The sequence below is a fragment of the Gobio gobio genome (genome assembly GCF_949357685.1).
Source record: "Gobio gobio genome assembly, chromosome: 25".
NCBI classification, from domain to species: domain Eukaryota; kingdom Metazoa; phylum Chordata; class Actinopteri; order Cypriniformes; family Gobionidae; genus Gobio; species Gobio gobio.
In genome coordinates, this window is record NC_137121.1 from 27,388,901 (window position 1) to 27,533,079 (window position 144,179).

A 144,179-nucleotide genomic window follows, 5' to 3' on the forward strand; every position below is an offset into this window, starting at 1 on the left:
TGAGTTGTGAATAGCAGTGAAGCGTTGCATGACAATGACAATATGACGAATGTAGATGACATTCATACTACACACATTCATAGTATGTAGAACATAACGAAGTAGGTTCTTCATCAAATGTAGTACATACTCGGCAGAATGCGATTTCAGATGTAGTGTTCACTTGAGGGCCGCTAAAGACTTGATTTACCGCCTACTAATTGGCCTCTGAACTTTTATCGTGAAAGAGTGAGTTTCTGTTTCGCATAACATGAATCATATTTACAAGTTTGCGAGTTAAACTAATAATATAAATAATATTAAGAAAGCTGTGCTGGTGTGAGACAGTATTGACATGTTTGACAAGATCTGGACTAACATCCTGGAATCGTAACTTTTGTGTCAGTCTGTCTGCTTGTTTCTGCTGATGAAATTTCATATGTGTGTAAATACAGTTTAAAATACTGACTAAAACAACAACTAGAAAAAAAACAAGTGTTTCTCAGCCTTAAGCAAAATAATGTTCCTGTTATGGGTTTTTAAACAATTCCTTTAATTCAAAATATCATCACAATCCTACAAGGAAACTATATCTATAATAGAAACTCAAATAGAAACTTCAGATAACTTAACTGAAGGACTTTATTTCCTCCTGATGTCCACAAATTCCCCTTTCTCTGTGTGGGCTTGTTGGCCAGTATTTAAGTGAGGGCCGGACTTGTTAAACAAGGCACAGTAAAGTGTTGAGGACTGCAAATGCTGAGTGCCGGTATTGTCTGGAGAGAGACCTAAACAGTCTACAGGCCTGAATGGTGTGTAGTTTACCATAGTAACCGGGTTAACAAGGCTGTTGCTTCAGTAGATTAAGACAGCCGTGTGTCTGTGTGTGGTGAACCAGGGAGTAAATGAGACCAGAGAGGGTGTAAACATGTTGATTTGGAAATCTGCTTTAAGCAAATGAGAAACAAGCTGATTAGTTTGACAATTAAAAGTGCATTTTCTGCTAAATGTCAGTTTAATATACAGAGAAAATGATAAATAAGCCATTCGTAAGTTGATTTCCTGTAAAGTGTAAACACTGTGTGTCTGTGGTGGTTACAAAACATTGCTCTGTTTGTTTGTAGTGACGCAACATAACACCAGCTGAACCAATGGCATGAGTTTGGGGCAGGGAAACCTGCTTGTCCGACCAATGGGAAAATTACACATTTCACCTTTAAAGAATGTATCAAGCAATATTTTCAGAGTATGGAGTCTAATAAGGTGAATTAACGTTTTAGGGAAATTTTATATTTATGTGTTGTGACTGATCCCCATTTCTAAAGTTTTAACCATTTCTAGATCATTGAAAAATGTGACCCTGGACCACAAAACCAGTCATTAGGGTACATTTTTAGAAATTGAGATTTATACATCAGCTGAATAAATAAGCTTTCCATTGATGTATGGTTTGTTAGGATAGGACAATATTTAAAAAAAATCTAAATATTGAGAAAATCCCGTTAGGGAAGAACAACATGGAAAACACACTCAACCATAACAGTTACCGGACGAAGAATGAATAGGGAAGAATTTAAATAGTATAACTAATGAGGGTAACCAAGGAAACAGACAAGTGGCGGGAAACTAAGACAAAAAAGACAGACATGTGACAACTCCCCCCTCCCGGTAGGCACGTCCGTAGACCACGGAGATGTCGGCAGCTCAGGAAAACATGGAGGTGCTGGAAGCTCAATGAGCCACGGCGGCTCAGGCCCTTCAGGGAGCCATAGCAGTTCAGACCCTTCAGGGCCAGCCGGGAGCCTACGGGAGGCAGAGTCCTCTCTGGACTCCAGACGCGGACAGGAGACGTCACGGGACTCCGGACGCGGACAGGAGACGTCGCGGGACTCCAGACGCGGACAGGAGACGTCACGGGACTCCGGACGCGGACAGGAGACGTCGCGGGACTCCGGACGCGGACAGGAGACGTCACGGGACTCCGGACGCGGACAGGAGACGTCGCGGGACTCCAGACGCGGACAGGAGACGTCACGGGACTCCGGACGCGGACAGGAGACGTCGCGGGACTCCGGACGCGGACAGGAGACGTCGCGGGACTCCGGACGCGGACAGGAGACGTCGCGGGACTCCGGACGCGGACAGGAGACGTCGCGGGACTCCGGACGCGGACAGGAGACGTCGCGGGACTCCGGACGCGGACAGGAGACGTCGCGGGACTCCGGACGCGGACAGGAGACGTCGCGGGACTCCGGACGCGGACAGGAGACGTCGCGGGACTCCGGACGCGGACAGGAGACGTCGCGGGACTCCGGACTGCGACTGGAGACTAAGGACGGGAACTGGAAATGTCACAGGTGCCAACCAAAAGTCTATTAGCCAGTTTTCATCTGCTGGTTCTGGTGACATTGCCGCAGGTATGGCGGCGGCTATCTTGGCTGGAGTGGAACAGGGTGACTGTGGCTGAGTGGTGGTGGTGTCCTTATCAACCTCACCAACAGTAAGGGAAGAACCACTCAGCCACAGCACATAATCAAGATATTGGGCCAGGGAGCATGTGGTCGCTGCTGCTGGTACCTGGCGAAAGAAATGGTCATCCAGTCCAGTCCAAAAGATGCCCTTCAGAGTCCCATCACCCCATGGTACCAGGTGGGCTAAGTCAAGGAACTCAACATACTTTTCGATGGACCGGCCATCTTGTGCTATTTTAATAAGCAGGTCAGCTGGGTCACAAGAGTGAGCAGAATGCCCATCTTGGCGCTGTCTTTCTGTCTTGGTTTGGTAATCTGTCACGCTGTGTAGCACAGGAACAAACTGAAGAATCAGAAGATCTCAATTTAACATACACTTTAATGCAAACTCTCAGGAACACGGAAGAACAACATGGAAAGCACACTCAACCATAACAGTTACCGGACAAAGAGTGAATGAACAGGGAAGAACTTAAATAGCAAACAGAAATGAGATAATTAACTAAACACAGCTGAACAGAACTTAACTAACGAGGGTAAACAGGGAAACAGTGGCGGGAAACTAAGACAATAGGTACATGTGACAGAATGAGAACAACTGAAAGATCAACTAAACAGAACAAAACTATTGCCACAAATATACCCGTGCGACTTATGACTGGTTTTGTGCTCCAGGGTCACAAATATATATATAAAAAAACACATTCCATGTAGTGTGAACTTTTGAAACCTGTAATTGTGTTTCTTAAAATGTGGGCATTTTGACCCTCTTGACTTTTAGAAAATAACTTTTTTAATAATGAATATTTCCACCACATTATCACTTCTACCACATCTCAAATTCTTCTTTGTGTTTAGTATTCTGTGGTGGAAATTAAATTTTTAACATTTTGGAATAAAACTGCTGACTCTTTGTCTTGCTAAAAGGTATTAGCATTTCATTTTGCTATCCTAAATACACACAACTAGATTTTCACGCATTTGCACATCATTTGACAAACTTGCAGCTTCATTGGTAATATCACACGCACGCACGCACGCACGCACGCACGCACGCACACACACACACACACACACACACACACACACACACACAGGTCATTGTTTTGTTTGAAGGTTTGGGTCTGGGACAAGAGTAAAACAATTAAATCTATAAATAAAATTAATTTTAAAAATAGCAAAAGTAAACAAAGGCATTATGTGCCTCTGTGACAAATGTCTGTGTTCCTCTACTGTAAGTCACTTTGGATAAAATGCTAAATGCATAAATGGAAATGTAATGTAATTGCAAAATAAAATGTTTCCAAGACTTATTGTTGACCATATAACAAAAAGATAAAAGTTGAAATCTGTTTTAAAAATCTAAATCTGGGGCAAAGTGCCCAGGGATGAAGAAACATTACCTTTCAAAAGTTTTGGGTCGGTAAGATATTTTATCTTTGAAAGAAGTCTCTTAATCTCACCATGGCTGCATTTATTTGATAAAAGTGCAGAAAAAAATGTAATATTGTGAAACAGTGTTACAATATAAAATAACTGTTTTCGATTTTAATATTCTTTAAAAGGTCATTTATTCCTGTGATGTAAAGCTGAATTTTCAGCAGTTGACCTGCTTCATATTCTTATGGAAACTGTTATACAGTTCCACCAGATTCTTTAAGGAACAGAAAGTTTTCAAAACAGCATTTCATGAGTTTGTGTGCCCATATAATCTTAGCGAAAGTGGCAAAAACATTTGGCTTGCTGTCTGCTGTAGAGGGGCTCGGAGAGGATATTCTACTCGAGCTCCGATTGCCCCCATAACAGGCAAAATTGTATAAAAAGGAGGAGAAGGGGAGGAGGTGGGATGCCGAAAGAACTAACAATGGGAAGAGGTAATGCTGGTTTTATACCTTGGCATTAATTGGAAGATTAGATGGGCGTATTCCTCCTGAAATTATGTTTAATAACGTCATTTATTTGAAATATTTTGTAACATCATAAATGTCTTTGCTGATACATTTGATCAATTGAATGTCTCCTTGCTGAATAAAAGTATTAATTTCTTTCAAAAAACTTTTGAACGGTAGTGTAATTATGTCATCATCAAGAATGATTGATACTGCAAGTATATGAGAAAAACAATGGGAAGAAACAAAATGCTTCCTGAAGTTTGTTTGTAAGCATGTCTGAGAGCTTTGTTACCAATGTAAACAGAGTAAAAGAAAGGCTGAATTCTGGGTTGGGGGCGGGGGTCATGTGGGGGACTGGATTCATAGCATGGGGTGGGGGGTATCAACTTACATTTTCCCCTGGGATGGCCACATGACCCTGGAAAAGAGGGAAAAGGAGGGGGAAAAGATGTTAGGTTATGGTCTGGGCTCTCTCAATGAGAACCACATGCAGGAAAAAGAAAAAAAAAACAGAGGGAGGAGAGGAGAGGAGGAGGGGACAGTGTGTGACTAAAGCCAGTCTCTGAGACGAGACCGAGTGCCGCGTGGATCTCTCCTCAAAAGCAAAGCGTCCAAGGAAAGAACGTGAGGGAGTCTTTGTGAATCAAGTTCCACGGAATTCAAAACAACCCAGAATTAAAAAAAAAAAAGAAGCTCGGAGAAGAAAGAACAATGTCAAGTGCAATCGTGAGACGAAACTCCAGCAAGCAAGGTCTGCAAAACCTCCTGAGGTGAGGAATTTGTATGCCAGACTTTTGCATCAAATTTACGGTTTACAGCTGGGATTTCAGGTGTGATGACGGACACATGCTTTGTTTTCTTTGTTCTTTTGCAATTGCGTATGTCAGTTTCGTGGGTAATGATACTTATTGGTTATTTTTAATAATGAAGGTTATTCACTATATAACAGTACAGCATATTTACATGCCATGTTGTGTTCATTAAGAACCGGTCATCATTTGTTATGGGAAGACATTAACTTTTTACATGTATCTGTATTTGTTTGGTTGATATACTCTTAAAAAAAGTTTCCTTAACTTAAAAAAGTTATTCACATACCTTATTTTTTTTTAAAACTTATCTCAAGTTTATTACTTAATAATTTTAAGGCAATTGGTCTCCTCACTATTTTTTAATTAAAAAATAAAACGGATCACTTTTTACGGCAAACATTACGATTTTAGGTTAAACTGTACATATACATAGGCTATAAAAGAAAATGTATTAGGTCCTTTAACTGGTCATTATTTATTTTTGTCTTTAGAATTTAAATATGGTTTTTGGTGCAAAACATTTTTTAAACTATGAATAATCCCTCAATTCACAAATATCTCCCAATTAATATGAACTTAGAAAACTCGTACATTTCGCTATTTTGCTAAAACGAACCGTTTGTAAATTGACAACTTTGTGATTATGATTGCTTAACAAATAGGCACAAATAGATTTAAACAAAACCTGAACACATACTAAGATTGATTTACATATAGTATTTAATATACAATAATTAACTCTCAGCACATTTTAGCAGTTTTTCACACCTTCATGCCTTGTTGTCTTTATAGAGAACTGCATGATGTGTCGTTTACTGTGGCTTCTGCAATTTTGTCAGGGTTCCAGAACAGTTTATTGTTTCTTCCAGAGGTTCTGTGGATATTGTGGATAGATGAAGGGACAGGAGAAGGGAGGAAGGAGAGGAATGAGGGCACCTAATTAAAAATGTGACCTGTTGACATTCATTGGCAAAGATACACATCGATATGACCGGTTATCTGTAAAGGTGTTGCAAACCAACTATAATTTAGGTAGAAAACTGTAGGTTTGTTTACTGTAAACAACAAAGCTGCCATTTCACAATGCACTAATTTAAACAGCAAAAACTTCAGTGGTGAACTACCCGTCTGTGTTTTTCTACAAACACAAACCTGTCTACTCAGAATTCTCCCGAAAATGAGTCACAAAACCCTTACTTCACCAAAAAATGACTGTCATTATTTACCCCTCATGTCTTTCCAAACCCGTATGACTGTCTTTCTCCCGTGGAACACAAAGGAGTGGTTTAAAGACAAGATACAATTTGTATGTATATAAATACAAAAATAGCATAACCGCTCAGGATGTGTTTACAGTATTAATTTCTGTACAGACAGGATTTGAGGTGGATCAGGTGTGCTTTGTCATAAACAGGTTGCATTATTGGCACAAAGGATTTATTTCCCAATGGCTTTTCAGAGCTGCCAAAAAATCAGCTTTTTCTCACACTCAGGAAGCTGCTTTCTACATTCATCAGAAGCGCTGCGACATGTACCGGATATGTCAATTGCAACACTGTGTATACAATATTTTGTATAAGTGTTTTGAAAACCATTACAACCTTAACAGATTTTACAGTATACACAGTACGTCACACTGACACTTTAGATTTGGCAGGATGTACATTTTTGGTTTTTAGTGGTGTGCAAATTTTACACTAATGTTTTTATCTTGCACAAAACGTCTTTCTCATTGTGGTCAAAGCCGTGACCACCTGATCTGTGGACTTTACGTGAGCCGCTCTTCTATTTACGATTCTCTGATAAGAGCTGCTGGAATGCAGAAGGCTTAGCCGTTTGACTGAAAGGGGGAATAAACTTTACCATCCCAATGGCTGTATGCTTTTCCGAAGGTTTCAGGCAGCAGAGTAGAATAAACACTAAGGGCACTGTGTTATGTTTAGTTAAGCATTAGAGACGTATATAGGGGGAGTGGGGTAAGATGCACCACTGAATTTAGGCTCTAGGCCAGGCATTCTCTAGCTCCAACCCTAATCAAACACACCTGAACCAGCTAAATAAGCTCTTCGGGATTACAAGAAAGCTACAGGCAGGTGAGTTTGACCAAGGTTGGAGCTAAACTCTGCAGGAAAGTGGCCCTCGAGGACCAGGGTTGAGAACCCCTGCTCTAGGCAATGAGAAATGGGATAACATTCAGGTTAGAACTGTATATTTTAGGATGTCAATCAATTGAAATTAGAAGAACGTGTCTATTTCTGGGCCGTAGAAATAAATAGAAACATAAGCTATAGGTTAAACGTACCTATTAAGCTGACCAAAGTCTTTATTGAGACATTTTGGTGAACAGGGTATTGGTTTCAGTACAAGATGTTATGTTAAAATAAAATATTAATCTCTCACACAAAAATATTTTATTTTATTTTAAATGACAAAAGCATTTCAATTAAGATATATACATCATTAAATGCAAAAAGTCTGGATGTGCTTATTGGGCATGTTTGTACCCTTTAAAGCTACACTGTGTAACTTTTTTAGTTTATTCTTAGCTAAAAACACTTAGTTCTTTCAAAAATATATGTGCTCATTAATGTATATTTACTTCTTTCAAGTAATAAAGTATTCTCATAAGTTTATAATATGCCATTGAAAATACATACGGTGAGGGGTTCGAATGCAGGTCGCCATGTTGCCCCTCCATCTTGAAAGTACATTAGCCAAAGAGGGACATAAATTCAAATTCCCGTAAATTCAAGCTTCGCCTTTCGCGTATTAACACTCGATGGCACTGTGTCGAATGTGGACGAGGTCGAACTGGAAGCCATGTTAATCTTGGACTAAATCGGCCACCGTAGGAGTTAAAACGAAATTGGAATTGAGAGGAACAGAAACTAAAATTCATGGATGGTCATATACCATTTCACCACTAGATGAGGGAAAATATCACACAGTGTAGCTTTAAGCACACCCCTGTTGCCATTAAGCTCACAACATATTTTTTTGGGGAAAATTTTTGTTTATTTTAAACAACATTTTTAAAGATTATTTTAATAAAGATTAACTTGAAGTGACAACCATCAGTTAATATTTAAAGTCTGTTTATGAAGTATTTACATTGACATTCAATGTGGATGAGCTTAAAAGGGGCACACTGAGCTTTATTGGAACAGCAAACCTTTTTTTAAGTAATAAATATAATTAAATTAAATTTAAAAGGACAATTTTGTTAATTAAATAATCTAGGTCTTGTATTAAGTTCATACATTATTTAATATGAACAGCTATTATTGAAAATATCTATGAAATTATACTTTTTCTTATTGATCTCACAAGTTGTGATTGTCATAGTAGTGCACCCTTTAAGCTCACCTTACAATAATCTGAAGTCTTTAAAAATTACAGCAGTGTAAAACCACAGAACATCAATAAACTATACATTTAAAATATAATGGATTTAAAAGTACAAGCCAGTAATGCCTGTGAAGTAATATATTACTGTAGCACACAATCTTATACACTAGTAAGCTAACAATGTTCCGTAGCACCTGCGCTATGTTGCTAAAACTATCTTTTTGGATCTAACTATTATTTCCCACATCCAGGTTCCAGGTTTTAATATGCAAAAGTCTGAACATTAATCTCTTAAATTTGCAGTAAGAAGTTATCGAAAATAAAGGCTTAAACATCTATAAAAATGCACTTTTACGGGGCTCCTCTTTTGGTCAAAGTTTTCAGACAGCCTTCAAAATGGCCGCCAGACAGTGTGAACACATGAATACCCATATATCTCAGTGTGCAATGGTCTGATTAGCTTGAAATTGCAGGAGGTATAACAAACACATCAATTGGTTAAGACATCAAGTAGGATCAAATTTTTTTTTCATTTTTATAATCAGAGCTCAAAGATAGTGTGCTTAATGGGTACTTGAGCTTACCCTATATCATATATTCAAAAAACCTGCTCACTTTAGAATTTCAAATAAAAATCTAAACATATATGAGAAAAAAAAAAACTATTTGGTAATACATAATCCCATTCCAGAGCCTTTTTGCTGCATGTTATGCACAATTTTCATAAACCAGCTACACTCTTAAATCTAAAGGTTCGTTTTTGGCATCTATTGTTCCAAGAAGAACCTTTAACCTGTAGTCAATAAAGGTATTCCTTAAAACGAAGAGACCAGACGTCCCCGTTTTCCAGGGGCAGTCCCATTTTTTGGTGTTCTGTCCCCGACTGAAGCTGTCACCGTTTTACAGCTCGTAATAGCCTGCTGATTATAGGAGCAATCGTGTAGTGATTATTTTCACCATCAGATGGTGCTGCGAGCTACTTTGACTCTACTTGGTTGCGCTCGCGCAATTTATTTTTAATAAATTGAATTAAAACCAGACCAAAAATCCTAACAATTAAACTAAATCATAACTATTAATGTTAATAATAATATAGGGAACCCACACAAATTAAAAAAACAAAAACATTCAAAATGTATTGTCCTCGTTTTTTTAATTGATCGATAATAACAAATGAGATTTCAGTGATATTTTGACCACTGATTTTAGAAATCTGGTCACCTTACTTAAAACTCAACTTCGAACACCAAAATTACATATTGAAACGTTTTTTGTTTGTTTGTTTTTTTTTTCTGTGAAAAAAAAAATGTCCTAGCTTGAATGTAACACCCCTGCTTCATTTAGTATGCGTGGACACATGAATATGCTAATTAGCCACGCCTCCACTCACTCATACAGGCTTGTCTATGCATCAGAATGGTAATGTGTTTTATGTATATCGCTCTCTATGACGTCGAACACATAACGGTAAATAATATGATTAGTCTTTTGTCATGTTATCAAACAGCTAATAATATGTTACACAAACCATGTTCCTGTTCACCATCTCAGTCTGCCTTATAAAAATCAGCATTCTTAGAAACGCTTTGAACAACTTAGAAGTCACTGAACTTTTCCATTATACCAAAATGTTCTTTATACTGAATAAAAAAAAAAGTCTTTCACGCTAAGAAAAAAAAACTTTCGGGAACTAAAAAGTTCTTCTATGGCATTGCTGTGAAAACCCCCTTTTGAAACCTTTATTTTTAAGTGTGAGTAATTAAGGAATCTATCCTCTCTTTTTGAAGTGTGCAAAAAATAAATCATTTTTAGAGCTCTCCGATTAAATGACATAATTACAGATGTTACAATCCTCCTGATTCATAACGGCGCACTTTCCACAGCTTAGATCAGTGCTTTGAAATTTCTTCAGCCGTTTAGGGAACACTGGGAAGCGTATGCGAGGTTTGCAGTGATGTGACCACACACTGACAGAAGGAAGATACTAACACGCCTGGGAAAATGACTCTCCTTTCCTCTTTAAATCTGTCTAGGATGACATCATCTGACTCAATAAACCTCACAGCTGCCCTTCAATTCAGATATAAAATGAGAGGGGAGGAAATAACAGCATTCATCATTCAGATCTCAAACCTGTAAACAAACATGAAACAAGGATATTCCCTGTACACGAGAACAAAAGGGAGCATTTCAGATCATTTCCACAAAGAACAATGATTTGCTATGTCATATGAAGAGAATGAGAAAAGAGTCAAGTTGAGTACAAACAGAACACATTTTAGTCTGAGATAGTCTGGCTCCAGTTCTATAAACTCCTGATGACACTGAAAGTGATTTCTAATGCCTAGAAGTGATTTTGTGCATATATTAATGATTTTAACGATATGCTGTTCTCTAACAGTTTTTCTTACAAACAGGATTGAATGACTTTGCGGAGGTAAATGTAAATGTGTTGTTCACACACCCTTTTAGGACCTTTTAGGTAAACACGATTTCACCAAGCACATGTTCCTGGATAAACATCTTTGTTGATCCTGGAACAGCATTGCAATCAACCAATCAGATTTAAAGGAAAAGTTTACAGTTTATGTCAAGCTTAGGCTTACAATCAGGGTTAGGTGCTTTAGAGTTCACCATCATTTCCCTCTGATTTTAGAGATAAGTTATGGGTAGGGTTAGGTTTATTGGTAGGGATAGGGTTATAGGACTACATTTTCGGACAGAAATGTTGTTCCAAGATCAACTAAATATGTTGATCGAGGAACATGTCTTACTTAGCAAAATCCCGCTGACCCCACTGTTTTATTGACGTCTTTCCTCAGTTGAAACCCTGATTCAGGTGATACATTTCAGTAAGTTGTACTGTATCTTTTAACATATCTATTTATTCATTCAATGTTTATTGGTGTTATATATGTATTTAACAGCATCGGCAAAACCTTCTGATTTTAGGGCCAGATTTACTAACAGCTCGCGCCAGCACAAAAAACAGGGTGCGTGGACAGGGTAATTTTTGCGACTGACCTTATAGCATATGCATTTGTACGTAGGAGTATTTAAATGAATCATGCAAGGTGATTTACTAAGGTTTGTGTTCGTCAATTTACTGGGGTTTGTGCCATTATTTACCGCCAAAAAAAGCATGTCTTAAACCAGACACTAACTGGTAGATTGTGTTGGTCATTATGGAAATGCGTCTGTGTTGTTTAATTTCAGTAGATCACGCGCAGAACTTTGGGTGTTGTAGTTTTTAATACAAATTTGTTTTTATGAATATATTGAAATTGAAAGTAATTACAGATTGAAAATGTAATGTTATCAAGTCACAGAGAAGAGTTATTTTGTGCAATTTATGGAAGTAGGGGTTGAACAATTTTGTATTTTGTATCTGTGACAAGCAGGACGGATGTGAGCCGTGAGAGAACGGCTCGAGGCTGGTGGAGTGATTGCAAATGAGCGTCACCTGCGCCTCACAGTATCCAACCATTTTTGTGTAGACTTTCAAAGAAATTAGTAAAATGAAATTACATCAAATCAGTGTGAATTATAAGTACACGCATACAATAAGTTGTGGTTACTTAATTTTTTCAAGGCAACAGGTTTCCTCAATTTAAGAAAGTAGACAGAACTCAGATAAACTTGTTAGTTTTAAGTTAAGTAGATTGACATTAAGTAATTGAAATATGAGATTAAGTTATATCAACTTAAAATAAAGTGATCACAACATATTTTCTTTCAGTAACTTTTACTTGAAACTGACAAGTTCACATAACTTAATTTTTTCAATTACACATGAAGTTTATTTACTTAATGATTTTAAAGCAACGGGTTTCCTCACTTTTTTAAGTTAAGTCAACTGATCACTTTTACAGTGTAGTAGTCCACATTAAACAGTGACAAAACAACATTTATTGTTTTAATTTCATAATAAACTATTTCTATGCATACATTATTTGTGGGCAGAGACACACATGGTATAGAACAGTGAAATCCTTAACCTGATCATTATATTTTATAGTTCAATACTTTTCTATTCACTATATTGAACAATGCTTCCAATTTGCTATGTCATTGCAAGTCAATGTCAGAGTAAACGGGGCTTATTTAACCCAAAAATGAAAGCTCTGGCTGCATTCGAATGTGCATACTTCTCTACAGTATAGTAGGTGAAAACCAGTATGTGTCTCAATTAACTTATAAAAGGCAAAAAATACCCAGATTTCACTCCTGGCAAGATTCTTAAGTGCACATCCAGTGCACACTTTACTATCCCATGAGGCCATGAGAGACTCTCACTCACGCCTGCAAAAATGGCCAAATGCAACTGAAAATGAATGACTTCTATTCGTTGCTTAGTTGCTGGTGTAAACATGGGCTTGTTTCAAACCTTTATGCTTTTTATACTTCTGTGGGAAAAAAAAGAGACTTAAAACATGAAAAATAGGTTGTCTTGGACCCTTTTGACTTTAATTATATTGACAAAAACATTTTAAAATGTATTCTTTTGTGTTCCACAGAACAATGAAAGTCATACATCCCTTCAATCATTAACAATGACACCCTGTCTAGAGAGCATGTATCAGACAATTGGCATTTACTAATAACTGGTTTCACTTTAATAATTAAGGTTAAGTGCTGGAAAGGGAAACTCAGGTCGGAGGTCAACTTCCATGTGATCCATGTAGCTCATCCTGTGCTCTGCAAGACCAGACTTGGCTGTGGTAAATTAGGGCATGCAACAATGGTGAAAAACATTTCCCAATCCGTCAAGCCTTCCAAATCCTTTCTGCCCCAGGGCACCAGGCTGTGGAAGTTTAGTCAACACATTGTCAGCGGAGGTGATACATTCTGAATATAAGCCAGGCTCTTGTTTTCTTTTCCTTTTCTTTCTCTCTCACTTTAGTGTTTCCATTTAATTCCGAAATGGGTCTGAGAAACATTTTGTCAGTCTGTGTTTGACAATATGCTCACCATGACTGAAAATCTGTTTTCACTTCCATAACTCTTGGTAGACGGTATTTCCAGACAGAAAGGGAAAAGGCTACATAATCAGACTGATAGTGGTAAATAAATCTGATGTTGAATGACATCATAGGCAGGATTGACATCATTCAAGTGGCTTCTGCCAAAAAATGAAGTATTCCCGTCTTAGTGATTAACAGCCTATAATAATCAGAGGCACGGGAACCGTGTGACAGATCAGATCCTGCCATAAGCCCTTTGTGAAATTGTATGGTTGGTTTCAAGATGTGGTTTGGTCTTTAAACTGTAGTTGGATTATAAGTAGAAACTGGTTTGTACTTAAATAACCCAATATTGCTGCAGGCCGAGTGCCACAGGTAACTGCAGCTGTGCTGATATATTTGGCTGATATATATCTCGATTGCAAGTATATCTGATTCCATGTCAAATCAACCAAATTTCAGAAACTCCCCCAAACATTTTTTTTGTTTTTTTCTGAAGAAAGACCAACATAAATGATGATGAAAGCCAAAATATGAAATGTCATGGATGAATATTTAATGAGTAATCCATTATTTTGTAGAGCGGGGGTCAAAATGACACTTTTCACCTGAGATTTGGAACCAAATTACAAAGCAGAAAAATTACTTTAGAAAAATGGCGGTACACAGAGATTGGCAGGTCTATTAGTAAAATCACTTTAGCAATCTTTGTTGCATTAAATGCCTGCGGTAACAGTTCGAAAATGGGAAAAAGTATTTCTTATAGTATTATAAAGTACCCCCCCCCCCCATTTTTAAGGCTCTTAAGGTTCAATTTCAGAGATATTGGGATCTCAATATGGCGCTAAGAGTAAATTGTTCAGTTGTACAGATTTTCAGTGGTTATAAACCAGATGTGGGACAATTTTCATAAAGCTGATACTTTTTTTCTTTCAAAGAGGAATAGCTGAAGAAAAAAATAATGTTGGTTAAATCCCATTGATATGAGGATATCAATGTGGGTCCATTTTGAAATTGTTGAATGTTACTCATTTTTAGTGGTTGAAAACCAAATGTGAGAGAGTTTGCACACCACTGATACTTATTGCATTTAAATGGAAATGGCAGAATAATTTATAACGTTGAAACTAGAAATGTATAATTTCCCTCAAAACAATGCAAAGAACATCTTATTGCCAAAGATACACTTAAATGGTCAATTTGAGGCACCATTACTTACCTTAAAAAGTGTATTTGTAAGAATCTATATTTGAATCAGTTTCAGGGATATTTGTCATTTTGACCCACCTCTACAAAATAGTGGACTACTCAGTAACATTCATGACATGTAATATTATGGCTTTATTCTTCATTTACGTATTTTCTTTCACCAAAAAAAAAAAAAATCATTTTTTTTTAGCCATGGTTGAGTTGACACAATTGCATTTAAAACTAAATTCATTTGTTTGTATATTTATCTTTGCTAGTGAAAATAGTTTTAGAAGCCTTCTGAGAACTTCACAACAGTAATGGTTCCTCAATCAACTACCTCAGTGACAACAAAAATTACTCTTTTTAAAGAAGCTTTTTTCTTTGATCAAGAAGTTCATTGAATAACTTTTATAGCGTTTGTAGGATTCTTGAGTTACTGTCTGGTTCTTGGCAATTAAAATGGTGTTACATAAATTCTTCATTTCAAATTATTTTCTGGTTCTTTAAAGCACCACTATACTGTATACTGTAGATCATTCAATAAAGAACTTAAAATCTTTAAAGAACTTGAAAGTCGTGGAACCAAAATGGCATCAGGCTGAATAATTTGGTTCTAATTGGAACCTCTCTTGAATGTTGATAAGACAGTATTGCTCAGTCAACATGCTTTTAAGGCTATTTGTAAAGCCATTGTAGTAACCTGTGACCTCAGATGTAATCTGGCCTGAAATTCTTCCGAGGGTCATTGGTGACCTGTGTTCACCCTTAATTGATCCACAATCCAGTGCTTAAAGGGATAGTTCACCAAAAAATCATTTACTAACTCTCATGTCCTTCAAGACCTGCGTGGCATTCTTGAGAACACACAAAAAAGATATTGTGGAGAATGTTGGGGTCTACACAACATTGGAGAGCCGAATGACTTCCATTGTATGGGAAAAATAAAAAATTCCACAGAAGAAAGGTTTGTAATGTGAGTAAAGGACTACAGAATTTTCATTTTGGGGAAAACATAGATCCCCCTGGGAAGAGCAAAGTTAATGCTTGCTACCATTAACATTTGTAAGAAATTTTGCAAGACTTTGCATTAGTAAATAAAGCTTCAAGTGGCAAATGAAATTAGTTTGTTTAGCCTACTTTTGCCAGTGTTGGAGACACGAAAAGTGTGTTTGTGTATGTTTACAGGCTAGATAAACATAGAGATGCCTCAGTCTCTTGAGTGTGAGTTTGCATGGGCCTCCCATTTGTCACTCACACATTGACGGTGTCGAATGCCAGAGCAGATGTTCCATCGGCTCTAAATCTAAAACAAGGGACTAAACAAACTATTGTTGGAGAATTCTTGAAGAGATCAATGTATCATTGTCATCAGCACTCTTCTGGGCTATGGGGTCATTTGTCATTCGACCACGATTCTCACCTGGGTCAAGAGAGAAAAATGTATCTAGTATAACAAGGGGCTCATTCTCACTTCTTTTCCTGCAGAGTGACGGCCCAGCGAAGTATCGAAGATGCTGAGGAGATCGAGAGAGAAAGGCGACGTCGGGCCCGGGAGGCCTTCCACAATCAACACAGTCTGTCTAGATCTGCTGGGTCTCCTCAGGACAGTGTGAACCCACCTGAGGCCGGACTGTAAGTGTGAACGTCATTCTATACTTCGCATTTCACCTGGTATTTGTTAAGCTTGTTTTGTTGCCTGGCAGATTTCCATATGAAATATGGAAATGTGGACTTGGAACATGTCTGGTTCTCATTGCAGCTTATTCTGGCCAAGAGCTGGCCACTTAGACACAAGGAGACATCTGACAGACATGTAAACAACTAACCAACTTCAGTTTTTGTTTTGGTTTTGGGTCAAAAAAGAGTGTCCATTATAAAGAAAAGGACTAATTTAAAAAAGCTTGTATGTGCGTCGTTAAAATTGAGCGGTTTTACTCAAGATGGGCACAACCAATGTCCATTGCATATGCCAGAGGTCTTCAACCCTGCTCCTGGAGGGCCACTGTCCTGAAGAGATTAGCTCCAAGCCTAATCTAACACACCTGAAGCAGCTAATCAAGCTCTTCAGGATTGCTTGAAACTCACAAGCTAAAGCGGGTTGGATATGAATGTTGCAGGGCAGTGGGCCTCCTGGAGCAGGTTTGAAGACCTATGGCATATGCAGATTGATATCTAAATTTTTTCTTTGCACTAACATTCGGATATTAAAATTGAATACATTTGTGTTACAATGGCCCTTATTCACAGACAGGGCTTAGATTAAGCTTGGATTAGGCCTTAGTTCAATTAGGACATTTAAGTAGCTTTTATAAATCCTTAGAAAAACAAAAAAACATTACTAGTGTGCATCTCGGAACAAAACAATAGCACTGACATATTTTAGGATATGTCAGTGCAAGTTGCGTTCAGTTAAAACAGCTAAAACATGCGTTTTAGTCTGGGATTAGATTAAGCCTTGTCTATGAAACCGAGGGTACATTCCGTTACTCCCTAAAAGTGTTTTACTTAGTCACTTTTCATGGAAAGTAATTTGTTACGTTACATTTGTGTTACGTTTTGGCACTTGGACTGGGCTTGCTTGTTGGTTTTTTAATAACAAAAAAAACACAAAAGTTCTATTTTTGGCAAATGTAAAGGCCCATTTAAACCAAATGCTAGATATACTAAACATGGGAAATTAGCATTTAGCAATTACAAAAAAGTGTTGATGGGAGTGGAAAGTTCGGCGCATGATCTACTGACGACGCGCAAATTAAAGAACACAGGCGCAGCCGGATCATTTCCATAATGACCAACGCAATCTACCAAGAACAGCGCAAATTAGCATCTGGTTTAATGCATGCTTTTTTGGACATTAAATAATGCCGCAAATACCAGTATATTGACAAGCGCAAACTTTAGCATGATTAGCTTGCATGATTCATTTAAATATTCGGTTACACTTTATTTTGATGGTCCCTTTTGAACATTCTGTTGACTATAAGTAGCGTTGCACCTACATGTCTACTAACTCTCAATAGAATATTAGTAATGTATTAGTAGACTGGTAGGGTTAGGGCTAGAATAAGTTGACATGTAGTTGCAAAGTTACTTATAGTCAGTATAATGTCTGTTGGAGGACCATCACAATAAAGAGTTAGCAGATATTAAGCAGACGGTCTACTAATACTCTAGTGAGAGTTAGTTGACATGTAGTAGCAAAGTTACTTATAGTCAACAGAATGTTCAAAAGGGACCATCAAAATAAAGTGTTACCAAATATTCTCCTCCCATAAATTTGGAGTCTGAAAGGGAAACACCGACAAATGCATATGCAATAAGGTCAGCTGCAAAAATAACCCGGTCCACGCCTTTTCATCGCTAATTTTTCACTGCGTGTCTTTAAATCCTGACAGTAGTTTTTTAACACAAAAAGAGGGTTTGCGTTGGCACAAGCTGTTTGTAAATCTGGCCCCAAAAGTAAAAATTAATAAGCCTCTGCATGTTCTATGCAAATTCTTGCCTGTACAGTAGAAGGCGCAGATCGAACAAACCTTTCAGCTGTGCTGCCATTCTGGATTGCAGAATGAATAGAATAGCATACAGAAGAATATAATACAGAAGAAGAAAGTTCAACACACTTCTGCAATAAAAACAAAACAAAAAAACAATGACATTGGCTTATTTGTGTTGTTGAATTTGATCATTTAAGGTCAGCAGCAAATGCTTTGGTTAAATGCTTTGGTTAACTTTTCTTTGTCTAAAATTAACAAAATTAAAAAAATCAAAACAATTATCAATCCTTCCGAAACTCACTATGGTAAGCCTACTGTATTATAAGGTTATGAATACATCACTTTCCCGTCATATCCGTAAATGGAGAAAAGTTGCTCCGCCTACTTTGACGTGTATATGGTGTGGGAGTATGGTTGAGCGAAAAAGATTTGACATGGAGGACGCTAAATCTTAAACTTCGGCTGTTCAACATTTCAAATGTTGTTAAAGCGACACAGAGATGGCATTTAAAGGTGTCATAAACTGGCTTTTTAAATTTTTTTATACTGTTGTCTGAGGTCAACTTATTTTGTTCGCATGGGATTAATCGATTAATCGTATAAAAAAATTTTCTGCATGCTTTTAAGCAACCAAAACAAATAATGCATAACGAAAATGAAGAGGAAAAGCAATTTAATTTATTAATATGCACAACAGGTTTCATGCTGTAATCTAGCCCTGACATCAAAGTAAATATATTTTATGTAGATTTCTACACCTGCAGCATTTACCATTAGATTACTAACAAATAATATATCATTTCTGGGGTGAGCCTATTTGCTATGGTAACCTAGCAACCTGTGTGTGTGTGTGTGTGTATGCGCGTGCACGCACGGCACGTGTGCCTTCATTGCAGTTTGGTACAGCAGAAATACATACATTCATTCATCTTTAATACATACTATTAAAGTTGGAATTTTTCCAACAAATGCAAAAAGTACATTTCTTTGTGATTTTAAAATACTTGAAGGAAACAGTTTACTTTCAGCAGTTATTGTCTATGGGGCAGATTTATGTTTGTTTTACATCAGATAGGCTACAGATAAATTAACATAGTAGGCCTACATTTATTTGAATGCATTAATGAGAGAGAGATGGTGTGTGTGAATTACTCATACCGTCTCTATTCATTATGAAGCTGTGGTTTGTACTTACTTCAAAGGTATTCAAATATATGCCTATAACGGTTGAGTTGAGTTTCTAAGCTACTTTAGTGACTTTACTTTAGTCACAGGACAGCGTTGACACTGCGTTTCTGCGCTGCTCTCTATGCGTGATCTTCACGTGAAAAGAGGTCTGCCTTCAGGGCGCGCGCGTTGTCAGAGACGCGACACGGCTTGGCTCTCTGTGTCACAGAAAAAAGCTGAGCACTGAACGGATAAGTTTTCCGTATTGTTGTTTTTGAATAGTGCACAATCGCTTCAATGTTCAAACTGGCAAGGCTTTAAACGCATTTACTTGACAAACTTTATGAGGACGAAAGTGAAAGCGATCTGGCTTCGGGGCTTGCGCGCGCCGTGTGTGTGTGTGTGTGTGTGTGTGTGTGGCAGCTATAAGAACGGCAATCAACTTACCTGTATAAACTGTGTAAAACATGCAGTTACTATGGTGATTTCATACTATAGGGCATCTAGAATCTAACGTAAACTAAATTCAAAATGTATCACGCGCTATGGTGTGCTTCCTGAACATTGAACAGCGGTCCATGTGAATCAGATCCCTGCGCATATAGGAATTTAACGAGGCTTCGAGGCAGAATTTTTGCCTAGAGGAATTTTTGTAATCGAGTTAACCGAGTAACTCGATGAATCGTTTCAGCCCTAGATTCGGCCGAATATTGGGCTTTTTGAAGGGGTTCGTTTTCTGCCAAACCTTAGAATTTTTTTCCACCGAACCAAACCCTAGGCTTGCACTACGCGCCTCCGCTGGTCGAATGTAATGACGCCGCCATTGATTATGGGAAGGTGTTTACTAGGTGGACCGTTCGAATGCAGTCGGCTGTGAGAAAGTGAAAATGGAACTCGTGAACAGAAAACGTGTTGTTTGGCAGAACTCTCAGTCAAAAGAAGGCGATTCAAGTCGAGCTACATGTTCTATATGCGGAATACAGAGATAACGCCTCGCTAGATTGGCCAGCCTCGGGAAGCGCCTTTCATTTGCTTTCCACCAGTCTAGAGCTTGTACTACTGCTGTATTTTAACACCGCGTAGCATATTTTGCAATATGAGCATCCCTACACTGCTGTGAACGTTGTTTACTTCATTAATGTTTTTACTGTGATAATGGACGGAGGATGGGAGTAGGATTCAGTATTTGGTTTCGGATTCGGCAGAATCTTAACCAGTGGATTCGGTATTCGGCCAAACTCCAAAAATCTGGATTTAGTAATAGGCTATTTTCTACCCTGGTTTTGAGGCTCTCTCATGGAACACTCGGTTTTTATGGGCGTGCCGCACTGAAGATTTGGAAGTCAACGCCCACTGCTATGATTGGATAACAGTTTTTTAAACAACAAATATACAATATCTAAAAAATAAAAATACATTTCAAATAAAATATATACAAATAGTTGTATTTATGAATTGCATTTTTAATCCATTTTTGAATAAATGTACATATCCGGAAAAAAAGGAGCATCATGTCATTGATTGTAGGGTTGGACTTAAATGTTTTCTTTCTCTCTTTTTCTCTCTCAACCAAACACACATTCATATACACAGTGGGCGGCACAGCTGGTCTCTCATCATTACCTAATCTCTGAAGAATTTTCAGCAGGGCATGCCTTTGGAACAGGGTTTATGTCATATCCCACACCATATAAAACCTTTCTTTTAATCAGAGAATCATTATGGACCTCACACACATATTTTATATGTGTGAGGATAAACACAGCTGTCTGAGTCAACCTGTTCAAAGCACAAATAGGTCGTCTAGGGCCACTTTGTAATTATCCTTTATCAGAGATTTAGAAGCTCACTCTTGGCTTAGATACACATGAATCATTTTTAAGACCTTTTAGATCGGTTTAACATGAAAAGTGGATTTTTAGTAATGCCTGTGCAAGAGTTTTTGAACTAGACTCATACAATTAGCTTTTGGTGAAGTAAATAAGCATTCAGATTTTTAACTGGGATATTTTGCATTGAATTGTATTGACTGATTGTTGATGTTCAGTTGTTGCTGAAAATCTACTTAATAATCTTGTGGAATGTGCTTGGCATTCCTTTCCGGCAGCTCCTGGGCAGATGAAATAGATATTAATTCAAGGCTTCGCAATGAACAGAAAATAGTCTGTAAAAACATCCTCTTTATCCCTATTTTGATATTTTCAACTGCAGTTGTGTGTGTAATGTTTTATTCTGATTAAATGTTACGACTAAACAGATCATAAACAGACGCCCTGCGTCCCAATGTGCATACACAGGCATGCTTAATCACTATAAATAAATAAATAATAGTTTTAGTTTATAGTAGTAAATAATAGTTTAAATAATAGTAAATAATAGTTTTTCGATTCATAAAAGTGAGGGTTTTTGTACGAATTTTGAGGCTTGAATTGAGGAACCGATTAAACTGATGAAATTAAGGGGGAAAAGGCTATTTATTTTAAGAGAATTAGCTCAATTGTGCAGATTTATTTAGAGACACCATTGTTAGTTCCCATGCTTTGCATATGGCTGGAAAGGGAGAGTTAATATTGAAATTAAGTGTTATTTGATGAGTTTTTGAGTGAAGGGAAACATCTGTTAACGTTTAATGTTCTGTTATGTTTGCTATTTGAAAGAGTTTCTGTTATGTTGAAGTTTTGACCGTTACCATTGTGTAGAAGAGTAGATCTTGGTTAGGTTGTGGATAACTGCATTTATACTAATATTATAAAGCATGTTGCTTTGTTCAATGAGCAATGACTTTGCTAATGCCAGTGCAGTAACAAGTTTGTTTCTGCTTGTGCTGTGCTGGCAGCATACAGTCTATTAATTGTATAGTGTAAGTCAAATATAAACAGGTCATTTCCAGTCACTCTAATTTATACCCTCTTTTAAAAGTCAACTTGAAATAAATAACCACATTTCACTAAAAATATTAAATTAATTGTTTCATAGACTAAATCATTTAGGAGATTTTACATGATTTATTCAGCTAGATTCCATTAAAGAAACCAAGCCAAAACTACTCAAAATAATATGTGTAATATTGTGACCATAATTGTTTTAAGTAAATAGCACATAACATTTTTACAGTGTGCCGCGACGATGACGCCCGGACGTAGCGTAAGCATTTTAAACTGCGAGAGGTGTTACACTTTCTCTTAAAATATTTAAATGTTTTAAAGATGTATATTTTTCTTACACAAACCCATCATTTTGCTTCAGAAGGTATTTATTAACCCTCCGGAGCCGTGTGTATTACTTTTATAATGGATGGATGTACTTTTTTCGGGCTTCAAATTTTGGTCTGCCATTCACTGCCATTATAAAACATTTTTAAATATAGCTCCAATTGTATTCGTCTGAAAGAAGAATGTCATATACACCTAGGATGGCTTGAGAGTGAGTAAATCGTGGGGTAATTTTCAATTTTGGGTGAACTATCCCTTTAAAGTATTATTCAATCATGTAGACATATCTCCTTATATCATTGGTCTCAATCACAGCTCTTGGAGAACCAGCTCTAACTCGCGTGCCTGGAAGTTTCGAGTACCCTTGAAGAGTTAAAGGGTTACTTCAGCAATTTAGCATTAAGCTTTATATCAGGAGAAACCCAGTAGTATATTCTAATGATGAGTGCTTCCTCTCCTCATGTCGCCCTGAGATGAGAGACTTATGTATTTTATGTCTGGAAAAAAGCCTCCGATGATGTAAATATTGTAATTTTGCATCATCGGAGGCTTTTTTGGCCAGAGGCTAGAGACTACAGCCAGTAGTAGGAGCTAGTTCCGCATGTTTTTAACCCACCCATAGGGGGTAGGATCTCACTCACAGAATGCAAGACACAGACGGCCGCACAGACATTCATAACGGAGCGGTGTGGAGCAAAGCGAGTGTTCTCAATGAATTTCTATTAAAAGTTAAGCTTCCATAGGCATGAACTGAAAATGTGCCAGACTGGACACGCACCGTGAATGACTGTGAGGCCGTGAATGAATGACAATGCGGCCGTGATTGAATGCCGGTCGGCCGCGCTCATTTTATTTTCGGTTTAAAATTAGCGCCAACGAAAACACAACAACAAAACGGTACAATGACAAAATCACTTAAATAGGCGCATTTCGCTTTTGAAACCAAATCTTCCGCGATCATCTGGTCTGTCAGCTCCTCACTCTCTGATGAATGAAATCTGACTCCTGCTGTGTTTGTGCGACGACACTCATTCGGCTCTGTATTGAGCAGACACGTTCAGCTTTTAATTGCAGTGTCTGTTCTCTAACTGGACTAAATGATATTATTACTATAAAAATCAAAACGACGGTGGTGTGGTGCTGCGGTGGGCAAGAGATGTAACCGGTAGGCTTGGCTTGGGAGTGGCTTCGTAGGCAGCGGAGCAAGTGCATTCTGGGATATGAAAAATACATTTTCTGGCTTTTCTCAGTCTGGAAGGCACCAACTTCTAAGATAATTTCACATTTCTACTACATAAATGACCCAATTTAAATACACATTTATCTTTCAAGCGGTGAAGTACCCCTTTAAGACCTTGATGAACTCTTTTAAAGTTTGCGACCACTGCCTTATATAGAACCTTTTTAATATAAAGCCTTCTTTAAGAGTCAAGAACCCTAGAATTCTATATAGAACCCCATTGAAGTGTACCCCCCCCCCCCATTTTCTAACCGTGTAGTTTGCAGTAAAACGACAATCCATTAACCAACATGGGATAACGTTTTTGCATTTCATTTACACTTTAGTGTACAGCTCACTGCCTTTTTTTTCCAATATTATGTGAAACCGTTCACATTACGCAACGACATTATGCATTTCATCAAAATCCTCTGGTTGCCCATGGCAAATGAAAGAAAACAACAACAAACAACCACGTGTCAGATCCTCACACGCACCTCAAACATCTGTTTTCTGAGGATCGTGTTTGAAGTCGGCCTCTCGTGTTAATAGGCTGGCACAGTGACTTCAGCACATAGTTTCTTTCATCAAAGTAACACCATCACAGGTGTGTGGGCTCAAGCGGTGCTTTCACTGACTGAAGCCGTTCATGCCTGACTGACTGTTAACTTGCCCAGATTCCCTATGAATGTGATTATAGGTCTGCCTCTCATTTCTGTAAAAAGTTCCAGTGTCTCACCACAAAGTAATGGAGTCTAAATCATCTTAAAGAAAAGGCCAGGTTTGGGAGAGCAAGTATAATTTACCTATTTTGCAAATTGAACTGTACCGAACTGTAATGGGCAACGAAGCTCCTATGACAAAATAAAACAATTATGCTTCAGCATTCTGCCCCGGTGTTTTTTGTTATTTGTCTTTGGTCAGTGTTGCATTCATATGTCAATCGAATCGCACCAGTTTGTTTGGAAGCGGACTGAGACCCCATGAAAAGGTGGGTCTTAGTCCACTTGTTTGGTGCGCAGAGTGTAAATGATCATATTTATTAAAATTATTAAATGGATGCTGCCTTAATGGGACAATAAACGCCCTCCCTACACCTAACCCTACCCAACAAATACTTTTATTATTATTAAACATTTCGTTAGGCACTTTATTCCCAATTTTAGAACATTTTCTGAATTTGTATTGAAAGTAAATGCCTTTCTGATGTTATATGTGATGGGAAAAGGGAAAAGAGCGAGGTCAGCAAAAGGCAGATTCGAACCCGAGTCGTTCCTCGAGCCTTAAGCTCTACTGACTACACCACTTTTTTAAATCTTGTTTGGGCTAAGCAGGCAGAATTAGGCGAAGCTAGTGCGAATAGCACTAGCCAACAAGGCACGCTATTTGCACTTGGTGTAAATAGACACTTTTAATCAAACTAGGTTCGAATCCCGGGGTCGAGTAGGACCGGTTACACCAGCAATGTGCTAATCGTGCTACTAACGTTCCTGTAACGTGCTAAAAACATGCTAGCACTGTGTAAGAGCATGTTAATAAAATTTTATTGACTTCTTTGAATAAAATCATCAAACTTCAAGCTTTTCTAAGTTATAACTTTTAGGTAAGGCTTTGTCAAGCCAACATCAAAGTTTGTCATCAAACTTTTTACAGTTAAAAATATTTAGGAAGGGAAGAATAACACGAATAACATGAAAAAAAAACCATAAATTAGATTCTCAGAATTCTCCGGGACACCTTCCCCAAGTCATTTCACTCAGCACCATATTTGAAACGCCTCTCGGGCAGCTATTTCAGTCATGCAAGAGCAGCTCCTATCCTCCTACATTTTTTTCAGGCTAAACCAGCCAATGTGCATGTGCAGTCATAAGCATGCGTCTCAGAACACTGAAGCTGCATCCAAAATCGCTTACAATGTGAGTAGGTACTACATTTGAATTTGAACGAACTTCACAACCGTTAAAAAAGTATGTTCTAAAAAGTATGGATGCGTGTAGTATGAATGTAATATAGGTGTACTGGCTGGCGTACTGCATTCGCCATGTCGTCTTTATCATGTGACCTACCAGCGTCAGTTGCGTCCATTCACCTCCATTGATAAAAACTCCCGTGGCCTCATGGGATAGTAAAGTGTCCATTGTGTGCACACTTCAGAATCTCGCCGGGAGTAGGTCATCCGGGTACTTTTCACCTACTGTTTTTCGAATACTATATAGTAGAGAAGTATTCGAATTTCGGGCGCGGCAATATTTTAGCTTAGTTTCATGTTATTTTAGTAAACATGATGGTGTTTTGTATTTATGTGTGTGATAGTATTTTCCTCAGACTGTGGAAAAGCAACTTGTGATGAACTTTATTTTTACTTTCTTTTTACCATCTGTGTTTTTAAAAAACTGAAGTTGCAATAATATTCTCTTCCCTTTTGTGACATCTATCCAGGTTAAACAGCGTCTTGAACAAGAAAAAAATTTGAGCCGGACTTCGTGTGCGGGATTTGGTATATTAGCATTATTTCAGTTAAAATAGAAACAATGTTTTTTTTACTGTAAATTTACTGTAGTTCCATTTCTATACCTCTACGGGTATATTTGTGGCAATAGCCAACAATGCATTGTATGGGTCAAAATTATCCATTTTTCTTTTATGCCAAAAATCATTAGGATATTAAGTAAAGATCATGTTCTATTAGGATATTTTGTAAATTTCCTACCGGGAGTATATAAAAAATGTATTCGTATTATTATTATTAGTAATATGCATTGCTTTAAACTTTAAAGGCGATTTTCTCAATATTTAGATTTTTTGGCACCCTCAGGCCCCGTCCACACGGAGACGCATTTATCTATATTCGTAAAAAAGTTGTATCATATCAGTGTATTGTCCAGACGGATCCGGCGTTTTGGGAGCCTGAAACCGGTAGTTTTTGATAACGGGTCCCAGAATGGATAAATCTGAAACCGACACCCTAGCGTTTTCGTGTCTACAGCCAATCCGTATATTTTGTGTATCACACCAGGTCTTGCGCATGCTCCAACTCTTCTTCTCCATTTTAAGTGCATCTCTGTGGCAGAATTACAGCACCACACACTAGTCTGGCATGTATACTTCATTGTTTCAAATCGGTTTACGTGGTTTCGTGTGTACGCAGATATTTCTTGAGACAATGGGGGAAAAAATCGGATAGGGAAAGCTCTGGTTTTGTGTGGATGTGGCCTCAGATTCCAGATTGTCAAATATTTGTATCTCGGCCAAATATTGTCCTAACAAACCATACATCAATGGAAAGCTTATTTATTCAGCTTTCAGATAATGTATACATCTCAATTTCAGAAAATGGAGCCTTATGACTGGTTTTGTGGTCCATGATCACATTTTATACTTATAGGTGTGTTGCTGTTTTTCAGCTACGAAAGTGAACTCAAACCAAGCAGTCCTATTACTATGGATGAGGATGAAGGTTTCAGCGATTGGACCCAGAAGCTGGAACAGAGAATGCGGCTCAAAATGGAAGAGAACGGCAGTGGAGTACAGTTGCAAGAGGAGGAGAAAAATATGAATGCAAGATCTAGACAAAGAGAGAAAACCAGCGTCACCACCACCATACAGTATCAGCAAATTCAAGACAGGGAGGAGGAGGAGAAAAGACCAGAGAGGAGGAGCGCTGAGAGACGAATGGTGATCAGTGAAAGGGTGAGCAGTCAAAGACCAGAGGAATGGCACAATGACACGACAGACAGCAAGAGACAACAGGAAATAAAGCCACCAATGGAGAACAAGGTGCCAGGGGAATTGTTACAATATTAGAAGTACAGTACATCTTACCATGCATGTTACTATGTCTAAATCATAACCATCACTCACAGATAAAAGAGGAGAGGAAGGAGGTGAAGGTGTCATACACGTCTAAAGTCTTCCTACAGCAAGACAGAATGCCTAATGGCAATGGAGAGGCAGCTGCTGAGGAAATGGCATCATATCTTGTCAAAACCAAAAAATCACCTAGGTAACTTGATTCTACACTTTCAGTAGCACTCTATTTTACAGTCCTGTTCCCCATGTGCACACTATGTACTTATTATAGAAATTACAGTAACTGAGTAATAACTAGGTACTAACCCTGATCCTACCCCTGAACCTAACCTTAACCCATGTATTTACTTTATATTACCCAGTACTTTCTTAGGTAAGTACACTGCAAGTACACGTAAGTGCACACACTGTAAAATAAAGTGCATCCACACTTTCTTACCCGTAGGTTTTATGCTGCATTCACAGCATGTCATAATTACCGTAATTACAACCCATGATGTTCTATTCAGAGCTGTTCACATCCTCGGACTCGGAAGTATGCGTTTCTATGGTAACAATAACAACAACAATATGAATCTGCAGCACTCAGGGGGTACAGTGGCCAAGTCGGAGTGCTCACAAAATTCCAAGTTTTCAAGTTGGAATTATGAGTTCTGCAAAGATGTTAAAGGGATGGTTCACCCAAAAATGAAAATTCTGTCATCATTTACTCATCCTCAAGTTGTTCCAAACCTGTATGAGTTTCTTTGTTCTGCTGAACACAAAAGAAGATATTTAGAAGAAAGTTTGTAACCATTAACTACCATAGTAGGGGAAAAAAATGTTAGTCAATGGTTGATCTATCTTCTTGGTTACAAACATGCTTCTAAATATCTTCTTTTGTGCTCAGCAGAACAAAGAAACTCATACAGGTTTGGAACAACTTGAGGGTGAGTAAATGATGACACATTTTCATTTTTGGGTGAACTATCCCTTTAACGCATTTTACAAGTCGTAATCTCGCAATGACAGTAATTATGAAATGGTGTGAACGCACTAGTGTTAGACCGATATATCGGCCGTTTTTACGTGTATCGGCATCGGCCGATACAAGGCTGCTGCGTTCGCCGATATTTTTTTCCCAGCATTATTTACAGACAGGCGTCCACAGGCAACTCTCACCGTCTTCAAACTCTCTTGCTCTCCCTCCCTCGTGCATATTAATCAAAATCAATTGAGAATTGACACGATGGTAAAAGGTCGAAAGACGTGGAGCATTGGGAGATTTTTTTCCTGAATTACCACTGGTGTTGCTCTACAAGAGATTAAGTTAAGTGCACCTACACTCTAAAAAATGCTGGGTTAAAAATAACCCAAGTTGGGTTGAAAATGGACTAACCCATCAATTGGGTTATTTTTAACCCCTTCATTTTTTTAGAGTGTAACCATTAAATGACTAGGTTGTAAATAGTTTTAAAATTAAGTATAGTACAGTCAGTGTACACTTTATTATGCTGCTTGCTTGTTGATACTTGTGCAATAGTGTAATTATTTTATTTATGCTTAAATATTTTTTTTCAGAATTTATTTTCACCACTGAACTCTTTTTTTTTTCTTGTTCTACCTCACCTGTTTTTACTATTTGTTAAATATTGTTTTTTTTAGTTCAATAAATGTTCCTTTTTTTAAATTGTAAATTTTAAATTGTTATCATCCTGATCATTGTGTCATTTTTATGTTGTTAATTGAGGGAGCAAAAGCAGTATCGGTTTCAAATATCGGCTTAAGAAAATCGGCAGCCCGTATCGGTCATCGGCTAAGGCTGATGAAAAAAAATGGTATCGGCATCGGCACTAAAAAATCCATATCGGTCGACCCCTAGAACGCACCTTAAGCCCAGGTCTCCCCAAAATTATTATTTTTTTAAGTTAAAGCCTGTTTTAATTCCTATTATCATATGTCACTGTATTCTCATTACAATGATACAGTAATTTTCAATACATATTTTTATACATAATACATGTACTTTTCAAAAGTTTGGGGTCAGTTATACTCACCGAGTCTGCATTTATTTGATCAAAAATAATCTTTTTAAATATGTTTTCAAATGTAATTTATTCCCATCATTACTCCAGTCAGTGTCACATGATCCTTCACAAATCAGTCTAATATGCTGATTTGCTGCTCAAAAACATTTCTTATTATCAATGTTTAAAACAGTTGTGCTGCTTCATATTTTGTAGAAACGGTGATACTTTTTACTTAGGATTCTTTTATCAATAGAAAGTTCTATTTATTTTACATAGAAATATTCTGTAACATTATAAATGTCTTTATTGTCACTTTTGATTAATGTCCTTGCTGAATTTCCCAAAAAAATCGTAATGTTTAAACGGTACTGTATATATTGCATTACACTAATGAGAAAAAAAAAACTTTATTTTAAAAATACAGCCTGTTTAACTGTAAGAGTCAACAAAAAGGAAAATGATGTGTTGTTTTTGATGATAGTCATTGTTTTTGATAAATAGTTACTGTATTTGATAAACACTAACTGTTTAAAATAAACCTTGGCTAACATTATAAGTTGACTTTAGGGGGGAAATAAACGCAGAATTAGGTCCCATTTAAATTTTGAGGCTTATGTCATATGTGTTACAGACGTGACCTAATATTGTAGCTGCCAAAAAGTCTTGCCAAGAAGTTTCTAAAAGGGCTGTTAAGGGAGTTGGTTAGTATATACTCTTGTATAGCCTAACACCTTAAGGTCTGGCCCATTCAACTGCGTATTCTGGCCAAGAACTACCCACCTCGACAGAAAGAGACGTAAAGCGACCAACCACAGTTTTCTCTAAACTGTTTAAGGTTATCTGAGATATATTCATAGTTGATTGTGTGGAAATATAATGTCTGCAAACACCAAAAATGGCGGATATGTATGATCGGATGATCAGAATGTCTGCGTGTCCAAAAGTAATTACTGATTGTTTCACAAAAAATAACAAATATGCCAAGCCATCTTGAGACTAACCCCATTGTACTGTTCTCCACTCTTCTCCAGCAGGACTGTAGATGTAGATCAGGCCTTTGAAACTAAGAAAGACATGCATGCTGGTTTAGAGACAGAGCTGAAGCTCGAGAAGATTAGACGTAGCCACCAGGAAAAGGAGAGCCAGGAAATGGAGCACCTACGGCAGCGTCAGGCCGAGGCTGAGCTGGAGCTAGAGGAACTGAAAAAGAAGAGAGAGGAACGGCGCAAAGCTCGTGAAGAGGAGGAGCGGAGGAGAGAGGAAGAGGAACAGCAGAAAATAGCCAAAAAAGAGGTGGCTGAGCTGTTTAAAAACACAAATACTAGCCCAAAACAAATGTATGTCTTTGAAAAGCTTTTGTGGGAAACGTTAAACTAGCAGTAGAACATTATTTAAAGGTTCAATTTCATTTTGTATTAATAACTACAGGAGGACAAGAGACAGATGAAGGAAGACATTGAGAGAAGGAGGATTGAAGCGACAGAGAAGAGAATGAAGAATATCAGCATCACATCCACAGATGGTGATGACCCATTTAACCCTCTAAACCCCATCAGTCCAACTTTCAAGGTAACTGTGCATATCTTAATAAACATTCTTAAAGGGATAGTTCGTCCAAAAATGAAGATTTGCTGTTAATTTACTCACCCTCAGTCCATCCAAGTTGTACTGTAGGTGTCTTTTTTTCTTCAGTAGAACAGTAAAGAAGATGTTTAGCTGAAACCGTGGTCCTTGGTGATACCTATAATGCAAGTCAATGGCTACCGTCACTTTGAGAGTCAAAAAACATATTACAGGCAAAACAAAATTAATACTCATGGCTCCTGCCAATTCATTGAGGTCTTATGAAGCAAAACGATCAGTCTGTGCAAGAAAACACACGTCCTCCCTCTCTGTTGTAAACAAACACAGTGTCAGCTCAGGTGTGAGGTCGCTCCCACACATACGTCACACTGTGACAGGAAGTTCGCGCTTCAGACTGTCGTGAATGCACTCATGACCGTTTGCCAAGATTAAAGGGATTAAATGTAATAATGTTGAGTTTCTTGAACATACCAATCGTTTCGCTTGATAAAACCTAAATGTATCATGAGGAGCCATGGGTATTAATTTGTTTACGCTGTAATATGTTTTTTTTTCACTCTTAAAGTGACGGTAGCCATTGACTTGCAATATACGAATCACCAAGGACCACGGTTTCAGCTTAAAATCTTCTTTACTGTTAAACTGAAGAAAAAAATTTCACCTACATCTTGGACAGCCTGAGGGTGTAAAAAGTAATAATTATAAGAATTTGTTACATTTATATAGCGCTTTTCTCAGCACTCAAAACGCTTATATGGAAGGGAAGATCTCCTCTACCACCAACAATGGGCAGCATCCTTCTGGATGTGACGGCAGCCATATTGTGCTAGAACGCCCACCACACACCAGCTTGTTATTGGTGGAGAGGAGACCGAGTGATGAAGCCAATCAGTATAAGGGGATTATTAGGAGGCCATGATGATAGATGGAGCCCAACAAATTTGGCCAGGCTGCCAGGGTTACAGGGTGATAGCTACTGGCAGGTTCTTGTGGAAGCCCACATTTTTCTTCTATTGCATCGCAACGAAAACCCCTTTTGGAAACCTTTATTTTTAAGAGTGTACGTGCATAGCCTTCTCAATCTAGAAATGTTTTTGCAACCACAACAAATAAGCATTTCTCAGACATTGAACATTATGAACATCATGATAAATAATCCTGTTCTTTTTTTCAGAATACAAGCCCCATTTTATTTTGTAAGTTGCTTGTGCTTGTTGTGCTGTGATCATACCCACATGTTTGCAGTGTGTATTATAAGTGGTTGAACACATCTTTTGAGTCAAGTGACATGCATGCATATTCATATGTTGGTCTTTAAATAAGAATTACAGGAATATCCCAGGTTCAAAACAAATTAACATGTTTTTAAGTAGCACAAAACAATTATTATTACCTGTACTTTGTAAAATCAGACAAATAAAAATACATTATTTTATTTGGTAACTGACAATTTGTCAGTAGTTACTTATTTCGGAACTTGGAATATTCCTTTAAAGAATTAGTTCAATTTAAAATGACAATTTCCCGATATTTTACTCACCTCCCATCTCATCCAAGATGTTCATGTCTTTCTTTCTTCAGTCGAAAAGAAATTAAGTTTTTTGAGGAAAATATTCCTGGATTTTTTTCCACATCATAGACCAAAATGTTGAAGGTCGAAATCAATGAAGTTTCAAAGCTCTTCAGAGGCTCTGCACGATCCCAGACGAGGAATAGGGTCTTATCTAGCAAAAATTAAAAATGAATATACTTTTTAACCTAAAATGCTCATCTTGCGCTACTCTGCGACGTGCCAAGGATTGCGTAATCACTTCGGAAAGGTCGTGCTAGACGTTGGCAGAAGTACCTCCCCCGTGTTTACAAAGCACACATGCGAAGACTAATACAAACGGCCTTTAGCAAAAAAAAGGTAAAAAAACGATGTTGGATGATTTTGAGGTTGAAGATGGAGTGTTTTTTGGTAAAGGGCATTTGTATTAGACGTTCGCTTGGGGCGGTACTTCCGCATACGTCTAGCGTGACCTTTCCGACGCGACTGCGCAATCCATGGCACGTCGCAGAGCAACGCAAGATGAGCAATTTAGGCTAAAAGGTATATACAAGTTTGTTTGTTTTTTAATGGCCGATCGTTTCACTAGATAAGACCCTATTCCTCGTTTGGGATAGCGCAGAGCCTCTGAAGCCCGTTGAAGTGCTTTGAAACTGCATTGATTTGGATCTTCAACATTTTGGTTGCCATGGAAGTCCATTATGTGGAGACAAATCCTGGAATGTTTTCCTCCAAAAATGTAATTTCTTTTCAACTGAACAAAGAAAGACATGAACATCTTGGATGAGATGGGGGTGAGTAAATTATCAGGAAATTTCCATTTTGAAGAGAAATAATCCTTTAAATTGGCTTAGTTAATATTTAGGCCACTTCCTTTTTTCTTTGGTTGAACTACAAAACTGTTTGAAGAGTGTTATTTGTTTCATTGCTGCATTTGCTTTACAGCTTAAAGGGTTAGTTCACCCAAAAATGAAAATTCTGTCATTAATTACTTACCCTCATGTCATTCGACACCCGTCAGACCTCCGTTCGTCTTCGGAACAGAAATTAAGATATTTTAGTTGAAATCTGATGGCTCTGAAAGGCCTCCATTGGCTCAATGGCACGGTTCACTCTCAAGACCCTTAAAAGGTACTAAAAACGTCGTTACAAAGTCCATCTCACTACAGTGGTTCTAAAATAACTTTATGAATCGGCGACAATAGTTTTTGTGCGCAAAAAACCCCTAAATAACGACTTACATAGTGATGACGATTTCAAAAAAAGCATCATGAAGCTTCGAAGGGTTATGAATCACTGAGCCGAATGATGATTCGGATCGCGTGTCAAACCGCCAAACTGCTGAAATTTGGCGATTCAAACCGCTGAATCGACTCAGTGATTCATAACGCTTCGAAGCTTCATGATGCTTTGTTTTGAAATTTTCATCACTATGTAAGTCGTTATTTAGGGTTTTTTTGCACACAAAAACTATTGTCGCCGATTCATAAAGTTATTTTAGAACCACTGTAGTGAGATGGACTTTGTAACGACGTCTTTAGTATCTTTTAAGGGTCTTGAGAGTGAACGGTGCCATTGAGCAAATGGAGGACTTTCAAAGCCATCAGATTTCAACTAAAATATCTTAATTTCTGTTCCGAAGATGAACGGAGGTCTGACGGGTGTCGAACGACATGAGGGTAAGTAATTAATGACAGAATTTTCATTTTTGGGTGAACTAACCCTTTAAATTATAAAACAGCTGTGTTTTTACATATGCACTTATGGGACTTTCATTGTCTTGTAAAATTGATTCTGACACATTTTTCCATTTCTTGAAGACGTTTCACCACTTATTTGAGTGATTTCATCAGTTCAGACACAACCGATGAGTTGAATTTCATCAATAAATGGAAAAACATGTTCAGAGGCCCCAGCATAAATTCTACATGACATGTTGTGGTGATTGAGCATTTGCATAGACATATTCATTAATGAACTATCCTAGCTTTTCTAAAAACAGTATTATACATCCAGAAGTTGGACTAAAATGGAAACAGCATAACCAGTGGTTCTTGCAAAACAAACAGACCCCTAACCCTCACTAGAGACCAGAGTATCATAGACACTTGTGGCATGGACAACCACCAAGAAACCAACCAAAACATTTTATCAACCACATAGAAACGCCCTGGCAACTACCCAGCATTATGGCGGTGAGGTTGCACAGGCAAGAGTTCTGCAGACTCTTTAATGTCTAAGGGGGCTCTAGTCAAATCTTACCAACATAAATAGATTAGGATTACTCAGACACTTAGTGGCTCAGTCCAAACACAAACTGTAGGTCATGAGCCTAGCAAAGCCAAGCTTTTATCCACTGGTATCCAAAGTCTACCCAAAAAGATGCAGAACATTGTGTGAGAAGCACAAAACCTGGACCCCTGAGCAATGGAAAACTAGTAATATGAGTCATCTTCCTACATTGCAAGATCTTAAAGTCTTAAGGCCAATTCACACCGCACAGACAGACACACACAGACCAACGGCGTCAGAACAGCACGCAACACACTCTGACAGGGGTAACACCTTGATACGACAATACCTGACAAAGTGACTGTTGCCGTCTTTCAGTGTAGTGTGAATTGGCCTTTAAGTGATTATATCTCAACATCTTGAACCTTTATGGGAAGTTCTTAAGAACAAAGCAGATTTACACATCCTAATCTCACAAACAACGGAAGGCGTTTCTTGAATTGCACAATATCTCTCAGGAATTCAAGAGTGCATTACGGCATTCCAAAGGCTGCAAAAAAAGCCATAGTCCCTGCTATTAATTATTGTACTAGTTTAAGGTTAGGTGTTTGTTATGTTGTCCATTCCTCATTTGTTTACACACTGCTGTGATATAGTATTCTATCTATCAAAGATGTTAAATAAACCGTGATAAATATGAATGGCTTAATACCACAATTTAGTAGGAAAACACAATTGAACTGTGTACACTGCTGGTCAAAGTAATGCACCAAATCCATATGATTTTTGAAGGATTATGTGACACTGAAGACTTCACAGAAATAAACTACATTTTAAAATATATTCAAACAGTTCTTTTAAATTGTAATAATATTTAGCAATATTACTGTTTTTACTGTATTTTTATCAAATAAATACAGCCTTGGAGAACATAAGGGACTTCTTTCAAAAGCATAAAAAAAATCTAAACTATATTCTAAACTTTTGACTGGTAGTGTAAAGGCATCAGCCTTAATAATTTCCCATAAAATTTGTCATTAAATTATATTTTTGGTTCTTCACTTACATGCTAAGTGAAATGGCTCAAATTATTCAGGAAGAGACCCTCTGTTTTGTATTATGTGCCATTTAGAAGTGAGGCTGAAACTATAACTATATAACTATTATAGTCTGTGTTTCGGGGACCCTCAGATTTCCATTTCTTGTCTATGTTTTTACAGAAGAAGTAGTGACTGACAGTTGAAAGTACATTCTCAGTGAGCATAGGTTAAAAAGCCAGCAAGTTCAACAGCAACACAAGGGATCCTTTTGTGGGCTTCAACCAGGAGCCTGTTAACATGTACACTGTATGTTAGTCTGAGGAAGGGAGAAATGACTGGAACGAAACATTATTACAATCCTCAAGGAATTCATATTTACACCTGCACTCATTAGTTTGCCCTCATTCTACCAGCCAATAAATTGACATTAAAACGACATTTTGACCCCACATGAGTTTGTAAAACCCTCTAAATGATCTGGATATAATTATTTAGGACAAGTTAAAGTTTTTAGTTCACACAAAAATGAAACCCTCTTGTTCAAAACCTGCATGACGTTCTTCACTGAAGCAAAATATGTCCAAATGTGAAACAAAAATGACAAAAAAGTACCAAAAACTTGGTCTGTTTTCCACTGGTATACACTCTAAAAAAAAAAAAAGTTCTATATTGCACCAAAAATGGTTCTTGGCTCGTAATCATAGGGGAACCTTTTTTAGTGCTATATAGCACCAATTTTGGTGCTTCAGTGGTTCTTCAGCGGTTCTTCAGAGGTTCTTCAGAGGTTCTTCAGAGGTTCTTCACCGGTTCTTTGACTAAGGTGCTATATAGCACCTCTGAAGAACCGCTGAAGAACCACTGAAGCACCAAAATTGGTGCTATATAGCACTAAAAAAGGTTCCCCTATGATTACAAGCCTTTTTTTTTAGAGTGTAGTGTACATAGGAATTTACTTCAAATCTACATTACTCTTTCCCCGCCATTGATTGGATTTTCCAGCTATCCGTGTTATCACTGTTATATGGTAGGGGGCGCTATAACAGATCTTCTGAAATAATACCCATAATACCCAGATCAAAACACAGGTGAAGAAGAAGCAGAAACATGGTATAGAAGCTTGCTTACGCAAATGTAAATTAACACGCTTATTAAACATTAAACAGCATGTAAATCAAACTGACTAGTTACCGAATGAAATGTCAACCCTCGAAGGGTTAATGACTGTGAAGCTTTAGGGGTGTTTTGTTTTGATCATGATTCCTTGACAAAAATGTGATTTTTTTTCTCTCAGCTTTTTGTTTAAAATATTGTTGTTGTTTTTTTTCTTTTTTTACGAAACGTACCGACATTCATGCGTTGATAAAAAAGGATGCATGAAGCTAAAATAAAATCTTTTTAAAATGTAAAGAGTTTAATTACAGTTAAAGGTATATTTCAAGTATAAATATTAATACCTAAATAGGAACAAAGTAGTATGCTTAAAGTGCAAAGATAATATATCAATAGTAAAAAGTATGAACTTACGTTCACTTGGAGAAAACTTGCAAGTATACTTAAACTACTAAACTAGTAGTTTACTGAGAGTATATATCACAGTGTACTTTCATAAACTAAAAAATGTGCTTTGTAAATAAAAGTATTTGACAAGTATACCTATAAGTTCACTTGTAGTACAGATGCAGTACAAATGAAAAACTTGTAAACAAATTGTGTACTCAAAGTTTACTACTGTTACACTTAAAGTATACTTAAATGTATACTTTTATACACTTAAAAGTCAATTTAGTCCCAAGTATTATTGAAACAGTACACTTACAAATATACTTCTAGTACATTGATATTAGTATACTTACTACATAAAGTATACTTAAAAATATTCTTGAACCTAAGTAAACTTAATAAAATATACTTGAAGTATACATTTTCTTGGCTGCCTCTATGAATTCTTGCACCGGGAACAATACAATTCGACACCATTATGACTAAAAGTTTGCCAACAAGTATTTCCTACTAAAGTAAGGTGGTATTTGACCCTGCATTCATAGGACACTGGTGGGAGTGGCCTTGAACGACAAAATGCCCAGTTCATTATGGGTGTTGAAGATTTCTTAAGTGAATAGACTTAAAGTCTATTCACTGATATTTTTCCCCCTCCAGTGAGTTCAATTCACTGACTGAATGATCCAGTAACAGCAATTCTTGAGGTAACAGCTCACTGGAGGGGAAATTACTATCTTTTGTCTTACTGTCTTTTTTCCAACTCTGCTTGCAATTTTTTTTAAATATTTAACTTTTTAAATTCCAGATCACAGAGAGAACAGAATCACTGAATCGATCTTTAAAGAAGAGGTGAGTGCCTTCAACAACATAAAATCGTAACAAGACACAGCAAACGAGCATGTGGCCAATGTACAGTACTTGACATTCTCGGTCTCGGTCTGACTTTGCTATAAATGGCAGATTCTTGACAAAAACGTACAAGTATGTTGGCAAAATGGCTGTTGTCTAAAAGTAAATATTGACATAGGTGGCTTAGGTCACTATAATACTTTGTTTGTCCATCGACTTGTCGGCAATGATTTATGGGTTAACTTAAACCAGATGTGGATGCTTTTCCTGATGTCTTGTAAGATATTGTGGTGGATTTAAATAAGACTTATCACCATATACACAAAAAATTTCAGGACACTATGTAAATAAAAAAATACCTTTTTTGTTGCAGTTTTGTAGCTTTAAAATGTAAATATTTAATACACATTATATAAGATTGAATATGTTGTTATGCATTTTGAATTTCAGTGTTATTTTAGTATTATTGATATACTGTTATAAATGTTATAAATATATTGAATTATTTTTTATTGTTTTAATTTAAATGTTTAGTTTAAGTTTGTAATGTGCGTCTGTCATTTCTATATAGCTTTAATCTATTTTTATTTCAGTGTTAGAACATTTTTACTAACTTATTTTATTTAACTGCCAATGCAACATTTATAATTTTCTAGTTTTTTTATATCTAATATACTGTATGTATAATGTATTTAAACTTTATTTAAATTAAACATATTTTTTTATATATTTTAGCTAACAATAACACCACTGGTTCATATGCACCAATCAAGACTTTTTTGTTTTGAAAACAGTAACAGTTTCAAGAAGATCCAGAGACCTGTACTCCTGCCCAAGATTGATGACAAACTTGAACAATACACACAAGCAATCGAGGTTCAGTTTACAGTCTCATCTTACTATATGTAATGTTTTCATGTATTGGTATATATTAGTTTCTAGTCAAAGTGTGCAAAGTAACTTTTTTTAGTATCTAATTCCTGGTTTAAAGAAGTAGTTCATTTTAAAATGAAAATTACCCCAAGATTTACTCACCCTCAAGCTATCCAAGGTCAATGTAAAAAAAATCCCCGTAAAATTTACGGTAAAAAACTGGCAGCTATGGTTGCCAGAACTTTACCGTAAAAAATACGGCAGCAACATTTTAGGTTTTACGGGACAGTACTTAGTGTACTATCTATTTTACAGTTCAAAACCGTATAATTTAAAAGGTTTATATTGTAATAATTACATGTACATTGTAAAATTTTACGTTAAATTTAAAGTAAAAAACATATTTCATTAACTGAAATAATGTAAAATTACCAACCTATTGAAATATTGATATCTGTAATGTACCTTTGATATATACTGACAACCACCAAACAAAGTGGTGATGAGAGCACTTCAGAAGGCATTTATTAACCCCCCGGAGCCATTTGGGTTTGGTTTATTATGGATTTTTTGAGCTTCAAACTTAATGGACCCCGTCACTGCCATTATAGGCTTGGAAGCATCAGGATATTTATTAATATAACTCTGATTGTGTTCAGCAGAAAGAAGAAAGTCATACACACCTAGGATGGCTTGAGTGTGAGTAAATCATGGAGTCATTTTCATTTTAAAGTGAACTACTCCTTTAAGAACAGTCTCTTAGGAAGAAAAAAAAGCATCAATTAGGGCTATCAGGCCTGTCTCTAGCAGCATTTAAACTAAAGGATCTTATATTTAGAGTAAATAAATGGGATCTCTGCCTCCTGAGACAGTCTATTGATACATTTGCAATATTTCCTTAGAAACAATTTATCACTCTTGACTCACTGAGTGTGACTGTCCTAATGTGTTTCAGATCTCTTCTAAAGAAGCAAAGATGACTAAGCCAGCAGCAGTGGATATGCCATGTGTCTCTGCTCCGGTGGCCTCCAAAAAAAATCTGTTTGAAGCAGGAGAGGCCTGGAGTCAAACCAGCCTAAAAGGAACGCCTTCAAAGGTCAGAAATCAGACAGTCATTTATTGACTCGCACCAAAAAAAAAAAAAAAGATTTCAAGATGCAAGCACGATAAAATCATACAACACTTACATTTCAAATCTGTATGGGAGTATTAGTAGGTCTTTGTGAAGGAAATAATAAAGAAAAAGTCAAACTAATAAGAAATCAACTATTTAATATCACACATTTAAATATGATAAGGGAAAACAATGATGTCAGGGCACTTCCATTATTACTATCAGATTTTCAAGTATGGCGGCCCTTCAGTGTTGAAGCAGCGTGAGATAGGTCATGTAGTCAATTAGTGTGGAACAACATCTGTTCTTTATACTTTCACATTCAAACACACACTCAGGTTTGCCAGAGTCTGAAACGGATAAATATCCACCAGTGGGAAGCTGTTGTGTAATTATTGGGTAATATTAGCCAAATCAATCATAACTTTATGAATTACTAAAAAAACTAAAATGTACAATAATAATTTTGTCTCTTTGTAATTACATTTTGATATATATGCTATTTTGCAAGTGTCCTCATTTATATATAGTTTTATATTTTTAGGATACAGACATTGTGAAAGTCGGAGTAGCAAACCTGATCAACCATTGGGTGAAAGGAAGTCCAGAAGGCGGGAACAGACAGTCCCCTTCCACACCATCTGTGAGTCTATTAATGAACCTGGGTAATTTTAACCACTGAACTGGGGAGATAAATGTATTTGTCCTAGGGTGGGACACAATTTCTAATTGTAATAAAGTAAAATCCCCAAATAATGCATTTATAGTGCCCCCTTGTGGTGATCTACTGCAACGTCACTTCTTTTCCTGTATTTTTAAAAAATCCAGTTCATCAATCATCACGTCATATAAACTGCGAAATTCTATGATGTGGATATGTGGTTTATAATGTTAGTGGTTAAGGTCTGAGAAAAAAAAAAACCCTTCAGATCATTACATCCAGATGCAATGAACATCGTTTCTATCAAATGTAAGGGCTTTTGAAGACAAAACGTTGCTTGCTTGTTACTTTCTTTACAAAAAAATAGGCTACACGATCACTAATCAAGTAATGCCAAAGTACATTAAGATTATGTATTGTCTCTTTAAGTTAAACAAGTTTACCTGGTTTATGTCAAATAAATAGTTCACCCAACAATCGTTTACTCACCATCATGTTGTTCCAAACCCGTTTGATTTACTTGCTTCTGTGGAACACAAAAGGAGTAATTCTGAGCCGTTGCTGGATGAATGGGGATGGGAGATTTCCAGTTTCTAAAAGGACACAAAACACCATAAAATAATATTAAAATCCCTACCAAGGTTATTATAGTTAAGCATTTTTAAAATGGTTTTAATTTTAATATAATTTTCAAAATTGCTATACATTTCAGTTTGTTTTTAGTTCATTTTATTAATGGTTTTGTTAAGTTTTAGTTTTAATGCTTGCAATCTGTGCGCTGATTTGCAGCAAAACAGAGAAAATGAAAAAAAAGATTATGGTGGAGGAAATGGTTGGGGAGACAGGGAACAATGGTTGTGTTCTGCAAATAGAGTTTGAGGGAAATAAATAATTTTGCAATGTGCTACTGTTGTGGCTGGTAAAGCAAATGTTTGTGCTGTTTCTGTTTGATATAATTGTAAATATATCTATTAAAATACTCATATTCTGGTCTATAACTCCCTGAACCTCCCGCTGCCCTGTATCTTGCATTTGCACTGTATCTCATTTTCAGTCAGAACACATTTCACACAGCAGGATTTTGAATCGACTCATCTGTGATTCTCTCTGATTGCGTCTTTGATCATTCACACTGTGTGAATGACACTCATGTGCACAAGCACCGATTTGCCAATGATTTTGGGCATTTGACGGCGATTTCGCAAAACCTGTTGGCGAGTCAAAATCGGGGCTAAAATCGGGCAGTTTCTATCTACATAGACCGCGGGTCCCCTTACAGTGAAGTCACCATTTTGCGCCGTCATGTTTCTGCAGTAGCCCTAAACAGACAAACATCTCTACAGAGCGCTAGCTACTCTCTGACGACGACATGTTTGTCCTGTGTCGGCCCCCATAGCTCCACCATATGTGCTTTGAAAGGGAGGAGTGAGCGGTGGGCGGTTGCAATTCGTAACCTCACTGCTAGATGCCGCTAAAATTCACACACTGTACCTTTAACTCTTGTGCAAACCTCTTAATAAAAATAAAATAATTGTTTGAGATTGCCAAATAACTAAACAAATGCAACTTAAAAGTATAAAAGTAAAAATTAGAAAAAAGTATAAAATTGTGGATCTCTACGGTTTGAGGCACATGACCTTCCGTTGACTCTAGTTGTAAAGGCCCATTCTATTAGGAGTATGGCAGCATCTAGGGCTTTACAGTCAGGATTTGAGCTGGGCCTCTCCGCACACATCCATCAGATTTTACAGCCTGGATCTAGACTCTACACCAGGGTCTCAGGTGTTTATGTCCTAGGCTGTGGTCCTCATGATTCACACTATGACATGCATTTGTCAGTATGGCACAGAGGATATTATTGTTTTCATAGCATCAACATTTTGTGGAGACAGGGCCAACATTCTGACGCAGCGTAGAGTTCCTTCAAAAGAGAATATATTTTATTCACAATAGAACATAGAACACATATCAAATGTTTAAATTAAGGAAAAGTACAATCTTAAGGGATTTTTTTTTTTTTTACTTGATGGCCGTAACATGTCTAAAAAAGGTTGGGACCTGGCCATGTTTACCACTGTGTAGCATCCCCTCCTTATGGAGCCAGAGTTACTATCGTAACCAAGACATTCTTGAGTTCAGCTGACTTAATGATCTGGTCAGTCACAGGGGCGTTTCCAGCATTGAAGGACATCCGGGGCTTAGCCCAGAACATTTAATGCAAATACAGGGATCACTCGAAGAGGTTTTTTTTTTTTATTACAGTCAGTGGCTTTGTAAGTCTTCCATGCAAGCATTGAAGCTTTGTGTCCTGAGCTACTATCGTGCTCTCTAAAGCTGTCCAAGGCTCGTTTCCAGTTAGAAAATCCAACAGAGCTGGTTATCACATCTTTGTTAACTCTAGACACTTGTTTCCCAAAGAGCCTGCATGCAAAGCAGAAGGCTGCATTTCGGCTAGCAGAGTACTCTAACCAGTCAAATGTCTCAAACCATTTTTGCTGGAAGGACCTTCTCTGTAGTCCAAAGGTTGTGAGAGGGTATTCTTTTAGTTTTGCTCTGGCTAGGCCTGTTTCTACAGTCCCTAAATCTTCCACTACAGTACTAGCGACCTCAACTAACTCAGCCTCTCTCCTCCCTGAATCATCTGTGATGCAAAAGAACAGATACAACACATAACTAATTGCCAATCAGTTTCAAACAACTTCAGCTTCAAACAACAACTAAGTTAAAGCAATACATGAATGACTTCAGTCAAAGTTCATTGACACACCATGGCATCGAACTGTATATCAATGTTTCACTTTTAACTTTCTCCAAAGTAAAATTGATTTATTGTTACCACTAACCAGTTTCCATGTCTGATCCTGGCACAGCTGCTGCTGCTGCTGCTGGCTCCTCTTCAGTCTGCAGCTCATCTTTGCTACCCTCTACAAAACCATGTGTATAAGTGTATATTTACTACAAACTAATAACACATAAGTCACACATACATTTTATGTTAACGCTTATTGGTTATATCCTTCCTTAGAGAAAACAACATCTGATAAACAAGGAAAGTATTCAGTAAAGTGGGATAAAACTAGGGATAAAACTTTTTCGTAAGCTACCCTTATGAAAAAGAAGTATACTTCAAGTTAATTTTATGAAGAAGTATACTTAAGTAATGTTGAAGTATATTTAAGTATACCAATATCAATGTGTACTATTTCAATACAGCTTGGGACTAAATTGGCCCACTTTTAGTATATAAAAGTATATGTTTAAGTTATAAGTGTAAGAGTAGTAAACTAGGCTAGGTAGGTGTCTCATTTTTAATGCATCTGTACTACAAGTTAACTCTTAAGTAGTAGTTTACTATTTTAATACAAGTAGTATTTTTTGTTTATGAAAGTACACACTGAAGTGTACTCTCAGTAAACTATTAGTTTAGTAGTGTATACTGCAAGTATACTTGCAAGTTTTCTTTAAGTCAACATAGCCTTTACTTATAGTTCACTATTGTTGTATTATGTTTGCACTTGCACAGTATACTATTGTGTTTAAATGTAGATATTTTTTTATATATAAAAAAAAACAAAACTTTAACTGTACCTTAATTTTAAAAACATGTCATTAGCTTCATGTTGCATTTTTTATCAACACTTGATTGTTGGTAAGTTTCATAAAGAAAGGCAACATTTTAAACAAAAAAAAAGTTGAAGACTACACCTTGATCAGATTCAGAACGGATTCAGAATAATAATAAAAACACAGATGGAGTAGATCGAGTCCAAAGTCCAAACCTTCACAGACAGTAGTTTTCTAGGCTATTTGTGGGTTAACTTACCCTTCATTTCATCTGGTAATATTAAGCGTTTTATTTATTTTTTACTTTTGATTTACACACTGTTTAATAATTGATGATGATCACATTATTTTATATTTGATTGAGCATGGATTGAGCAATCTTCTATCACTTGCTAGTATTACTAACTTCTATCAGATGCTAGTAACATACAAGTGATGCTAGTACCCTAATAGCTAGTTAAACAAATAGACATACAGTGAAAGAAGACAGCCAGATGATGATCTTTAGATTTAAAGGATAAAAAAAACTGAATTCTTACCCACTGACTTCTTTCCAAAAAATCCCCAAAGTCTCGTTTGCTTCATTTTTCCTGCCCGCTGTCTGTCGTTATTAACACTCTCTCAGACACTTGACTTTGCTGCTAGCTCCTCCCCTACCTGCTGCATATTCAACAGGAAGAAACGACAGCAAAGAAATGTAGCCTATACTCTAGGCTAGATTATTTTTAAGGTCTATTTTTACAGGCTGTATGCACTATGCAGTACGTGCAAAGCCAAAGCGCAAATAGGACAACTTATGATTTCGCGGGTTTACATAGGCTTTAAAAAAAAAAAAAAAGGGGGGGAATTTTTTTTTTTCTCGTTCGGGAATCGGGGCTACACTCAAAAGCCCCGGCAAAATCGGCTGGCTCCGCCTCTTTAGTGGATAACATCTTAAATTTCAGATGGACTATTCCATAAAATGAGGTTAGGAATACAACAGCAGATTTAGGAGAATAAAGTAATTTTCAGCCATGTTTATTGTTCCTTCTATTGTTCATTCACAGGATGTTAAACCTGGAGATGTTCTGCAGAAAAAGAACATGTGGGAAATAATAGGAGAAGGTTCTGCGGCAGAGAAGTCAGGACTGGGAGGAAAGGTAAATATTCAGAAAAGAATCTTATACTCATAAACTTCCAAATCATTAAAAAATAGATTGAGAATGAGTCACTTGCTTAATGCCCCTCTCTCAACATTTCTTCTACTCACCTTTTATATTTTTAGGGCTCCGCCTCAGGAAAACGGTACAAGTTTGTTGTCACAGGCCATGGCAAATATGACAAGATTTCCACTAAAGGTGATCATTACAGTGTCTACCCAAATGGAAGATCAAGTGAGACACAGTCTTCTATTTTACATAATGAATCCCAAACAAAACAGTTCTGTTGAAAATTACTCCTTGTGAGAACATGTTTAAAGGGGTCATGAATTTGTTGTATTATTTTATGTTTCCCGAGGGGCACTTATAATGTTAGTATGATTTTTAAATTGAAATTGTTATAATTTAGAAATAAAAGGCATTTTTTTCTACCCTGACTTTAGCCCCCTAATTTGAATGCAATCTAGGAAGGAGCATGTCTGCTGTGAGACATCAATGTAAACGCCCACTTCTATGATTGGTTAGCATCTTTGCATATGACATAAGTATTACAACCCCAATTCCAAGAAAATGGGACACTGTGTAAAACGTAAATAAAAACAGAATGCAATGATTTGTAAATCTCATAAACCCACATTTTGTTCACAATAGAATATAGATAACAGCAAATGTCAATTTTGATGGCCGTGACATTTGGGACTGGGCCATGTTTAACACTTTGTAGCATCCCCTCTTCTTTTAATAACAGTCCGTATACGTCTGGGAACTGAGGAGACAGTTGCTGAAGTTTTGGGAGAGGAATGTTGTCCCATTCGTGTCTGATACAGGATTCTTGCTGCTCAACAGTACTGGGTCTTCTTTGTCGTTTCATGATGTGCCAAATATTTTCAGTTGGTGAAAGGTCTGGACTGCAGACAGGCCAGTTCAGCACCTGGACTCTTCTACTGCTAACTCGTGCTGTTGTAATAGATGCAGTTAGAATTGTCTTGCTAAAATCTGCAAGGACTTCCCTGAAAAAGATGTTGTCTGGATGGAAGCATAAGCTCTAAAACCAGTATATACCTTTCAGCATTGATGGTATACCTTTCCATAGGCACTAATGCACCCCCTTATTATCAAAGATGCATGCTTTTGAACTGAGCGCTGATAACAAGCCGGATGGTCCCTCTCCTCTTTAGTCCGGAGTACATGGCATCCATGGTTTCCAAAAAGAATTTCGATTAATCTGACCACAGAACATGTTTCCACTTTCAGGCTTTTTTAAATGAGCATTGCGCCAAAGAAGACAGTGACGTTTCAGGATCATGTTCGCATCTTTGCCTGATACCTGCATAGGATGGCATGGTGAACTGTGTTCACAGACAATGACTTTTGAGATACTCTGTCTCTCTAAGATACTCTTTTTATACCCAATCATGTTACTGACCTGTTGCCAATGAACCTTATTAGTTGCAAAATGTTCCCCCAGCTGTTTATTTTTAGTAACACTTACTTTTCCAGCCTTTTGTTGCCCCATTCCAACTTTTTTGTGTTGCAGCCATCAAATTAAAAATGACCCTTTTTCTTAAAATGGTACATTTAAACATTTGATATGTTTTACATTTTTACCCTAACCCTAACAATTTTTGGAATTGGGGTCGTACATCTGGAACTCTCGAAAATGTTTGTCTTTACTTTTACTGCTGTCAGGATTAACTAATAGTAAAAATTGTTGATTATAGCATTATATTTAGATCTACTCCCGTCGCATGAAAGGTTGCAGCGATGAACATTGTTGCTGATGACAGACATGTCTGTTTAGTGCATGAATGCAGTTATCTCATCATTACAACTCGATCATAACTAGCAGTGCAAACACAGCGTAGACAGCGTCATTGATTATAATGGGAGTTTTGGCAAGAGTCCAGAACTCAGTCTCTGATAAACTTGCGGTGTGTGTGATTGACAGCTACGGTGATTATAAAGGGAGGGTTCTTTGATCGATTTCTGTATAATTGAATCACAATTTAAGGCTTTAGTCACTAGTTACCAGTGTTGGGAATAACGGCGTTATAGATAAACGGCGTTACTAACGGAATTACTTTTTTCCGTAACGAGTAATCAAACGAATTACTGTTTCTTCCGTTACAACGCCGTTAGCGTTACTGAGGAAAAAAATGCGGCGTTACTATAATTGAGCTCATTGAAGCGGTTTTCATCCGAACAGGCTCTCTGTCAGTCAGACCTGCAGCGCGCGCGCGTGTGTGCGCGCGCGCGCTACCCATGCGTGTTGGGGGTTGGGTTGGGTGGTACACAACTGATGATGATTGGTGGGTGGGAGACAAGGTTGAGGTTGATAGGTTGAGTTCACACACACACACACACACACACACACACACACACACACACACACACACACACACACACACACACACACACACACACCTTTGACGCACACGCATATGCACAGTCAGCGATGGCAGTCCAACGACTTCAAAGGTAGCTTTCGCAAACTGGAAGTATAAGCGCTACTTTTCCCTCGTTGAGGTGAACGGTAAGAATGTTTATAAACATATAAACATTACATAAATTTAACGTGAAGCTTATGCCCAGGGAGAAAGAGTCTATCCACGTCGGTGGCAAGTAGCCTAATTCTATTTCTAATCTAATGAAGCCTCACGTCATCACAGCCACAATATTAGTGGCTAAAAACCCAGGTGATAACGTGAGCTCCACTACCAGAGGAGTAGTAAAGAAGTAGCTACTGATACTATTTACACAATATTTACACTATAGTAGGTCTACTGATAATATTTACACAATATGTACACTATAGTAGGTCTACTGATAATATTTACAATAATATATTGAATTTGATAGGTGTCTCACATTGTCCCACAGCAACATTACAATAGTGTACATTAATGTACAATGTTTTATAATAATAATTTATTCTATTTAGTGTCCAATTCATTCATTTAACATATTTAATATTGGGGGCATCCAAGTTATTTGACATATTTGAACATTTGAAGAAAAAAAAAAGTAACACATTAGTTACTTTCCCTGGTAATTAGTTACTTTTATAATGATGTAACTCAGTTACTATTTGTAAGAAGTAACTAGTAACTATAACTAATTACTTTTTTAAAGTAACGTGCCCAACACTGCTAGTTACGTTTAGCACTGCCTTGATTTACTGGTGCATAAACAGCGATAAATGATTTTGAGACAAAGAACATCTGACTGTACATGAATCATTACATATCGTTAGCCTCATAGCATAATTGCCTAAGTAATTTTTTGGCCAAATATGATCTGGGCAATTATGCTATGAGGCTAACGATATTAGAAATCACTGGTCACAGATCAGGTATTAGAATTAACACGGTTAATTACATGTTGTGGCATTACAGTCGGGTCCATATATTACAGGAAAAGTCTGCTTACAAAGCCTGCACAGTGAAATGTACCGAACATAAAATATAAAATAAAAAAAAGACATTCAGATAGATGAAAATAAATAACTACTTTCCTAGCATTAGGATCCTTTGAAAGATAACGTTAATTTTAGTCCAGTGATTTTAAAATTTTAGTCTGCTCTCCTTCTCATCTCACTAATGCGCTACACTCTCAGAAAAAATTTACTAATATGCAAATGTTTTGGACCTTACAGTAGCAATATGTACCTTAAAGTACTACCATTAACCATTTGGGTGTAAACAAGGTACAAAGATGTCTTTCTAAGGGTACAATTCTTGCACATTTTTTCTGAGAGTGCAGTTGGCGGTGCCAAAGATACGGTGATGTAGAAGTAGGTGTTGATCTGATTCTGCAGAGATGGTCACTCGTTACACTATTACATCATAATGTGACAATCCAAAATGAGTCCTTTTCAGAACTTGGTATCAATAAAAGCTGTTTTGGGACTAATAAGTAAGTTTTGAGTTTTTAAATGCTTTCAAAATATCAAGAAAAATTGTATTTCTCAATTCATGACCGCTTTGAATAGCTGAATGATTCTGCAAATTTAAATGGCAAAAAAAAAAGTCAGGGTGAGTTTTTGCAGACTATGTGCTAGGTAATATTATCTAGTAGTACAACACTAGCTACATGGCAAGTTAGCTAATATCAGTTCAAAAATATTGAATGTTGTAGCATTAGAGCACAAAATACACTTTAAAAAATTTTTGAAAAAAAAAAGAACCCCAGACATCTTTCCCAGTGCCTTATGGGATGATTTGCATTTCCTCAAATGTACACACTGACTTGAGTACTTTTTTAAAATGGGGGCCCTAAAAAGATTTTTCAAACTCATCTCACTCACTAATTGTTATTGTTCTAATCTTTATTTTGTTTCGTCTTTGTTCAAATGTTCTTGAAATAAGAATATAACAAGCAGTTAAGAATACTAATGTATGATATCTAAACTAAACTATGGAGAAGTCTTGCAATCTACAAGGTTTTCATATGCCTGTTTGATCATATATTTGACACTTATATCTCAAACAAATCACAGCAAGCTGCTATCACAATGCAAATGTTTTCAATAAACAGCTAGTGTCATAAAACTGGTCATAGAGAATAATAATAATAATATAATCTCTTAAAACAGGTATTTTATTAAAAAAATATATAAAATAACATTAAATCTAGTACAGTCCAGCTTAGAATGCAAAGCATTATACACATCACTGTCAGTAAAGAGAAAATATTCTCAGTCTGACAGTTTCTGCAACAAAATACAAACATGCAAAAAAGGCCAAGCCTACAAACTTAACATTACCTAAGCCTGAAATGAGAACATGCATGAGTTGACAATCAGCATTCACTGTTATTCATCTAATCACATGGAAGCAACCAGAGCATTTATATTTAAGGTTTGTAAAGTACATTTTTAGGCTCCATCAGTGAAAGCTACTTGTCAACACTGAGCACCAAGTATGCAATCTGCAGAGTGTGCCATGCCTTTCTTTCAGGACTAACAAGGCTTAGAACAAACTACAAAACGTAGCATACTTGCTGTATACATCTTTCTTATACTCTCTCTTAATTCTTTCTTCCACAGCTAACCAGTTCCACTTTGCCCACCCACCTAAAACTTGCACTCAATTGTTCATACTCTTTAAAAAACATACAATTGCAATTTGTCCCTTGGCCTTGACGCCATGTTATCTTCAAATATCAACACGAATTACAAAATGTATGGTTTATATTCACAAAGACTATGCAATTTTCCATAAATTCTATCCTTCATTAAGCACCATTTGTCTGTATTTTTTGTTTTGTATTGTAATGTTAAAAAATAATTCTGTAAGTTAACTTTATAGTTTTAGATGACTAAAATGGCACAGTTCATATTTTCGTACCCAAAAACACTTTCTTTTTCTTTTTTTTTGATTTTGTCTTGCGGCAGTCATATTTCTTTTTTTTCTTTTTGACAAAGATGTATGTAAGTATTATCGAAAATATTACCATATTTAACATGCTTATAAGAATGCCAAGATAAACTTTGAAAGTCTTAAGCAAAAAACTTTAATTTAAAAGTTTTGTTTTATGTATCCACTATTCTTATTAGCTTAAATGGCTAATGCCACTTGTCAAGTGGGCAATTACTTTAGTACTGCAAAACAGTTACTGTACATTTGACAGATAGTCACTTAGTTTACTTGCCAACTGACCTGTGATAGTTATAAAATGTAAAGTTTTAGGTAAAGAATTGGGTTAGATAATAAACAGAACTATCGCAGTGACAGCTAACAACATATTTGCCCATTATTTATGTTAAACAGCTAGATGTCAGTGGATTAAGAACTGAAGCCTTTAGCTGTTCTATTAAAGTCTTTTGGTTCTTCATCTTTATTTTTGCGGCCTATGAGTCCCATTTCAAAAACTGTTGCAAACTTTGTTGCTGGTCGAGAAGCTGCCTCTCTTAGTCGTCTGGCATCAAACCGCGGGCTGTACAGGAGAACTGGCAAACGATGCGCAAATGATGGAATATCTTTATCCGTCATCTGTTCTGCCTCCATCTTCTTTTGCTCCTCGGTTTTATTGGCTTCAATTTGTTGTACTATGTTCTCTTTGGTGGAGAACATTTGGAAGAGGACAGCATCCCACATTTTTGCTGCCCTAGGGGAGTCTCTACTGTCCTGGCTCTCACTAAGATTAACTTCGTCTTCAGACTTATTTTGCACTTCACTTGTATTTTGATCAGCGCTGGCAGGGACATCTTTATTTGACCCAGGCTCTGCCTCTGGAAACTTGGGTTCCTCTGCCTCGACCACCATGTGTTTCTTAAGGCGAGACCAGCCACTGAGTTTTGACTTCATGCCTTTTGGTTTCTGCGTCACCTTCAAGAGAGGCTCTGCAGATAGGGAAGAGCCTTCGCCCTCATCCTTCTTTTCCACTGTAGGCTTCATCATCTCTTGGGGACTAGCTTTTGTCTCCCTTCTTTCAACCTTTTTAGGTTCAGTGTCCTTTGTTTCACGGTCCTTTTGGTCTTCCTTTGGTTTAGCTACAAGCTTAACCACATCTTTAACCTCTCCCTTTTCAGGGGCTTTTTCAGAAGAAACAGATGCAAGATTCTGCTTCTTAATTCTCTCTAACAAAGACATTTTTGCCTCTGTTGGCTTCTCTGGCACTTTGGTTGTTTTAGCATTAACTTTACCTTCTGACAGCTTTGGAAGTGCTGGCTTTCCCGTGTCTTGGTCAGGTAATGGCACAGCCTTACTTTCAGGTTTTGAAGTTTCCTGCGCAGTTGGAGGGGTTGGTGTCATTTGGGAAAGCCTGGCCGATCCATAAGTTGGAGTTCTAACTCTTGGTGTCACAGTATTTATGGTCTCTGCTTTTGCTTCTGATGGTGGTGTGTCAGCTACAGATACCACAATGGTTGGAATTTTAACATCAGGAATTTTTGCTTTTAATTCTGGCACAGGTTGCTTGGGAATGTCCCTTACAGTGTTTGCTTCTGGCTCAGATGCTGCTTTTGGAAGGTCTGGAGGTGGAGCCACAACAGCGGTTTTATCTTTAACAACAACAGTCTGAGGTGGCTGGACTTCACCTTGCTTTTTAGGCTTTACCTCAGACTTGTCAGTTGTCATGGTCACATTTTTGTCAGGTTGAGGTACTACTGGTTCCTGTTTTGGAAGAGGAGTTGCCTCTACACCAGGTAGTACAGTTGGTGTAGAAATGCTAAAACTGGGTGAGTAACCTTTTATTCCTCCATGGGCAACATATTCAGCTGGAGTCAATCCATAATATGTTGGTTGTGATTTAGGTGCTGTTGGTGTTTTGGGTCTTTGACCTGCAAATGGAGGGGCTCTAGGTAACAGCCTTTGATAGCCAACTGAAGACAAACCAGGCTGTGCAAGTTCAATATTGGGTGCTGTTGGGGTTTCAGGTTTTGGACGTTCATTTGCATTAAGGTTTGGGCTTTCCTGTATTTGAGTCTTTGATGACTCAAGTTTTGATAGGTTTTCTGAAATTGCCATATTAAGTTTTTCTTTTAAGGGTTCAGTTGATTTGACATCTATGTCCCCATTTTGGAATATCCCTGAACGATTGGTGTTATTTACCTGACTTGAAATTGTATGAGTTTCATCATGTGCACCAGCCAAGCTTGAGGTTGGCGTTTTGGATCTTCTGCCCTCCATGTGCACAGGAGAAACAGCAAATAAAAGTGGATTTGGTCTTGAAATCTCAATCACAGATACTCTAACACGTGACACATTACCTGAGGGTGTCTTGGGTCGCCCTGAATGTGTTTTTGCTGAGGTAATGTCACATGTTGGTGTTTTAACTTTAGTTGGTGTTGCAACCACCTTTACATCGAGTGTTGGAGTTGTACCTTGTTTTGTCTCGAGTGTCTGTGTAGCATTTTGTTTAATCTCAGAAGCAGGAGTACTGACCCTCTTCATTTCAGAAGATGGACTTGTCTCTTTCTTGATTTCAGAAGTTGGAGTTTGGGTTTTCTTAATTTCTGAAGTCGGGGTAATCCTCTTGATTTCAAATGTTGGTGTTGCAACCCTTCTGATCTCTCTGGTTGGTGTTCTGTCTCTTATTTCCTTTGTTGGTGTTACTATCCTTCTAACCTCAAATGTTGGTGTTGGGCCTCTCAATAACTCGGCAGTGGGTGTTTTACTCCTTGTTGGTGATGCATAAGGTATTAGTAAACCTGCTGACTTTGCTGTATAATTGGTAATTTGAGGAACTTCAAACAATGGCTTTGTTGTTCTAGAAACATTCAAAACAGTTGGCTGAGGGCTTGGAGTTTTAGAGGTAATTACATGGCTGGTAAGAGTTGAGCTGACTTCCACTCTTTGTGCAGTTTGTAGAATAGTGATTGGAGCCGTAGCATGTGTGCCAAGTCCTGGTACTGGTGAGGCTGTGTATGGAATTGTTGGAGCTAGGTGTTGGGGAGTGGTGTGGCCCAGAGCCACATTTGGTTGTGGCGAAAACCTTGCTGTCTTGCCATATGTGAATCCTCTGTGATGAGGATATGGGGATGCTACATGCTGATACAGTGGTCGGACGTTAAAACGCGGGTGTACCGTGCCAATATAGAAAGGTGTCTCTGGAGTCTTAGGAGGAGTTGAGTGATCACTGTGCTCCAAGTCAGGGCTTGCTTCATTTACTGGAGAGAGGCTTGAGCGGAAGGGGACCGATGGTTGTGTGGCCTGGGCAGCAGCTTTTTTCTTTGCTGTCTTCTTGAGTAGTTTCTGGAGCCGGACATTTTCTTTCCCAGGTTTGGGAAGCAAAGGTGGTGGGTACTGCTGGGAAAGCAGGCCTGCCTGGGCAGCATTGCAGATTTTGTTAGCCATAAATCTCCAACCCCTGAAACAAATAAATAATAGATATTTTGTACTTTGAACATTGTTTTTGCTATTGATAGTAACAAAATGCAAACCATTCTGAAAATAGACCGTTTTAATTAAATCAGCAAAACAGCTTCATTGTTCACTAATAATGTTGTTTTCTTTTTCTTTCAGGTGAATTATCCAGCGATGACTTGTGAGGAATTTAATTCAGCAATAACATATTTTCTTGATTCACCAAGAACATATACATTTTCACACACACACACACACACACACACACACACACACACACACGCACGCACGCACGCACACGCACACACACGCACACACACGCACACACACATTACTTTACATTACAATGTATGTGCTTATCTGTCTATAATTTGTGATGATTTTTGACTGTTCTAATGTCAAGGCTTTGGTTTGTTTTCTTACAATCTATTTGTCATACAATGTAAAAAGCAAAGTTTCCTTCAAAATTTCTTTATTTTTCCTTATTTTATTTGTGCTGATATTATGCCAATTTTTAACAATGTACAAGTATGAACTGAATGTGAACAGACAGTTACGATTTTTGTCAACTACGTTTTTATATTGATTATATATGCTATTTGTATCCTCCGTCACATTGTTACATTTATATAGACTTGGAAAAAAAACAGTAGATGAATAGTAAAATAATCTAAAAACGTTTCAAATTCCTCCAGCTGATTTGCATGTCTTTTAATCCATTGCCAATCTTCGTTTTACTCCTTGGTGTGTTACATTTTATTACAAATATGACAAACAAATATGGTTTTCTTACCTCTCTGTTATTGTTCATCGTTTTGCATAATTGACTTCACTTTTTGGTTTTCAAAAAACACTGGAATTAGTCCATTTATCATATTTATAATATTAATGTAGTTATGAACTTTTTTCTACCCAATGGTATAATGGTTAAAAAAAGTGATTTAAAGTCCATTACCACTTTTTATTTTCAATAAATTTGATATTTTGTATGATTCTTAATTTCGACTTTGGCTTATAGACCCTTTTCACAGACTGTGATGACGCATTTTAACGGTCATCAATATCGTAAATTCTGCAACGTTTTTTTTTTTCCATTTTTTTTTTTTTAAATGTATGTACATTTATAACACTAATACTTTGTATTTTATTACCTTGGTATCAAATTACAAAAAACAAATTACCGCTGCTGTGAGGGTGTTTCTAATACAGCGTCTATGGGAGTGATGGTAAAAAATTTACATATTTCTCTCTTTTGACTGCTGTTACCAATCTCACTCTATTTTTTCCCTCTTTTTGAAAGTTGTAAAATCACTATTGTGGCGTTTTTCTTTTGCTATGTGAGCAAATGGGCACACAAAAAAATATTGAATGTATTCTCTCATTCACAACTACAATAGTTAACCCAACTATGACAACTTGCGCTCTGAGAAACCCTGAAATGTGAAAAGGGTCTATTCTCAATGTAAAATGCAAATATAGGAATATTTTTCACTTGATATGATTTCTCACAAGTACACACACATGCAGTAAACTTCCACAACACATCTAGGATGGCTCCTTGGCCTAATTTTAGGGTGAAAGCGAATGAGCAAGAAATCTGCTCTCTGTCACGGAGTGTGGTGAGACTCTCCACCCTCACTGTAAACCAATGCCGAATGATCTGGGGGCAGTCACTGCTTTAGCCATAGGTGGGACAGCTACATTAAATTACATAATAAATCACAGAAAATTTACTACCAATCCGATTCAGTGGTGTCTGTTGACGCACAACCTAAGATCATATATCAAAAAGCTGCATAAAAGCTCTTTGATACTGTATTTATTATTTAAAAAATGATATTCATATTCATGAAAAACTCTCCTGGCTAATTTATGCAATAATATAGATATAGTGGATATGAATCTATTGGTTAATAAGCATTTGTGGAAAAACATAAGAATACAATTTTTTTTTAAAAATTCGATCTAACTGAATATACCTATATTTGTGCTTAAAATAATAATAATAATAAAAAGGAAAAACTTAATTAAATACATATTTTCTCCAAAAAAAGATAAATTCTTAACATAAGCAATTTCTGCATCAGAAGTAAATGGATCTTGTTTAAAGAATATTTAAATATATGACTACAAAATACAAAAACTACGAAAAATATTTTTACAGTGTCTAAATCGCTCAAATACTTTCTCAAATATTGAGCAAAATTACTTATTTTGTGTCTGTATAACACAATCTTTTGTAATAGTGCAAATGTAGAGCACCTGTAAGAGCTTGTAAAAGAAGTCTCCAGCTACATACAAGAGGAGGTCATCCTTTTAAGGGCCTGGTAGGCTGGGCAGTTTGGAGAATTTCCAAGATGCAAGTTCAAAAGAGGAAAGGGCAAGAATAGCAAAGCAGTAAAATCATGCAGTAGCTAATTGCTTCTTAGCAACCACCTGTTGGAAAAAAGTAATTGTACATGTAATGACATATGGTCTACGGCAATTTGCACACTTCTATGTATGTGCTTAAAAAAAACTTACCAAGAGATGACTGTAAGACAGTTGAAGACACTTCAGACAAGGTCCCCTGTAAACATAAACATGCATGAATTATGACTTTGAAAATAAGCAACTGTATTTTAATGACAAGGATATATATAAATATGGTTGCATGAAACAAATAGTGGTACTCATTTTTAGTTAAACAATGTTATATTACACTCCCTGATGCAGAAACCTTCACTGTTAAGTTAGCCTGCTACAAACTGTGAATGCCTTTTCCCAAAGGACAGACAAGGCATGCACTTCCACACAAGGTATTCATATAATAATAATAACCAGAAGACAGAAATCAAATTTTAATCAGTTTTTCTGTGGTTTTATACCTGTGTGTCTGCTGTTCAGGGGTGTCCGGCGGCTGCCTGCTTGTCCCAGCTTGGACTGTCAGAACGGGAGACTCATGTTGAGTTCAACTATTCCCCCTTCCTTCAAATGGAAGGCACAGGCTCCATAGCAGTCCAAAAATAAAACCCTGAGCCCGTTACTCAGAATGCACACTGAGTGGTGACGGTGTAGAGGGAACCGTCAGCGAGGCAGGGGGGATCCAGGTCACGTTAGATTATTCCCAAGTGCCCCCCTCCCCCATGACACCAGATGCACACCCTCATTTACACATCTATAAGCACAGCATCCCCTACAGTTAAGAAGAAGCAGTTGTTTCCTTTGGAAGGATATTACAGGCCAACTCTTTAATGTCACCGTGGAATAAAAAAAAAAACACATTAATGTACCCTTGTGCAGTGACTCTTCTCGGGTGACGTTGCTCTTGGCTTGAGGGGGGACAGCTTGTCACTCACACGAGATTGCAGCAATAGCAAACTACAATGATCCAATCAATTTCTGATGGACAAAGTTCTGCCTTATATATTTTTTCTCGATCGAGAAGCAGTTGGATATACGTTGGATATACGATATACGAAGAATACACTCTAAAAAAAAAGTCTCGTAATCATAAGGGAACCTTTTTTAGTGCTATATAGCACCAATTTTGGTGCTTCAGTGGTTCTTCAGAGGTGCTATATAGCACCTTAGTCAAAGAACCGGTGAAGAACCTCTGAAGAACCGCTGAAGAACCACTGAAGCACCAAAAATGGTGCTATATAGCACTAAAAAAGGTTCCCCTATGATTACGAGCCAAGAACTATTTTTGGTGCCATATAGAACCTTTTTTTTTTTAGAGTGTAGGCTATAGCAAATTCCCCTGTGAATTGTCATTTGCATGGCATCTTTTTCATATTGATTGGCAATAGCTATAGTGCAAACAAGCAATAGGTGCAATTAAACTTTTCAAGTTGACTTTTTTTACTTAAAGGGCTAGTTCACCCAAAAATGGAAATTAGCCCATGATTTACTCACCCTCAAGTCATCCTAGGTGTATATGACATTCTTCTTTAAGACGAATAAAATCGAAGTTACATTAAAAAAGTCCAGGCTCTTCCAAGCTTTATAATGGCAGTGAATCTGGTGGAAGCTAGATAATTTACTTTATAAAGTTTAAAATATGGATATTTTTCTTACACAAACTCATCGCTTCAGAAGGCCTTTATTAACCACCCGCAGCCATGTGGAGCGGTTATATGACGGATGGATGGATGGATGCACTTTTATGGACTTCAAAAATGCAACAACCATTCACTGCCAAATATTTTTTTGGGTGAACTAACCCTTTAAGTTGGAACTTAATCCCGTGAACAAACTAAATATTTATGGAAGCCTCTGACAAGAAGGGCTGGAATAAAAAGCCAGACTGATTTGATTACACCAATGAGCTCATGTGTTACATGACAGAGATTAATCCTTCAGACATTTAAGTTGACATTTACAATTGTTTACATTATATTGAATTAGGGTTGTGCCGATAGTATCGTGTATCGATGATAGCCAAATATAAATCCGATGCTGATATTATCAAGGCGATAATTCGCTTGTTTTTCCATTAATGTACTAAATCACTAAATCAAATGTACATAATAATAATTAATTTGCCTTCCCTAATTTCATAACGACATCACATAACCACACTTGCAACACCAACACACCCGTATGTGGATTGAGGATTGAGGTTTTTAAAACAAATAGGTCTAATAAGAGTCTTCAGGTCCGAACACAGCACAAATCATGTGTGAAAATCAAAAGCAGCTTCAAACACAAACTTAAAAAAAAAAAGGTAGATTCATCGTTGTTTCTGAGAGCATGCGCCGTTAATGCAGCAACAGATGGCAAAAGCTTGGTCAGTTTCAACCGAACCAGGAAAGAAAAATGCCTCTGCACTCAATTGTATAGACCTACAACCGATCAGTGCTACGGAGTAAGTACTGAAGCACGTACAGACAGAGCGAGCTTTCCACAGTAGTTATAGGGAGGAGGAAATTTATTGCAAACTCTGACTCTTTCTTGACCAAATATTATAAAAATGTGTTCTCATCTCATGCAGAAGTCAAAATGCTGCATTCGTAACAGCATGAGAGTATCATATGCATCTATAAACTTCTCGCTGACATGTTGAAACACTTAATTATTCAATGCTTTATTTAACATCACAACAGACATAAATGGAATACACAAGAGTCTACACAAGATACATGAATGATTACCATCACCGGGAAACTTGATTTATTAATGCACTCCACCTTTGCTAGCAAAACAGAAAAAGAGTATCATAGGCTATATAAAACAAAGTAATTAAATAAGCAAATTAAAGGGATAGTTCACCCAAAAAATTTAATTTTGTCATCATTTAGTCACGCTCAAGTTGTTCCAAACCTGTATGAATTTCTTTGTTCTGCTGAACACAAAGGAAGATATCTGGAAGAATGTTTGTAACCAAGCAGATCTCAGTAGTAGATCTCAGATCTGGTAGTCAATGGCTGCCGAGATCTACTTGGTTACAAACATTCTTCCAAATATCTTCCTTTGTGTTCAGCAGAAGACAGAAATTCATACAGGTTTGGAACAACTTTGGAACAACAGAATTTTCATTTTTGGGTGAACTATCCCTTTAATGAGTAAAAAAAAAAAAAAAGCAAATAAATAAGCCCACCTCGATAATATTGTGTATCGCTGATCTCACAGGCTGACGATAGGATGATATGACTATGGATCATAACTAACTGCTGAAATTCATAAATCCACTGTATGCAGAGTGGTCTGAGCGGTTTCACTAGCCCCTTGTAAATCCATTGCTTTACTTATTTAAATTAGTGCTGTCAATCGATTAAAAAAACCCAATTAAAGGGATAGTTCACCCAAAAATGAAAATTAGCCCATAATTTACTCACACTCAAGTCATCATAGGTGTATATGACATTCTTCTTTCAGACGAATAAAATCGGAGTTATCTTACTAAAGTCCAGGCTAATCCAAGCGTTATTATAGCAGTAATGTTATGTTTTTGAAGTCCATAAAAAATGCCTCTGCCCATCAAATAACATGCTCCACGCGGCTCTGGGGTGTTAATAAAAACCTTCTGAAGCGAATCGACGCGTTTGTGTAAGAAAACTATCCATATTTAAAACTTTATAAAGTAAAGTTTCGGCCGACCGCCTTCCGTGTTCAATTTATGGAAAAAGTGTTGAAAGTTCCTCTGCCGATCGAAAGACTAACGCGACCACGTCCGCTCGTCATGACGTCACGTACGCATCTTCAGTTTCACTTTCAACTTTCAAAACTTTTCCACGGAAGGCGGTCGGCTGGAACTTTACTTGATAAAGTTATAAATACGGATATTTTTCTTACACAAACGCATCGATTCACTTCAGAAGGTTTTTATTAACACCCCAGAGCCGCGTGAAGCAGTTATTCGATGGACAGGTGCATTTTTTATGGACTTCAAAAACAGAGCAACTACTACTGCTATTATAATGCTTGGATTAGCCTGGACTTTTGTAATATAACTCTGATTGTGTTCGTCTGAAAGAAGAATGTCATATACACCTGGGATGACTTGAGGGTGAGTTAATCATGAGGTAATTTTCATTTTTGGGTGAACTATCCCTTTAAATAACAGTTTTCTGTAATTAATTGAGATAAATCGCAACCTAATATTAAAGTTTTTAATATATGTTATATTGTAATACGTTCACATTAAATCTCTAAAATAATGTAGAAAGAACATAAAGACTGTATTTTTGTAATATTTGTTTAATGGCCACTTTTTATTAAGTGCTATAAATGAAGGCCAGTCTCACTGATACCAGTACTGATACTGATGTCTCTATTAAATGATTAGTTTTTTTCTGTTTTAGCCATTAATTATAGCCATTCAACATTACAGTATAACTGAAAGCTATCAATGTTAACATTTAATAGGCTAAAAGGGTTAGTTCACCCAAAAATGAAAATTCTGTCATTAATTACTAACCCTCATGTCGTTCGACACTCGTAAGACCTCCGTTCATCTTCGGAACAGAAATGAAGATATTTTAGTTGAAATCTGATGGCTCTGAAAGTCCTCCATTGGCACAATGGCACTTTACACTCTCAAGACCCTTAAAAGGTACTAAAGACGACGTTACAAAGTCCATCTCACTGCAGTGGTTCTAAAATAACTTTATGAATCGGCGAGAATAGTTTTTGTGCGCAAAAAAACCCTAAATAACGACTTACATAGTGATGACGATTTCAAAACACGGCCTCATGAAGCTTCGAAGCGTTATGAATCAGTGAGTCGAATCATGATTCGATCGCATGTCAAACCGCCAAACTGCTGAAATTTGGCAATCCAAACCACTCATTTGACTCACTGATTCATAACGCTTCGAAGCTTCATGATGCAGTGTTTTGAAATCGTCATCACTATATAAGTCGTTATTTAGGGGTTTTTTTGTGCACAAAAACTATTCTCGCCGATTCATAAAGTTATTTTAGAACCACTGTAGTGAGATGGACTTTGTAACGACGTCTTTAGTACCTTTTAAGGGTCTTGAGAGTGTAAAGTGCCATTGTGTCAATGGAGGCCTTTCAGAGCCATCAGATTTCAACTAAAATATCTTAATTTCTGTTCCGAAGATGAACGGAGGTCTTACGGGTGTCGAATGACATGAGGGTAAGTAATTAATGACAGAATTTTCATTTTTGGGTGAACTAACCCTTTAAAAAAATATAACTTTTAATTGAAGTGAACGGTGGGGACTCATGTCAACATGGGGACCTAAATTGAGTTTACAATGAAGAAACAAGCTTATAAATCATATAGAATTAGTTTTTTTTAATACATAAAAATGAGGAAAGTTTTGTGTGATGGGTAGGTTTTGGGGTAGGGTTAGTATAAGGGGATAGAATATACAGTTGAACCAGTGAACCAGACGTGTGTGTGTGTGTGTGTGTGTGTGTGTGTGTGTGTGGGCATGTTTTTGTGAAATATCAGGACACAAATGTGTATAATGACATGGGTATGACATAGATATTACAAAAAGAGGGTGAAATATGAGGACGTTCCCCATGTCCTCACTTTTCAAAATCCTTATAAATCACACAGAACAAGGTTTTTTTTCACAGAAAGTGAACTGCACAGTCTCCTGTGATAGGTAGATTTAGGGGCAGGGGCAGTGTGTGTGTGTGTGTGTGTGTGTGTGTGTTTGTTTGTGTGTGTGTGTGTGTGTGTGTGTGTGTGTGTGTGTGTGTGTGTGTGTGTGTGTGTGTGTGTGTGTGTGTGATGGGTAGGTTTAGGGGCAGGGGCAGTGTAAGGGGATAGAAAATATGGTTTGTACGGTATAAAAACCATTACGTCTATGGAATGTCCTCACATTTCACAAAAACAAACTTGTGTGTGTGTGTGTGTGTTTTATCACACTTTAATTGTTTAAAAACACTTGAATGAATGATAGCATGATCATATACTGTAGTGCAGCCAAAGGATGGCAGAAAAAAATGGATGCTGCATAATTGCATTAAATATTTTTGATGCGTTAAACAAACAAATTTTATTTTTGAAAAATAATGTAATTTTGACAGCCTTAATTGAAATATTCTATTTATTTATTAACTTTAATGAGTGTTTATTAATTGTATTTCCTGTTCTTGTGTTAATATATTTACAAATTAAGTAATGTTGGAATCCCAACAGAGAATAAAGCTTTGAGATACTAATTTTCACCTAATTGTTGAATGCAATTTAAAATAATACACAGACATGTACTGGCATATTAGTGACCTTCATGCATTTACAGTGAAAAAAAGGGAAGGTGTTCAAAACACAACATATGTGGACTGGGGAGCGAGCCCTGGGGCACACCCCACATCTATTATGTTGAAAATAACACCAAAAGATAAGCTCATCAAACTCACGTTCAGCCGTTGTGTTAATTGTGCTTGCGTAGTACCACAGCAAATATAGCAACAGTGTTTGGACACACTCCTCCAAACTTACACCTCTGTTACATTTCCTTCAACCCTCATTCATCTCCTTATTCAGTGTCTGGGCCAAGTTCTGGACCTTCCCTTTTTAACCCTTCCCACTATGGAATCTCCACCAATGGGAGATTAACACAGATCATGTGTCACTATAACAGAAATGAATGTTTGCTGAACTTTACAGCCAGTCTCCGCCAGCAGGGAGCTCACTTCTTTCAGCTTTTCTGAGGTAAGGGTGAAGGAGGGCATGAGGAGAGGGTGAGGAAATTGCGAAACCATGAAAGATTGTGTGTAGTTGTAAGACATGTTTTACAATTGTCAAGACAATTTGTGATAATTAGCATGTAAACTCTTTAGGGTTTACACAAACTCGCGGAGTTCATAAAACCTAATGTATTTAGTTAAAAGATAATTTATGGATTCTTAGTTCTAAATTGTATATATAAAATAAAGCTGGACAGCTTTAAAATGATTTTTTAAATGTATTTAAAATAACATTTATTTTAAGTTTTCTGAATGACATGATCTAATCTATATGATCTTAATAGTCTATGTCCAAATATAGAAGAGAAAAAAAAAACTTGAGATGGAACTTGGAAACTGGATCCTGAACAATGTTTGGGCCTATGAAGTGCAGCTGTCTTGTCTAAATTCTTTTTGCCCTGAGATGCTTTTATGTATTGCTCATATCCATTATTATTCAGAAGTTAACAACTGATTGATCAAACCCTGTAATTATTTCAGATTTTGTAGTTTTTTGTGTTGATTCTATATACAATCCTGCAATACATATAAATAAATATTAGTTCTGAAATTGAAAAACAACACAAAGCATCTAAAACATACGCAAATAACACTATATTTTTGTAAAGATATGCGTTTGTTTACTACTTGTTTTGTCTATTCAAGAAGATGTTCCAAAGGAAAGTGCCTTACTATTGATCTTTTCAATGACTTTTACAGTCTTGACTAGGCCAATAATCTACCGGGCAAAGTGGAAAAGTATAAGTATGGTCATTTATGCTTGATCAAATGTCAGCCAGGTCACAGGTCAGCTAATAATAAAATGTGGTCAATGCTGAGCTAAAATGACTTCACGCATCTTCTGAAAAATATAGCAGACTACTATAAACAAAAATGTAATTGTTGCCATATAACTATTTTAGAATACTATCAACGTAACTTGATAATCATGAGTATTTGCATCCTACATTCCGAGTCCTCAGTGATAGTATCGGTTATTTCATTTGGCAAAAGGTTTGACAGGTTTATGAATCACTATATATTCTCTCAATATAAAGAGACTTTGATTTTGATAGCGTTCATTACTAGACTCATTGCAGTCTTCACTTGAGGTTCTGATTTGTGCTTCATTCCCTCATTTTCTTTTAGTCTCAAAGTCCATTATCACCATGTCAGACACAGAAGAGGTGTAAGTATCATAACGTTTGTCATTTTTTTAGTCCAACTTAACTTTAAAACGTGTTTCTGTGCGTACTGAACTGTATTTGTAAGTGCACTAAAAGGGCATAATCAGGCTTCTGTTTTTTATTTTGTTTTTTACAGCGAGCATTTCGAGGGTGAGTACAATTTTTCAACGTCTTCTTGTTATTGCCAGAGCATTTAAAAAAAAAATGTAAACAATGTAATGTATCCGTTCACCATTTCTCCCTATAAACGGTAGGCAATCACAACGGGATATATGTAATAACTGTGCAATGCGCGATACTGCTGCAATGGGAATACAATCATTTCTAAAATATGTATTGCATGGATGCAACAATCATCTGTTAGTAACAACTTCTTCATATTTATATGCCTATATTTATCTTAAACAGTGTGCATTATCCATCTCCGAGTTATTATTTTTACATTATATTTGACTCATATTAATACACAATAAGGTAAATCATATGTTACGTATCTTTGCACTAAATCTGTAGTATATATTGTACAATGTGGAGTGGAAAACACGCCCCCTCATTACCATACAGACAAAATGTTTTATAAATAACTAAATGTGTAAATCGATTAATGTAAAATAATATAAACATGTAAAAATGAACACAATAATACATAAACAAGGAAGGTATTTATATTTAAAAAAAGTTATTTTTAATGTTGGCGGATTCGGTCCCCTCGTGGTATTATAGTTCCGAATAATATCTAATCTGTTCTTGTTTTCTGTTCTTGTTTATTGCTTTCTGTCATTGAAGATGGAGGTATGTAGATTACAGATGTATCCCGCTTTATCGCTTTGAAGGGACTGCTGTGTCCCATGTTACAGTTGTCTGGAGTCTCCTCCTAGTGGACAACATCTATAATGCTGTCCCTTCTCAAGGGTGGCATATTGGAGCAAGACTGCAAAAACTGCAATGATTGGCTACAGTCCTCAGAATATTTTCAAAACCATATTTTGTATAATTCTGGGCAATAACCTATTCACAGACTAGGCTATGAATTGAAAGAATATTAATTGATAACATCCGTGTCGTAACACGCTGTTTGAGTTTGCACTGCATGGCATGTACCGAAAACTGACCAACTTATTTCAAGGTGCAGCTGCTGTTTCAGAAGAAGAAGCCTCTTCAAGGAAGAAAAAAAATTATTAACGATAAAAAATATTATTAAAGAAAATAATAACTGTATGATTTGCTTTATACTTTTGTAGAACATTTTTGAAATTGGACACATTTAGCTTTAAATGTTTTAATAAATTAATATTTTAAAAAAAGAATAGTTTAAAATCACTTTTGTTTTTACTAAATTATTTAAATCTATAATAATATTTACATTTCTTCAATTGGGATTGTAACAAGTCACAGAGTTTCTGAGAATTATGGCTGTGCTTGGATGTTTGTTCTAAAATCAATGTAGATATTTAATAACTTTATTAATAATTTAATTTTCCAACATTTGAACATTGCTGTGTACCATTAACTGTATTGTTAAGCGGATTTCCCAATAATCCATATACTTGTCTCCTCTTCACCCTCAACCAGAAGAGAAGCCAAAGTACAAGTAAGTATTAGAAACTATCTTTGCACATTAATCAAAAAGATTTTAATTTAAGATATAATGCTAATAGTATTTATTTGACTCCAGGCCAAATGCACCCAAGATCCCAGATGGTGAGAAAGTGGACTTTGATGTAAGATTTCGTTTATCTTTGTCTCTCTTTAAAATGGCCACGTATTTGTTAGTGAGATAACCACATTGTTTCTTGTGTGTCTGAATGCAGGACATTCAGAAGAAACGTCAGAACAAGGATACACTTGAGCTGCAATGCCTCATCGATGCTCACTTCGAGCACAGGAAGAAGGAGGAGGAGGAACTCATCGCCCTCAAGGACAGAATTGTGAGTGAACATCACTCGAGAAGTAAAACGGTTAAGAAATCATTGAACATGAACGTGAACGTGTGTGTCTTCAAACAGGAGAAGCGCAGATCTGAGAGAGCAGAGCAGCTGAGGATTCGAACTGAAAAGGATAAGGAGCGGCAGGCGAGACGCGAGGTGTGTATCACTGACCTCTAGTGTCCATCTTCTAGCAAAAGCATGGAAATTAGTGCTCGACCGATATGTCGCCACGGCCAATTTATAACGGGATGGAATTTTTTTTTATCGGCAACACTCAAAATGGTTTTAACGAACTAATACTAAATAATAACTTTCTTAGCTATCGCCAGCATTAAGCAAATAAACATTTATATCACTTAAACAAATCTTTAAATATAAACATTTCATTAATCTTGCGAACTTTGGTGAATCCAGATGAAATGTGAATCATGTACATGTATAGTTTCTGCATAACAATCTGTCTGTGTAAAGTGGATGCGGACAGGACATACAGGATCTCAAATTTATATATAAAATGGTAAAATGAAAATTACGCAAATATCTTTATCACTTAAAAGATTTGTACATTTTTGACTTTTTTTTTAGCTGTAAGTACGTAATAATGTTAATGTTTAAATGTTGTCAATATGTTCATGTTGTACATTTCAGCATTTATCCAAACCTACCAAAAAGTAGTTATGTTTTGTACCTGTAAATGTGACATATCTATACCTATTAACAATGAGACCATGCTGATTATTTTCATGCCATATATTAACTGTGTACAGTATGCAAATTTAACCTTGTCTTTAAATGAAAAAAATATGATTCTCAGTATACACAGACTTTCCAGATTACTGCGTGCACTTCTGATTACAGTGTTTACTTCCATTCCTTTTTATTCATATTTTAAACAATTTCTTTATTTGTGAAAAATACTATAAAAGGATTACAGAATCAAGCTGTAGCAATCTATCTAAAAAATTGTTATTATTTATTCCTAATTTTTGGGATGTCACGATACCAAAATTCCACTAGTCGGTACCAATACGTAAACAATTACGGTTCTCTGTACCAATTTCGGTACCACAGCAAAATGTTTTTTTTATTTTTTATTTAACTTTTTTATTTTTTATTAATTCAATTTTTATTGAAGAGTTTTTATTTATGATGATAATCATTATAAGTAAATAATACATAAACATTTAAAGGCTGTATGCTGTTTATAAGTAAACGTTGTTTAAAAAAGATCAAGTAAAAAATAGGCAACAATCTAGGCATAATTATTATTATTATTATTATTAGTAGTAGTAGCCTATTATTAACTGTACAAAAGTAGTCTAATATATTTCTGTCAATTTCTTCAAGTTAAACCAAACCGACCAAATATACTCGGGAGTCGGTAGGTACTACCGGTACATAGGGCTGTACGATTAATCGAAAAATAACCGAAACCGACATTCAGAACCTCTAACCGACGTATTTTTCCCATGACGGTTATTTCGGTTTTTACGTGACTCCGCCCCGTCATTCACATCAAGTGCAGTTTTCAGGCACACAGAGATGCAGGAGCAGTTATCTGTGTTTATAGATGCCCGGAATCACTATAGTAACTGCATGTTTTACACAGTTTATATACAGGTCAGTTAATCACCGTTCTTATAGCCTATACGCGCTGCCGCCGACACACACACACACACACGGCGCGCGCAAGCCCCGAAGCCAGATCGCTTTCACCTTCGTGCTCACAAAGTTTGTCTAGTAAATGCGTTTAAAGGCGTGTCAGTTTCAACATTTAAACGCGTGCCCGTCCTCGACTGTGTCCTCACAAAGCTTTGTCATTTGTATGTTTTAAGCCCTGCCAGTTTGAACATTAAAGCGAGTTTAGACCATCAGATGTGTATTATGTTGAACTAATGCCTGATATATTGTGACAAACGAACACTCAGACAGAAGCTCGCACATCACGTGAAGATCGCGCGCAAAGCAGCGCAGAAACGCAGTGTCAACACTGTCCTGTGACTAAAGTAAAGTCACTAAAGTCGCTTAGAAACTCAACCGTTATAGCATATATTTTAATACCTTTGAAGTACAAACCACAGCTTCATAATGAATAGAGACGGTAATGAGTAATTCACACACAATAACTCTCTCATTAATGCATTCAGATAAATGTAATGTAGGCCTACTGTGTTAATGTATAATTAACACATATTTATTTATTTATATGTATTTATCTGATGTACAAGCAGAAATCTGCTCCATAGACAATAACTGCTGAAAGTGAACCGTTTCCTTCAAGTGTTTTAAAATCACAAAGAAATGCACCTTTTCATTAGAAAAAAAAATCCACCTTTAATAGTAGAAAATATTTACAGTAAAAACCTTATCAGGAAATTACTGAACCTTACGAGGCAAAAAAAAAAAAAAAGCAAAATAATCGTTCATTAATCGTAATCGAGGTGAAATGTTCAATTAATCGAGGTTTTTATTTTTGGTCAAATCGTTACAGCCCTACCGGTACTACAGAAATGCTGGTATCGTCACATTTAAAAAATTTCAGTACCGACTTTGTACCCTACCTAATTTAGTAATTATTATGTAAAAAACAAAACACAAAAAAAAACACATTTTGGTACGAATTGAGATGTTGCCTTGTGATGCGGCACCAGAAGCGACACTAGTGTTTTTTGCTAGTTTCAGCCAAACACAGTTATCATTTTCACGTCCAGCGCCACATTTAAATAGCAAATGCACGTGCGCCCATCTGTTCGCCCATGGGTGTGCTGGACTGAAAAGAAGGTGTGTAAAAAAATTTGATATATTAAAAATAAAAGGAATCCTCTCTGGCGAAACGTTCAGTCTTTCCGCTTGCAAATTCCGCCATGTGAATAGCGAATCCGCCATCGTGCGAGCACAACTGGCTTTTAAAGGGAATGGGAAATGAGACTCTGATTTGTTTATTGCATGCTATGCCCAAAACACAGCCATGACTCATTAAGAGACTAGGGACAACCCTTTTGGACCGTGCGCCTGGCGCACTAACCGTTTTTTTCTGTCGTTAAACTAGCAAAAGTGGACACGCAGTGCACCTGCGCTTCAGACAGTGTGCTCAGATCGTTAAAATAAGGCCCTATTAGGGCTGGGCGATAAATCGATTTTATCGATTAACTCGAATGTGTAGTTTACGTCGATTTGTTTGAATGAAAATCGGTTTTCTTTTTAACATCCGCCGACGCGCCCCTCTGGCCTCCCGTAGTTCTGAATGGCCTCAGCCCGCCCCCCGCGCGTTTGCCAGAGATACACAAACAACACGGACAGTGTCATCTTACAACATACAGTGTCATTCGTAATTGGTTCGGGTTTTCGGCGTCAGTCACAGAACAAACAATACCCCGCTGCAAAGTGTGTTTTAAGTCTGAACGGAACCGCACTAACATTACTCGTTTGAGCTGCACGGACGTTTCTCAGCTCGGAGCAATAATAGACAGCGCAGCGGGAGCTCAGCTCACACACGGGCCAATCTCGTGACACCGTTACTACACAGCGCTGGGAGATCCAGTTAGATAGAGTTTGAATTCACCACAGTATTAATAACATCGCTACTGCGAGATCTAGTGGAAGCGTTCGACGCAGAATTCTGTTATAAACCACAGATATCAGATCAAACACAGCTAATGCGGAAACAACATGAGAGAAGATCAGGGGTTTCAGTCACAAATTACCAACATTCACCATGATTTACTGAAGTAACACCACGTGGATTCAATGTTGTTGTCATTATTCATCTCAGGGTTAGTACAACATTTTGAAATTGAAATTCAAGCACTTTAAGGGTTTTCAAGTGCTTCACACTTTTTCCAGCACTTCAAAGCTCAAAATATTATCTAATTTTAATTTGTTATGTTTTGATTTGTAAAACTAAAAGTTTAAAGGGGTATTGTATTGTGGAAGAAATCGTCAATTTTTTTATTTATTCCTTTAATAACCACTGAAGCTGTTGGTCAGTTCAGTGTGAGACTATAAAAGAACAATGTTAACCTATATTTAGTAAGAGCAGAATATTTACATTTTCCCTATGCTTTTTTGAACATTAGCTACTGTTGTTAATAAAAAATAATTTTATCTGAATATCAATTCATAAACCTTTGATATGTATATTGCGCCCATCTATACTGTGGAATAGTCGGGTTTATTCACATGCTGAAAGTTTTGGTCCCCAGGTATGTGCTACCAAGCCGCAAATATTTTACATAAACAATATAAAAGTTAAAACTTGTTTCAATTTCTTTGTTATCTGGAGATTTTTTAAGTAGGAGGGGGGAAAAATCTGGGATTTTTTTTTTTAGGCCATATCGCCCAGCCCTAGGCCCTATAATGCAACATCGTAACAAATTAAGTTCCTGTTTCGGAACAAAGCAAAAAATCTACAGGTCTGAAATAGCAGCACCGGCCATAAAAAAAACAAAAACAATATCGGTCGACCACTAACTGACAGAGTGTCCTGATGGTTCCCACAGGAGGAGAGGCTGAGGAAAGAGGAGGCAGATGCTAAGAAGAGAGCAGAGGAAGATGCCAAGAAGAAGTCAGCTCTGTCCAATATGGGCACCAACTACAGCAGCTACCTGCAGAAGGTCAGCTCTATTCAAAACAGTTCAAATGAACTGAGGAGAATGAATTAAAACAACTATGACTGAAACCCTGGGCTGTGTTTGTCCTTCAGGCTGACGCCAAGAAAGGTGGCAAAAAACAGACAGAGAGAGAGAAGAAGAAAAAGATCCTGGCTGACCGACGCAAGCCACTCAACGTCGACCATCTCAGCGAGGACAAACTGAAGTGAGTTCAACTCCAAACTGTTAAAGCAAGGCCGTGTAAACTGTCAGAGCGGGTCTTGCTTACTTAAGTCTTGTGTCCTGTATTTCAGAGACAAAGCACAGGAGCTGTTTGAGTGGATAAAGACCCTGGAATCTGAGAAATTTGAGCACACAGAGAGGTTGAAGAAACAGAAGTATGAGGTGAGACAACAAACAGCGAAACATTTATCTCATTGTCATCAGCAGAGGCTCATTTTGATTTCACTGATAAATCTCTGATCTTCTACAGATTACTACACTGCGCAAGAGAGTGGAGGAGCTCGGCAAATTGTAAGTTGCAGGTTTCTTGAATATTATAGCGCCCCCTGCTGTGCATGGCCTGTGTGTGACTGCTTCAGTGCATTGCCAGATCTTCTGTGATGGTGAAAACGAAGTGAACTTAGGGTACACGACAACAATGTACTAAAAATTGACAAGTTTGCGGTTTTCACAAGATCGCTGTTCACACTAATCTGCGAAAATTATTAAAAATGCTTTATTTATTAATGCCAGGCCAGTAGTTGGCAAGGTCACTTTGTAAAGAAAAACTATGCTGAACGGCTAAATGCATAACAAGTTTTCCGTTTTTAGTTAAAAACGGTGTCGTGCAAACAGCCCCTTAACAAGCAAGAACACTGCACTCACTTTGAGAACAGTACAAATTTGTATACAAAGAGACATTTGTAATACATTTTAGGGATTGCTCAAATCCTTATCAATATGCAGAAACTGAAAATATGTTTCTCTATCGTCTATAAAGTTCAACTTCTTTTGCATGTAAACCATCCATAAAATATAGAGTAACATCCTTAATGTCACAGACAACATTATTACTTCTTATTGTAAAAATGTCTTAATTATTTAATAAATTATAACTTTTTGGGGGTAATTTCATATGAAAAATATAATAAATTAAATACTTATTATTATCATTACCTTACAATGGAGGTCTAAGGGGCAAGGCAGAGGGAAACGAGAGAAATAAATGTAAAGATATAATATAAATTATAATAATAAAAATAACAAAAAAGAAAAAATATTAATAATATATATTTGCAATAGAATTGATCATTTAAATGTTAATAACACATGGAAATAAATGGAAACTCTAACCAAGAAAAAAAGGACAGTATGGATTTACACCTTGCTCCAGGACTGATGAGCAGCCAAACAAAACTAATGTAACAGTTTATGTGGCTATTTTCATTTTCACAAGTTATTTGAGTAGTTGTCCGACACATAAATTAGTTTTGTTGAATTCATTTTTGATTGGTGCTGCCAAAAAACATCATTATGATACTGTGACAGTAGGCCGAAGTGAAGCCTGGTATGTGCATGCTGTGGTGTGGAATGTAAATTCATTCATTTAAATTTCTGTGTTTTCGTCGGTCGGTCGAGTGTTAAACCAAAACATGATTTTGCTCACATGTTGTGTTTTGACTGCTTTGGCATTGCAGCAGCAAGAAGGGCGCCGGCGCTCGTCGCAGAAAGTAAGTGCGTCGTCGTGCAGGCCAAGACCACCACAATGATGATGGACAAGATACACCCTCTCTCTGTGCTGACTGGCTGCACAGGCCTCCATAGTTGTTGTTGTTGATCAACCCACACTTCATCGTCTTGGACTGTTATTTAGTTCCTTTATATGTCATGTAAATAAAGTGTGACTTAAAGCCTTAGTACTTGTTCTTATTGAAACACCAATAAAATCGTTGTTTTTTGGATGTTGTCAGCCAAGACCATTTCTTTCTAATCCCACGAGTGCAGAAACCAGGTGCGGAAGAAAATTCTGTCGCTCGAAATTCGCGCGTTTTCTTCAACAAGGATGAACATTAAAATACACGGTTTCTAAATAATGTCACACCGTCTCGTATTTAAACATAATAAGTGATTAAACTCGTGAGATTCTTACCTTATCTGTGCAAATCCTCAATTTTCAACTCCTGTCACGCCTGTAACCATAGCCTGTAACTTGACAGGCGGAGGGATAACAGCGGCCTATCCACCCTCAAGAATAATAACCTGTCCTGCGTGTCCAGAAGTTCATCCGCCTTCGACACTAGTCCCACTGTAGTACAGTCTTACATTAGTACGTTTTAGTTTGATTTTAGCCTACAAGCTGAGGTAAGTCCTACGAGTCTAATTATTCTGTGGTAATCGACAGTAACAGAGCCTGTCAATAAGCCAGTTTGCTGCCTTAAATTCTGAAGTTGAAAGGGGTTAAATAACTTTGATGACAAAGTAGGATAATGAAATGACTTATTGCTACAAGTTTTACAGTGTGACACGTATGATAATGCACAAAATGAGAAATACAAAAATATAACGTGTGCATTATGCATGGGACTAGTTCAATAGGCTACACAAGATGGTGCTGTTGCTATAATATGTCTGTCAACCGTTAGCCCTATTTTTTTTCCTTATGCGAGAAAAAAACAAATATGAAAGGATGGTTATACCTGAAATGTTAAAATATCCGTTATTAAAAAAAAAAAAAAATCTTTTTTTTATAGGCCTAGTTTTCATTAACATGATCAAACATTTAACATCGGTAGCCTATGCTAGATCATTGTTTAAACATCAGACTTGCATATTCTTATTTAAATGTATAGCCATTAGTTGAACGAAATTAACTGTTTCTGAATACGTTATCGAAACTCGATGTGAAACGAAAACTTTTTACGGGTTATTCCGACAAAAGTCTTCGAGCCGGGTAAATAATTCTAGCTTTATACGTCTATTTTGTTTAATTTGATTTCTATAGTCCACTAAACTAGAGCCAAAAAAATTGGAGAAGATTTGAGAAAAACATTCCTAAACATTCCAAAGTTTCAGGGTTCTCTGGAACTGCATGGAGAAAATGTAGGCTAAACATTTTTTTAATTGTATTTTATATGCATAATTTGTCTTTATTGTGGTAACCTTTTTATTCTTCTTTTTCTTAAAGAGCTCAACCGGAAACCAATTCACGTTCGTCTTTTTTCCTTGTCTCGCTAAAGCTGTTTGAAGCGTCATTTTATTCATGGAATAAATCACAAAATCCCATCAAATATTTGAGTATAAATAGTTATATTTTTTATTAATCCGACATTCACTCGTTTAAGAAGTATAAATATAAAGTTTAACACAAGACACAACAAGCTAGTGTTTCAAACAGGCATCATTAAATACAATATGTTTGTTCGTTTTCGTCACTTTAACAAAACAGATCTTATTTACACATATACAAAAGTGGTCCTACTATCCGTATCTGGATTACGATTCCCTCGTAAATAATTAGGAAATAAAAGGTGATGGTGACAGAAAATATATTCACAAAGGGGGGAAAATATGGTCACATTTTCACATGGATACAATAATATAAATAAGCGTAGTTAAGAAACTCACTTGCTGATTTGCCGAGCCATTTTCATAAAGGAATTAGATTTTCCACAGCATAAAAAAGAAAGAAAGAAAGATCGTTCCTAGTTTCCAGCAGTGGATCGAAAGAAGGAAAGAAAGAAAGAAAGAAAGAAAGAAAAAGAAAGAAAATTCGTTCCTATTTTTCAGCAGTGGATCGAAAGAAAGAAAGAAAGAAAGAAAGAAAGAAAGAAAGAAAGAAAATTCGTTCCTAGTTTCCAACAGTGGATCGAAATAGTCTTTCTTTTGTCGTTAAGATCGGATGCTGAATGTTTCTTGATTCAGATTGTCTCATTCAATTCGTTTTGAAATGTCGCAGATCTTTAAAGCACTTGATAGATGGGATCCTGCGCCTGCTTTTGAGGGCAGTTGGTCGGGGACTGTGCAGGGGCCCCGCTCTCACTCAGGACAGACCCCTCCTGCGGAGAACACGGGCTCCCTTCTTGCCCCTCCGGTACTGACAGCACGGGACACGCGGGGGTCTCTGTGGAAATCCGCTCCACGATGCTGGACAGACAATCCAAACTCGACACCACAGAGTTTTTATTATTCCGTGCGTCCGCTGTAAAACAAAATAAACAAGAGATTTGAACTTCAACTGATATGAGATTAAAACTTGAAATCATTTGTTTCATTTTTAATGATATTAATTAATTAGTCGATATTTATGTATTTATTTCTGGGCAGTTTTCCAAGCTTACCATTTGGCGTGTCGTTGAAGTAAGAGCTGTCATAACCGCTCCGTCTTCTCGACTGACATGTAGGGCCCATGAAATCCATCTAGAAAACACGAAAAGAAAATTACTTACTATGAAGACAATAATAAACAAATCATTTAATTATAGTTCTTTATAATTCATATGTTCAAGTGTTGCCAAATTCTAATAAAATAAAAACATGGTAGGCTACACTCTAAAAATGCTGGGTCCGTTCAACGGTTGGTTAAACATGGACAAACCCGACCGTTGGTTTACATTTTTCTAATAAAATTTTACATTTTAAACCCAACGGTTAAGTTTGACCGTTGAAAGAACCCAGCATTTTTGAGAGTGTAAAAGCCAAAGTAAAGAATACACCATTAATTAATGAATAGACATATAAATATTGACCAATACAATTAAATATTATATAATTATTATAAAACCACTAACGTCATCTATATATAAATATAAGGTAACAATTTATTTTACAGTGTCCTTGTTACATAGCCTAGTACTTAATAACAGTAAAGGATGCATAATTACATGCAACTAACCCTCAAACAAACCCTAATCCTATAGTAATTACATGTAGTTCATTTATATTACTCAGTACTTAAATCATGCTATAATTACACTGTAACAATGACATCGCAAAATAAAGTGTAACAAATATATATATATATGCACAAAAATTTTACATTTAGGGGTACAACAGCTTGTCACCGGGCCAGTGGCCTTAAAAGGACATATTTGTACCTTTTTCGCCCTTAAAAAGGTGCATACACCTTGGAGTAGAAACGTGCACCTTAAGGTATGGTAGGCTACTATAGTAAGGTACTATGAACATTTTAGGTGTAAAAACAAAAACAAAAAAAGGTACAAAGATGTCCTTTAAGAGTACTGCCGCAGTGACAAGCTGTTACCCATAAAGGTTCAATTCTTGCACATTTTTCTTGAGAGTGTATCAAATGAACTTCTCACCATGCCATCAGAGCAGTTGGATCTCGGGCTGGAGGCATCCGAGTCCCCACTGTAATGCTCCAGAACAGGGTAGTAGTTGTCCTCTTGACCCCTAAGCAGCGCCTGCAGAGACTCTATGTAACTAATGGCGTTTCTCAGAATCTCCACTTTGGGCAGCCTCTGGTTCGGGTTGGTGGACGTGCATCTCTTGAGGGTCTCGAAAGCATCGTTGACTTTGCTCAGTCGTCTCCTCTCCCTCATGGTGGCGGCTTTGCGGCGGTCAGCATTGGTTGTTTTTCTCTTGCAGGCTTTGCATGCCCACAGCAGGCACCTGCCGGCCTGATGGTGCCCACTGGGTGCCCTCACGTGCTCGTCCTCGATGTGGTGATGCTCGTCGGGCTTGAGCAGGCTCACGTGAACGAGCCTGGGGTCCAGGTCTTCAAAGAAGTGCATGTCGTTGGTATTGAAGCAAGGGTCGTCGTAGAAATCATCAGCTGATGAGATTGGGAAGGACATATCCGACAACTCCATCTTTATGTATTAAGGGAAAAAACGGATAGGCTTATAGCTACTTGAATGTTTCCCAAGTAGTAAAGTTTTTAAGGACTTTTAAGGAATATTAAAACAAATTCCTTCAGATCCTGAAACAACGTATTGCTGAAGACAACCGTTTAAAAACCGCGAGCCCTCAAAAGGTTTCTTTGCTTGTACCCTTCAGGTACTTGTTGCTGGTGAGAGATCACGGCCTGTTTATACAGCCCAACCGGTCAGGGGGCGTGTCCTGCAGATGACATTTTGACCAATGAACATGGGCGCTGAGAAAGAGGGCGTGATTTTGACGGCCTAGCACTGCAGCTAATGACGGTGCCATAAACAATGTTAAAATGACAAATTCATTTATAAATAATGATATAAGTTGTTCTTAGTGCTTTTGTCGCGTGTAGCTATATTGGACTGAAATATCATTTGTTTGATTGTCATCAAATCACAAATATCAGTTTTTCAACTCTTTTTTTTCTTCCAACAAGTAGGCTAATTACGATAATTCCCAGGAAAAATTCGAGGACTCCTTTTATATTTTCTAAGGGGATCTTTCCACTATCATTTGTTTATGATTAATACGTATATAACTGTGTAGCCTACTACTGTATTTGATAAGACGACAATCAACAGGGATATCAGTAGCTGCTAATGTAACAGAAAAAAAGTGCTCCATGCGTAAATATTGTCTTCCTACTGCTCCATAATAAAACACTCGCCTATGTAAAATGCTTCATTCATTCGGTCATTCATTGAAAATGTCAAACAAACATGAATAATAAATATTACAATATCAAATAAAATAATTTTAATCTTATAGCCTATCCTTCTTATATAGCATCCACGTTAATAATAGTTCGGACTTTTATTAATGTTAGGATGCTCATAACTGTTTGTTCAAAATTGAAAACACACTAAATAATGTTTAGTTTGTATTCTTTTGTTTAATGAAACAATGGAGCACTGTTTTATTAAACATAAGCCTACGTCTCTTTTAAACACACTCACAAACTAACAGGTTACAAATATTGTTTTAATTAATCAATTAACTATTTATTTACCACAGAAAACTTCTACTCGGTAAAGGTATTTTAGTTAATGATCTCTTTATGATGTGGCACATTTTATGTAGCGTTGCATACAAAAGCTGCTAGACGTACAACAGTCCTACACTAGGGGGCGTTAAAGAGCCAGATGAGAGTTAAAATCTTCAATTCCGTTTCAAAAGTCCCAAATATGCTGTGTTATCTGTCTTGTGTTAGTACTTGCTGCCTGAATATAGGCTACTGGAATTTGTTAAGTGAGATGGTATGTTAAAAAGTGTACAATAATAATTCCGGCAGCCTGACAACTGTGACTAAAAATCATATTGTACCGAAAAATATTTATTTTCCGTGTACCTTTTAAAGAAACAATATTCAACGGCATATGAAATGTGTACATTGTTTATTAAAACCACTGCAGGATAATATGGAAAAGTCAAAACTTAAAATAACATTTTCATTTGAAATAATGGTCACAATTCAAATACATATATGCAAATATAAAGTACTGCATGTGTTTATTTTTAAGTTACACAAACGAAGGCAAAACAACAACAAATAAATCTCTCACACAAGAAGATAAACAGACCAATGCAGTGTTCCATATATAAATGCATCTAAATGTATGGTCTGAAGAAAAAAAAAAATTCATAACACTTTAGTTTATGGTCCAATTCTCTCCATTAACTAGTTGCTTATTAGCATGTTAACGCTTGACCATATTCTACATCCCTACGTACTAACTATTAAACAGTATTAGGAGTCTATTGAGGCAAAGGTTGAAGTTAATAGTTAGTTAATAGTGAGAATTATACCCTAATCTAAAGTGTGATCCAAAAGTTGAAACTCTTATTTAAACTTCTTATTCCTGAAGTATACCTGCAGGAATGATAACTAAAATAATGGTAACACCACACATATTCACTATTAACTATAGAAGTTTTCCCTCAATCAACTCCTTATCACTGCTTATTGATAATAAGCAAGGAAGTTGTTGTAATGTTTAGGTGTGGGGTAGGGTTAAGGGATGTAGAATATAGTCGTGCAGAATAAGGCATTAATATGTGCTTTATAAGTAATAATAAACAGCCAATATTCTGGTAATATGCATGCTAATAAGCAACAACTCAATAGTGAGTATGTATTATCTAATCTTAAGTAATATCTACAATTGGAGTGGCTACTTGTTACATACAAAACTTGCACCCTTGCTCTTTTATTTTCCCTTTACGTAATCTGTCTCAGTCTATCCATTCATTCATCTGTTTAAGTGCCATATACACATGTTGCCTAGGAAGTCTAGGCAGAAGTCAGCGTCTCCTGTAGCTGGTCGATGAGGTACTCGCCGAAGCCACTTGCGTTGTCACTGGTGCAGCCCACTGTGCGAGCGCTGGTCAAGAGGTCACCTACGAGCTTGACCTTTGGGACGATGGGCTCCATGAACTGACTTTTGATTACGCTGGCGGTGTGTGGATCTCCGTACTCGCGAGCCAGTTGATTCAGCTCCACCATGACGCTCATCTCCTCTTTCCATTGGCTAAGCATGATCTCCAGGGCGGGAAGGACGGCGCACACGTTTTCAGTGACTGGCCTCTGCGCACAAACATACAATTAGTCATCAACCTAATGTTCCCTTTCAGTTGGTCACGTTTGACGTAACGCCTCCGTTCCCTCCTTCAGGGAACGAGGGTTACATATACGTAACTGAGACGTTTTAAGTTGAAACCCATCACATCCATAAGAGTTATTGTAGTTGTAGTATATGTAGTTATTTAATATTACTCAGTACTTATTTGAGACAATGTACACAAAGTACAATGTAACTACATCATTTAAAAAAAAAAAGTGTAACCAAATATCATTTTCGGTCCTGGATGCTGATTGGTCAGTATTTCTGAAATCTAAGGGTGTGTTCACACTCGGTTCACTTGGTTATTTTGGTCCGGACCAAAAAAGAAAATACATTTTGTCCTGGTTTACTTAGTGTTCACACTGTCACTTTTAAGACCGAACCTAAAGAAAAATTTTTTTTTTAATTATATTTTGCGACGGAACTTAACGAACATCTAAAACAATTCTGTGTGCTGGGCTAAATGTGATATGTATGAGATGTGTAGCTGAGAACTCATGAAGAGCTTATCAAATAAAGGAGTCAAAACAGTGGCAGGAATCCCTACACAAACCAAGATCTGCTGCGAGGAGACGCAGTTCTCACGCCTGTGACGCCTTCTACTATGATGACCAAAAACAGATATTCTTGAGCATTCTGTCGTTTTTAGGGTTGCATCTTGTGACCTCACATTCTGTTTTTGGTTCCTTTAAATGTCTTTGATCCTTGTTTTTTTCATACTTCAGTCAAACTGCACCAGAGTTAGTTTGGAAGTGGACCGAGAATGCTGAAAAGGAGGCTCCGCTTGTTTGGTGCGCACCAGGGTTCAGATGGCAGCGTTCAGAATTATTCAGATGAACCACACTAACAGAGCAATCACACCAGGGTTAGTTTCAATTGAACCAAACTTGCCAAGTGTGAACGCACCCTACAGGCTTGTGGACTTTACAGACACATGTGAGAATGCAGGTCTATGTCAAGTGTACCATTTGGGACAAGGCCAATACAGCAAAGCCTTGAGTGCCACTGAAGTTACATGTGATGTTGACTACATTTTGAGTCTGACCAATTGGTTTGGTATTCATCATGTTTGCATCACTGCAAAGCACATTTGGGCCAATGGCAAATAAATGTGTGCATGATAAGAAAAAAAAAGTTAAAGGAACACGCTACTATTTTTGAAAATAGGTTAATTTTCCAACTTCCCTAGAGTTAAACAGTTGAGTTTTACTGTTTTCGAATCCATTCAGCCGATCTCCGGATCTGGCGGTAGCACTTTTAGCATAGCTTAGCATAGATCATTGAATCTGATTAGACCGTTAGCATCTTGCTAAAAAATGACCAAAGAGTTTCAATATATTTCCTATTTTAAGCTTAACTCTTCTGTAGTTACATCGTGTACTAAGACCGACGGAAAATGAAAAATCTTATGCCCAATACAGGCTGAAATAGCTGAGCTTTTTTATTTATTTACTGAAGGCTACAAATGGAATAATATTAATTTCCAACATGTACACATTCATTATTAATCTTATGCCTAATCTGAAGAAAACGGTTTTGTTAATATTTCGTGTTTGTTAATTACATTATGAATCACATTGGCCTATTTTCAATTCAAATTGGCGAAATTAGACAAAAGTGTAGGCTAAAGTGTTGTTTAACATTTCTGACTTAAAGAAGCAGAGTCTTATCTTACATTTCTCTCACTTGACGTCGAGTCCTGCTGCTAAAATTCGCGTTTAGCCTCAGCAGATTCTGTGTGAACATAAAGCCCGCCTACTCTGATTTGATTGGTTTTCTCGAATATTTTGACATTGACGAGCGATGACAGACCAATGACGCTCAGATGAACGCACACACCTCTGCTTCTGACGTGCGCTCTGCCCGGCGCCGCTGCGGATTGAAGAACACGCTGATTAAAAGACGGGACGAAGCCGAAGCCTCCCGCCAGTTTTATATGCTTTAAAGGTTAATCACACATTTTTTAGGGGGGCTGGGGCAGAAGTTAAGGGGGGCTTAAGCCCCCCTAAAAAGGGTCTAGCACCGCCCCTGATCTGTGGAAACGACTAAACACACTGTAGCTGTTGTGTACATAAACGGCCAACATGCATAAAAAGTTTTTAGTTGAAAACGGTTTTGTGTAAACGCTAATATTTTTATTCAGCAAAGAGTAAAGACATTTTGATGTTACAAAAGTTTTATGCGTTAAATAAATGCTGTTCTTTTGAACTTTCTATTCATCAAATAATTCTGAAAAAAAAGTATAACGGTTTCCACAGAACTATTAAGCAGCACAATTGTTTTCTGTTACGAGAGATCTGCATTTTATATGTTTTGGTGGGTGTTCCAGTGTTGCCAACAATTTACCAAGAAAAGTAGCTAAAGCCTGCCCAAAAAAGTTGCTAAATGTCGCTAGATGACGTCTTGCGTTCTGCCTGCCTAATGTGTTTTCTCTCCTAATCCATGCCCACATACTGTTTTTTTTTAAATAATATAATATAACTGTCCAATAAAGACGTTCTCATTTCCTATATCTTTTTGTCAGGGTAGACATAGAGAGAGGTGTGATGGAAGGGGGGAAGCAAGACCTCGCACTCGCAGGACAGTACTGGCGACATTTGTAAAGTAACTGATGTTTGTCCAAAAAGTCGCTAGATTTGTTGCTAGTCGCTTTTTAAAAAAAAAAAATTCGCTCAAGGGGTCTGAGAAGTCGCTAAGTTGTGTTCATTAGTTTAGTTCAGTTTCCTGTTTTCAGTTGGTTTCCTTGGTTACTCATTGTTTGATTATCGTTGGAACCTGATGTTTATTAGTTTCTGTGTATTAAAGCCATGTGTTTCTTCTGTTCATTGTGTGATCTCGTCATTATTAGTTTGGCTGTTCGGTTCAGTGTTCAGTGTTTTTGTATCTAGTGTATTTTGAGTTTGTTATCATTAAACCTTCACCGCTTGAGTTTAGATCCAGACCTTTATTTGTGTTATTTGAACCAACGAGTGACATTTTCAACATTGGTAAGAAAAATAAATGTTTATTGAGCAGCAAATCATCATATTAGAAAGATTTCTAAAGGATCATGTGATGCAACACAGGAATAAATTGCATTATAAAATATATTCAAATAGAAAACAGTTATTTTAAATTGTAATAATATTTCTTACAACATTACTGTTTTACTGCACTTTTGATCAAAGCGATGCATCATTTTAATGTATTTTTGAATAAAATAGCGTTCATTTAAGTACTTTAAGTAACTTTAAATAGTTTCAAGAGCTTTGATAAACAACTCAAAAGCTCTAAATCTAAATGGATCAATCCTCATATCAGTCAATTTTTAATTGAGCTACAATTAACAAAGACAGCACACAATTGTTTCCAAGTGTGCACAACCATGACCAAGAAAGCACGGAGGAGCGGATAACAAGGTGTTCAAAATCGCTGCTGATGGACCCTCACCAGTCCCAGTCCGGATCAATTTTACACGAGTCATAAAATCAGGGAAGAGTGGATAGTAAAAAAAAAAATAGAAAGAAGTGAAAACAGGAGAGGACGCAGTGTAAAGTGACAGCATTGCGAGCGCCATGGAATCCATCTGGAACTACAATTAATGCACTGTCCTTCCGCCATCACATTAATCTCCCCAATTTTCCGGAACTCAGGGGAAACGTATACCCTAACAGGCATTAAAGGGGAGATCTCTGCAAAACCCCCCGCCGGTTTACCCCCATCGCTCTCTTTTTCTCTGCCCTCCACCCCTCTCTTAAGAGTTGTTGCCCCATACAAACAGGAGTAAAAGGATATCTTCAGGTTTTTTGAAAAGAAATAGGCTTATGGTTTTTAAACTACTTGCTTCAGAATGTTCAGAGAAGATTTAAAAGTAACATTCCCAAAATGGTTGCAGAATGATAAAATGGAATCATGTTTTCTCAACATTCCCATAACTAAGAATTTTTAAAAACATTTAAAAAACGGAACGTTTTGAGCATTCAGAAATAGTGTTCATAAAAAAAAAACAGTAATTAATTACTAGTTTATTACATCTTCAACTGTGTAATTAAGCTACTAATTACTCTGTCTAAAAAGCATTGCATTACTTATTATTAATTACTTTCTAAATCCCATATAAACCTCAACCAATTGAACATTTGGCCGAGATACAACTATTTGAAAATCTGGTATCTAAGGGTGCAAAAAAAATGGAAATATTAAGAAAATCGCTTTTAAAGTTGTCCAAAAGAAGTCCTGAGCAATGCATATTACTAATAATAATATTTAAAAAAATATATATTTACAGTAGGAAATTTGCTAAATATCTTCATAGAACATGATCTCTACTTAATATCCTAAAGATTTTTGGCATAAAAGAAAAACCGGGAGAAGATTACACAGAATTGTTCTATACAGTATTTAATGCAATTACATCAGAAAAAATAAGAGTAATCCCTTTCTTTTTCAAGGAAAAAGCTTTTTAGTTATGCATTACTCCCAACACTGCTCATAACTTAGGGATAGTTCACCCCCCAAAAAATTAAAATTACTCCATGATTCACTCACCCTCAAGTCATCCTAGGTGTATATGACTTTCTTCATTCAGACAAATACAATCGGAGTAATATCAAAAAATGTCCTGGCTCTTCCAAGTTTTATAATAGCAGTGAATGGGAGGCCAAAATTTGAAGCCCAAAAAAGTGCATCCATCAATTATAAAAATACTCCACACGGCTCTAGGGGGTTAATAAGGCCTTACTTTTTCATATGGCTTGAGGATGAGTAAATCATGGGGTACATTTTTTTATTTTTGGGTGAACCTTTAATGAGATCATTAGCAAAAGTCTATGTTTTTAAAACATATTTTTGTTCCATAACTAGGTGTTATTTCTTTCAAAAAACAATACGAGCCTTGTTCTGGTCCTCTGGTTCACAGGTTAGGTGGGCGAGTTATACCTGAATGTTCTTGCCGCAGAATTTCCCTCCCCGCTGGGACAGGTACTGCAGCATTGCCTCTGCCCGTTCCAGTTCTTTCACTGATTCCTGATGAAAATATGCAGCCACTCTGGGTAAAGACAAATCACTCTGCTCAAAGATTTTGGCCTAAAACAGAAAGGAAGACAGATCTGAGTAAGAACGAAACCGGAAAATATGCCAACCACAGTTTCCTCTAAGTGTTTCCTGTAAGTAAGTGAAGAAAATGGGTCAAATAGTCAGTCAATTGTTGCTGATATATACTTTCTTTTTTTTTTTTTCAAACCAATAAAATAAATGTCATTGTGGAAAATGAATACATTTATAGATATACTATTGATTTATTAAAGATCTGTTGACATGCCGTAAAAGATTTAGGAATGCTGGGATACACTGAATTTTTACAAAAGAATAACTTTATTATTGGTATTATTATGTACTTAAAAAGCAGTTATGAAAAAAAAGATATGCCAAATAAAAAGGTGTAGTGTAAACAATTTTGCTCTCATGTGATAAGATGCCATTTTATTGTCATTAGACCCTCATGACTGATGAGATTTGGTATTCATGATTGTACCAAGCAAAGTGTTTTTATTTTGTGTCATGGAATAATATTTTATCGAAAATATAGACTAAACGTTTTTTTTCAGAACTTGAAAAAAAATATTCTAAGAACTTATTGGCACATGAAAAGTAATATTTTAAAAGATTCGTTTTTTTTTTTAAAAGAATATAAGACATCCTATTTGTCATTTACCCAATGACATTTTAATAAAGTTAAACAGTTAGGCTATATATAATCCAGTGTTTTATATTAGGGCGACATTGATTAGCTCAGGGTGGGGGTAGCAACTTGACATGCTAAACTTTTACATAAAACGCAGTTAAGTAATGGCATATAACTTACAAATATAAAACTTTATAAAACAATGCAGTACATTAATGCAGTTTTATTCTGCAATATCCTACTGCTACGTTGATGGTTTGGGGTGTAATATAACTGTCATTGCGCATCATGTTTACAGTAGACTAGAGTTCTTCTTACCAGCGCTTCCAGTCTGTACGAGACCTCCATAAGTAAAGTGGAAACTCCACACAGACTTTCCTCCACAACAGTCGGGAAGTTTTGTCCGACCTGACTCCCAGCACTGCATACATGTGTTTTACAGAGAGGGAGGCAAGTTTTTATTCGCTTTACTCTCGGTTCCGACATGTTTACATCTGTAACGGACATCAATACTGAACGTCCTGACTGTCCTCGGTGATTTCAGCCGTTTCGTATCCTCACATGACGCTACGTCGTATTTCCGTATTGTGAAGAAATAAGTGCAGTGATGAAGTAATATTCAAAGTCGGCAGCGCTGGATAAACGTAGATGGGGGGAATACAAGGTTAAACATGCGAGCGTTTCCCGTTCATTCTGTCAAGTTCATCCGGTATTATGTGGGTGGATAAGTAGACAAGCTGCCCTAGGCTACGGACATAGTCTACCATAGTTTAGCCTACTGTTGTATTGATTCTAGAATGAGGGAATCTAGTTTTATTATCATTATTAATCATTTTATTGCTGTTTACATGCTGAATAGCCTAAATTTGTTTGCTGGTCTTGCAGCCCTTGTGGGGGGAAAAGCACAATAATAGTAATAATAATAATAATGGTTTTGAATGTGAATAATTGTTTTAATAATCTTTTGTCATGCTTTAAAGTACTATGTATTCTGATGTTGTTGACTAACACACTAAACAAGTAACTTACTTGATTATAAACTGTATTGTGTTATAAAAGTTAACATATTTTAAGGAGCCCACTAAATTGCAACTTCATTACAAATGTGTAATTTCTTCTTCTTCTTTTTCTTCTTTTTCTTCTTCTTCTTCTTCTTCTTCTTCTTCTTCTTCTTCTTCTTCTTCTTCTTCTTCTTCTTCTTCTTCTTCTTCTTCTTCTTCTTCTTTATAGTAAAATCTAAAAGTGTTTTAAAAATAACAATACAATTTTTCTTCTTTGGTTATCATTCATAAATTATAAAGAATAATATCTCACATTTCAATATGTGCATAATAAACGTACATTTTGGAAACACCTTCAAATGTTTGTTTGTGACATAAATCAATACTTTTATTCTCCAAGGACACATTTAATAAAAATGACATTAAGACATTTATAATGTTGAACAACCATTTCTATTTAAAATAGAATATATTAATGTGAAGTTTCATCTCATGCTTTCATCTCAACTCAAACTTTATCTCTAAAGCACTTTCAACACCACAATGAACCAAAGTGCTGTGCAAAGAATTATAAATGAAAACAGGCATAAAAAACACACACACAAAACAACAAGCAATAAATTATAGAGCATTTTCTAATGTTAAACGCACTCTGAAATGTACTTAATGTAAGGGATGTTTTTGAGGACAGAGGATGCTCATTCAGAGCCTTGGAGCTTCTACAGAAAAAGCTTGGTTACCTTTACATTTCAAACAAGATCGAGGAACAGTAAGATATTATTTGAATGAAGAGACCTATTTGATTGATGCAGACTGATTAAATCTGAATAAACTGAGAAATACTCAAAACTTTGAATACATATGACAGCAATTTATAATGAATTCTTTAATATACACGTAACCAGTGTAGTTTGATAAGTACAGGGGTAATGTGCTCTCTCTTCTTAGTACCAGTTAAGCCTAGCAGCTGATTTCTGAGCAAGATGCAGGTGAGAGAGAGGCCTGACTCACACCCAGATACAATACATCAGCTCAGAGTCAAAAACGACACCAAGGATTTTTACACTAGAAAGTCTTTTCACTGGAGCAACCAGACGATCATTAACATCCTCCTCACGTTCCTTTTTACCAAATAGAGTAAACTCAATCAGACATTCATACAGAGACTTAAGAGAAAATTCCCCACGTTTCAATGGTAGATACATTTGAGAATTATAATGAATGCCATGGACGCATACCTAAAAGAAGCATATCAAGAGAGAACAAGAATGGTCCCAAAATTGAGCCCTGAGGCACCCCACATAAGGGCAACATAAGAACAATCGTTCCCTAAACTAACTGAGAAAGTCCTATTCTTTAAATACGAGGAAAACCAATCCAAAGCTAAACCCTGAATGCCAAGATGTTCAATGAGAATATTATGATCAATAGTGTTGAATGCTGTGGTAAGATCTAACGGCAATAGAGCAACACAACTTCCAGAATCAACACCTATAGGTTCCCTTTCGAAAGGGAACTCTCGCTGCATCTAGCTGACGCTATGGGGAACGCCCTCGGAACGCTATGGGGAACGCCCTCCAGACTGGTGTCTGAAGCTACTATCGAATCACGGCAAAGTCTTTGACCGACGTCAGCCCATGACGTCATCATCGTGCGACCCGGAAGTATAAAAGGGCGCCGTGCCAACACATACACATCTTTCTCGTCTTCAGGGACTGTCTGTTTGAATTGCTATACGAGTTAAGGTAAAAAAAAATCAATTATTAAATACACACGAGTGTGTATTTACTGCCTGGGATCAAGAGCATGCACAGTCAAGTTCATTTGAAGTTGTCTGTGTGTGAGTGTGAGCGGTTTTCAATCTGAGATCGCTCCACTCTAGTCTGGCTTTTTTCCTGAGGGAAGAGAGTTTGGCATCTGGGACGGGATGATGCTGTCCCGCTCAAGCTGAGGCTGAGCGTTGGCATACATCATGGGTTCTCAGATGCAGCTCGCCGATCGTCGCGACGATCTGGCGGCTAACGAGACTAAACAGCAAGTGCTCTTAGGGATGGCTGGTGAGAGTGGTATGAATCCTCTCAGCCACCTTGATCGTGTGTGCTGAGCTGATGAATGTTATGGAACGTACTGCAGGCAGGCTGCGGCTGCCATGTGGCTGGCGCGTGATAGATTGCACAATCGATTTCTCCTTGGCCATAAACCATCAGCTCAGATGAGCCTTCCATTCCTTCTTGATCTTCTTACAGAGATCGAGAGGGCATGGAAGAATCCATATTCGACCCAATGTTCATCAACATCAGCGTTTCAACTTCGCTGATGTCGAGGGGATAGGGGAATGTGGATATGTGTTGAGGCTACCGACTGGCGAGGAAAGTTTGCAAACTTTTCTCGCATTTCGTGGGCATCAACACTGAGAGCTCAAACTCTGCCTCTCTAAATCACGTTGTGCTTTAATGGCAGGGGCATACACGGCAGCAGGTCAGGCTGGTGCTGCTTTTCACACCATGGCGGTGTTTCAGGCGTACCAGGCGGACCTGCTGGAGGATCTCGACCAGGGGGCCGGGCTGTCCCCTGAGGCGGTTGCTGAGCTGCGCCGCACCACAGATCTTTTTCTCCGGGCCACCAAGCAGACTGCTGCTGCTATCGGCTGCTCTATGGCGGCTATGGTGGTCACGGAGAGGCATCTGTGGCTGAGCCTGGCTGATATCGGGGAGAAAGATAAGGGCTTTCTCCTCGATTCGCCGGTTTCGCCTACTGAACTTTTCGGCACCTCCGTTGAGGCGGTGGTTGGAAAGTTCAGGGAGGCGAAGGCGCGCTCAGCGGCATTTAAGAGCATGCATACCGCTGAGATGCGCGCCCCCACCCAGGCAGGCAGGACCTGGTCCTTCACGGTCTGAGGACCGTAGGCAGGACCAGAGGGCTAGCGTCTCCTCTCGTGCCCCCCCCCCCCCCCCCTCCATGGAGGGGCGGGGCACAGAGGAGACGGGATTCCCGCGGGGAAAAAGGATCTGAGGGAGGTGATCCAGGACAAACGCTCTCAAAGAGGGCGTTGGTGGTGGATCACTTCCCTTGAGGGCAGTTACATCCTAGCCCTCTCCTTTTTCCTTTTTAAATGTCTTTTTATGATTTTTTACCCAGGCGCTTCTTACATCAGGCCTGAGGCGGGCCCATGATAGTAGAACTATGTTCTGATGGCCCGCCCGGACTTGCTCAGTGAGAACGCCCCTTTCAGGCATTCAAGGGCGGTAGAACATGGTGGTGAGAACTGCACAATGAGTCTTCGCTCAGCATGCCGCAGGTGAGAGTGGTCATTTTTGTGTGTTACACTAAAAATATGTATTTCTTACAGACCCCAGGTTCCTGTATAGAGTTGGGTATTCATCAGAGAGAACTGTCTTTCCCCTGCTCTTTTCTTTGAAATGTTTGCGGATTACTAGGCGGTAGCACACTTTTCTGATAGAATGTAGTGTTTGTCTACCGCTTAGGGTTACTATGTGTCTTCGGTTCCCTAAGCCACTGCAGGTTGGATAAGTTTGTCTCTGTTACGACTGAGCGCTGAGGCGTCAGTTGGTATGTGGATGAAGGAGGCGCGTTGCTGAGGCACCGACCCCTTAGTTGTGCACCACTTAGATCGGAGGCCTCCTCTCATTGAGAGTTGTTGGTTTAAGTAGCAGTCAGTTTGTTTGTCTGGCAGTTATTTCTCGTTTTTGCGAAACTCGTACAGCTTGTAGGCTTTTACAAGCCTCCCTGGAACGGGTCCCCATAGTAATGGGTAGCTATCATGTGTTAGGCCTCAGCAGGCCTCCATGAAGACGAGCCGTAGGGTCTAATATTACTACAACCCACATTTTGCAAATATGTCTGTCCCAGTTAGCAGGAAGGATTGCACCGTTTTCAAGAGTATGGTGACAGTGGTAGGCCTTATCAGGCCTCTAGTTAGGCAGGTGCCAATGCTTAAGCATCAAGGTACTACTAGCCTAGCTGGCTATCAGGTTAAAAAGGGGTAAATACGTTCTCCTGAAGGTTGGCTGTCAATTGTAGGCCTCAGTAGGCCTCTTGAACAAGGCGCTTTTCAGTTGGAAGGCCTCAACCAGGCCTCACTGGAGGTATGTACCGATGTGCGCATCAGGACAGCTAGCCTGGAGGCTATCAGGTTGTAGGCCTCATCAGGCCTCCCCGAAGGCCCACTGTTAGTTGTAAGGCCTTACTAGGCCTCCCTGAGGGTGAGCTCTCAGGTTGTGATCACTACCAGAGGCAGGTTGTAGGCCTCATCAGGCCTCCCTGAAGGCCTGCTGTTAATTCTAGGCCTTAATAGGCCTTCCTGACTCGAACAAGGTAGTAGGCCCCATCAGGCCTCCCTAAGGTGTTCCTGGGATCCAGTCATCTGAAACAGTTAGCACGCATTGCAAACAGGTAGCAGGCCTCTCCAGGCCTCCCTAAAGGCTGGTTATCAGGTAGTAGGCCTCAATAGGCCTCCCTTGAGGGCGAGTTCCTTAAATCAGGATGCTCGAATAGCCTGCGTAGCTTGACTGTCGAGTAGTAGGCCTCAATAGGCCTCCCGGAGGGTGAGCTCCCAGATTGTGGTCACTCGAACAAGGTAGTAGGCCCCATCAGGCCTCCCTAAGTCGTTCCTAGGACCCAGTCATTTGAAACAGTTAGCACGAATTGCAAACAGGTAGCAGGCCTCTCCAGGCCTCCCTAAAGGCTGGTTATCAGGTAGTAGGCCTTAATAGGCCTCCCTTGAGGACGAGTTCCTTAATCAGGATGCTCGAAAAGCCTGCGTAGCTTGACTGTCGAATAGTAGGCCTCAATAGGCCTCCCGGAGGGTGAGCTCCCAGATTGTGGTCACTCGAACGAGGTAGTAGGCCCCATCAGGCCTCCCTAAGGCGTTCCTGGGACCCAGTCATTTGAAACAGTTAGCACGTATTGCAAACAGGTAGTAGGCCTCTCCAGGCCTCCCTAAAGGCTGGTTATCAGGTAGTAGGCCTTAATAGGCCTCCCTTGAGGACGGGTTCCTTAAACAGGATGCTCGACTAGCCTGCGTAGCTTGACTGTCAAGTAGTAGGCCTCCTTTAGGCCTCCTTGAGAAAACAAGGGTAAGCTCAGCAGGACCATGCTTCGCTGGCAGGTGGTAGGCCTCCCTAGGCCTCCCTGGAAGTGAGCTTGAACGCTCTGAAAATTGGCGGTATTGCAGTCAGGTAGTAGGCCTCACTAGGCCTCCCTGAGGACGGAGTCCCGAGCCAGGATGCTTGGGTTTCCAGCATGGCTTGCGGTTAGGTAGTAGGCCTCTATAGGCCTCCCTGGAATACCCGCTATCAAGTAGTAGGCCCACAGGGCCTCCTTGAAGGTGAAGTTCCTGAGCTAGGTACTTTGATTACCAGTTCTCTGTGAGAACTTGTGGTAGTTGGGCCTACAGCTGGAGGTTACTCGCCAGGCAGGCTCAGCTGCTCCCCTCAATGAGGGTCGTCTATGAGTGCTCAGCCGCCTGAGCCTGGTCAGACGGTCGTAGGCCTCTCATGAGGCCTCCCTGTTAGATCAGTCATTAGGCCCTTTCGGCCTCCCTACTGCTTTGAAACACAAGCACCTGGTAGATCCTTGATTTGAGCAGGCAGACTCCCCTCGATAGCAAGGGTTGAAAAGCACTACGCTGAGTATTGCTCTCTTGGATAACCCGTCTCTGAGTTCCGGGCTAAGTAGGACTGCCAGTGTTTCAGTCCCTTAGCTTGGATGCCCCCTGGGCACCATCCAGAGGCTCTGTTTTGAACAGACAGGGTTGGCTAAACCGAAGTGTCCATAACACTTAGGGCACCAGGTCAGGCCTCCCTGGTGGCACTCGGGAGAACTGGTTTCCCGAGTAGTGACTGGCTGGGGTTCCTTCGGGTCCCCAAGCCACATTCCCTTAAAGGGACCCCTTCGGTGGAAGTAGTGGTCCCGGGCCTTCGAGCTGTCTGGATGGAACCCCGCGCAGTGCGCTAGGGTTCTGTTTAGTTGCATAGCTTGGGCTATGACCGTAGGGAGTGCTGTCACTGTCAGCCCAGTGACCTGAGGGGGAATCGCTCAGGTTTTTCTATGAATTACTTGTGTTGACAGTTGTCACTGCCAATGGGCAGACACTCCCCTCAGTATGGCGGCGTTGGTATATCGTTCCCCATAGCGTCAGCTAGACGCAGCAAGAGTTCCATTTCGAAAGGGAACGTCTAAGGTAACGTATGTAACCTCTGTTCCCTGAGAACAGGGAACGAGCGCTGCGTCGCGTTGCCATGCTTCAGGGCCTATCTGCCATACAGTCCCTTCAGACGAGAAGATGTGTATGTGTTGGCACGGCGCCCTTTTATACTTCCGGGTCGCACGATGATGACGTCATGGGCTGTCGTCGGTCAAAGACTTTGCCGTGATTCGATAGTAGCTTCAGACACCAGTCATGCCGAGGGCGTTCCCCATAGCGTCAGCTAGACGCAGCGAGAGTTCCCTGTTCTCAGGGAACAGAGGTTACATACGTAACCTTAGACGATATCTTTAGAAACCTTCAAAAAAGGGTTCACTTCACATTGGTGTGATTGGATACTCAATCAGACTTATTCATCCAACTATTATAATTGTTTTTAGCCACTATTTTGTTCATTTGTCAAAAAAATTAATTTGATTTATGTGTTAGTAATTTACAAGAAAAACATTTATGTCAAGTCTGGTTTTAACTGAAGGAACTTTGCCCAACTATTAGCACAACACCAAAAAGAGTCATGCTTCTTTTCCACTCAAACCCAATCATTCGGTCGTCTTTGGGGTCTTCGCTGTGTCCCCCCTCCCTTCTTCCCTGGTGGACTCGTCTCTTGTTTCATCAGTGGCCCGTGTCATTGCGCCCTCCTCAGTGCGGATGACTGACACGAGGGACTGGGAAATCCCTGGGGGCCAGTTGGGTCTGGATGGAAGAAAGGGGAGCACTCAGCGCACATTGAGCATTGGGTCAACAGGACCTGCACCCTTGACTTGACCTCTGTACCTCTCAGACACATATACAATGACCTGAGCTGAACTTAAGTGTAACAAATTACAGACACACTCTGGGGGAACAGACCCGGATCAGGCTAAATTTCAGTTTGAATTTGGAATTAAGGTTGAAAGTGTGATTCACATTTCGGAGGCACTAAAGGTCACAACCCATGACCCTTGTACAGTGTGGTGGGTATGTGTTGTATGCCTTAAGATAATGATGAGTTAACAGAGTTGTCATACATTTGGGCAGCTTGCTGTAGACCTCCTTCAAGGATACCACCTGCCTTTTGTCCATGTTTTGTCTTTGTCTGTGAGTTTCTTAGTGCAGCTGTCCAAAAACACTCAAGTCTTTCGGTCTTGTTTCTGCTTCTGTTCATCGCCTCACCTGAAATTTTCTCTGTACATTCTTCAAATGTTTTTATGACTTCTTTTAATACAGTTGTATAAATCCAATGACCACATAGTGTACACTGTAAACTCAAATAAGTTGGCAAAACTCAATAATACGATAATCAGTTAAGAAATAGCTTACAAAGTTTAAGTAAGTAAAACTTATTTTTATTTTTTCTATACATTTTAATTGCTCTTAGTTTGAAGTATTTGAGTAAGTATAACTTAATATTATCATGTAATCTCAACTTAAATATTTTTAGTTGTGGAAATATAGCTAGCTATAACTAGCTGATTCAATAAACACTAACATTTTAAATGGTAACAAAATGCTTTGATTAGCATAGCAATTTCTGAATGAGTAAAAAAAATGAGTTAGTCTAAATGAAATGAAACAAGTTTATAAAACTCAAAATTGTAATAATTCATATTACTTAAAATGTGTCAGTTTTCTTGTTAATTTGAAATAAAATCAATCGAAGTTGGTTTTACTTAAAAAGTGTGTTGCAAAATTGTGGCATGTATTTTAAGTAAATTCAACACATATTTTGTTTCAGTGTATATAGATAGACACAAAAGATTTGTATTTTTATTTACTAAATTCATCTAAAGCGAAAGTAAAGACTTAAAGGGATAGTTCACCCAAAAATGAAAATTAGCCCATCATTTACTCACCCCCAAGTCATCCTAGGTGTGTAGGACATATTTAAAACTTTATCAAGTAAACTTTCGGCCGAACGCCTTCCATGGAAAAGTGTTGAATGTTGAAAGTGAAACTCAAGATGCGTACGTGACGTCATGACGAGCATTTGTTACAACCATGAATCCAATTCTAATGCTTGGATTAGCCTGGACTTTTGTGATATAACTCAGATTGTATTCGTCTGAAAGAAGAATGTCATATACACCTAGGATGACTTGAGGGTGAGTAAATTATGGGCAAATTTCTTTTTTGGGTGCACTATCCCTTTAAGTAAAGACAAAGTATTTTATGTTACAAAAGATTTTAAATAAAGATAAATAAAAAAAGATATTCAAATAAATGCTATTCTAATCAAAGAATCCTGAAAAAAACCCTGAAAGTTCAGCTTAGCCTTCACACGGATACATTTTAAAAGTTATTTTAAATTGTAATAATATTTCAAAGTTTTACTGTTTTAGTGTATTTTAATAAAATAAACAGGGCTACAGCCTTGGTGTGAGAAAGAATTCATATGATATTCACCCATTAATTAACAATAGATTGAATAATTGAATAAAACTATTAAAAAAACTATATGAAACCTGACTGAAACACCAGATAAAATGGTCAAAGATTATTCATATATATATATATATATATATCCCAAGTTGTGTAAATGGGTGAAATATGACCCGTTCTTGATATCATTCTTAAAATAAGTTTTGCTCATGTTGGCTCTATAATGTAATTTTAATATATATGGTAATTAAATATATAATTATACCAATTTCTTTTTTGAAATGCAAGCACCAACCCACTATCATCACATGGAATATGAACGTCCAACAATCATTAAGCGCATATCCACATGCATTGGCCTTCAAATGCTGCTCTGATGCTTGTTGGTGATGGGACGAGCTCTTTCCACACCTGCTTTGAGCTGTAAAGACAGTGAACTGCCCTGACGAGACATTTTTACAACAACCCTGACTCTGTGTTTGGACAGGCCCAGCGCTAGATTACATTACCAATGGATTACACAATGGACAATGAGTGGACAGAGGGTTCTGTTGAACATGTGGGCTCGACCGTGTTGCAGCATTACAGGGATTATAGCCCCAAAAACAGATTTATGAATATGTCATCTAGTAGTCAGTCATAGTCGCTGCTTGTCTTGCCTAACTTCAACTCTGTGGGCTTAAAGGGACGAGGCCTCTATAGCTGCAGTGTCTGGCCTGGTTAAAGACTGAGTATTGTCTTTACTTATTGATAGTCTAGGGTGGCTCATACTGGCTAGACATCTCCCCCTTCATGTTACCCAAACGCAGTAGAGGATTAACTGTTTAACCCATTGGGATATCATTTTCTGTCCAAGCAGAAGACGATGTACGCATCCTTTAATGAAAATTTGTGTGCTGGATAGCATGAGCTAAATTATATTAGTTGATTATAGTGTTTAAATATCACCAAATGTATATATATATATATATATATATATATATATATATATATATATATATATATATATATATATATATATATATATATATATATATATAATAATGTATATAATTTATATAATGGATAATATAAATAGTATGTTTAACTGTGCATTATGTTTATTATAATTAGTGCTGTCAAAATTTGCGAGTTAAAAACTTTAATGCAATTAACTCAGCATCCGTTTTTCTATCATCACTTTATCATCCTTGAATTCATGCAAATGCTTTTAAACCATTTAAGCAAGAAAAAAGAGAATGCGCTGTCTGTGAATGTCCTGTCTATGTGACACACACACAACGCACAGAAAGACGCACGCCAGTATCGAGATTTCTTTCGCGCTTGAATGATCAGTAACACACAGAGTTATGCCAAAATGCCTGTTTTGGGTATTCTCATAAGGGCAGTCTTAAATGAGTAGAATACTGTCTTAAATTAACTTAAAGGGTTACTGCAGCGATTTAGCATCAGTAGAAACCCGGTAGTATATTCAAATAATTGTGCTCAACCCCCCCATAAATTGATAACGGAGCGGTGCGGAGCAAAACTAATCTCTCAATCATTTCCTATGTAAGTTAAGTTTCCATAGGAATGAACTGAAAACGCGCCAGTCTGGACACGCACCGTGAATGACTGTGCGGACATGAATGAATCCCGGTCGGCAGTGGTCATTTTAGTTTAGTTTTAAAATTAGTGCCAATTCGGGGGAAGGTTGCTTGAATTGTGGGTTCATGAAAACACAAAAAAACGGTATAATGACAAACTCATGTAAATAGGCGCATTTTGCTTTGAAACCAAATCTTCCGCGAACATCTGGTCTGTCAGCTCCTCACTCTCTGATGAATGAAATCTGACTCCTGCTGTGTTTGTGCGGCGACACTCATTCGGCTCGTGCTGTATTGAGCAGACACGTTCAGTTTTTTAATTGTAGAGTCTATTCTCTAACTGAACTAAATTATTTATCACTATGAAAATCAAAACGACGGAACAAGTAGGCGTGGCTTGGGAGTGGCCTCGTAGGTTACCGAAGCAAGTGCATTCTGGGAGTTGTTATCTTTGATCCATATGAGCCAAAAATGCATTTTCTGGCTTTTCTCAGTCTAGAAGGCACCAACTTCTAAAATAGAAGAAAATCTTAAATCTAAAATCGTAAAGTGACAGCAGCCTAATAAACCAGTTGCTGTGATGTCTGTCATTAATATTAATCAAAGAAGGTAACAAAATAACATTGTAGCTTTAATAAGGATTAATCTATATAATTTATGCAGTTAAGAAAGGTGTTTGATAACTTTATTCAATTTCTGTATACTGATTATATATGAAGGCCACAGGTAAATATGACATTTATTATACATTTATATAAAGAATGTTTTAAGTTCACTTAACTTAAAAGTTATTTTTTAAAGCCTAATTTTTTTTTGAAATTGATAGCTTTCAATTTACTGTAATGTTGAATGTCTATCATTAATGTTAAAAAAAATCTATTTCACAGAGACATCAATAGCAGTTTTAGTATCAGTGATAACTGGCCTTCATTCATAAAAAGATGCCATTACAATAAATATTTAAAAAAAGATCTTTAAGTTGTTTACATTCATTTGGAGAGTAACTGTGAAATTATTATATAAAAAACTATAAAAAATATAAAAATATAAAAAACTAAATTTTTAATATATATATATATAGTGCATAGTTAAACATACTTTTAAAAAAAAAACTTTTATATACTATGACATATGCTAGTATTGCAGTTGCAATTGCAGTGAAAAACACACCCAGTTTTGTTGTCCCATCCCGAATCCTGCTAGTCACAGTAATTGCGGGATGTCCTTTCAGAAGTATTCCTCTTTAGATGTCTGGAAGGGCTGCCCAGTTGGGCCATTATGCCCGCTATGTTAATCCGCCCCGTTTTATCAATTACAGTCTAAATTGTTAAAGGATATTGTCTCATATTTCTAATACATTCTTAAAAAAATCACCCAAGTGTTTTATTTCAGATTAATGAGGGTGTCTGCTCCTTTATAGTTTACCATCTCATTTGTGGAGCTATTTTTGCGGTTGTTGATCCTGGGCATCAGGGATGTGTGTGTGTAAATTCACACTGCATCAGCGTCGGAATGTGGCCTTTTGCTTTTAATGCCCGTCTCTCATCGCACGACTCAAAATATAAGAAGTAACTCCTGCTCATCTGAGACTTAAGAATTTATCACAGTGCCTTGGCACTTGTTTTTAACAGGGAAGACATTAACACGTTGGATATGACTCATATTTCGTGGATTATTTTGACTGACTAAATCCAAAATGGAGGAGTTTGGAACTGCACCCAACAGCAGTTTTGTTGTTGCAGTGTTATCTTTATTCAAACATTAATCTCTTCATTTAATGAAAAAAAAAATTTCATAGATTTACATTAAAAGAGCGATATCCAGAAACCAACACAGCAATGAAATGTGTGCCAGGGATTGTTTTTTATTTTATTTACTTTTTATACAGTTTTTGGTTTTAATCATAGTTTTTTTTTGGGTGTGATATGACTAAACAAATATTTACATTTGGTCAATATATCATCTTTCATATAAAAAAAAAATTGACTGCATGTGACTTTGTGAATTGGTGCCATTTTGTACAGATGCAAGTAGCATTATCACATTTTTGTTGCTTATATATTTAATTAATCTCAATTGCATATAGGATAGGTGAGTTAATTAACCTAACAGCAAAGTGCTTCAGTTTACTGGTGTTTATTCACTGTCAGCTTTAGCTCACACATCTCAAAATTTTTTGAAATGCAAAATATTGTTTCTAGATTTTTAGAATAAACATTGTAAGTAATTTGTTAAGATGTGGTGTCTTGTCATATTTTTGTCAATGGTATAGTTATTTCTATGGTCCACTTCAGATATTCTATTGACCATACAACTTTGCAACTACATCAACCCGAACCCTAACACCTAACCAGTCTGCTAATGCACTAATGAAAGTTAGTTGACATGTTGTTGACAAGTTACTTATAGTTAGTAGAATGTCTAAAGTGGACCATCCACTTTTGTGAAACCATGTCTTAATTAAAACTGTTTAAATATCGCCATGATGCACATTTTCGCCACGTCCCAGCAAGCAATTTTGCGTTTAAAAGACGTCTAATAGCCGTCCAAACACAGCCCTGATGTCTAGGCTAAAACAAGGCAAAATTTGGGCTGTCAGTGAACATTTTATAGATGACTAACCAAATTAATGAAACCAAACACCTTGTAATCACTGTTGACTTTGCTTACATGATGGAATTTCACATCTCGCAAGTTACTGTATTTTGGCAAAAATTACATGTAACTAAATTCAAGGTTATTTTGGCTAGAAGTGGGTTATTCATAGCCGGACTATATCGGGTCTCTAGTTAAACGAGACAGTGAAATGACGGCTGTTGCATGCTGGGATCATGCTGGGTTGTCATTATAACAATATCCTTTGTTTCGTCAACAAGATTAACATTGCAAGTAACCGGCTAGCATTCCCTAGAAACCACCCAAAACATCCTAGCATAGATGAAATCATTCACTTTATTTTGATGTTTCCTATATAGACATTCTGTTGAGTAGAACTACCGTTGCACCTACATGCTAACTAACTCTCATTTAGTAGAATATTAGTAGACTTTCTGCTTCATATCTGCTAACATTTTATTTTGATGGTCCCACAACAGACATTCTTCTGACTATAAGTATCTTTGCATCTACATGTCAACTTATTCTACTAACCCTATCCCCTTATTCTACTAACCCTACCGCTAGCAGTAACCCTACTAATACTCAACAAGTACTCAGTTAGATGTAGGGGCATCGTTACTTATAGTCAACAGAATGTCTAAAGGGGACCTTCAAAATAAAGTGTAACCAATCGTTCAACCAATGTGTATCCCAATACATATTGTACCTAATACATACTGTACCGAGTACATTTATTATTCAAAACCAATGGTCAGATTGTCAATGCTAAGTATGATGAGCTAAATGAGGGGTCACTCTTCAGGTTCGACAGCTCTTGACAGAGTAGTGGAGGCAGGCTGTAGCTTACAAGCACAGCTGGTGAATACATCAATGGGCCTTAGCTTTTATCGGGGCCAGCAGCTGTCTATAAACAATACTCTGTAACGTCACCCGCACAACTTGGTCCAACCTGGCAGCTCACTAATTGCCATCTAAACATGGTGGAAAGAAGGGCAAAGAAAAATACAATGGTGGATCATAACACTCCAAAGCTAATCCTTCGGTCGGCACGCTCTTTCATAGCTGGCATTTGACACCGTCCCTAAAGTCATCCCCGGTGGAAAGACTCTGTTATGGGGGCCTTTATGGTTGTGTAAGGGGGTTTCGGAGTGTGCGTCTCCAACTCGTGGCTGTCGTTTGTAGTGTTGGTAAAGGTGTAGTTAAAAGCACTGTGAGTCAGATGCATGCCGTCCTGTTGACGACCAGCGTACGTTATGGGGATATGATATGTGTGCGCACGAGGGGATGTCCAGGCATAGTTGTTCTAGACACAATGATTAGGCTGAAAGCTCTGTGGAATGCTGGACCCTCATTAAAGAGACAAATATAGAGTAGAGCATTTCAGTCTGTGTAATGAAATCCTCCACGTTACGTGCTAGGAATTAAGGAATGATAAAGGGTGACGGTGGAATCGCAGGCGAACTCAGGTGATCAGATGCCTTGTTGTTTTCATTATTATCAGTTGCTAAGCTAACTCTTTATAAAAAATAAAGAGACTCCCCATCGAATGCTACAGTGTCATAAAATTGTGCAAAATAATTTAACTTTTTAACCTATTAGTGGGCCTTGAGGTAACAACATGCACCCTTTACAAGTAGATAATGTACAAAGATGTATCTTTGAGGGTACAGCCCAAGTGACAAGCTGTTGTATTCCTAAATGGTCAATTGTTGTACTTTTCCTGACAGTTTAAGGTGTTGTAGCTGTTAGTCGTTCATATTTTGGACTCTTGGATCCCTCCTTCAATTTAAGTGTACTGTAAAGCCCCGTTTCCACTGAAATTACCCGGAACAATTTGTCCCAGGAACTTTTTCCCCAGACCTGTTCCTGTCCGCGTTTCCATTGCAGTCTAATGTACCAGCATGTTCAGGGCCCAAGTCCCACCCCTGAAAGTTCCTGAACTTTGAAAAAGTACTACCTAATGAGCAGGGACTTTCTGAGGGGGACATCATTTAAACCCTGGTCCCTGCAGTCGAAACACACCGAGTACCACCCCAAAGTCCCTAGTTCCTAAGGAAAGTTCCTGCGTTGGAAATGTGGCTTAAATGTACTGACTGACCCCCCCATTTTACATTTTATTGCACACTATGCAAAACTGTATGCCAGATTGCTTTGAAAAGTAATAGGTCACCTCCTCAACAAGCCACATGATTTGAGGTCTCATACATGTCTGTAGCACATATACAGAACAAGAATCCAGAGTTTAATATCTAGTGTCAAGGATTTGCTCAAATCCATAACCCTAAGCAATTCTAATGCCAATGCTTACCTTAGGAAGTTTCACTACTAAAATAACATTCAAATTCAGTCAAATTTTGCATTCCTCACTGTACCAACTGGGACTGTAAACTCAAAAGTACACCTTTGTTCCTTGAGGTTAATGCCTCACTATACCAACAAATAAGAATGTATTTGAATAACCAAGAATCACTGATGTAAGACATCTATGTTTACATGTTAGAGGTGCTACATGAACACGTACACCATTAGTTTGGCTGTAAAGTTGCACGAAGGCTCCAGCTCTCTGACGTTGAGTAGAATGTGAGTCACTCTGAATGTTGTGGAGGCAAGAGTTGGCCCGGGCCGGGGGGAATGTTTGGGAAGGTAGAGCTCTGGCACTGCTGCCTGATCACAGGCTCAGGTTTCAGTAGAGATTCTGTGAATAGTGATGATGACGCCTGTACCATATGAAAGTTATCTTGGCTTCATATCTGTTCCATCAATGTATTGTGGGACTTTAAGCCACCCACTTCCTACTTGTGAGTTTCATTATACCTTGCTTATTAGTGACCATATAGCAACTAGCTTAGAATGTGTTACATCTTTCCAAAATTGAAACCCCTCTCAATCTTATGGAAATCATGCTTTTAGTTCAAGTTGTTTCACATTGATTTTGCAACCAACATTCAAGTACAACATATAACAAATGTTTTCTCTCTGGCAACAAGAATTTGGCATTGGACAAAACTTGTTTCTTGTGTCCATTAGACTTAGGTGCACCCTTAAAAATAAAGGTGCCATGAAGAACCAAAAAGGGGTTTTCACAGTGATGCCACAGAAGAACCATTTTTGGTTCCCTGAAGAACCGTTTTGTGAAAGGTTCTTAAAAGAACCATTTTTTCTAACTATTTTATAGTCTAAAGAACCTTTCTGCGCTACAAAGAACCTTTTGTGCAATGGAAAGGTTCTTTGGATATTAAAGGTTCTTCATGGAACCATACACCCCGCCAAAGAACCATTTAAGAACCTTTATTTTTAAGAGTGTGGGCAACAGGGACAGCACATGATAATGGACATTTGAAGGTGTATAAAGTGTCATGGTGTGGATGTATGTTTTTCAGATGGCCAGAGACTAGTTGGGGGAAGGAGAATTCAGTAGGACTTTAAATGGAAACTCTATAAGATACATGAATGAAACTGAACACTTTGACAGTTGAAGATGTGAATAGCTAGAATTGTGGATTGGCAATGGGGTCCAAAGCTGCCCTACTTGTCTCTATGTGTGTGTCCCTGTGTGTCAGAATCCCTGGTGCTCTGTGCCCAATCTTTGGCACCCCTGTAAACATGTGCTTTGAAGAGGAGCCCTATAAAAACAACACTAGTGGTCATCAAGGTACACCTTCAGTTTGGCCCACCCAGAGACGAGTTCTGCTGGGAACTGTCATAGGTCACTGTTTTTGCTGTGTTCCTCTTCATCCAGTTCAGATAAATGAGTCCAGGTTGTTGACACAAACATCACGTGCAATAGTGTTTCTCAATGGGCATCAGTGATCTAGTCTCAGTTTTACTTATCCGTCCAGGGAGAATACCTTTTTCATGGCCTCTGTGATGAGGTATGTTTCTCATGGCGATCTTCACCACAAGACAAGAGGGACTCTGTTCCATATTAAATCAGACCAGATATATTATAGTCCAGATAGTCCAGAATATTTTAATAGTTTGTTACATTACAGGTTTGGCATGAGGAAATAACAGTGTGTGGTACGTGTGAAAGAGAGAGGGTGCTTTCTGTGTGGTCTTTCACCTCTCTATACCAGCTCACACATAAAAACCCAGATAGGGCACATCTTCTCAATTATACTTGTAATATCAGTAAATTGCTGATATATGGATCACAACGCAAGAGGAATATTCGCTTTAGAACATTCACCCTTTATTGGTTTCTTTACCTTCATAGGTAACAGCATATTGTATTGAAGAGGTTGATTAAATTTGAACCAGTAACGGCATTTAGATGCAGAAGAATGTTAATTAGAATTTGGTCATATTCTGATTATGTATGCATCATATTAATGCATTATTCCGATTGCCAGACAACTGGCAATGGCACAATCGTATTGAGACTAATTGAGACATTTCAGAATAGGAAATATTTATTAGGAAATATTCTGTTATATCTTTATCTATTTCGAAATGCAAGTAATCCTGGGTGGTGGGGAACTGGCAGTTTTGAAAAGGCAATTCATTGAAGAAGCACATTTTTCAAATGTTCACACTTCTGGTCTGGTTCAATTAGAACAAAAGGTACAAATGCTCTGTTAGGCCATCTCCACACTAATACGTTTTAGTTTGAAAACGCATCTTTTTCTCACCGTTTTGGCCTTCCGTCCACACTTTGCGTCGTAGTGTGGACTGTGAAGACGGAGGTATTTGAAAACGATGACGCATGTTTTGTCATGTGATGCATATTGTACCAATAGATATGTATGTTTATTCCGCTATTGTGCAAGAGTTATGTGCTATTAACTTTCACACAGTTGCTAAAATATGTTACTTTGCACACATCATATCACAGCCCTGCAGCAAAACACGAGTGGAGTTGCGTTTTAGACATAAACATTATAATGGTTGACTGAGTGCGACCTGGACGCATCAGTGAATGGTGAGATATTTTGCTAAATAAAATGACCCTGCCAGAAGAATTGTTTGATAACTTTATTGTGTCTGTATCATCTCAGTGAGCTTTTATGAGGTTTTACGTGTACAGACATTTCAGTGTGGATGAGAAACGCTTGGAAAATGCTAGTGTGGACGGAGAGCGTTTTGAAACGAAAAGACTTAGACGTAGGTGTAGACGTAGCCTTAGTGTGTTTCATTTGATTAAGGGTGTGTTCTTCAGACTTGTAGTTCAGTTCACTTGGTTTGTTTGGTCCGGACCAAAAGAAAAAAAATTTTTTGTCCTGGTCCGCTTAGCGTTCACTTTGGCATTTTAACACCGAACCTAAAGATACCGAACTTAAAGGCACGGGGATATGTTCATATCCTGATTGGTTCGGCTTTTATTACGTATATTTCGTGATGGAACTACAAACTTCCAAAACAACGCTGTGTGCTGGGCTAAATGTGCTCGTTGTATGTGCGTAGCTACATTTTGATCAGCTGAGAACTTGTGAAGAGCTTATAAAATGTGTAAAGGAGTCAGGAATCCCTCCGTCACACACACAAACCAAGATCTGCTGCGAGGAGATGCAGTTCTGATCATAGTAGAAGGCCTATGACGTCAAAAAACTGGTATTCTTGAGCATTCTGTCCTTTTTAGGGTCGCATCTTGTGACATCATGTCCCGTTTTTGGTTTGTTTACATGTCTTTGGTTCATGTTACATTCATATTTCATTCAAACTGCACCAGAGTTCATTTGGAAGCGGACCGAGACTCAACTTTTCTCAGTCACTTATTCAAATGAACCGCACTAACCAAAGACCAAAGACATCTAAATGCACCAAAAACAGGAAGTGATGTCATAAGATGCGACCCTAAAAAAGGACATAATTCTTTTACACATTTTGTAAGCTCTTCACAAGTTCTCAACTGGTCAAAATACCATCATATTGGTAAGTTTTTGTTGTTGTTGTTGTATATTTAGGTTCGGTCTTAAAAATGACAGTGTGAATGCTAGGCGAATCAGGACTTAATGTATTATTTTCTTTTTTTGGTCCAGACCAAGAGAACAAAACCACAGTTGTGAACCCACCCGTAGTCAGATCTAACATAAAAAGACACACTGATGAGCAAGAACAACTCATTGCATACATTTTCAAAGTCATTGCGTTCATGTACGTGCATAAAATGTACTATAATACATGGTACATTGTACTGAGAATCTCCAGCAATAGAAAAGAAGAAAAGGGGCAATTCAAGCTTTCCATCTTTCGATTCTCCTGTGAGGCACTTCTAGTAGAAATAGCTCTCTGCTGGGGCCACTGTCCACTCTTCAACGGTTTGACCAAGATCACAGTACTTCAATATTTTCATAGTGTCCTCTCTTTGATCTCCCTGTGTTAACTTGTGTCCCATGGTGAGAGTCCCGAGGAACACACACAGAGACTCTGCTCTGAGACAACAGGACATTAAAACGTAAGAGTTTGGGACTTGTATGGGTGACAGGGTGACAGGTGTGAAAACCAGCCTGAAGACACAGCGACTTTTGCCAAATTTAGCTACTGGAGGCCAAGAATGAGGAGGAGATGGCCCAGAGTGATGTCTCTGTTGTAGTTAGCTGCCGTCACCTCCACAGCTTTGTTGCTTTTGTCTTGGTGGTCCATTTTGCAACATTTTTTGTCACATGCAAATGGTGGAAGGGTTTGAGATGCATGGTGGCCCAAATGTATAGTCTTTAGGTGATGTAAGGAATGCGTACTAGTACTACCAGTGGCAACTTCTCTCAGCAAGATTCACACCTTCGAGTGTCTTAATTGTTTGTCAATTGAATGGAATGCAATGAATGGTGTCGAACGAGTCATTTATTGTATTTTAAAATAACTGAAATTTAGCTTGGTCCTCTCTAAAAATAGGATTCTTAGAAATGTTTGTCCAGTCACCTAAACTTGACAAATACAGTTCATAAAATTCTTTAAAAATGCCCTCAAAGATGGCTGACACCATTAACCTTAAAAGGCTCATTTGTAGCATTAACAGGCTGATGCTAAATGGATGTCACATGCATATTGAGAAGGGATTGTGTGAAACAGAAGGTGTTTCTTGCTAATTACACTAATTTACAGTAATTAGTGAGGTGGGCATATCTCTCCTCCCCTTGGCTTGCTGGCTGTCACTAATGGCATGGAAGGAAGAGAATCTTGATTGTGTCTGAGATGAAGGTCTTTGATAACATTTGGCACAACCTGTTAACATTGGGTGAGTCCTTAAAGGAACAGTCACTTTACAGAAGGGTTTGAACTTTACATAATTCATTTTTGGGGCTTTTGCTTAAAATTTGTTTTTTCTTTAATATATATTATCGAAACCTATTCAACATATACATACTGTATGTATGTTGTCACAGTGAGAAACTACCATTACAATAAATTGCATTAAATATTTAGGCCTATTATTACATAGCCTATAGTAATTTATATAGTAATTTTTATAAAGTTGGAATCCTTGGCTCAAGACGAAAATATACATAAACAATAAGTAATTAATTTTGTGTGTTTTGAGGTTATTTGACACAAGTTTTGAAAGATTTTATTTTCATTTTTATTGTTGGCATGCCAAAATAACTACATGTTGCTTTCAGGTGTCCAAACTTTTTTTTTTTTTTTTTTTTCAGATTTTTCAGTCTGTGAAATGTTTTGTGGTTGTCGAATATTTTATAGTCTACATTTGTGTCAAAGTTACATTGGACATATACATATATATACACAGTTGAACCAAAATTTATTCAGACACTTCACATTCTCACAGTTTATTCGCTATAGTTTAGAAAATGGTAATAGAATATGACAAGAACTCAGAGTCAAACTGTGTCAGAACAAATTCATCTTTATAATGTCAGATAACTTTGATAGAAAGGTATGTAATGGATAACAATCAACAAATCAGCTGTCAGCTGTTAAATTTAAGTACACAATTGGATAATACCAATTTAGGTCAACCAATGACCAAGCAATGCTTCATTTCGTTCAGTCTGTGGTGTAAAAGGTTGCATTAGCCATTAAAGAAAAAAACACTTAAGCAAAACATGGTCAGGTCAACGTGTCTGAATAATTTTGGTACCACATTTTTATCAATTTTACTGGTAGTTCACGGTATGAAGAATTTGGGGGTATAATATGTCACAGTTTACTTTATTTTGCTATCCTCACTTACATAAATGAACTATAGTTTCCTGCATCCACTAGTAAAAAAAAAATGAATCCGGTGTCTGAATAATTTTTGGATTGGTATATATATTATATGCATAAGGATTGCAAGCCTAATCGTCTGTCCATTCACAATCACTTAAATCATATTTACATCTTTTTACGTCTTAATTCCCAGATTTCCTGCTATTACTTTCTCAGTGTCCATGTGACTTAGTTACTACCCAAATAATTTAATGCTAATCTGAAGCGTGGCTGTGACAAAAGCCCTGGAATGTACTTGGTGTGGACAGTTATGAGTCCACCTTGGTGTTTATAGCCAGAGAGATGCAGTTCCCCTCCTAATGCGAGGTGTCGGGACCCCTGTAATACTGCTAGCTTAGGTTACACGAGCATGCAGGGTGAACTTCACAATAGCCATGTTGCATTCAGGTTTGGGGGCCTAAAGCCTAAAAATATACACAAGGTGTTTAACATTGGTTTTTATCATAATTGTATTCTGACTGAAGTCTAATTCAAAGTTGGCATACAATTGTTCTGGAAAGTGTCTTCATGCAACTGTTTAATTCTGTAAAGTACAACTCAAAAGTGGAATAAAATAACATTTATGGGTTTTTCCTTATCCACGGCACTTTATGTCCCAGTGATTTAAAAAAAAAAATATTATTAAAACTAACACAGTTTAAACTAACTGGAGTTATTTTTTTAACATGATTAAACATGATTTGAAATGACACTGTTGTGGATATGACACTTGTTGGTTCAGAAGATGCATGAATGTTCACTGCATGGTGCACAATATTAAAAGACAAATTACTTAATGAGAGTGTGAAATGTATATTTTAAGGTGCCCTAAGTCTAGAGTTTTATAAAGGAACAATAGTGCCCATATTTGAAAAAACACTATTTAATGCAAACTGAATTCAAGATCAATGCCACCATTGGCTTGCAGTTGATCTTAAGGGTTACTTCAACCAAAATGCCAAAAACCCAAACTCTCCCTCATGCCATTCCAAATGCATATGACTTTGATAATCTATGAAACACAAATTAAGGTTTTAGATTTGAGATGTAACGAAATTAGATCTGAGATTTAAAGGGATAGTTCACCCAAAAATGAAAATTTGATGTTTTTCTGCTTACCCCTAAGGCATCCAAGATGTAGGTGTCTTCGTTTTTCGTAATTTTTCGTTTTTCGTAATTCATAGAACACAAATTAAGATTTTTAACTCCAACCGTTGCTGTGTGTCACTCATATAATGCTTGTCAATGGGGTTGAATTCTATTAGAGTTAAAAAAACATGGACAGACAACTTCAAATTAAACCCTGCGGCTCGTGACGACACATTGATGTCTTAAGACACGAAACGATCGGTTTCTAAGAGAAACCGAACGGTATTTATGCAGTTAACTAAAAATATGAATATTAAAAATATGTTTAATTTTTCTCAGCAGGCAATCAATTGGTTCAGATCATATTTAGAATCTCGAGATCAGTGTGTTAAGATAAATAATTCAAGATCATCTTTTTAAAACAATGAGACGGGTCTCCCTCAAGGGTCAATCTTAGGTCCACTGTTGTTTTCCTTGTATGTCAATGATTTACCAAATTGTTGTACAGAAACTAAATGTCAGTTATATGCAGATGACACGGTGATTTATGTATCAGCAAAGACTCCACGCTTGGCTGCAGATATATTAACACATGAAATGACTGGTGTGTCACAGTGGCTGAAAAACAACTGTTTGACCTTGAATTGTTCAAAAACTGTCTCAATGTGTTTTTCAATTAGAAGGAAGGAAATGAATGGTTTTATAATTCATATCAATCAAAAGGCAATAGAGACAGTTAATGATTTTAAATATTTAGGTGTTATTTTAGATTCTCAATTAAAATTTGATCTGCATGTAAAAAGGTTGTGCAGCTAAGTTATACATTCATGCAATGATCTTCTCACATTTATCTTATTGTGTGACTGTCTGGAGTCAGGTTTCTCAATCGACTATCAAACCGGTTACTTCTCTATATAAACAAACGCTAAAAATCTTGGACAAGAAACCAGTTAGATGGCATCATTGTAATATTTTACAAAAGTATAATCTGCTTAGCTTTGAAAATTGTATAAGTTTGTCTCTTATTAAAATGGTTTTTAAATGTATAAACAATCTTGCTCCAGATATCATATGCCAATTAGTAACAAAACAACATAGTAAGGGGATGACCACAAGAGGTGCATCCAATCGGAATTGCAAAGTACCAAAGAGGAAAACTAAATTTGCACAATCCACATTTTCGGTTCAAGGTACACTGCTTTGGAACAGCCTGCCAGCTGAACTAAAAATGCAAACTGAGTTAAACATCTTTCAAACAAATATAAAAAAGTGGTTCAAACAAAAGCAGGTTTGTGAACATTGATGGTTATACACAGTCTTTTATTTTATCATTGTTTTTTATACATACATTTTTTGTTGCTTGTGCGATTTGTTTTATTGTTGTTAAAAAAGCCTAACCAGGTACTGGGGCTGCAAATTAGCCTTTGGCTAGAAGCCTATATGTGGAGCATCGGCTGCTTGAAATTGTAGCAATGTCTTTTCTGCATTGTCCCTGTCAAATAAACTTATAAATAAATAAAATTAGTTTCACCTCATATCAGACGAACGCTTTAGCTCTGCAGACTGCCATCACTTCCCGTAGGTGAGGTCAAAATTCCAGCCAGGTCATAGATATATACATAGATTCCTCATTAGTGCCTGCGTGGACCATGGCGTGGATCGCTCGAATGAGGATATCTATGACCCGGCCGGAATTTTGACCTCACCTATGGGAAGTGATGGCAGTCAGTGGCAGTAACGACAGTATTAAGAATTAAAGGTAAGTAAACTTTTCAACGGGGTCATTTTTATAAATTCAGCTATTTATTTTTCATCTTCTGGACTATATGTACAAATATTTTATGTAAAATATCTTATTCAGGAGAGTATTAAATAAAAAATAACATGCATTTTGTATTATCCCTCTTTGTTAAAATAATTAACATATTGCAGATTCTGCAAGGGGTGTGTAAACTTTTGAGCACAACTGCTGAGCACGATTATATATCTATAATCGTTGTCTTGTGAAAACCCATGTCCTCTTATGGGTTTGGAACGACACAAGGATGAGCAAATGATGACAGAACGTACATTTTTGGGTGAACTATCCCTTTAAGTGTATAGGTCATTATATGATAGCTTGAAATCAGTCCCTTTGGTATGCTGACATCTAATATCCCCCATGTCCAAAATGCTAGTTCCCCTTTGGCAACCTCTCAGCTACGCCATCCCCTCATAATTCTCTTTTTGTCAGTTCTGCCATTACAGAAAACTTTTGGCGTGCGTGTGCAACATTATGGACCTTGTCCTATCAGCACTTGCTCCTTCTGCCAAATCTCCCCAACTGGCCTCGGTCAAACGAAGCAAAAGAGTCTGAACCAAGTTTGCACATTAAAGTACAAAGCTGAACTCTGGAGGCACTGTTGAGGTTCCAAGAAGTGAAATAGGATCTTTTCTTGATAACTATCCTAAGTAGAACATGCATAGAGTGGGAAACGTTTTGGGGGATTTTGAGCGCATTGGCAGCGCCATTTGGATTCTGTAACGCTCCCATCATTTGTCATTGAATTCCATGTTTGGTGTCTCATATGCGGGGCTCCCTGACCCAGTCCAGACTTTCAAAGCCCCCTTTCTTCCCAAACAAGGTTTTAGTATCATTTCTGAAGTAGTTTGAAAATGTAAACACAATGGGCCGCATTCGGCTAGATCAAGTGTCTGGCGGCACTGGGAACATTTTTAAGTTCTTGTTTTTATTGGTCATTTCAAGCCCATGCCAGGTGCAGGTGTAGCCCTCCAGATTTGGATCCGTTCCCCAGTGCCGGGTCTCATAACAAGCCGTGCCCTCATGTACCGATGCAAAAAAGCCATGAGCTGATTGTTTCCCGCACCGCAGGCTTTAAAGAACGAGTGTAATCCTGACTCCTACAGCCTTGTGAAACATTAAATGTTTCTTTAAGCACCAGTGGCGCCGTCCAGCCTGTTCTGCACTTAATGTGGGCACGATGCCAGCCTCAGGGTGGGGGGTCTGCTCCGCTGGCACTGAGCTCGGAAAATGGGAATGCTCCCTCTCCCGGCGTTCTGCCGGGAGAGGGAGGAATGTCAACGAAGTGGCGATCGGGTCTAAATGATGAGAGATGTTGAGGGGCTGTGGTCATGGCCCTCCACCAACCCCTGTCCCAATAGGGCCGGTCACAAAGAGAAAAGCTTTGATGCCGCGGTAGAGATATGGCTGTGCTCATATTTGTTTTCGTCAGAGACCCAAAGCTTGATCTGCATTAAAGGGATAGTTCACCCAAAAATGAAAATTACCCCATGATATACTCACCCCCACGCCATCCTAGGTGTATGTGACATTCTTCTTTCAGACAAACACAATCTGAGTTATATTTAAAAATGTCCTGGCTCTTACAAGCTTTATAGTTCATAAAAGTGCATCCATTCATAATAAACGTACTCCACACGGCTCCGGGGGGTTAATAAAGGCCTTCTGAAGCGAATAAATGGGGTTTTGTAAGAAAAATATCCACATTTAACACGCAGACATTAACACCCGCCAACCCGCCATTTGCGGGTGGATTTCAGCTGTGGCGTGTAGCACAGTAACTCCCAATAGCCACTTTGACGGGTCTTCTCAAAAGTCATCTGTTATAATCGCGATACGCATTATAACCAATCACACACACAATTCTGTTGAGCTTATAAATGCAATGTCATAATCAGATTAGTCATCGCCAAAACGCCTGAGTTTTGTTCAGAGCGCGCTCTCACTCACTGAAATCTGCACTCTCATCAAAGCAGAGATGTGCGTGCGATGTACGTTGGAGATTAATTAGTCATACTGTTATTGACTGGTTTTGTTCTATTTCAGTAGCGAAAATAGTTTCAAACAATTATCACAACAGAGCCAGCACACCTGATGTGACTGGCATAAAGCTGGCTTAACGTTGGATGTTGGACTGTCTCTAAAGCATTGGTATACACGTTTCTAAATTCAATAGCATTTAAAGAGAATGACTTACAGTCATAAAACCAACTGTAAAGTGTTCATCTAGGTGTCAGGTATAATGCACACCTTTTAAATGTTTTATATTTAATTAAAAAAAACCTGTCAAATCATGAAAATATGGATTTTTTTATTTCACTAGGATACTGTATGGGCTCATGCACAAACTATGCTAGATTTAAATATGTCACATACATTTTTTTCAGCTGTTTACAGTTGAACACCTGTCATGTTATACATTTTATGTAGACTTGATTTGGATGTCTACAGTGGTAATTTACATATAGCCAACAACAAATTTCTTAACAACAAATTGTGGCCAGTGAAAATGCTTAGTGGCTAGTAACTTTGGAAAACCACTAGCCACAGTAGCTGGTGAGCAAAAAGGTTAATGTCCAGCCCTGTTAACATGTTATAAAGTAAAATATCTTGCTTCCGGCAGACCGCCTTTCATATTCAACTTATGGAAAAAGCATAACTGGTGCGACAATGTCATCAGACGTAGCGTAAGTGTTTTGAACTTCGAGAGCCGCTACACTTTTTTGTAAATATATAGATTACGAAAGGTGGTCCGCCGGAAGCTATATATTTTACCTTATACAGTTTTAAATATGGATCTTTTTCTTACACAAATGCATCGATTCGCTTCAGAAGGCCTTTATTAACCCCCAGGAGCCGTGTGGAGTACTTTTATAATGGATGGATGCACTTTTTTGGGCTGCAATTCACTGTCATTATAAAGCTTGGAAGAGCCAGGACATTTTGTATTCGTCTGAAAGAAGAATGTCATATACACCAAGGATGGCTTGAGGGTGAGTAAATCATGGGGTGATTTTAATTTTTGCGTGAACTATCCCTTTAAAGGAATAGCTCACAGATAAATGAGAATTATTTATTCATCCTTATTTGCTCAAACCTGTTAACTGTTAAGGTAAAAAAAAAAAAATGATGATGATGAAAATGTTATGTTTTTCTTATGGCTGACATAAAATTAATTTCAAAGAGTAAAATTCAATGTGTGATTTTGTGTTTTCAGCTGACTGAACACAGCATGAGTCTTCTGATCTGGTCCACAATGCTTGGCAGAATGCTTCTCAATGGCTTAAAGAGTTAACTGCTGATGTGGGGTGCCATGGAAAGGCTCTGTGGGGTGTTGACAGTGGACGTTCTGCAAGGGTCCTTGCCATGCCCAATCCCATCCTCCACGCTGCATTCACACGGCCCATTAACATGCGATCACATCCTGGGCATCCACTCCAGTGAGCTCTTATGTTCAGTGCCATATAGTCTTGAAAGTCTGGATTGGGTGAGGGAACCCCACAGATGAGACACCAAACATGGCGTTCAATGACAAATGATGGGAGCGTTACAGAATCCAAATGGCTCTTTCAGAAAATGCCAGTTATCTCTCACAAGTATACATTTCAATTCATGCCTTGAGAATATATACACTCTAAAAAATGCTGGGTTAAAAACAACCCAAGTTGGGTTGAAAATAGACTAACCCAGTAATTGGGATGTTTTAACCCAGCAATTGGGTTGTTTTAAGCAAACATTTAACCCAGCCGCTGGGTTAAAACGACCCATTCACTGGGTTAAAACAACCCAATTTCTGGGTTAAAACAACCCATTCATTGGGTTAAAACAACCCAAATTGCTTTTTTTAAAGTGTATATATAATATATAAATATTAACTGCAACTTTTTCCTCAATAAACTCTCAATTATTGCTTAATTATAGTTAATAATGTAGTTGTTAAGTTTAGGTATTGGGTAGGATTAAGGGATGTAGAATATGGTCATGTAGAATGAGGCATTAATATGTCCTTTATAAGTACTAATGAACAGCCAATATCCTAGTAATATGCTAATAAGCAACTAGTTAAAGTGAGAATTGCACCCTAAACTAGTGTTACAGGATTTTCTTACTATCAAACCTCAACAAGTACAACAGATGATGATTTTTTTAATCATTATTTATAATATAATCAGCATATCATATAATTAATATAACTGCATTTATTAAAAATATATATATTTTTAATGCGTTTAACAATGATTGACAGCTCCATGGATAAGCGACCAAGAGAAATTGTTTCACAATTATAAATTTAAATGAAATGTAAAACAAAAATTCAAATAAATAAACATGATATGCTGATTAATAACAAACACACACATTATGTATATATATATATACATACATATACATACATATACATACACATATATATTTATATACACATATATATATATATATACATATGTATATATTAGATAGAAAACAGTTTTTTTTATTTTAATATTTCACAATATTGCTGTTTTACTGTATTTTTGATCAAATAAATGCAGCCGTGGTGAGCCCAAACCCCAAACTTTTGAGTTCTTAAATATATTTGTTATATACATTTGTCCATATTTTTTAAAGATTCAAACATGTGTTTGGTAACACTTAAATATATAAATAACTTTAACATTATTCTTGCCAACACTTATATATAATATATATTTTTTTTATAAAAAAAATTTTTATAATAAAAAAAACATGAGCCATAAGCTACAGCCTACATAATATCAACATGTTTGTTGCTATTATTATTTAGGAACTTGTTGTTCTAATTGAATTATTTCTTTAATTTGTTCAAAAATGTATTACACTGAAAATGCAAACAATTTTAATGATTGATAATGTTGCTTCATTACTTCACAGATTTACTGTGATCATTGCCATTACAGAGCGTTAATTAACTTGAAACTCAACCCGTGCTCGAGCTCAGGACTAAACACGCTGAACCTTGCCTTTCTCACAGTCTCATACTGGATAACAATGGCGTGTAGTTAAACCTCAATGTGTTTTACAGCTTTGGATTGCCCTGTCTGGCAGGATAAACACCATTGGGTATCAGATTTAATATCAACCTGTATATCTGTATGCTTGGTGCGCCTAAAGAGCGTGGTAAAGCGCTTGTGCCCCATGTATGGTGGAATGTGAGCGAGTGTGAATAATTGTGCCACATCCAGGTGTATTTAGTCTGGGTGGCAGACGGGGTTGTAAATTGGTTGGTCTGGCCTTTGGGATGTAGTTGTGTTGCTTTAATCCGTTTAAAATTCGGAACCAAATATCCAGATGTTACATGTTTTGACATCCAAGGCCTGTGGGAAAAATTCTCGTTAGTGGAGAGTTTTCTCTGATTTACAAATTGTCTTCAGTTTGAGTTTGCAAAATAGTCTTTTTGGCGAGGAATCTGTTAAAGCCTCGGAAATGTTCTAGGGTCAATGTACCAACTTTGAATGATGCAACACACATAAGTTGTTATGGGGGAGGGCAGAATATGACTTAAACCTGGGTTTATTTGTAATATATAAAGAATCCTGCAAGGACCTTACTATTTTCCCTTTACTTAGATTGCACAAAATAGTGATTAGTGATATACATGCCAATGCAGATCCCACAGTTTTGATTAAATAAAAAAAATTTGCTCAGGTTGTATGCATGGTGTTGTGTTCTTTATGACAGTTGTTCTAAAATTAGATCCTCTAAAAACAAGAAATATTGCAATATATCGCCTTTCTTACAATATCGCAATATACCGCAATATCGTACCGTAGCCCCGTATCGTGAAATGTATCGTATCGCCATTTTCTTGGCGATGGACAACCACATTTCTCACACAAAACTATCATATGGCTTCATGGATAGAGTTCTCTTTAAAACTTATATGTACTTGTATGTGTTTTAGATAGCACAATGTTATTATGTGTTATGGGGAACACATGTTCACTGTTAACTACGACTTTTGCCTCAATAAACTCCTAATTTACTGCTTATTTATAGTTTGTAAGGTCGTTTTTGTAGTGTTTAAGTTTAGGTGTTGGTAGGATTAAGGGATGTAGAATATGGTCATGCAGAATAAGGCATTAATATGGGCTTTATAAGTACTAATAAACAGCCAATATCCTAGAAATATGCATGCTAGTTAATAGTCAAAAGTGTTACCGTGTTTTGATTTTTAATGTTTTGCCTGATGTGATTGTTAATGATTTTTAATGTGTGTGTGTATATATATATAAGATTCAAATGATATGAGGGTGAATAAATGATTTTTTTTTCTTTCAAGTTTAGTCTAAAAATTCAGTTTTCTGTGACAATTTACATTTTGGCGGTACAGGGTTTAAGAAAAGTTTGAGACCAGTTGGAAAATTATTCTACTTTGCATTTTTAAATGATTATTAATGTACTATTTATTATAAATTAATCACAATATTTTCAATCATATTATCAGCACAACAATTTGAGTAAAAAGCAGAATTGAAAATTTAACATGTTTTAGTATTTAGTAAGACAACAGCACATGATCTGAACATGTTTGAGTATTTTTGCACATGAAGTTTGAGCAAAATCTGATGATCCATAGCTTTTCACTGCAAAAAAAATATTTTCTTTTTTAGTATTTTTGTTGTTTCCAAATATCTAAACATTCTTACATCAAAATTTACTTGACAAGCAAATTGACTTAAATTGACGATATTTAGCCTTTGGTTAAAAATTAAGTCAGTTTTTGCTGAAAACAAGAGGGGGAAAAATCTGTCAATGAGGTTATTTTGCTTCTTATATAAATGTCTCTTGATTTAATTGTACTGGAAAACTACTAAAATAAATACTAAGTAAGTGTTGTATCAGTTTTGAAATTATCTTGATCTATGAATGTAATGGTAAAATGAGTTATCTCCCTTTTCAACTCTCAGAACTTCCAGTTCATTACTTTCTCATGAGTTTGCTCTGAATTAGTCCACCACATTGCGTTGTTCTGCAAACAAATCTTTGACCCTAATTAGGGCTCCCTCAGTAGCTTCGACAGGTTTGGTTCTGTGGGACCAACACTTCCAGCTTCTTCCCAATCGCTGCAGCACTGACATGAGAATCGCTTGACACAACCCTCTGTTCCTCTCTGATCTGAGGACAGCTTTCTGAGTCACATGTGTCTACAAACGGAAAAGAGAACTGATCCTAGATCTGTCTTCTCAGTCAAAGGAAGAGAGTCCAGGAAGAGACATGTTCCAACATGCTGTTCCCGCCTGGGTGTTAATCACGTTGGACTGTCCCCACCCTGCCCTGCGCCTGCAGGGGGTCTTTAGAGGGGAGGATGAACGAGGGGACTTTAGAGAGGTGCCATTAGATTAGCTTTCCATATGAGCACTGGGGTTTTCCCCAAGAACTGCTTTGTTTATGCTAGTTTTTGGTTGTCTTCAAAATTATCACCACCGTTATAATACACAGACTCATGATTTACGATTTATGTATTGACAATCTTCTGAAATCGAATTGTATTGACGTTATCAAGCACTGTGTCTAAAGATCTTCCCCTCACCCTTGACCTAAGGACTATTGTGCTTTGTTGTTCACTGGAAATCACAATGACCTTCCTGGACAGGTTACTCTGAAACAGGAAAACCAAACAGGTGGCCCGAACACTGACTGCCCATCTGCAAAACACATACAAAACAGCTCAATAAGACCATGACATACAGAAAAGAAATATTACACCACTAGGCCTGTCAGTTTAACGTTTTCATTTAGAAAGTCATTCTTTTTTAAAACGTGCACATTTTCATAACAACCTCTGACCCACACATATATTTGTAATAAGGATTTTCGGCCACACTTTAGGGTCCAATTCTCACTATTAACTAACTATTAACTGCGACTTTTGCCTCATTAAACTCATAATTACTGCTTATTAATAGTTAGTAAGGTAATTAGGATTAAGGGATGTAGAAAATGGTCATGCAGAATGAAGCATTAATATGGGCTTTATCAGTACTGGTATGTGCTAATAAGCAACTAGTTAATAGTTCAAATTGAACCCTAAAATAAAGTGTTAGCGGATTCATTCATTCATTTATTCATTCATGTTTCTGTTTTTTGCATTTAAAAATTAGTGACAGCTCCGTGGTTAAGCGTCCAAGAGAAATTGTTTCACAATAATAAATCGAAATGAAATGTAAAACAACATTTTAAATAAATGAACATGATTGCAAACACACACACACACACACCGAGAGATGAGATAGGGCAGGATCTATTTGCAGCAGTTATGGTTTATTCACAAACTTGACATAAAACAACGTTTCTCAGGATGGGTTTCCAAAAACAAGAACAGAACAACCAACTAAAAATGCAATGAAGACGGAACAAAGACTGACAGAAAAGAAGCTCCATACAAAACCAAACCAATCCAAGAAGCGCACAACAGGTGTTCAACTAATCACTCAATGAAAGATCATGGAAACAAACAAGGACAAGGGCATTATTTGAGGGGACAGCCATCATAGTGGAAATTTATTGAGTGTACTCGTTCAGTCCCAGAATAGAATGCACTGCAATAACGGGTGTACAGTCGATACGCTCAACGGCTGTCCGAATTTACTCACTCATTTTCATTCACTCCTTCACGTGAACTACATTAGTGGACTAACGTAGGGAATAGTGATTGAGGGGCAAACAGGCAGAAAAGCAATACGGGGCAGTTTATGCAACATCATTTTCAACTAAAAACTCTTTATGAACTCTATATTCGGTGTTGCATGTATAGGGTAGTGTTTCTTTACAAAGACACATCGCCATCTACTGGCCTGGCATAAATAATACAGCGTTTTTAGTTGTTTTCGCAGATCCGTGTGAACAGGTATGGTTTTGACAACATTGTCGCCTGTCTGTGAAAAAAGCAAAGGAAAATAATTTCAGTTTTTAGAACATTGTTCTCATATAAACGTGCCCTTAAACACAGAAAAACTAAACATAGCCTTGACAATTACATTGCCTTTCAAAAGGTTGATTGGTAAGAATTTTTATGTTTTTAGAAGTCTCTTATGCTCACCAAGGCTGCATTTATTTTATATAACAGTAATATTGTGAAATACTATTGAAATGTAAAATAACAGTTTTCTATTTGAATATATTTTCAAATGTAATTTATTCCTGTGATTCAAAGCTGTATTTTCAGCATCACCACACTAAAAAAAAAAAAGTTCTATATGGCACCAAAAATGGTTGTTCGTCGTAATCATAGAGGAACCACTTTTGGTGCTATATAGCACCATATCTTAACATGTTCTGTATATGGTACACTCTAAAAAAAAAAAGGTTCTATATTGCACCAAAAATGGTTCTTGGCTCGTAATCATAGGGGAACCTTTTTTAGTGCTATATAGCACCAATTTTGGTGCTTCAGTGGTTCTTCAGCGGTTCTTCAGAGGTTCTTCAGCGGTTCTTCAGAGGTTCTTCAGCGGTTCTTCAGAGGTTCTTCACCGGTTCTTTGACTAAGGTGCTATATAGCACCTCTGAAGAACCGCTGAAGCACCAAAATTGGTGCTATATAGCACTAAAAAAGGTTCCCCTATGATTACGAGCCTTTTTTTTTAGAGTGTAGCGGTGCTATATAGCACCTTAGTCAAAGAACCGGTGAAGAACCACTGAAGAACCGCTGAAGAACCAAAATTGGAGCTATATAGCACTATTTAGCAAAAGGTTCCCCTATGATTACGAGCCAAGAACCATTTTTGGTGCCATATAGAACCTTTTTTGTACTCCAGTCTTAAGTGTCACATGATACTTCTAATATGATGATTTGCTGCTCAAGAACCATTTATGATTGTAATCAATGTTGAAAACAGTTGTGTAATTTTTTTTTAAGGATTATATGATGAATAGAAAGTTCAAAAGAACAGTATTTATCTGAAATAGAAAGCTTTTGCAACATGGTACTTAAAAAGTTTTGGGGGAGTAAGATCTTTTTTTTTGGGGGGGGGGGGGGGGGGGGGGGGGCGAAAGAACTTTAAGAAATTAATACGTTTGGATGTTTTACATTGATCAAAAGAAGCCAAGTGCAGCTTATTTAAATTCCCGTAGTGCACAGATACACAATAAACAAAGACTAAGCTAGAACAGAACTGAACAGAACTGAACAGAACTGAACAGAACTGAACAGAACTGAACAGAACTGAACTGAACTGAACTGAACTGAACTGAACTGAACAGAACTGAACTGAACTGAACTGAACTGAACTGAACTGAACTGAACTGAACAGAACTGAACAGAACTGAACAGAACTGAACAAACTCACCAACCAACGGGTTACAACATTAAAACTAGACCAAGACGCATAGGAAACATGATGGCTAAATACACAGAGACTAATGACTAGACAAGACACACCTGTGACCAATGATTAAACAATGAACCAATGACAACATGACACAAGAACACATGGGAATCTCATGACAACCAGGAAACATCACATGACAAACTAAGAACATGAAACATGAACAAGAAACAAACCATGACACACTGTGTAATTTATAATGTTACAAAGGATTCTATTAAAGTAACTGCTGTTCTTTTGAACTTAAGAATAAAGAAAAATGTTTTACACAACTGTTTTCAACATTGATAATAATCATAAATGTTTCTTGAGCAGCAAATCCTCACATTAGAATGATTTCTGAAGACTGGAGTAGTGATGCTGAAAATACAGCTTTGTTGTATTTTTATTAACCCTTTAAGACCTAAGGGTATTTTTACAATTAATTTTCCGCCTGGTGTTATTTACTAAAAAAGCTTGTAAAACATCAACCCTGTTGTGCACAGACAATTGACACACCTCTTTTTTTTCAAGACAAGTTGCACTGTCAGTATATTTGTGTTGCATTGATGTCACCTGAATGTAAAATAAGTTATGGGACCATAAAGACAAATGAAAACATAAAACGGAAATTGAATCACTCAAATATTTATTGAAAACACACACAAATAAATAAAAGCTAAGCATATTTCCTCTGGAAAACAGTTTGTTCAAGTCTTTGGAGTCCTGGAACTCAGGAATAAACATAATAACTTATACAGAACCAAAACTATTTACATTTTTCCAAAAAAAGTCCAGGCGCTTTTGGCCTCTTTGGATTTTGGATATTTACTGGTGCCAAGCCTCAAAACAGTTCCTATCAGGAACTTCTCCTCAAACTTTCTTCTCAAACTTTCTCCACAAAACTGCAGCGCATCTCTCTATCTATCTCCTCAACACTAGCCGTGCGTCTCTCTCTCTATCCACAATAACAGAGCTGTGGTTCATGCGTAATGACGCAAACCAACGTGGATGACGGATCAGCCTGTCATTGGTCAAACCCTCATCCAAAATGGCAGCTAGCATCGCGCTAGCGGCAAAAATGACGGAAAATTTATAAATTATGGACATCAAGTGGATATATCTTGGATGTAAGCGTTTTGATTTATTGCTGAACAACTCCAAAAAGATGACACAAAGACACCAAAGACACCCCCGTGATGGCTAGCTCGTTAGCTTTCTGCTGGAAAAAACGGTAAGAAAATCGATAAAAGTTTCATGAAATAATATAGATATTTATCGGAGGTGCCGTGTGACGTCGTGGGCGATGCCGTCGGGCTCTGAGGGTTTTAAACAGGAATAAATTAAAATTTTAAATATATTCAAATAGAAAACAGTTATTGTACATTTCAATAATATATATTTTTTTAATACAATGCAGCCTTGGTGAGCATAAGAGACTTCTTCTAAAAACATAAAAAATCGTATCAATCAAAAACTTGTGAACTGCAGTGTGTATATTCAGTGAATCACTTTTTATAAATATTACACATACAAATGTTTTGGCTTTCGTTTGGCATCTTTAATTTGGTCATTGTCTTGTACATTTTGAAGACTCAGAATCAAGTACTTTAACATGAAAAAAGAGCTTGCAACCTGTGTTATTCTGTTGTTCACAGATTCTTTGAGCTTTGATGGTAGTATTTATTTTATTTTTAGAGCATGTCTGGCCAACAGTTACCACACATCTTCTAAACGGACGTTGACTTTGAGCAAATACTCCTGGCTAAATTGCTCGTAGAGCAGCTATTGTGGCACATTAAACGTTTCTTTCATAGCACACATCAAGCCTTACTCATTAATCTCAATAGAAATGACGAGAGACATGCCAAGATAGCAAAAATGAATTGTTATTAATTATTCATTGATTATGTTTAGTCTTTGCCTGACAAGGGTCTAGTTAACAGGTGGACTTCGTGGAGGGGGTTGTGGGTATGAAATTGGCACTGGCTGCCTCTAAATTACATTTCAGCTTCCTGTGCCTCGACCTCCAGGTCCCCGACCTACAACTGCAGTGTATTTCGTGTGACTAACAGCTGTAATTCTCCAATTATCATGCTGTGTTGTCCAACTGTGCTGTAGTTTCAGTTACCAGGAGTCTGTAGACAGGAGCTGGGTCTCAGTTGTGGCCCCTGACTCGGGATGAGAGGTTTAAGGTGGGCTTCTGCACTGGGCATTTGTTGCACTCTTTCAAATGGTCATATTAGTGACTGTGATTAAGTGAAACTTTTATTTGAAGGGATAGTTCACGTAGTTCAAGGGATAGTCATCATTTACTCACGCTTTCTTTTTTCTGGGGGAGACAAAAGATGTTCTTGAGAAGATAACTGGATTTGTCTATAAAGTGAAAGCAAACAATATTTGACACCATTGGCTTCCATTGCACGGACAAAAAAGACAATCGCTGCATCTTTCATGCTATATAGAAGGCAAAAAACAATACGTGAGCCAAGTAGTATGTCTGAATTCACAGTACTCATAAAAGAGTAGGCAAAAAGTACCTGGATGACCTACTTCCGCCGGCGAGATTCTGAAGTGTGCATGCGATGGTCACGGTAGAGTATTGGTGAATGGAAATGAAGCGATGCAATTGACGCTGGTAGGTCACATGACAATGAGAACATGGCAAATCAATTATGTCCAAATTTAATTCATAATGCACATATTCGTACTATATAGAACATACATATTTTAAAGGTGGCAAAGTATGTTTTAACCCCTACAGGTCTGAGGCCGTTTTGGGGGCATTTAGAAGTTTTGCTCTGACATTTGTGCTTTTTTCAGTTGCTTATAAACATATTAATGGCAAAAGTGTCATTATTATGTATTCAGCACAAACTGGGCTACCATAATATGTGAGAAACATGTACATGTTTGTATTTTTGAGCGAATAACGTTTATGCATGTTTTTTAAAAAAAAAAAACGAAACATTTAAGATACTGAAATAAGGCAACAGAACGTATAGTAAATATTTGTCCACAAGACTTTTGACTAATGCATGTTGTTGCCTAGAGTTTTTGCTTCAAACTGATGTAAAAATCTTTGCGCTTATTCACATGAAACAATATATTGATTTAAATTATGCAAAGAGGTGTGAACGATAATGAATAATGCTTTGGTTCACACATGAGAAGACAAAAGAACCACACAATAAGCCTTTGAGTCAGGTATTTGAGAGGGAACTATAATGTTCAAAATGTAGAAACCAAATGTAGTACCTGCTTTATAGTATGCGATTTTGGATGCAGCACATCCAGTTGGATGACTTTTTTAAAATGTATTCTGTGGGCTTACACTGGGTAGTTATAGGAACCCAATTATAGGATCTAGCCACCATTTTTGGGGTTACATTCGAACCACCAGTATGAACTCAGAAGTGACGCCATCTGGTTGGCCGACAGCGACGTCTTTTAAGAGTGGCATTTAACTATGTCAACAACTCTGTGGAGTAAAGGTTGAGAAGTGCCTGTACCATCTATTGTTTTTTTCCATGATTGTGGAGCAAGTATATACAAACTGTGTGTTTACATGACTTTTAAAAATGGCGGGTGCCAGTGTTTTGCATGTGCTTGGCCAATCAACGTACACTTACGTCACTGATAGCTCCTATTGTGCTGGGTTAGACCCTATTCTGAAGTAGGAGCTAATTTACTTCCCCAAAAGAAGCTACACTCTAAAAAATGTTGGTTTATTTTTTTTGACCCAAATGCTGTCATTTTATTGGGTTATTGAAAATATTTTCTGTAACTCAGCTGCTGGGTCATTTTTACTGTCAATACAGTGTAACCCATTGTTGGGTTGGGTGCCAAACCGGTTTAAACTGTATACATTTGTCAATGGTCATTTTGATTTCTGTCCTTCTGAGAGAAAACTTCCCGAGGGGAAATTCTGGTTTGTATAACATTGTATTACACTTTTTTGTTTATGTACATCACATCTAACATCTGCTTGGAAAGCTAGCTGAACGACGCGCCGGCGCCACCATGGAAGTTTCATGACCGACAAACGAAATTGCGTCCAGGGCTAAAACATGCCGCTACATCGCTGTCTTGTCTTGCCTGCAATCCACTGACTACAATAGGATCGCTATTGATCTAGTGCGCTAGCGTCACAGCTGTGGTCGTATTATTTCAAATGAAAAACCTTCGATATCAAATTGACTGACCCAGCAATGTCAAAAAATAACCCAGAAAATGGGTTAATGTATTAACCCCAACAAGCTGGGTAAAAATAACCCAGCATGTGTTCTGTCCAATATTTACCCAGCGCTGGGTTGCCAAATAACCCAGAAATGGATGTTTTTAACCCAGCATTTTTGAGAGTGTAGAACTAAAATCATTCCCAGTTCCTGTGAAAAAAGTTGGTACTTATGCCAATAGTTCTATAGGAACCTTTGAAAACATTCTTCTGGTGTGAAAACCCCTATAGAAATACCCTGGCAACCATCCAGAACAACCTAGACTATTAAAAATACAAGTTCTGGCATCTGTGGTTCCATGAGAACCTTTATTAACACCTTTAACATCCATGGAACATTTCCAATGCACAAGAGGTTCTTTAAGTGGAAAGAAGGTTCTTTACATTGTTAAAATGTTCTTTTCACTAAGAACAATGGTTACATGAACTAATTTACATCAATCCAAGAGAATCCAGTCCGATTTTAGATTGTGAAGTTTCTACCCAGCAAGCCATAGCCCTCATTTCACCTTCTCGGTTAACTATAGACCCGATATAGTCCAGCTATGAGTAACCCACTTCTAGCCAAAATAGCCTTGAATTTGGTTACATGTCGTTTTTGCAAAAAAATAACTTGTGAGTTGTTCCATCATGTAAGCAAAGTCAACAGTGATTACAAGGTTTGGTTTCATTTCTTTGACATGTTCATGTTCTAGATGACTAGTCTATTATGTCTATGTTTAGACGTCTATTAAATGTTCACTGAGAGCCCAAATTTTGCCTTGTTTTAGCCTAGACGTCAGTGTTTGGACAGCTATTAGATGTCTTTTAAATGCAAAATTCCTTGCTGGTTGTTTATAGGAACCCAAACATTGCAGTCCGATTCACATATTCATTTACAAGTGCATTGCATGTTTTCTGAACAAAACTTGAGCACATGCACAGTGACCAGTCACTGTGTTCAAAACCAGAGAAAGCCATCGTGATAATATCCCTGAAACAATAGCGAACATAATTGTCATTTTTGCTTTGATGACATCTAAAAAGAAAGATGTCATATGTCGGAAGAGCTTTCGTAGCAAATATTTAGTAAATAGTCTCCGTCACTGACAAGTGAGGCACAGTCGTAAGACATGTCACTGTAAAAAAAGAAAAGCTGACGTAACTTAAAATTGTAAGGCAACTTGCTGCACAGCGTTTTTGAGTTTACTCAACTTTTACATAAAGTAGTTCACTCAACTCAGTTAACTGAGTAAGGTCACATGTCTCCCAATTTAAGATCTTTTGTTCAGCTGATTGAGTTTTTATTGTTTTTTTGATTTTGTGTTGAAAATTGTTAATGATTTTATGTCACCATCATGGTGATCAGTGTTTTCTTTAGTTGGGCAGTTTGACGACTTTTTGATGTTAGTGTTTCTCTGGCTCCTGAATAAGAATATAATCATAGTGTAGTGGTTTAATTCACAGTTTTTATGACTGAGTTTAATATGAGCAATATACTTTTAACTTTGTTTTATTGTGATTCTAGAAAAGATGCAGAATAGTTTTAATCAGAAAAGCTGAATAAGGTTTAAAACCGATTGTACATTAAGCACTTTGACCTCCTGTGAGATTTACTCCCACAGATATCAAGAATCAGCCTATGAATCTCAACAATGGTGACATGCTTCATGCCGCAATGCATGCTGGGAGCCATGGATGAGTTTTGCATGATGCTCCCAGAATGCATTGTTAACGCGTTGCAACTTGTATGCTTGTTAACTTGCAATTACAAATCGAATTTACAATTAATACTAGGTTGGTCCAACAATTGTTGAACCAACTTCTTTTCAGTGGTTAAGCCAACTTTTTTTGCATTTAATTGTCCAGTTAACTAAAACATAATCATTAGCCAAAATTTTTGTGAGTTGGATTGTTTACAGTGTAAGACATGTAATAGACAAAATATTCATAAACAAATGTATCATGGCACTGCGCATGTGCATTTCCAAATTTGATTGAGAAAATAATCATATTCAAGCGTTTACATGTTTATTTTTTTCCTATTGATTGGATTATTTCAGACCCCAAATCAATCGGCTCCATTAAGGAGTTTGTATGAAGGCTTTTCAGTCCAATTGAGCCATCAATCCGATTGTTTGGTTGCATGTAAATGAAGCCAATGTCTCACAAATCAGTTTATATAGGCAGAACACATCTTATATATCCTAAAAGCTAACTTTGTTGAACAGTTGGTGTCTAAATGGATTATAAAGCATGAACGTGACAAAGTCATGATCATGTCCATGTTTTTTCTTTCACCCTCCGTCCCTCCTTCAACTTTATACCCCTCGCTCACTCCAGCCCCTCGGGACAGTGTGTACCGTGACATTACACAGCTTTCTCTCTAATTAACTAGTGACTTTCTCCAAGACATCAATCTGAGTCAGTCTAGCTCCAAACAAAAAAGCTAAAGATCCTCTTAGCTATCAACAGCGAGGACCCGAGAGGTGAAAACGCACTGGAAACTGATGAAAACACCATTTAAATGCTCCGTCTGGCTACTCCATTTTAAGCAGGACATTTTCAACACTTGGAAGGAAAGTGTGAAAAAAATGTTACCTTCTGTGGCACAAGATACATTATAAATAGTCCCATGAGTGTGTTATGGTGTGATGAAGCCCAAACCCTTATTGCTTGTGCTTGAGATTCTGGTATGGTCATAATCACTGAGCCAATGTGTGAGCAACATGACTCAGGTTTCGCCCAGAATGCATTGGTGGACTAATTTTTAAGTGAAAGTAAATAAGTAGCGAATCTACAAACTTTGGAAACTTTTATGTCCCTGTGGTTTCTTTTTATTACAATTATTGAAATTTTAAAAACATTAAATTGTAAATTATTATTCATTAAAAACTGTAACATCAAAACTTGCTTACGATCAATGTTGTATTCTGAGTGGTTATGTTATGTGCCTATCGAGTCATTTTTAGACAGGTAAAGCACTTTGGCCAACTTGTGTTGTTTTTAAATGTGCTCAACAAATTGATTATTATCATGCCTTCATACATTTAAAATCATTATATGTACAGCATTCATATCAGTGATTACAATTGGAAGTGTTGTGTTGATAACAGGTCAAGAAGACGCTGTTTTCGGTGCTGTGAATTAGTGTTAATTTTGTCACCTATTTTTAATTTAGTCTTAGTCTTAGTCTTGTGCCAAATGTCCTTGTTAGTTTTAGTCATATTTAGTCATTCACATATCTTTTTTTGTTAGTCAAGTTTTAGTCGACCAAAAGTCTAGTCATTTTAGTCTAGCTTTAGTCAAAGGAAAACTCAATATATTTTGTGGCAAAATAAGTTACATAAAATATATATAACCTGCATAATGTGCAACAACACCATAGCTAACTGGTTGATTTACAGCATAGATGTCTAAAATCAGCATTAGCTCATGAGACGATGGGCACAAATATTGATTTCGATCTTGATTCAGTATGAATTCATATGTATATAGCTACTGTACATATAAGGAACAATACGTTTTTTACACTTTTTTGGGGTTATATTATATTTGCTTGCATACTATTCACTATTATTAACATTTCAAAATTTCACAAATAAGTAAGCAGTTATGATCTGCAATACTTTTTTGAGCAACTAGACTACATGTGTATTATTAAAGAGCCATACAGGCACCAGTGGGTAATGGCATTACAAGTGAATTTTTTTTTATTTTTCCAGCCACAAAATGGCTCTAATTTACCTCTTTGCAGTGGAATTCTCTATTTTAACCTTAATTAACACACTAATTGTAATATAAATAATAAAAATATTAGAAGAAAAATATTTTAAGTGGTCATTAATGGACCATAAGTATTGCACAAATAGTATTTAGTACCAAAAGATCTCCTCAAAATATTCAATAAATATTATTGAATTAAAAAATATATAGGCTATTTATTTTTAAAATAGTTAAGGTGTATGGTCACATTTGACCACCAATGAGTATAAGTGTGACTTAATTAGTAAGGAATACCTGAGGGTTAAATACAAGAAAAACGTTAATATTAATGTTAACAATGTTGCATCTCTACCACTCTCCATAATAAAATGATACTGTAAATGTGGCTGACGCCCACTATGCTGTACGGTTTACCAAAAATTGCTGCAAACACCTGTATAGTGAAGCTGTTGTGTAACTTGCGCGGCTTAAGCCATTCAAATGTACGGACACAGCGCTAGAAGTGTTGAGCGCTCCGGGAACCACGTGACCATGCGCGCCGCCGCGAGATGACAGGCGGAGTAGAGACCTGTAGCCTTCTCGAGCAACAGCGCGAACTCTTTCGGAATATTTTGAACAGCTGAATATTCATCTCATAATGAAAAAGTAGAGACAATTGTAGACGAAAATGAAGAGAGATTTTATCTTAGTTTTTATTTTATGCAAAACATTTTAGTCTCGTCCTTTTTCGTCAACAATAATGCATGTTAATTTAGTCTTAGTCAGTGTTTTTGGACATTGGTACAGTCTCGTCATCGTCTCGTCTTCGTCATGGAAAAAAAGGTCGTTAACGAACATATTTAGTCTCGTCTCGTCTGACGAAATTAACACTACTGTGAATCCACATTGCTGCACTTTCAAAGAATGAGGACTCATGCTGTACTTAATATGGAAAACCCCAAACCTGTTCGTATCACTGTGTATCAAGCACTGATGAAGCCTCCGGAGATGACATTCAGGTATGGTTATAGACGTTTCGTTTCTGACACGTGCTGTAAGTGGTAGACCCATTGACATATATGGGTAGACCAATCACAACCGACTGGGCCATCTGACCAATCAGTGCAGAGTAGACCAATCACAAAAGACTGGTCCATCTGACCAATCAGAGCAGAGTAGACCAATCACAGACTGGGCCATCTGACCAATCAGAGCAGAGTAGACCAATCACAGACTGGGCCATCTGACCAATCAGAGCAGAGTAGACTGGCAGTATTGAGGGGTTTAGAGAGACTCAATCTTCGAACAAACCGTTGTCATATTCTTTGATAAATGAGGTGATGTATATTATGAGAAAATGAAAGGGATTTTGACCTTGGATGCATGTAAACCTGTTGACCTTTAGGAACCTTTAAAATACTATAATCAAGGAACTTTAAACTATGATGTTCTAAACAAAAAGTTAAATAAACGATTGATTGTTTATATGTTTATTTAAAAAAATGTATCAGTGATTTTAAAGGCCCACTGAAATCAAAATAAAGTTTTTTAGCTTTTAGTATGATTATCTTAGCCTTAAGGTTATGGATAAGCTGGTGTGTTCCAAAACAATGACAACATTTGCATTTAGGAGATATTAGCATTCAAAACGTCCAGTCTCTCACTTCCGTTAAAACGAATCACAGATTTTGATGACATCATCACAGACTTCACCTTCTCATTAAATCTTCTGTCCAATCAAATGCGCTCTAGAATCTGAAGTCCCGCCCCCTGCATTATAAATAGACCCTGAACTGCGTCTGAAAACGGTCAGTTGTTCACGCATTTACTATTTTCTACATGGTGAATGGCACATAGCGCACTATATATGCGATAGGAAACGATTCAGACAGTTTGAATATGTTTTCAATTGAGGTGAAGGAAGTCTGGGTTCACGATAGTTTCACGCGCACCGCAGCAGCGCACACACATAGTCTAGAGCAGAGCCGTTGACTAGAGACATGAGAGCGTGGGATCATATGCGCGAGTCGGCACAGACAACAAAACATATCGGACCCATTTAAATGCTGCACAGAATGCTGTATTTCAACGGTTAGATTCGGAGGAAACTGGCTTTAAAAAAAAACAGAAAGGCTCTAGTTAAACTGTGGTAATAACGGAAAAAAGTTTCAAAAAAGGGGAGGAGCTGCTAACAGCTGCAGCCGTTTCAGGGGAAATTACGTCAACACCAAGCGGCAACCTCCCGCAGTTTCTCTTGAAGCCAATACGGAAGTGCCTCAAACTGCAATTCATCGACTGGCCGCTAGGGACAGGATCCAGAAGGGAGCAGAATCTCATTGAGCCCCATGTTAAAATGGCCAACTTTAGAGCAGAATAAAACATGTTTACAGCCTGGTACAAATTGTGCTTTTGGTCTATACAGCTCATTTTGCCCTTCATGACAACTGTGAGGGGGGTGAATTTTGTTTATAACTCATTCGTTTACATTATATAAAGCCTTAAAGTTCTGCATAATTAAGGGCGTGGCCACTTCGAGTGACAGGTGGATAGCCATTTATCTGCTGTCTGTTAGTCATCGCGTCACTTAAGCTCCGCTCACGTCCCGCCTTTTTGCCCATTTTCTGTTATCCGGGAGTGACGCGCGATGACGCGCTGCCAAGATGGCAACGGCCGGCTTTGCGCTTCAGAACGGCTCATCAGAATCCTATGGGTGACGTCACGGACACTACGTCCATATTTTTTTACAGTCTATGGTCAACACATTGAATAATGCTGCGCATTCCAAGGCACTTCAGTGGGCCTTTAAAGGGGCACTTCACCTCTGGGAAGATGAATGTGTATTTAAACTGTCATTATGTAGTAGAAATGTGAAATTATTTTTGAATTTGGTGCCTTCTAGACTGAGAAAAGACAGAAAATGTATTTTTGCCTCATGTGGATGAAAGACAACAACTCCCAGAATGCACTTGCTTCGCTGCCCTACGAGGCCACTCCCTACACCACCCCCAACGTCATTTTGATTTTCATAATAATACAATAATTTCATTCAGTTAGAGAATAAACACTACAATTAAAAACTGAACGTGAATTTTCAATAAAGTGTGAGTGAGCCGAACGAAAGTCACAAAACAAACGCAGCAGGAGTCAGAGTTCATTCAGCACGAGAGGGAAGTTAGATCTGAGCAGAGCTGAGATAAGCGCGACAGTCATTCTCAGTGCGTGTCCAGCCTGGCGCGTTTTCTGTTCGCATATGGAAAGCTAAACTTTCATAGGAATTCATTGAAAAGTTATGAATGCCCGAGCCGAGCGCATTTACATTCTGTGCGTGAGATCTCTCCCCTGTGGGCGGGTTGAAAACATGCAGAACAGCTCCCTCTACTGGCTGTAGTTTTTAGCCTCTGGCCAAAAAATCCTCAGATGACGCAAAATGACGATATTTGGGTCATCTGAGGATTTTTTCCAGAAATAAAATGTATAATTCTCTCATCTCAGGGGGATATGAGGGGGGAAAGTACCATAATTCAAATATACTATGGGGTTTCTACTGATACAAAGCTTAATGCTAAATCACGGAAGCGACCCTTTCAATTACAGCTATCCCACAATTGTGGTGTCATTTCCAACACACCAAACAGAAACGTTCAGTTTCTTCAGAACCTTTCCTAACCAGTCTATTCCAGTTTATTTCAGGACTCATTGGTCCAGTTGGCTTTAAAAAACGGGGAGATTCCTCTTCACCTCGCTTCAGGTTTCTCAGGGCGTTGGGGTCAAGTTGGCCTTCCCATCCAGGAGTTTGATTGATAGTGATGTACCAAAATAAGAACAGTCAAGTCATACTCACATAACACACATATCAGCAGCTGAGAAAGCCAGTTAGAGGTGGAATCAGGCCTGCAGGGTCAGACACCCAGTCAGGAACCAGACAGGGATGCAGTTTTATAATCGCTCTAATCTTCTGCTAGTAAATACACTGGCATCAACAAGCTCCAAGTCCAAGATCAGAAAGCAAATGTCTTTATCAAGACAAATTGTGAATTTTGATTAAAGATATGGGTTTAGGAAAGCAAAAAAGACTTCATCCTATTGTTACATTTTATGCAAAGTATCCTTCAAAGTAAGTACCTTCAAGCTGAAGTGTGTAATTTTGGTGCCATTAGCATCAACAGACTACATTTTTCCCAAACAGATTTCCTGCCATTGGTCAGACAAACAGATAGCCCCGCCCCAAACTCTCACCATCTTTTTTTTTTTTTTTGATTGTGGATATTGAATTTTGAGAACCGATATTCTCCTTTCTCTTTCCCTGATCTGTTTATCTTTAGGTAAACCTAGTCATTCTGTGATTTAGGTGTGGAAATGGATATGTCAAGATGATTCCAGCCACTATTTACTCAACTGCTGTGTCCTAACCCTAATGTCTGATTCTTGACATGATCCGTGTTAATGCTGACAAATGACCCTCAGAACAGGAAGTTGAGGAAAAGCTGAACTGGGGGAGATTTCTGTACATATTAACCTGGCAAGAAAATATAAAAACTATGAATTATCAATGTATAAGTCATTTGTCTGGCAAAGTATGGGAAATGATTGGATTTTTGATTGGACATTTTATACATGCCTTTACATACCTATATTTAAATTAAATACCTGCATGTAATTACATCTGTAATTCATTTCTGTAATGACATCTATAATTAGACTAAACTGTAACCCACCCTTAAACCTATTTCCCATTAGAAATTGCCCCCAATGTCCCCATTCACTTTAATCTGTATAAAAAAGAGTTGATTTTCTGCAAAACAAAAATTGTTTGCCCTCCACACAACCACATAGATTTGTAATGACATGAGGGTGTGTAAATAATATCTTAGTTGTACTTTTTGAGTGAACTGTCCCTTTAAGGACTCAATTAATTAAGTATCCCAAGTATCCCAAATGGTTAGCTGAAATCCATTATAGTTTAATCCTGTTTATTAGTAATGTGGATCTGTTAATGACCCTATTAAATTTGAATCCTATCTTGGTCAGTGACCGTGTTATTTCAGCTGTCGTGGATTTCGTAAAGGTTTTTCTCTGCCTAAAATGAAAACACCAATTAAAGTTTCTACTAACTAGTACATTAAAGTAGCACATCACACATAGATATAGATAGATACATATACAGATTAATTAATGCTCTCTTTGAACCCGTTGAACCCTTGATGTTTAGGAATAGCATTGTGAAGTATGTAGTTGTAAAGCTGGTTTTAAAATTGCTGTGAAATACATTAAAGCTACAGTTTGTTCTGGTTTACGGCTTCAGATCTAGCTAGGGTGAAATCACATCCAGTGTGGTGTGGATGGTCCGAAGCCAACGCTACAGCCTGTTTAGAATCTCTGCATGATGCGTGCATTACATGCTTAAATGTGCTGGGCATCAAACACCTACTCGGTCTCTGAATCACCATTTACGCTGACCTGAGATCAGTTTTGCTGTAAAGAGGGTTTTGAGGGGGGAGTGTAGAAAGAACATTTAATGATTCACTGGGTAACACACGTTTTTACTATCAAACCTAAAATTAAATTAAAATAAAATTAACTGTAACTGAAAGTATAAAAATAAAAGCTAATTAAATAGTATATAAATAATATTAAAATAACGCTGATTTAAACAAACAACTACTGGAATACAGCTCTTCTATGATTACATGATTAACATGTTTATAATTTCTGTATTAAAATTAATTTAGATATTTTTCATCCTGATATCAGACAAAAAAACAAGGGAAACCGAAACTAAACAGAGCAAGGAAACAGGAACTAAAGGAAACAAAAGAGAATGTCAAATGAAGAGTCCATAGAACGGAACATAATCCTGACATTACACCCCCCTCCCAGAATGTGCATCCTCACGTTGTAAACAGTCAAATGATGGAGGGAGGGTGGGGGCTCTGGTGGTGGCACAGAGCTTGTGACGGACAGGACCCTAAAGGAGTGAAAGAGGAAAACCTCATGGCAATGGAGGGAAGAGCCAGGGTGGAGCCTTCACTAACAGTCCAGGCGAAATCTGGGGATTGACCAATGGAAGCAGAGCTGGGGAGGTGGAGACCCAGGCGGAGCTGAGAGGATGATAGTTCAGGGTGACATCGCAGACCCGGAAGTCTTAGGTGGAGCTGCTGGTTCGCAGGACAGAGGTGGAGTTGGGGGCTCAGCACACAGGGGAAACCCGGAGGGAGTGAGGACCAAGGTGGAGCCGGAGGGAAGGAAGAGTCTGGTGGAGCCAAAAGGGGTGGAGGGCCAATGCGCCGCTGGAGGCCTGGAAGTCAAGGGCGGAACCAGGGTGATGATGCCAGGTGGAGCTGAGGGCTGACGGACCATGGTGGAACCGAGGGAGAGCAGAGACAAGGCAGAGCCGACGGGCTTACAGGCAGAGGTGTAGTCATGGACCTGGAGGCCCCAGGTGAAGCCAAGGAATCTGTATCACTTTGTCAAGCTGGGAATGGGGAGGAGCGAGGTGGAGCCTGAAAGCTGCACAGAGCTAGCAGTGAGGGCAGAGCTGAGGAGCTGAGTGGCAGATCCATGGGAGTGGATGCAAATAACGGGGTATGGAAGACTTTGAGGGAGTTTGGGTCATTTAGGTAATTCCATTGGTCTGACTGAAGAGGATCATCATCATCACCCTGGTTCCGCCCTTGACTTCCAGGCCTCCAGCGGAGAGTTTAGGGGTGGGGACTTGGGTGGGAACTGGATCCGTTGTCCACAAATCAATGAGCCAGAGCTCCACTTCTGGCTTGGGGATGGACTGTGCCACAATCACTGACTCCTGGATGGATCTGGAGGTAGTCTCTGGCCTCGGGATGGAAATGATGACCAGGAAGAACTGATTGCTGGCTCCATGGTGGGCACGGTCTTCATTGCTGAATCATTGGAGGGTGCGGTGTTGACGATGTTCTCCTTGGCCTCACAGGTGTTGAGGGGTGCAGAAGCAGTGCAGAAGCTCCTACTCCACATACCCAGCAAACATCTCTAATTTTTTCCTTTTCTTTATCAAGGACCCTCATTGACCTTTATGACGTCCACTCATGCGAGGTCCAGGGCAGAGCAGCTAATCAAATATACATTATTTTCTGTTTATTCCTGTATAACTTATCACGGTGGCCTCTAGCGTTTCATAGTCCCACTCATCCTGACTCATTAGTTTCAAATTTCTCTGTTCTGCTCCCTTAATGGACTAACAATTTAAGCAAACACTCCCTGTGATGTTGGAGACGGACCAGATGGGGCGGCTAAAGTGCTCCTGTACCGCTCTGTTCTTGAAAACCTCAGTATTGGGCGTATAGTGACAGAGTCTGTCATAGGCCTGTCAACACTGACAGTGAGCTAATTGCACAAATCATCAGAAACACATACAGCAAGAGGGAGGAAAGACGCCTTGACCTCCTGCAAATGGAACTGGGATTTGCCCTCTGGAATATCAACAAATATGTTTTTACAAGATGAAAGGATACAACTGTAGCATTTTAGGCCGTGTGGGTTTCTCAAATTCCAAATTTATCTGTGCGAGAAAGTACAATGTTTAATGATAAGCTAATGGTTCATGCTTGCCAATTATTGTTTACAAAAGCAGTTTGCTACGAGACTGTGTATTACAGTGATTTTCCCATACAACAGTCACAACTACAATAAAAGACACTGATCTTCAATAAATAGTTACATTTATTAGTACTAATTATCACTATTATTAGTACTATTATTTATTATGTTTTTTTGTTTTAAGTAATAATGATATTCCGTGACTTGGGGCATTAATGTATCATTTGAATTGAGTGTGAATGGAGTAGATATTAATGGATATTAATGTTTCATTTCATAATAAAAGTTTAGATCTGGTGAACTCCATATTTCAATATGATGAAAAGATGTTTGACGTCACAAACCTCACCAAATTAGGGTTTTAATATGGAATGGCATTTTGCTGTTTGCTATTTGCAAATAATAACAATAATAAACTAATTTACTTATTTCTTTTATAAAATGCAATCAGCAGAAAAAAATTCCCAACAACAGATTGTGTATTTAAATTACATATACATTTCCATCCATTTTGATTACAGTTAAACATTAACAAAATAATATACTTAACATGATGCATATTTGTCAGTAATATATAAATGAAACAATATGAAACAGGTAAGATTTACTTACCTGTATAATACAATACTAATTGTATTAATTGTTTATTAATAATGCTAATAAACTGAATTTGTTTTAAATACACAGTAATCCACAAGATGACTGTAATGCAAAACAACCTAATGTACATTCATCATAAAAAAGAAGAAACAAAACTTTTTCAATAAAATATAATCATGTGATTTACGACTCGTCATGTGTCATGCAGGGACTTCTGGGAATTTCCTATTACTATAATTCATAGTTTTTGCCCGCAAAAGCCATACATTTGACAGTATATTATATTATATTCTATCATTTTATACATGTTCTAAGATTTTGCTAACATTCCCATTAAGTAATGAAAACGTTATTTCTGAATGTTCTCTTAACGTTCAAAACGTCCAGTTTTAAAATGTTTTTTATTGGTTATACGAACACTAAGGGAACATTCCATTTGATCATTCTTCAAACATTATGGGATCGTTACTTTTGAATATTATGAAACAAATAGTAACATTTAAAAAATGTTAGACGAATGTCCAACTAGTATTTTAGGGCATGAACAATGCATAGAAAATGTTTTTATGCTAACACTTTGAGAACATTATAATGACCAGAAAAAATATCAATGTTACGGGAAGGAAGTGTGTTCATAATTTAAGTAACTTGCAGTTAACCAATTATCAAGTTTTTACAGTTGCAGTTTTACAGTCTATTTTCTGTAAAAATGACAAGACATAGGTCAGATCTACTTTTTATGCCCACAGCCACTTTAGCGTAGCCGCTAGCAGATCTCTGGACTTCAGATTTCCACTTGCCTTCCTCAGCCTTTAAACAAAGCTTGTGGAGATCAAAAGACCTGTACGTCCTCACAGATCATCATTGCCTCTCCTGCTGTCAAAATAGTGTGTTGAAGACGACCTCCACAAAAAGGAACTTGTCCTGTGGGTGTGTGAGAGGTGGCAGGTCACTTCCTCAGAGGTGTACGGGGGACAGATGTCGTGCACTCTCTTTCCTGTCACATGGCCAGTCCATTTCTTTGCGCTGCCAACAGCAGGCCTGCTCTTCACAGTGCTGTCCATGCTCGGGTCATTAAAGAAGCAGCCTCCACCTGATTCTGACATTAGGATGTGTTCCCACGCTTGACCCCTCCTCCCCCTGTTTGTAAATGACCCCAATCAGGCACTTTTAGGGTCTGTGAAAGTGGGCTCTGATAAGTGACTTGTCATTGAGGCTTGATTTTTCACTTGTTGTCTTTGCAAGGACAACAAACTAAGCTTAATAAACAGTTATGCATGTGTTGTGGTATTTAATTAGGCTGTTTAGAATTAGGCTGGATATACAAAATATACAGTGCAAAATTCTGTCACAAATATAATGTTTTCCCAACATTTTTTAAAGACATTTATCATCATATGCAATTGAATTATATACTGCACATATCTAATTGTGTTTTTTCTTCTAAAATTGGAAACACTTTATAATAACTTTCGTTAATAATTCAATTTAAACATCAATCAAAACAACAAAAAACCCTTTTCCCTCATTTCCTCCACTTCTACATATATTTTTCTGTCTCTAGTCACTCATTTTACTCACCATTATGGTGATCAGTGTTCCGTTTGCACTGTAAAAAAATAAGGTTGTACAACAAAAAAATTCTTAGTACTAATTTCCCCTAGTTTTTTCTTGTTGACTCAACTTTTGAAAATAACAGTTATACAAACTGAAAATAAGTTGTTTAGTTGAGTCAACTTGACATTGTTTGTTTTCTGGAGAGGTGCAACTATTCTAAAACAATTTTTTTTGTAGTTGAGCCAATTCAAAAATATGTTGTCTATTGGAAACAGAAGATCTGAAGAATGAACAGGTTTAGATGTTGATTTTTTTTATTGAAAATCATTTGGTCATCATCATTTTGGTGATGAGCGATTCCCTTGGTTGGGCAGTTTGACTCTTGGCTTCTGTGTGAGTTTGTGGTCTATGTTAGCCTGACAAACCAGACCTACATCAAGATGTTGGGTCTGGGAACTCACCATTGGCAGGGCTCAATCCGAGGGGCGGGATAAACAGTTGTCTTGCAAATTCCCTCTGCACGCAATAGGATAGCGCTACAACCAACCAGCGCAACGGAGAAGGTGAAGCGGAGCTAGTTGATAGATTAAACTTTCACGTATCCGGTCGGCAAAACTCAGAACACATCTTCCTTTCTTAAGAATGACTTCAGTGCTGTTCTTTGTTCTTTTCTCAAAGAAAAGCTTAACTCCAAGTCTTCCAGATTCGACAGACCGCTGTTCGCCAGCTTCTTTGTTTACGAGTAGTACTCTTATTCCTGGTCTAAAGTGATTATTTGTGGATAATATATTATATTTACCAACAAAAATGTTATGCAACAGATCAGTCATTCTGAATTTTGATTTTTAAAAACATTGTGGGATATGTTTTTCTAGACACACACAAACTCAACAATGGTGACATGGTGTTATCAAGATCACCTGATCATTTTTGTTTATGGCTTTCTTTTCAACAAATTCAAGCAACTCAAGCAAACCCTCATTACTATGGTGACCAAACATTTTCAATAAAAAATCTACATCTGAACCTGTTTATTCTGAATAAGAATTTCTGTTTCCAATAGACACAAAATCTTGATATTGGCTCAACTACAAAATATTTGTTACAGAATACAAATAATGTCAAGTTAGCTCAACTAAAGTTTTGTGTGTGTGTGTGTGTGTGTGTGTGTGTGTGTGTGTGTGTGTGTGTGTGTAACAGAAATCTTATTTTCAGTTGTAACTGTTATTTACAAAAGTTGAGTCAACAAGAAAAAGCTAGGGGAAATTAGTACTAATTTTTTTTTTTGTTCAAGATTTTTACAGTGTGTATTTTTGCTGAAGCAACACAACAAAATCAGTCTTTTCAACTTTTTTCAAGTTGTGTTTTTTACAGTGTGGTACATATACAGTATGTATATATGATTATGTATATGAAAATGTTTGTTAAACAATAAATTGTTAAATATGAACATAAAAATTATGATAATAATAAATAAAATAAAATATTAAATTTTAAAATAAAAAGTACATTTTATGTTGTGTTATGTATATATTAAATATGTTATGATAGTAAATTACAATTATTATTATTATAATTAATCGAGTAATTGTGTATTTTGTGAGGGTCAATAAACTGTTCACATTCATTTTGATGCACTTTAATTCAGTTTCAATTCACTTCTTGTCTCTTTAACTGCACTAATTTCTTCCTAGCCCTGGGTCGGAGTGCATCCCTTGTCAACTTTATATACATAATATTTGTGAAATATATATAAAACATTTTTTTTAGATGAATCATGACAGATAGCTAATAAATCATTATCCATGTTATAGATCCTTATCCCTATCCTGTGTGTAATAAATATAGGTTTTGCAGAAAACTGTTATACTGGACTGTTATGGAACATATCAGAGGATGATCATCACAAATATTGTTCTTTTTTCGTGTGCGATGCAGAGCTGGATAGACTGTAGTGATAAGATTTATGAAGTTTTTGAGGCAGTAAGCCTCGACCAGCTGCTGCTATAGTCACGGGAATCAGAGAGAACAGTGTATGCTCCTTACCATGAAACAATGAGCGCAGTGAGAGCCAGAGCGAGAGCGTCTGTGGACTGCATCAGCTCTGTGAGTGCGAGAGAACGCTGCCCTCGTCGTTTAGGCAGGTGCAGCCTGAGGACTTGCTGCTTGGGTGATCACAGATTCGATCTGTTCCCTGGATTATTCGGCCTGATGGGATTAAGCTCTGGATTTCATGTCAGAAAGCTGTTGGAACTGTTTTTAGGTCGTTGATAATTAATGGTTTATTTTAAGGGGGTTGAACATTTTAATGGCATGCACCCCAAAATATGACACCAAAATATGACTGCTTATTATCAATTATCATTGGTCCTCAATTATTAATTATGGTTGTTATTATTATCAATGTAGAAAACGTTTTAAAACTGCTTAATTTTTTTTGTGAATTCTTTGATCAATATAAAGTTCATTTTTAGAGATCTTTTGCAGAATTTTACATTTATTTACTTTTATTTTTGATCAATTTAACGGTTCTGAATGAACTTATCATTCTATAAAACCATAAACGTTTGAATGAATTTAAAAAACAAACTTTTGAATGGTAGTTTATCACAGTTGTTTACGTGATAGAAATGTTTCCTGAGGAGCAAATCAGCCTATTGCAAAGATTTTTGAAGGATCATGCATAACATTATGACACAATTATGTTGTGTTGGTCCCCCTTTTGCTGCCAAAACAGCCCTGACCCGTCGAGGCATGGACTCCACTAGACCCCTGAAGGCCACCAGGGAATACCGTTCACACTGCACGGCTTGCCTTCTTCCCATAGTGCATCGTGTTCCCCAGGTAAGTGACACACGCACCCAGCCATCCACTCAATGTAAAAGAAAACGGGATTCGGCAGACCAGGCCACCTTCTTCCATTCCTCCGTGGTCCAGTTCTGATTCTCATGTGCCACTGTTGGCGGTTTTCGGTTTTTAAACAGGGTTTAGCATGGGCTCTCTGACTGGTCTGCGGCTATGCAGCTCCAAACACAACAAACTGCGATGCACTGTGTATTCTGACACCTTTCTATCAGAACCAGCATTAACTTCTTGAGCAATTTGAGCTACAGTAGCTCGTTTGTTTGATCGGACCAAACGCGCCTGCCTTTGCTCCCCACGTGCATCAATGAACCTTGGCCGCCCATGACCCTGTCGCCGGTTCACCACTGTTCCTTCCTTGGGCCACTTTTGACAGATACTGACCACTGCAGACCGGGAACACCCCACAAGAGCTGCAGTTTTGGAGATGCTCTGACCCAGTCGTCTAGCCATCACAATTTGGCCCTTGTCAAACTTGCTCAATGCACTTGAATGCACAAAAGAGGAACAATGAGCCAAGACTATTCAAACTCCAACTGTCAAAATTCAAACACCCAGAAGCCCATATAGACTCATTTAAGCTTCCATTCTATCAACAATTCTAGCTTTTAAAACTACTAAACTAAAACTTAAAACTTTCTGGCTAGGCTCTCTCAAGTCAAGTTTACAGACTTTTCAACCCACACTGATCTCTAGTAGAGAGAAAGCCATTTTACCTGTCCCACTTTTTGTGGAATAAAGTCCTGGTCAGATGTATTACAGCTGGTTTCTGTCTAAACCAAAAGGAACTTTTAGCCACCATAACATCTGCACTGGACAAAATATTCAGCACGGCATTTTATGCTTAACTTGAACAAGGAAATGATGATTCGTCCTAAAAGCATTAAATCTTTCTCATCCATGTCAACACATTGAAACAACACTAATTTTATGTCTTAAAACAAACTATAAGTAAACTGTTTGTGTTTCTTGAAAATGATTGCTTCAATTAACCTCTTAAACTCTGCAGACCCTGTACAGGGTCCGGAATGACATCATCAAGTATATATTTTCAATTTTAAATGTCTGTGGAGGAGCTCGACCTCATATGTGGTACCATTTGAAATCTTAGAGTCTCTTCTTTCTGGAGACATGCATCACTTTGGCAATTGTTTTACACAAAGTAACTTATTTACACTACATTACTCAGGGACCATTTCCGCCTGGATTTGGCCTACCCAAATTGAAAAGCTTCCCATACCCACATACAGTGGTCTAAATTAAAAAATAGTTGGTGTCATTTTACAGGAAACCCTTTGAAGTTACATAAAATAAAACTGCTAAAAGTGATAAACATGTAAGTATATGTTGTCTGAGCTGCAATAACCCAACCCAAAATATAAGCTTTTTTTGTTATAAATTCATTTTTGAAAGTGTATATCTCAGGCCATGTGCTCTAGCACCCTGCAGACAGTGTGTGCTGTTTCCAGCATGTGTCAGCAAAAACTGGAAAACATTTTTTTTTGTGAAACTGGGATATTGCATTTATTACCACTGTTTATGGGGAGACTTGTATATTACAGAGATTTGGGTATACGGAAATTACATAAAAGGTAATAAAAAGGTAATATTCTTCCCTTCAGAACCATTTTAATATATCTTGCAATTGAGCTAGCAAAACCCAAAATATGATGCAAATAAAAGGAAACAAAGCATTACAATGAAAGTGTCCTGTTGTCGATAGGGGCACACCTTTAGTAAATGCTCCTATGGGTCATATTTCATGAATTAAAATGAAAGTGTCCTGTTGTTGATAGGGGCGCAACTTTAGTAAACGCTCCTGGGTCGTATTTCAGGGAAGTGACAAACGACCTATATAAGCGTATTGGTTGGAGGACATGTTGCTCTGGCCTATGAAGCGCGCAAGGTGGCTTCGCCTATAGGGGTCATGTCCCTTTTTACCTGAAGTGTATTGCTGCTTCTAAGGCACTAACAAGAGGGGCGTCTTCACGCGATGTTTGTGCTGTGGGGGGCTGGTCCTCTCTGCACACATTCATCAGGCTTTATAGTGTGGATGTGGAGTCAACCCCAGGGTCTCAGGTTCTCTCAGGGTGAGTCCTTCATGTACTACAGTGCTTGTGCAACTTCCACAGCCTGTATGCAGGCATCCTCTCAGTATGGTGACGTGGGTATTGTCGTTCCCATTGCGTCAACACCTTGATGTTCTTTCAAAAGGGAACGTCTCTGGGTCATGTGTAACCTGGTTCCCTTAGAATGGGAACAAGACACCGCGTCACAGTGCCACACTTCAAGTGCACCTACACGGCTTCTTCAGACAAACAATACAATACACTATAACTGTGTTAAAAACAAAAAACAAAAACAAAGAAAAAACCACCAAATCCAAAAATGTCAATATCATACACTAGAGTTGTGTGGCAGGTTGGGAGTAAATTAAGCGTGATCTGCTATGTGACGTCACAATCATGGTGCATTGTGGTCTATGGATCTGCCTGAAGTGGACATGTCGAGTCACTCCCTCTGGCAAAATCGAGGGGTCGAGGGTCTGTTCAAATAAACTTCCCTCGTCCACTAAGTTGAACGCACTTCAAAATGGCGGTGGGGATTCCCCCGAGGGGAAGTGCTTAGGGAAGTTCACGAATGTATGTCTAAAAGCGGAGTTAAACGCAGCCCATGAATCATTCAAGACATTCCCGGTCATGTGATTTAAAAATGGCTGCCACCATGAGGGGTTGCACACTTTATGTAGAATGAAATAGCTTTTTCTGAGCCATTGATATATCATTTAATGCACATCATTTGAAAACCTTTTTTAAATAGATAAAATCTATTTGTATTATTTTCATCTTTCAATAGTATTATTAGTATGTCATTTTGAAGTCCCATCTAAAGTACATGACGAATTTAGCGAACTATGTCACTTGAGTTGAAGGAGACGACAGGAACTTCCCGGACCACCCGTTGACAAGATGAAAATAGATAAAATATAGACTGTATTCTCATAGGAGGAAGTGTCAAGATGTATA

At 37.6% G+C, this 144,179-nt stretch overlaps 5 protein-coding genes across 8 annotated transcripts; 2 read left to right on the forward strand and 3 right to left on the reverse strand.

Annotated features, from left to right (window-relative positions):
* The first annotated feature begins 4,851 nt into the window (after positions 1 to 4,851).
* On the forward strand, positions 4,852 to 56,218 carry lsp1a (lymphocyte specific protein 1 a). Of its 3 annotated transcripts, none has more exons than XM_079810410.1 (13): positions 4,852 to 5,112; positions 16,143 to 16,289; positions 27,154 to 27,526; positions 27,613 to 27,752; positions 30,603 to 30,861; positions 30,997 to 31,137; positions 38,279 to 38,322; positions 39,117 to 39,198; positions 40,151 to 40,291; positions 40,854 to 40,952; positions 45,581 to 45,673; positions 45,799 to 45,907; positions 54,640 to 56,218. In XM_079810410.1, the coding sequence occupies exons 1-13, from the start codon at positions 5,054 to 5,056 to the stop codon at positions 54,663 to 54,665; spliced, it is 1,713 nt and encodes a 570-aa protein (XP_079666536.1). In that variant the 5' UTR covers positions 4,852 to 5,053; the 3' UTR covers positions 54,666 to 56,218. The 3 variants fall into 3 exon arrangements, with proteins under 3 accessions (XP_079666536.1, XP_079666535.1, XP_079666537.1); XM_079810409.1 differs by having other exon boundaries at positions 4,866 to 5,112; positions 30,600 to 30,861; XM_079810411.1 differs by lacking the exon at positions 4,852 to 5,112 and having other exon boundaries at positions 16,187 to 16,289; positions 27,135 to 27,526; positions 30,600 to 30,861.
* prr33 (proline rich 33) lies at positions 50,260 to 57,718 on the reverse strand. Of its 2 annotated transcripts, XM_079810408.1 has the most exons (4): positions 57,348 to 57,508; positions 57,004 to 57,049; positions 56,743 to 56,916; positions 50,260 to 54,484 (listed from the first exon to the last, which is right to left on the reverse strand). In XM_079810408.1, the coding sequence occupies exon 4, from the start codon at positions 54,469 to 54,471 to the stop codon at positions 51,460 to 51,462; it is 3,012 nt and encodes a 1,003-aa protein (XP_079666534.1). In that variant the 5' UTR covers positions 54,472 to 54,484; positions 56,743 to 56,916; positions 57,004 to 57,049; positions 57,348 to 57,508; the 3' UTR covers positions 50,260 to 51,459. The 2 variants fall into 2 exon arrangements, with proteins under 2 accessions (XP_079666534.1, XP_079666533.1); XM_079810407.1 differs by lacking the exon at positions 56,743 to 56,916 and having other exon boundaries at positions 57,348 to 57,718.
* A 5,760-nt stretch (positions 57,719 to 63,478) lies between these two features.
* tnnt3a (troponin T type 3a (skeletal, fast)) lies at positions 63,479 to 74,991 on the forward strand (the record flags this gene model as incomplete). Its single annotated transcript, XM_079808798.1, is given in 14 exon segments — positions 63,479 to 63,502; positions 63,506 to 63,534; positions 63,536 to 63,601; positions 64,765 to 64,818; positions 64,939 to 64,952; positions 66,375 to 66,393; positions 66,478 to 66,523; positions 66,614 to 66,730; positions 66,809 to 66,886; positions 71,230 to 71,343; positions 71,433 to 71,545; positions 71,634 to 71,724; positions 71,813 to 71,853; positions 73,020 to 74,991. Coding segments are annotated over 14 exon segments (843 nt in total). The 3' UTR covers positions 73,057 to 74,991.
* myod1 (myogenic differentiation 1) lies at positions 74,615 to 78,591 on the reverse strand. Its single transcript, XM_079810339.1, has 3 exons — positions 76,641 to 78,591; positions 75,660 to 75,738; positions 74,615 to 75,520 (listed from the first exon to the last, which is right to left on the reverse strand). The coding sequence occupies exons 1-3, from the start codon at positions 77,148 to 77,150 to the stop codon at positions 75,282 to 75,284; spliced, it is 828 nt and encodes a 275-aa protein (XP_079666465.1). The 5' UTR covers positions 77,151 to 78,591; the 3' UTR covers positions 74,615 to 75,281.
* LOC307122292 (ferritin, middle subunit) lies at positions 78,591 to 86,212 on the reverse strand. Its single transcript, XM_079810340.1, has 3 exons — positions 85,813 to 86,212; positions 84,750 to 84,896; positions 78,591 to 79,795 (listed from the first exon to the last, which is right to left on the reverse strand). The coding sequence occupies exons 1-3, from the start codon at positions 85,999 to 86,001 to the stop codon at positions 79,502 to 79,504; spliced, it is 630 nt and encodes a 209-aa protein (XP_079666466.1). The 5' UTR covers positions 86,002 to 86,212; the 3' UTR covers positions 78,591 to 79,501.
* Positions 86,213 to 144,179: the final 57,967 nt, after the last annotated feature.

Bases quoted from the DNA above. Each gene is read 5' to 3' on its own strand.
- lsp1a (XM_079810409.1), top strand. From the start codon at position 5,054: ATGTCAAGTGCAATCGTGAGACGAAACTCCAGCAAGCAAGGTCTGCAA. The intron at 38,323-39,116 runs GTGAGTGCCTTC...TTTTGAAAACAG, and splicing joins AATCGATCTTTAAAGAAGAG to TAACAGTTTCAAGAAGATCC. The intron at 40,292-40,853 runs GTCAGAAATCAG...TTATATTTTTAG, and splicing joins TAAAAGGAACGCCTTCAAAG to GATACAGACATTGTGAAAGT.
- prr33 (XM_079810407.1), bottom strand. From the start codon at position 54,471: ATGGCTAACAAAATCTGCAATGCTGCCCAGGCAGGCCTGCTTTCCCAG.
- myod1 (XM_079810339.1), bottom strand. From the start codon at position 77,150: ATGGAGTTGTCGGATATGTCCTTCCCAATCTCATCAGCTGATGATTTC. The intron at 75,739-76,640 runs GTGAGAAGTTCA...CGTGTTTTCTAG, and splicing joins CCAACTGCTCTGATGGCATG to ATGGATTTCATGGGCCCTAC. The intron at 75,521-75,659 runs GTAAGCTTGGAA...TTTGTTTTACAG, and splicing joins CTTCAACGACACGCCAAATG to CGGACGCACGGAATAATAAA.
- LOC307122292 (XM_079810340.1), bottom strand. From the start codon at position 86,001: ATGTCCGTTACAGATGTAAACATGTCGGAACCGAGAGTAAAGCGAATA. The intron at 84,897-85,812 runs GTAAGAAGAACT...TTTCTGTTTTAG, and splicing joins CGTACAGACTGGAAGCGCTG to GCCAAAATCTTTGAGCAGAG. The intron at 79,796-84,749 runs GTATAACTCGCC...GTTTGTGCGCAG, and splicing joins TCTGCGGCAAGAACATTCAG to AGGCCAGTCACTGAAAACGT.